Source organism: Gouania willdenowi, chromosome 18 (assembly GCF_900634775.1).
Source record: "Gouania willdenowi chromosome 18, fGouWil2.1, whole genome shotgun sequence".
NCBI lineage: Eukaryota > Metazoa > Chordata > Actinopteri > Blenniiformes > Gobiesocidae > Gouania > Gouania willdenowi.
In genome coordinates this window covers 16,140,405-16,262,300 of record NC_041061.1, presented here as the reverse complement: position 1 = coordinate 16,262,300, position 121,896 = coordinate 16,140,405, and the positions used below count along the sequence as shown (strand labels likewise).

At 38.9% G+C, this 121,896-nt stretch overlaps 3 protein-coding genes across 3 annotated transcripts in view; 2 read left to right on the top strand and 1 right to left on the bottom strand.

The window, feature by feature from the left end:
- Window positions 1-899: 899 nt before the first annotated feature.
- plcb3 (phospholipase C, beta 3 (phosphatidylinositol-specific)) lies at window positions 900-70,651 on the bottom strand. Its single transcript, XM_028474182.1, has 34 exons — window positions 70,226-70,651; window positions 52,769-52,855; window positions 35,809-35,877; window positions 28,618-28,752; window positions 28,261-28,340; window positions 28,116-28,169; window positions 27,898-27,970; window positions 26,931-27,031; window positions 26,599-26,765; window positions 25,631-25,777; window positions 25,371-25,528; window positions 24,278-24,360; window positions 23,770-23,854; window positions 21,636-21,786; window positions 20,705-20,803; window positions 20,542-20,615; window positions 20,369-20,465; window positions 19,484-19,568; window positions 18,651-18,775; window positions 16,870-17,024; window positions 16,637-16,798; window positions 15,893-15,992; window positions 15,707-15,811; window positions 15,528-15,622; window positions 15,268-15,400; window positions 9,140-9,181; window positions 8,905-9,014; window positions 8,696-8,805; window positions 7,013-7,172; window positions 6,236-6,312; window positions 5,581-5,670; window positions 4,068-4,125; window positions 3,879-3,965; window positions 900-2,764 (listed from the first exon to the last, which is right to left on the bottom strand). The coding sequence occupies exons 1-34, from the start codon at window positions 70,322-70,324 to the stop codon at window positions 2,453-2,455; spliced, it is 3,765 nt and encodes a 1,254-aa protein (XP_028329983.1). The 5' UTR covers window positions 70,325-70,651; the 3' UTR covers window positions 900-2,452.
- Window positions 70,652-90,025: 19,374 nt separating this feature from the next.
- Window positions 90,026-116,639, top strand: ppp1r14bb (protein phosphatase 1, regulatory (inhibitor) subunit 14Bb). Its single transcript, XM_028475106.1, has 4 exons — window positions 90,026-90,587; window positions 115,209-115,292; window positions 115,380-115,412; window positions 115,508-116,639. The coding sequence occupies exons 1-4, from the start codon at window positions 90,387-90,389 to the stop codon at window positions 115,574-115,576; spliced, it is 387 nt and encodes a 128-aa protein (XP_028330907.1). The 5' UTR covers window positions 90,026-90,386; the 3' UTR covers window positions 115,577-116,639.
- Window positions 116,640-121,657: 5,018 nt separating this feature from the next.
- brms1 (BRMS1 transcriptional repressor and anoikis regulator) overlaps window positions 121,658-121,896 on the top strand; it is a 4,358-nt gene continuing 4,119 nt past the window's right edge. Inside the window, exon 1 of the mRNA XM_028475105.1 lies at window positions 121,658-121,787. The gene's annotated coding sequence lies outside the window, so the exon portion shown is untranslated. The remainder of the gene's footprint in view (window positions 121,788-121,896) is intronic.

The window sequence follows — 121,896 nt, the reverse complement described above, 5'->3', positions numbered from 1 at the left end:
TGTGTAAACATGACATCCGCCAGCTATCAAGCCTTGCAATATTAGCAAATGGGAGCTAATATTAGGTGCAATGAATAAATATGAATGCTAAGGTAATTAAAAACTAGTAGAAGCCATTCAAAACATCAAGCTCGGAAAGCTGTTTTTAGGAAGAAAATGACAGCATTGCAGAGTAAAAGTCTGCTTATAAAGATAGTCTTGTGGACTAATCTCATCTAGATTTAAAAACTACTTTGGTAGATTACTATAGCACAAACAAATACGTTTTTCAGCTGTTTCTGTAAGTACACCCTGAAATACTGTCTGCATTTAAAAATGTACCAAATAAATGGAATAAAAGAAAAAAGGAAACCCCTTTTATATGTTTTTTCTTTAGCCTGAAATTAAAAAAAAAAAAAAGATCTGACAAACAACTGATGGATAAAAGTGCATTTATATGACGATGGGATGTCAAACCAACATGGAGAGGACGATTCCTTAAAAAAAAAGTTGCTGGAATGGTTTCAACCATCAGTATCTTTGAAAGCAGGCAGTCTGTGAGGAATGTCTCAAACGTATTTAGACAATAAGTTACAATATGGGGTCCACTTAAGATTGTTAAGCACTTTGTGTCGATCAGGATATCAAAAAAATAAAATGGAAGGAGCAAAAAAAAAAAAAAAACTGACCGACTGACGATCCTCAGCTGGTGAACGAGGTTAGCGATCTCATTCCAAACAAAAAACAGTGGTTTACATTCACATCCTCCAAGAGGAGTTTTCTAAAGAAAACAATTACATTTTTTTAAATTCTAAAAACACTATTTCTAATCAAAGAAGGTGTGCTGCATTCTTTCAGGATTAAATATTGAGATGAAGCTGTAGATTTTCACCAAAGTAGGTAGTTTTGAAATGGATTCATCCAATTTGCACTTTTTTAATCTAAATGTGAATGCAACACTCTTCTTACATTTTAACTTCTCAAAAATTAAAAAAAGACTTAAAAACTGTTTATAAACTTGGATTAAAATCATCATTGTTAACACAGTATGCGTTTAAAAGTGGTTGGGGAGGGATCAGACACACAGGCAGCCAGTGCGCACTTCAGAGTCAGTAGTAAAACTTACACATAACTATACATGTACACAGAATAGATGCACACAGTACCATTGCTGTACCCAGACGGGTGAAAAAATGAAATAAAAAGCTAAATAAATACAGCAAAGCTTTGGTAGGGACAGAGAATGTACCATTACGTTTGAGCACCGTGACCCCGCTTTCAACGTCTGGCTTTCCTAGTGGTTCTAACACTAACCATAGTTAACTAACAAAAGGCCACGTCTACGTTTTATATACACGCGCTGCTTGGAGTGGAGTGAAAGGATCAGGAAGTTTGGGGGAAAGTCGTTCCTATTCCCATTAACAAGACGAGTGCATTCATACGTGAAGATGTCAAAGTGCAGCTTTGAGTCGTCATCAGAAGGAGTGTGTTCTACAGTAGTGTTAAGTTTAGCATCTGATGTCCTCACACGCGCGCTCGTTTCCATTTGGTGTCGTGGGTTTGTCTCCATAAAAGCAGATGCCTCCTCAAGAGATTAAAGTCTTGGCTGTGGAGTTTGTTAATCTCTAATAGTTCTGGATATTATTGAAACCCATACCCATAACGTGTGTGTGTGTGCTCTGTTTGTCAAACAGCGAGTAGATTGGATAGGAGGAGGATTTGAGAGACTTTAGGCCTCTCATCCAATAAACTGCATCTGTGTGTGTGTGTGTGTCTATTGAGATGTCTGAACACACATGATTTGGAGTGTGGAGGGGCATGTTACACTCTGATAGCTGATGACCCCTCCTGCCCTGCGTTACCCTTGAGCTGAAATTTGATGCCAGGTTCAAATTTGAGACACATTATCTCACCAATTTTGTTTTTTTAATCCTGGTGAGACACTAAGTGTATAGCGTAAGGTTGGTGAGTTAAAACTCAAATAGAATAATAATCATTTTAAACGCTAAAAAGTTGAGGCAGCAGCACCGCACAGTGGTAAAATGGTGTCATTACAGCTGAACCCTCAAACAAAACTCCTCTTCATCATATTCCCAATTTAAAAAAAAAAAAAAAATGAAGCAGAACTGAAAACAGTTGCTTTGAGTCATGTTTCATAATTTAGAAATAAGTTTTCATTTAACTCAGCACTTTAAGCTTAAGCTGTGCGAATATTAAGACCAACAGAACGTTAGCATAACACACGAGCCACTAACAATGGCTGTAATGAGATTAAAATAAAATAAAAGCAATAAAGAAGAGGAACATAAGAAAAGTGTCATTTTAAAAAACTTAATGGTTGCGAGTCTTAAAACTACCCAATAAAAACCTTGAGCAACATAAAATACATAAAATTATTTGTAAGCATTTCTAACCCACAATATATTAATTAGAGAACCCAATGGATGCGCAAGCTTATCTACACCTAATGATGTCACATAAATGACACCTCTGCCTCTGATAGGTTGGGAGTGGTGGAGGATGAGGTGGAGTCGGCCAATGACGCCGTGCTATTGTCCAAGCTTTTGTACCACGAGCTCCGACTGGGTGTTGATGGGTTGGAGGGCGTGGAGCAGTTGGATGGCGGACTGGAGCCGGAGCTGGGGCTGCTGCGGATGGAGGCGGAGGAGAACAGAGCGTCGCTCCGCAGGCCTTTGCTCTGCAGCTCCAGCTGGAGGTGCTGGCAGATCTCTTCAGGCAGCCGCCGGTCCTCCTCCTCCAGGTCCCGGAGCAGCTGGGCCTGGAGCTGCAGGAGGAAGGATGAGCTCAGGTTTGACATCCGAAACAAGACCCAATACAAGGTTTAAAAGATTTACGGTACATATCACACACTCCATTAGATCGATGAGTCGATTTCTGTTCCTACGATCCGACTACATCGATCTATGCTCGATCTACAATTGTTTTAAGAGGTAATCAATCGATTGTATTGATGCAAGGAAATAACGCAGGCTTCTTGTGAGCGCAGTTGACGCTGTGATTTTGATCCCCTACGTCAGAGGTGAGCAACCTTTACCACAGCGGGGCCACGAAAATGTGACTTTATGATCCAAGGGCCACATTATCAACAATCATGTCAGCATTTAGAATGATGACCTTTCGGAGCATTAACACAGGAAAGAACAATGAGTTTGTGCTGTCATTTCATGCATTTTTTGGTGTAATTTATTGTTTTGTTTGTGTTTTTGTGGTTGTTTTGCATATTTTTCCTCATTCTGCACTTTCTGTTGTCTTGTGTGTATCTACTTTCGCTTTGTATGTTTTTGGAGTCATTTTGTGTATTTATGTTGTCTAGTGTATATTTCTGTAATTTTGTAGTCATTTTGTGATTTTACTTTAGGAGCCGCTCAACATTAGCGCGAGGGCCGCCAGTTGCCTATGTTTGCCCTGCGCTGTGATGTCGCCCCCATGCTATGTTTGAACCATGCTGCTGTTTTTTCATTTTTAATTGGTAGCATTGTAATAATAATGTGACGTTAGCTTGTTAGCATTAGCTCGCCAGAGCCTCAAGGTTCCGCCATCAAATTCAAACGAAAAGTATCTATTTCAACTACTGCTCATTTAACCCGACAAGACCTTAGTTGCACTTCATTTTTAATGATTTTTAATATTGTAGTATTGAGCAGGTAATTCAATGTTTAATTTTATTCCATAATTTCTCCTACATTGTTATTTTTTGTAGTATTATATTGCACTGTTTTTTCTATTATGTTTTTATTGTAAAGTGTCCTTGTGTGGCATGAAAGGCACTTTGAACATTAAATGTATTATTAATATTAAAGAAGGATGAGGAAATGTATCTGAAATCAACCTAAAAAACACCAAACCTGGCCTACACATTTAGATTAGTTTCCACTCACCAGTGGAAGCTCGTCGTCTATGTGCTGCAGCACTTCCCGCTGCCTCAGGGTTAACTTGTCTCGTCTCCTGGTCTGTGCCTCCTCCAGCTGATTAAAAAAAAAAAGAGAGATAAAAGTGATAACTGCAGCAGAATGTGCAAAGGATTAATGGATGGTTTGAAGTCGAGTATAGAAAGTGGGCGGCCTTACCCCACGGATTAGAGCAACAGAATCTTGAATATGTTTCCTGTTGATTTCATTCAGTTCCCTGAAGACAAAAATAAGAAACGGTGAGGAGGAAACGGTAGAAAAGAAGCGTAATATGACTCCAATCATATATTCTTCGTCACATTAGCAAAAATCTCAATTCAGTCATTGTGTTACTGAAACAGTGATTTTGTAGGAAGTTTGTTTGATTAAGATTTTCTCTGTGGACTCAAGAGACAATTAAAAAAAACAAAAAAATAAAAAACATTAAAGATAATCAGAGGTGTAACTTTATCTGTACAATTTGCACTGCCATTTTCAACCAGCATTTTTGTTTGTTTTTTCAATTCTTTAGTCATGAAAGGTTCAAGGGCATTTCACACATTAACAGTCATGTTTACACATAAGTACCGATCCTCCACCTATTTTCTGTATTTACCTTTGTTGTTAATTCTTTTTCTACTTGTAATTGTTTTACCTGTAAAGTGTCTTTGAGTTTTTTCTTAATTATTATTATAGTTTATATAAAAAATAAGAGATCTCTTTTATGACTTACTTAAAACACTTTTCTCTCAGTAAACTCCTTTCCCTTGTTTTTTTATTTCTTTGACTTTAATAACTATTTACAGATCCAAATGTTTTATACTAAATAACTAGGGATGTAACGATTCACTCAACTATTTACAATACTGGGTTCGCGATACGATTCTCTCACGATTTATTTTACAAAATGATAAGGTCGACAAATGATGACTGAAAATACTGTACTGTTTTCTTTTATCTTTCATTGTCAAAAGAATCTCTTGATAAACTACGCAAAACAATGCAATTTAATTAAAAAATAAATTCTGAATGAAATAAATAAAGAAATAGTACAAATGAAGAAGCCTATTCATTTAAATTCTGGTTCTATAGTAAACAATGCAAAACTGCATAATAGTTCCTTTTCTTGCAACTGAAAACGTATTATGTGCCTTAACAATCGGACTTTAAGTAAAATAATATAAATAAACAAACTATGGCTTTCATTCTCTCTCTCTTGTTTCTCCCTTTCCTCTCTGTGCTCCTTACCTTAGGTTTCACCTATTCTTTCTCTCACACCTCTTTGATTTTGTCTTGGGGAAGCCAAAATGCTTATCGTGCGTCCTGAATTTCCAATTTCAAATTTAAAAAAGTACTGCGATTCAATTTCAGAATATAGATGTGAACCGTGACACCTTTGAATCGATTTTTAACTGCCTCACGATTAATCTTTACATTCCTATAAACAACGGATTGTTTTTTTAATGCACAGAGTAGTAAGACATCTCTTCAAATATATATTTTTTTCCTCTGCAAACTGAAAGATGGAGATTTAGTTTTAATAAATGAATGTGTTTGAATAAAATTTTCTTATTTGGAATGCACCCTGAGGACCAAAATACACAAAAACATTTAACCAATCGTGGGACTTTATTTCCTTGCTTAGTCAGTAAGAGTCCATTGTCATGGTTACAAAACAGAACAATCGTCTTACGTTTCAGCCTTGTCTTTGTCCCGACTTTTGGCTTCACTGATGCTGTTCTGTCTTTTTCTGTCTAGGATCTCCTGGAGCTCCTTTTTCTCTCTGCAGACACAAATGGAAAATAACTCATGTTCAGTGTTAGATGAAGAAAAACACAAATAATACCATTATAAAAAAAAAAAAAAATCAATGAAATCCTAGAGTAGGGGTGTCAAACTCATTTTAGTTCAGGGGCCAAATACAGATTAGTTTAACCTTAAGTGGGCCACAGATTTTAGGTGGAAAAAAGCCAATTCAACATTAATGGGCCCTGGTTTGCACTTTCACGCATAAATGATATATAAATGATAAAGTATGTGAGTATATAAGCCCCTGCAGCATCCTCACTTAAATTTCCTTAATTTTATGAATTTGGGAAAATTTAGTAGAATAATTGGAGGAAAATTTAGAGTTCTTTCAACAAATTTAGACTAAAAATGAATGCCGTCATGTGATATAAGAACATGAAAACTGAGCCCTGCAAATATTGTAAATTGTAAGTGAATTTGTATTTGGAGAGGCTGAGATATCTACAACTGAATTAGTTGCTAATTTACAAAATATTTGAGTTTGACACGTGTCCTAGAAGATGTTTTCCTAAGTGTGGTAAACTCGAAGCACCACTTACTTCTCGCACGTCTCCCTGAGCTTCTTGAGCTGAGCTGCTTGACATTCATGGGCTGTTTCCTTTAACTTCTGAAAGGCCTGACACACGCACACACACGCACACACACACCACAGAAGAAGATGGGTCACAGATGCCAGCTAGCAACAAGCTCCCAGTGTGTGTACATGTGTGTACCAGGGTTGGGGTCAATTATAATTGTAATGACGTATTTGATAATTAATTAGAATTATGGCTTATTGTAATTGTAATTTTTAAAATGTGTTGCTGTCGTAATCATAATTATATTGTAATTGACTTTAGATAACTGACTTTGTAATTGCTATGAAAGTTCTATAAAAATTGTCAATTATAATTCAACGCAAAACTGGGGAACTATGTTACAGTTCTATGTACAGCTCTACACATATGTAGTTAAAAATGATTAAAACATGTTTTATATGAAGCTTTCCCACAATTTACCATTTGAAAAATGTAAATATATTTTAAAGCTCATTTAGGACCTGCTATCTTAAGAGATGATAACTTTTATTAAGTTATTTATTTCAGGCGCAGTAATTGTGATTCATTGTAATTGAACTTTAGTAATTGAAAACATAATTGTAATTCTTTAAATTATTGGAATTTAATTGTAATTTAAAAAAAATGCTGGTCACCGTATTTGTAACATAACATAAAACTTAATTGTAAGTGAAAAATGTAATTGACCCCAAACCCTGGTGTCTACATGAACTGACACTGAGGTTGATGATCTGCATGCACATAGCCTGAAACACTCACATCTTCCAAATGCTTTTCCTGCTTCCCTCGTTCCAGTGTGTGAAGCTCCCGTCGGCGCTCGAGGAGTTCCTTCATCTGCCACTCACGCAGCTGCACCTTCTGCGTCTCCAGCTCTTGGTCCAGTTTGATCAGCTCACGCTGCACCTCTTCATGAGGTTTACTGAAGGACATAGTCAATCTGAGGTCAGTCAGCCTTCAAAGGGTTCACACGGGGCTTTACCCGATAACGTGTCTCTGAATCTTGCTGCTAATTCATTAAGGAGGAGGATAAAAGAGGATAAGTGTGAGCCACAGATGAGCTGCAGGGACTCAGAGTGTGTGGGTAAAGATTCTCAGCTTGATCCAACAAACAAGTGTTAGAAAAGACACAGGTAAGACTTTATAAATAAACTGTTAATGAGTTATACAATTTATAGCTGTGCCTTATAGATAGCTAATAGATAACTTACAAGCTGTTAGTTAATTATAAATTACATGTTAACTGTATGTTAATAACATAACTATACCTTGTAAATTAGTAATAGATCAGGAATAAGACTTGTTAAGTATCAGCTACAACTATATACGTTATTGGGATGTTTTTCTAAAGTTGCAACTATTCCATCACAGAGTTATATGAGTTGGTCAAGGACTACAGGAAACATCTGTTATTGTTTACAAAGGTGTCTGTGCTAAATATTATGTTCCATTTTGCCATTGTATCAAATTCTTATTTTATGCAATGAAATGGAATATATTTAAATGAAAATCATACAATGTGTTTTTGCCGATTTTATTTATTTAGTATTCTGTCTGTCACAGTTAAAGTGTACCTATGATAAAAAATAAATAAATTTGGAAGTGGGAAAACTTGCAGTATATCAAATACTTATTATTTTCCTCCCTGTAGTTATAAATCATTAACATCTGTTCTAACTGATCAGTTTATTGATGATCTGAAACCTCTACAATCTGAACTCTTTGTAAAGTCCTGTCCATGATTTGGACCAGGGGTTCTCAAACTTTTTTTTGGCTCAAGTAACTTTAGAGCATAATGATGGAATGGATGAGTGATAACAACACACATTTTAAAGGATCACATTTTGTAAATAAGTGGAAAGTAATACATTTATCTCCATCGTTTTTATCATTTAGGATCATCTCCCTCCTGGTGTGGGATCATCACTGACCTTTGTATTTTCAGTTCGTGTTTTAATCAAGACCGTTTGTATCATTTTGTCATTTTGTTGTCGTTTGCCTGTTCTTCTTATTATTCAGTACATTATTAGCGTATGTGGTTTTTTTTTGGTGTCATTTGGTTGTTTCTAATGTCCTTTTGTATCTTAGTTATTTTGTAGTGGTCTTGTGTATTTTGTTGTTTTTTTATTATTCTTCTTTTATTTTGTGTGTTTTTGTTGATTTTGAAAGTTGCTGGTAATATTTAGTTTTGATTATAATTTTTAGCTGAAAAAACCCAAAACAAAACATATTTTTAATGCTTTCATTTGTTATTTTGCTCTCTCTCAAGTACCCCCTGTAGTGCCGTTGCGTACCCTCATTTGAGAAATTTCAGATTTGGACAATGCACTGCAAACAATTTGCTGCCATCTGGAGGTTGTGTTGCAAACTAATTAACCACATGTGTTCCTGATTGGTTACTGTACCACTACAGTTTTGCTGCTGATGTCTCTACTCATCCCTTACTTTTTCTTGATGCTGTATTTGAGGTTTTTCTCTATCTGACTGCGTCTCCTGATGCTGTCAGACTGAATCTGGCTACTCCTGGACTTCTGCTCTTTACTGAGGTTCCACACCTACACAGGAAGAACACACTTTAAGCTCTCCAAAGGTTAGAACAAAGGTTTACAGTATTATTTGATAATGCTTTGTTAATGCTTCCCATCTGTACGCACCTTCTTTAAATGTTTCTTGCGCAGCTCTTTCAGCTCTTTGCCTTGTTTCTTCAGCAGCTTCAGGTAACCCTTCTGTTGCTTTAAATGCTCCACAGAGTCCACGGGAACATCTAAAAGGGGGCGACATACACACACAAATATAATCGCGGAATCTCACTGACCACAACATGACAGATGACAAACACCACAAATACCACAGTGTAGAGCGCTCTTCTGTGTGCCGGGATGGGCTTACCTGCCATAACAGAGGCTATGAGGTCCTCCCTCTGGGTTTGAGCTATGAACATACGCACACAAACATGGACACACAGACAAAGATGTAGACTGAGTGAAATGGGTAAACACTTATAACAGACACAAGGATCAAACAAGTAAAGCTATGTTTGTTTTCTGCACAGAAGAAATGAAAAATGAAAAAAGGGGAGAAAAGGAAGGAGAAAAATCCTAATTTGGTGTGGCAAATTAAAGCTGCAGTATGTAGAATGGTGAGACTTGTATAGAAACATCCCCCGTCTTTTCAGAACCCTTTGGATTACAATATGTTCAAAGGTGATTATGAATTTTCAAAGTCATTTATTAAGGGGGGGAAAAAACAGTTTGGCATAGCAATGATACAAAGTCTCATTCTTCACCAATTTCTTCAAGATTCAAAGCAAACGTTTATGTGTCAAGGCGAATGAATATCACATACGCGTAAAAGAGCAAAAGTGAATCCAAGCAAATGTGTCTTGTAAATTCACTTCATGACAAAAGACGACATGTGACACGTGAGGAGCCCTAACCACAGTAAACACAAACAAAATTTAATGGCTATTATCTTACTGCTAACCAATGAATCACCAGTCTATTACAGTGGGAAACAAAATTCTTCATTCCAGTTACAGGAGTGTGTATAATACTGTTATTACTCAGTGGAACATTGAATACGTGGCACTTCAGATAATTTGACTTAATTCATCAAATTTTCATTCTTTGTGCAATTGAAGGCATTCATGCTAAATTCTCTGAGTAAATGGACTTTAATTACCTTTAGTACACCAAAATGTTGAAACTAAAAAAACCCTAAATTTACAGGATTTTCTTCCACTATCATAATTACTGTATTATAATAATTGGCCTTTAAATAAATAAATAATTAAAAAAAACTATAAATGCCTTTAATACTATAACCATCTACTTCAAGTATCTTTGGAACAATAACTAAATACATCTCTACTGTATCAAAATTAACTTGGCTCATAACTGTAAGCATGTGTAGCTACAAATACTGTACAACATGTGCAAATGTGATCCAGTTAAATACGTCTTCACGTTTTTATGTAATGGACTCTTTGATAAAAGTAAGAATTGTATTGTATTTTGCATTGTGTACTACTACAGACACAATGATAGTACATATAATTCTCACATTGATCCATTGTTTTGGTAAGTTTCAGGTTCTACATCAGGGGTGTCAAACTCATTTTATTTCAGAGACCAAATACAGAGCAGTGAGATGCGGGAAACAAGCCATCTAAATATTATGTTACCATAGTCTGAAATTCCACGTATAAATAATCAACTATGTAAGTTACCGACATTATCAAAGCAAAAAGTGACAGAATCTTTTTTTCAAATTTCCTTAATTTAGTTTTTTTTATATTTTTTTTAAAAAAAAATTTGAGATTAACAATGACTGCCATCATGTGATAAATGTGGGAAAAATGTGCAAATATTGTGGAGTTTCATTGAGTTTGTACATTTGGAGGAGCGGAGATATTTACTATTCGATTAGTTAGCAATTTATATAGTAATGATTCATGTTTTCTCTGTCATTTTTACTTTCTTCTGAGGCCTGAATTGAATGTTCTTCAGTGCCAGATCTGGCCCCCGGGCCTCGAGTTTGACATGTGTTCTACATAGACTGCACAAAAAACTGCTGCATCTAAATTATGGCTGCGCAAGTTAGATTATAGCATTTTTCTACCGTTTTCAAAGCAATTACTTTTATAAAGGCCCATCCATCCATCCATCCATCTTCTTCCGATTTTATCTGGGGCCGGGTCGCAGAGGCAGCAGTCTCAGCAGAGATGCCCAGACCTCCCGATCCACGCACACCTCCTCCAGCTGTTCTGGGGAGACCCCGAGGCGACACCAGGCCAGCTCAGAGACATAGTCCCTCCAGCGTGTCCTGGGCCTTCCACGAGGTCTCTTCCCAATAGGACATGCCTGAAACACCTCCCGAGGGAGGCGACCAGGAGGCTCCGAGCTCCTCCCGAGTGACTGAGCTTCTCACCCTATCTCGAAGGGTGCGCCCAGCCACCCTGCGAAGGAAACTCATTTCGGCCGCCTGTATCCGCGATCTTGTCCTTTCGGTCATTACCCAAATCTCACGACCATAGGTGAGGGTAGGAACGTAGATCGATCGGTAAATTGAGAGCTTTGCCCCCCGACTCAGCTCCCTCTTCACCACAACAATCCGATACAGCGACCGCATCTCTGCTGACGCCACACCGATCCGTCTATCGATCTCACGCTCCATCCTACCCTCACTCGTGAACAAGACCCCGAGATACTTGAACTCCTCCACTTGAGGCAAAGACTCTCCACCAACCCAGAGAGGGGAAGCCACCTTTTTCCGGTGGAGAACCATGGCCTCAGATTTGGAGGTGCTGATCCTCATCCCGGCCGCTTCACACTCGGCTGCAAACCACCCCAGTGCATGCTGAAGGTCCTGATTTGAGGAAGCCAACAGAACAACATCATCTGCAAATAGCAGAGATGAAATCCTGAGGTTCCCAAATCAGACCCCCGCCGGTCCCTGGCTGCACCTAGAAATTCTGTCCATAAAAGTAATGAACAGAACCGGTGACAAAGGGCAGCCCTGGCGGAGACCAACATGCACTGGGAACAGGTCTGACTTACTGCCGGCAATGTGAACCAGGCTCCTGCTGCGGTCATACAGGGAACGGACAGCCCTTAGCAATGGGTCCCGGACCCCATACTCCCGCAGCACCCCCCACAGGGCACCACGAGGGACACGGTGGAACGCCTTCTCCAGATCCACAAAGCACATGTGGACTGGTTGGGTGAACTCCCACGAACCCCCGAGCACCCGATGAAGGGTATAGAGCTGGTCCAGTGTGCCGCGACCGGGACGAAAACCACATTGTTCCTCCTGAATCCGAGGTTCGACTATCGGCCGGATCCTCCTCTCCCGCACCCTGGAGTAGACCTTGCCGGGGAGGCTGAGGAGTGTGATCCCTCTGTAGTTGGAGCACACCCTCCGATCCCCCTTCTTAAAGAAAGGGACCACCGCCCCGGTCTGCTAATCCGGAGGCACTGTCCCCAACTGCCACGCGATGTTGCAGAGATGTGTCAACCAAGACAGTCCTGCAACATCCAGAGACTTAAGGTACTCAGGATGTTGCAAGATGTGAAAAGACCTACAATTGTGATGCCCTATGTAACCAAAACTGTGTGATTTACTCACTGAATGTTCCTACATTTCAAGGCTAGATTAGGAAAGGCTTGAGCAACGTGCAGTTATGTAACCAGCAGAAACAAGTGTGATTTAGTAAGGCATAAGGCCCAGTCACGTGAGGTGACAATGTGTAACAAGCTTGTTTTTATGAATCTTAGTTCCCATGTGAAGGCAGGAGGCTGGATGGAAAAACTCAGCCAGCCTCCTTGATGGAACTTAGTTCCCATGATCAGGAGGCTGGATAGAAAGACCCAGCTTCCTGAGTGGTCAGGGGAAAACTATATAAGCCGTATGAATATCCTTTTTACAGTTCTCGGGGCTTTTTGCTTTTGACTCCAGCATTTGCTTCAGATTTAGCTTTTTCACTTTTTTGTTATATTATTTGATTAGGACCTTAAGTCGATTTATAAACTTTTTGTATTTGTTATTTTGTAATCTTGAATAAATATTAATTGAACCAAGAAGAAGTCTTCTTCAATCTCTGATCAGGACAGGAGCCCGTGGGCTCGAGGACACGATCCTAGACCTCTGGTAAGAGCAAGGGGACTGCACATGGTCCTTTTGTGATCATGTGTGGTTGTTATACCTTGTAGACACATATCTCATCTCTAACTAGGGATAACTCCTGTAGTAGCAACACACACCTGATCAACCTAGGTTATTGAGTAAAAAAGAAGAGATTTTGCAAAATATGGGGCTTTGAGATGGAATTTGTAGTCCTAGGGCTATATTTAGAAATCTTATAATAAAGCTTTTGCGCACCACACGCCACAGGAAGAATCTCATCCACCCCCGGAGCCCTGCCCCGAGGAGCTTTTCAACCACCTTGGTGACTTCAGCCCGGGTGATGGGCGAGTTCGCCTCTGAGTCCCCAGCCTCTGCTTCCTCATCGGAAAACGTGGCAGAGGGCATGAGGAGACCCCTGAAGTACTCCTTCCACCGCCCGACAACATCCCCAGTTGAGGTCAGCATCGCCCCCCCCTGCACTGTAAACAGTGTTGATGAAGCACTGCTTCCCCCTCCTGAGGCGCCGAACGGTTTGCCAGAATCTCTTCGAGGCCGACCGATAGTCCTCCTCCATGGCTTCTCTGAACTCCTCCCTGACCCGAGTTTTTGCCTCTGCGACCACGCGGGCTGCAGCACGCTTGGCCTGCCGGTACCTCTCGGCTGCCTCCGGCGTCCTACCAGCCAAAAGGGCCAGGTAGGTCTCCTTCAGCTTAACGGCATCCCTTACTTCCGGGCGCGACCACCGGTTTCGGGGATTGCCGCCGCGACAGGCAACAGAGACTTCACGGCCACAGCTGCGAACGGCCGCATCGATGATGGAGGAGGAGATGGTCCACTCGGAATCAATGTCTCCCACCTCCCTCAGGATCTGGGAGAAGCTCATCCGGAGGTGGGAGTTGAAGACCCCACTGACGGAGGGATCTACCAGACATAAACAACAGACCCTCACCACACGTTTGGGCCTGCCAGGCCTGACCGGCTTCCTCCCCTGCCAGTGGATCCAGCTCACCACCAGGTGGTGATCGATTGACAGCTCAGCCCCTATCCTCACCCGAGTGTCCGAGACACGCGGCCGGAGATCAGGTGATACAACTACAAAGTTGATCATCGACCTCCAGCCTAGAGTGTCCTGGTGCCACGTGCACTTATGGACAACCTTGTGCTCGAACATGGTGTTCGTTATGGACAAACTGTAACTAGCACAGAAGTCCAACAACAAAACACCACTTGGGTTCAGATCGGGGAGGCCGTTCTTCCCAATCACCCCTGTCCAGGTCTCACTGTCGTGGCCCACGTGGGCGTTGAAGTCCCCCAGTAGAACAATGGAGTCCCCAGTCGGGACACCATCTAGTACCCTTCCCAGGGGCTCAAAGAAGGCCGGTACTCTGCACCGAAACAACGGTGAGAGACCTGTCCCCAACCCGAAGGCGTAGGGACGCGACCCTCTCGTTCACTGGGGTAAACTCCAACACGTGGCGGCTGAGCTGGGGGGCAATAAGCAAGCCCACCCCAGCCTGCCGCCTCTCCCCGCGGGCAACGCCAGAGAAGTGGAGCGTCCAGCCTCTCTCCAGGAGTTGGGATCCAGAGCCCAAGCTGTGCGTGGAGGTGAGCCCGACTATATCTAGCCGGTACCTCTCAACCTCCTGCACAAGCTCAGGCTCCTTCCCCCCAGCGAGGTGATGCTCCATGTCCCAACAGCCAGAAGCTGTGGACGCGGACCGGACCGCCAAGGCAACCCCCCTCGACCGCCACCCAGTCCTCTCTGCACCCAACCCCTACGGATCCCTCTGCGGGTGGTGGGTCCACAGGAGGGTTTTATAAAGGCCATGTACAAATATTTTATTCAGATCCTAAAGATAAAATGTAATCATAAAAAGGTCATTCCCTGTCATTTTAACAAATTTTCAGGAAATCCCACACACTTCAGTTTCATAAAATTCAGAAATGTTTACCAATTGTTCCGTGATTATTAAATAGGCACACTATAAATTTTCAGTTTGATCAAATGAATAGTTTTTGAGGATCATTTTTTTTTTTCCGTCTTCAGCTTCCAATATCCCAGGAACTACATCACATATGAAACTGATATTTAGTATATTAATACAGCTCCACCTACTCTCTCAGAATATACAAAAACAATCTGCTATACATCTCATCTGGTGGACATCTAAGCTTGTCTGGGTTTCAGACTCAAACATGTTTGGACCTTCAGTAAACAACTTTGCATATGTCTCAGCTCCCTGTAATTTGATCAGCTTTGAGCAATGAACGTGTTCAAATCACTAATGAATGACCCAATATGCAACACTAATTTTAAATAAATGTAAATGTGATCCTAAGGTGGTGTTGGGTTACTTAAAAAATAAACAGGGTGTTTCTGCAGTTGGGTGTACCTGGTACAGGTGACTTTATGATGTCAGGAGGTTCATAAAACGGGCACTGTGAGACGGCGTGTAAGGGGGAGGAGAGGGGGTCTGTGAAAATGTCGCATTCTCTCTCTCCGTCTTTAAGCTGGTTGGGGTCAGGCTGCACACAAACAACACACACTGCTAATGAGCCACAGCTACAGCAGAGGCCACTACGTTACACACGTGTCGTGACCTCCGTGCTAAAATAACAAGCTACTCGTTATAGCCACACAGATGGGTCGCACCTCGTTATTGTCTTCCAGAAGAACAGCCAGCTGTGTCTCTCTTTTGTGCAAGTCGCTGATGTGCTTTATGGGGTTGGTCAGAGCTTCTGCATAATCTGAAAACACACACACAGACACACAAAATTTTGGAGAGAAAAGTGTGACATTCCTTTGATTGTCATGCTCAGGTCAGGTGGTACCTTGGTGCTCATTAGGGATGTAGTCCTGAGCCTCGGTGTACACCAGGAGGGAGGCCAGCATCAGAGGCTGGTTCAGCTCATTCTTCAGGTTGATGTAGTGATACCCTGGGAGTCAGTGTGAATCAAACAGATGAAAGACAAAGACTGCATGTTTAGTGCAGAGTTTTTTTATTTGCGCGTGCTTACCAGGTCTGATGGCCGACACGGGGAGGATGCGATGCCCAATAAACTTTCCGTTTTCCTCAAACACAGCAATCCTTAGCGAGGCCAGCGTAGGGAGCACCACCTTGGACACACACAGGCAGAGGTGAAAGTAACAGATTACAAGTACTCACGTTACTGTGACTATGGGTACGTTTTAAAAGAATTAAAAGTTGTTTCAAAATGATCAACGGACATTGTAAAACTACAAAAAATGAAATGACCATGGTCGAGCAACCAGATTAAACGTAATGCACCACGCCAAAACAGCATTAAATGCTTGTTATTATCTCAGTTTTAGAGTTCATACATTTTTTATTTTATTTTGAATTGAATTTATTGGTGTTATTTTTATTTTAAAAATAATTGTACATTTTGGCAAACCTTTTATTTTATACAAATGCCTTTGTGGAAAACAAATTAAGTTCCAATTGTGCAAGATTTCATTGCTCCTTTTTTAAGTTTATATATGAGATGTTTACTGTATGCAAGGTAACAGTGGCAAGATTTATTACCAAAAATAAACGTAGAGCAAGAAAGTAACTTTTACTTTGAGTACTATTTAATTGAGCTAATTTTTACTTGTACTTGACTATTTGTAACAGTACTTCAACTTGAGTAGGATATATCAGTACTCTTTACACCTGATGAAGGTTTGAGAACATGTCAAATAAATGAATAAACAGAGTGAGGTGCTATCGACACAATTAAGTTCGTCTTGTCCGTTACCTTGTTGAAAACGACCATTTCGTCGTCCCACACAGGGTCCAGAGAGTTTCCATTCGATGTTTTGGTTTTGTATTTTCTCTTGGTATCAGCAGGAAGGCCAAAAATGTCCACTTCCACGTACACACCTACTTTTTTATCCGTCAGGAACTGGCCTGAAATCACCTAAAGGAGGCGTTTAACGGTTAAAAACTTCACACTTTCAACTAAAAAGTCACCCAGGGGGTTCTTCTTACCTCGATTTTTAAAGTATTGGCGACAATCCCATCGACTCTGTTTTCTGTAAATGGATCAAACTGTTTGTCCGTCCTTCTCATGAACTCTGGTTTCAATAGGTACCCACTGCGACCATTGTACTCAAATACCCCCATGTTCAGCTGCATAGGAAGGTCTGAGAGAGAGAGAGGGAGAGAGAGAGAGAGACAACATAGAGAAGAGTTAGTAAAAAAAATCTGATGATTAAAAAGAACTTTTTAAAAATTCAATAGGGGGTGGGTTGGGGTTGAAAGATAAGATCAATTTAGTTGCTCAAGATTGCTAAAGTTCCATATTTTGAAGTTTAAAAACATTTGTTACATCACAGACTTACAAACTGATGCAGCTATTAAAAGAAGGGAGAAAGCAGGCCACCGAGTACCTGCATGTCCTACGCTGCAATGTAATTCCAATCTGTACAGCAAAAGGGCGTAATTTGAATTTTGAATTACTTTATTAATCCCTGAAGGGAAATTACATTGCACTCTGTTATTTTTAGGAACATGCTTCTCACACACATAGGCCCGAATCACACACATGCACAAACAAGACCTGTGGACATGCATTATTGGAGAGATGTCAGAGTGGGGGTGCTTTTACAATGAAGGGAGCGCACCAGAGCAGTGTTGGGGCTGGTGCCTTGCTCAAGGGCACCTCGACAGTGCTCCAGCTACCAGAACAACTGCTGCACGTGAAATGGTTTTAGTGTTAAATGAACCATCTTTAAAAGTTTATTTTCACTGAAACATTGTGACAAATGTTTTTATGTGCTGCAGATTTGGTGTATGGTTAGTGGTTTGTTATATATAATATAATATACTGGTATATAAGATGTAACATTTGTCAAATTAAAAAATAATCAAATTTTTATATGTTTCGCAATTAGTTAAAGTTGTTTGTTAGTAGCTAGTAAAATAGGAACATTATTTTTTTCCATGAAATGTAATGAAAATGAAAGAATTGCATGAATTAGGAAAGTGTTGAAACGTAAATACTTTTCTAACTGGTAGCCCTTTGGACTATACAGTACCAATGAAGTAGGTCATAGTTTCAGAAAAGTTGGTGATCCCTGCTTTAGCGCAAATTACTTTTGTTGAGTCAGTCCCAGGGGTTCGACAGGGGCCAAGACACACACAGTAAATGTGTTACACAAAATAACTCTGTGATGAACTAATATATTAAAAGATAAATTTTGATAATGTACATTTTTATTTTTAAATATTCATTTATAAAAAATTAAATCAGGATTTAAAGGCTTTTGTATGGAGCCCCTAAAGGGACACAGGGGATTTTATTTTTATTGCGCGCTCACATAAAAGTTACACGCGAGCACGTGATAAGAGTATTGTGTAAGCGAGCACATAAAGGTAATTGTTAACCCTAACCCTAAGACTGAAATAAAGCTTTACTAGATCCTCTAACATGATTAACTTTAAGTTTTAATCGCACACGTATTCGTTTCACGCGCTTAAGTAAAGGCATTTACGTAAGTGCACGAAAAAAAAAATATATATATATATAGTATATATATATCTGTGTCCCTTTGGGGTTCAGTAGTTTTGAACAATGCAAAAATAAATACATAAATAATATACATACTGAAAAAATCTCATTTAATTTTTTCCAATTACAAAGGGTTTGAATGCTTGCAGGGTTCAGTACCTCCAATAAAGTTAATACCCACTGCTTTAGAGAGTAAAGTTTGTCCAGAATCTAGGAGAAAATAATCGGAAACATAAAACATCTCTTTTCTTTCTCTTACCAAGAGTCTGGAAGTTCAGTGCCACCATCTGACATCCAACGTTCCAAAAGAGCTGAGGCATGTAGTTGGAGCTGTCCACCCTCGTTCCCTTTGGGTAGATTCGGCTCAGCTGTTTCTTGTTGTACCTGGAAGATCGCGGTCAGGGAATAATACGTTTGCCTCTTGGTGACTTTTTGATGTTTTATTTATGAAATTGTATGTTTTAGTATCTGCTACTTTTAATACTGCCACTTCATTCCACTCCCTTTCAAGCAGTGTATTTATTTGTTATCAACAATATTTATGTAGGCAACACTTTGAAAAATGTATGTACACATATTACTAAAGCTTTTTCTGTGTATTAAATTGCTCCAAATGAATAAATAAATAATGATTAAATATCTGATGGTCGTCTCGTTGAGAATTGGTATTTGTTTAGGGTGCAAATTGAAAATTCTGTCCAGGGACTGCAGATGATTAGCCTTTTGGCTAATTCTGGTATATTTTCAGTAATTATATTAATATACACTGTCCCTGTTAAATAAACCAATAAATAAACATAAATAAATACAATAATTATCAACACATATGCAGAGCTGTATAGACCAGGTTTGTCCGCTAAAGTGTTGATTGTGAAATCCACTTTATTCATAAGGGAGGGCTAACCCACTATTAGCCTAGCTAGCTGCTCATCTGTAATTTGGTAGAAAAATGATTATTGTGGTTGTTGGGAGTCAGAAGAGAGTGGAAATATCACAACAACAGCAGATAAGTTGAGAGAGGGCTTAAGATCCGAGGTTGAAACATTGTAAATAAGTCATCAATTCAATTTAATTCCCGCATTCAAAGGATACTCAACAAACTCAATAGGAGAGTTTTTCAGGGTGTCCATGCCTTTGGTTTCCACAAACGAGGACATCTCATAGTACTTCCTCCTTTCTGAGGGACAAAAGTGGGAGAAAAGGAAGAAACATTGTCATTAATTTATTTAGACCAGAGCAGGGCACCTTCGATCACATCAGGGGCCACAAAAATGTGTTTGATTGATTGAAGCATTTAGAATAGTGACCAATCTGAGTGTCAACACAGGAAAGAACATTTTGTGTGTTTCTCTCTCATTCTGTGTATGTATGTTGTTGTCTTGCTTGTTATGAGGCATTTTTTGCATTTCTGTTGTCCTTTTGTGTATTTTTCTGTCAAATGTTTGATTTGAGTCATATTGAGTGTATTTGTGTTGTCATTTTGCATTTTTGGAGTACTCTGTGTATTTCTGTTGTCAATTTGCTTGTTTGTTAGTACTGTGGGTTTGTGGGTCATTTCATGTGTTTTTCTTGTCTTTTTCTGTACTTATTTTGTCATTCTGTGTAATTTTGTATATTTTTGTGATTTTGTGCATTTCGGTTTTCATTTTGTTCATTTTTGTTGTAGTGTGTGTTTTTGGAGTATTTTCTGTGTTTTTCTTGTATTTTGCTGTATTTTCCTGCAACGTTGGAATTTTTTATTTTGCGTATTTTTCTGTCATTTTGTGCGTTTACTTTGGGGGCAGCATAAAATTAGACCTAGGGCCGCATGTGGTCCCTGGGCCGCCAGTTTCCCCATTTCTGATTTAGACAGACACAACCCGTCTATCCAACCAGGTACTCTGTAAAGGTGAGAGGAGTTGAAGACATTTCTGTAAGTGTGGCACAATAACTGCTTCTGAGTATTTTTATCTCACACACACCTACACACACACTTACTTGCCGCCACCTCAAAGCTCTTGAACTTGACAGGTTCCGTGTAGTTGACGAGAGTCGACATCTCCTCTGTGGCGTTCACCTCACTGCTGGCGGTGCCCTGTGCACAGGCAGATAGCGTTCACGCATAAATCAGCCTTTCATCCTTTCAAGCAGTGAACCCATGAGCCTCCCACCTCATCAGAGTTTGGCTTCTTCAGCTCCGTCACCGACTCGTCCTCTTCCTCTTCCTCACTCTCTCCTTCACCTCCTGGTTTAGAAGTCCCAAAACATGATCACAACATGCTCAAACTCACTTGCATACTTTCTAGTCAACCATTTAATGTTTCTTCAACCCACCGAGGGATTTGCGAGGCTCTGCGTATTTGATCATCCTCTCAGACATCTTTTCCTCCCCGTTGGTCAGAAGATGGTTCCCCTCGTCTGTCAGAGGACATTCTAGACAAAAAGCAGCAAATTGTCCATCTGATTTCTAATATCTGGACACAGTTGTGCAGAGTTAGACTCGGGTTGTGGTCAATTAGAATCATAATCGCATAATTGATAATTAATTACAATTATGACACAATTATAATTGGAAAAATCTGTTGCTGTTGTAATCATAATTGATTTGTAATTTAGTTTAGATAATTTACCTTGTAATTGTAATTGGCATGAACATTCTAGAAAAACTGTCATGTCTAATTTAATTACACAAAAAACTGGGAACCATGTTACGATTCTATGGCTTACACATGCGGAGTTAACAATGATTAAAATACGTTTCATATCACGTTTTCCCACTGCCCGTCTGTTCTCTTCCGGTTCATTTTACAATTTAAAAGAATTTGAAATCGCGGGGTACACTAACAAATAAAAAAAAGGCTCAGATGTCCACATTGTTGATACCAATATTTGCATGGATAAGGAAGCCTAACAAGGTATTTTTCAGTGGATTTAAGACATGGGTCAAAACTGACATTATCATACGAGATGCTAACTGAAATCTAACAACAGAAAGTTATAGGCTTATTTATTAAAGGCTCAGTTTTTGTGACGACTTGTTTTAGTAATCGAGAATACAATTGTAATTGACTTTCAGGGGAAAAATGATAATTGTAATTTTAGTTGTAATTGGAAAAAATTCTGTTCATGTAATTATAATCGAGTTGTAATTGAACATGGATAATTGAAAGATGTAATTGTTATTGAAAAATGTAATTGACCACAACCTTGAGTCATAGTGCCAAACTATCTCCCACCACAGAAGACGCTGGCCGTCTCTGCTCACCGTTATGCGGGGACGACTGGTCTCCCTGCTCCTTTTGTCGAATGCTGCCACTGGTATCAATGGGCCGGTGGTGATGATGCTTCTTCTTGTTTTTGATGACGATCTTCCCCATCATCTCCTGCGGTGAGGGCAGCACCTGACCAGGCACCAGCTGAGCGCACAAAGACAAACATTATTGAAATGTTTAGCGTGCGGACAACAAGGGCACAAGTTAGTGCAGTGCTCCCCATTCTTTTTTGGATCATGACCCCAGTTTAATATCACAAACTTCTGCTGACCCCAAAGACTGCATTTTCCTTCTAGAATTAGTTTTCAATCATTACAACACAGAGTAGCAAGTATTCGTGTTTTTTGTTTGTTTTTTTAAACATTTATATTATTATTTATTATATACATACTGCTATGTGTGTATATATATATATATTTTTACTTTTTTGTTTTTGAATTATTTGTGCTTATAGACATTTCAGGGGACCCCATATACATTCCAGACGAGCCCACATGGGATCACAACCCCAAGGTTGAAAAACATTGAATTAGTGTGTGGTGGTGTTACTGGAGAAACAAATTCAAAACATTTGTTCCTTTCACAGAAATAGCAACCTTATTATTCCTGGGGTCGCCATTTCCCAATTCTGGGTGCAACTTCTACAGCCTTTCACAATAAGAGCCCTTTATATATTATACACTGGAAAGCATCAGATAACTTCCATACCTGGTTACCGTCACACATATCTACAATAGCCTACCCAGGAAAAAGGTAGATTACTCTTCTTAATGGAAAAATGTTGGTTAGATAAAAGCTAAAATGTGCTTTACAGAATAATTTGTGAAATGAGGAAACACAGGAAACTAAAAGTTAACAGCTACACAGAATAAATGACTACATGCAATGAACAAGGTTGCAATTGATGCACAGCCTGCAGAGCTAACGCTACAGTGTCACAGGAGTCCCAGGGCTTTAATAACTGAATCTGAGCATCCACAAACTCAATAACAAGCTTTAAAGTCCCATGTTTTTATGTCTGTGTTCTGTACAACATTTGTCACACTGCCTTTAGATATATTGGGGCTTATTTTCAGCAAACACATTTATTTTGGTTAGATCTGGTAAAGAGTGGCTGTTGTTCCAGCCAGACTTCAGGAGGGACCGTCTAACATCACATCCTCTTTCTACAGTGCACTGTTCTGCTTTGAGAGACTTCTACTACAACCAGTGCTAACAAACACACCCTTAAGTAGTGTGGTTAATGCACCCGTGTTACAGTCATATGACAAACGCTACAACTATTGCTGAAGAAGTTACATTTTATTTTATTGTATTAACGCTACAACTATTGCTGAAGAAGTTACTTTTCTATTACATTAAAATGACGATTATTTAACTAAACTTGTCTATACTACTTGTAAAAGCTTCCACCTGGGACAATTTTTTAAATATTTTAACTTGTCTTTTAGAACAGCTTTCTTCTAATCAATATGTATTTTGTTATATTTTTTTAATTAAAGTTTTTCAACTATAGATTTTTTCAAATGTTTGTTACATTTTTTAATAAAAGTGTTTTTGAATATTTTCTAATAAAAGTATTTTCAATTTTTTTTAATAAAAATATTTTTTAAATATTTCTTACTAAAGTTTTAGAATTTCTTAATAAAAGCATTTTAAAACATTTTGCAATATTGTTTCATAAAAGCATTTATAATTCTTTTAAAATATTTTGTAATAAAATGAAAGTATTTTTAATATTTCAATAATTATTAATACAAGTTTTTAAATTGTTTCATAATGAAAGTATTTATTATTTCTTAATAAAAGTATTTAAAAATATTTCTAAATAAAGGTTTTTAAAATACTTAAGAAAAGCATTTTTAAGAATAATATATTTTTTAATAAAAGTATTTTGAAATATTCTTTATAAAATTATTTTTCAATAAAGGTTTTTTGAAATATTTCTTAATGAAAGTATTTACTATTATCCTTTTTATATTTATTCTTTTTTTTTTTTATTATTTATTCTTTTTTATTTTATTTTTTATTCACTCCTATCTTTTAATGAGAGAACATGTTATAATAATAAAGATCTTTTGTCCACCTGACTCTACCTAAATGTTTTACTGTGGCCGTCACTATTACCGGATACTTCTCCAGTGGGTCAATGAGGAGCGCGTCTCCAAAGATGGTCCTGCAGTACTCTGCCATTTTAGCCTGCTGTTTGGCTCTGGTGGAAGAAAAGACACAGGGGAGATTCAGTTTTATGCTGACTAACCCAAACGGAACCAACACCCACTTACATTCAAATCCAACAAAACATTAATGTTTGATCATCAATTTCACTTGCTGTGCACTGTGAGATGATAGAGAGAAAATGAGCATCACACTGTGGTATGTAGACCTTCTACACACAAACAGGTTTCATTTGAAGAGGAAGTTTGTATGTTTTTTCTTGTTACACAACAGAACACTTAACTATGTGATTGTCAACCTTCAGATGAACTCCAAATACGCTGAGGGAAATGTTTTCTACGGAAACACTGCTGGGTGTGGTGGTAATTACAGTTCAATGATTGGCATCCTTTTGATGATCAATAATCTTCAAACATTCAGCATGATTTTAACATCGCTGATCGTCTCGACAACTTACGAATCGACGTGGTTTTCAAAGGACAGGATGACGGGGTAGGGCGACGTCTTGAAAGCGCTCTCTGCTATCGCTTCGATCACCTCCTGCAGGTCGGAAAACATGTCGTGGTTTGTTTTTAAAACAGGATGAAACTAGAATCGACACACATTAATGAATATGTTGGTTTGCAGATGCCATGTTTAGCCAACTGTACATTTTGTCATGTTTGTGTAAAGTACAACTCACACAGGGTTACACTGAAGCCTGGGAAACTTGTTTACTAATAAAATCCCCAGTAGAAATGCATTTTAATTAGAGACTGCACATTTTTATGCAGGTAATGCAATTCAATTTGTGGAATGCTCAAGAAAGCGATTTAAAGGTTTGTACAGATATTTTTCAATTTTTAAAAAATGTATAGGCCAAAAAAAATCTACCTATATGCATTAGAAAGTTGTGTGAAAATTGTGTGGACTGACAGGGGAAGGTTGGTGGGGTCATCAATTATGTATATATTAAGTTAAGGGGCAGAAATCTAATAATTTTATTCTTTTTACTACTACTTTCAAATCATGATTTTTTTTTTTTGAGGTGTGATATTATTTGATGTAAATGGGGAATATGTGTTAGTTTGCATTTTCATGAACGGAATAAATAAATAAAATAAATTGTCACAGCTTATTTGCCGTACACCCACAGCCCACAAGGTGGCAACAGTCTGCACTTCAGGAACCACTGCTTAACAAATTAAACTTTTACTTCAAGCACAACCTCTTGAAGTTTCTTATTGTGAAACTAAAATAACTCAATTTAAAAAGAAAAACGCTGCACACCCATGTAATGATCCTCAAATTATACACCATAAATGAAGCCCTTTAAAAAGCAGAGTGTGATTCATCAACAGGATTGAGGAATAAAACAGATATTTACTGCAAAGAAAGGATTAATGTGAGCCTTTCAACCACTTAAAGGACCATGAAAGTACCGTACATGTACCCTGCAGTGGCATCAATGTGATAAAAGACCTGCATGTGACATAAACTAGTCAGAAAACTTAACCAAAGGGTTCTAAAAATCTAAGGGAGCAGATACACATGATGACTACACTCTTAACCTTAAAGGAGATCTCAGTGGTCATGGTGAACCCATGGGTGATGTACGGTTCCTCATCTGGAGGCCGGCCCTTCCAGCAGTCCAGCTCCACGCAACGGCAGCCGGTCAGCAGCACCTGTCTGTACATCTCCACTGAAGACAGACCAGTCAGCTGGCCCACTACACAGCACACAGACAGACAGAGAGCAACACGTTCATTCACAATCCACGGCAAAACCTGCCTTTGATATGAGGATTACAGCTTGTATGTGTGCTGTATACCTGTGAGGTAAGTGTTGTGTGAGGAGTTGATGAAGTAGTGGGACAGGGGTTGATTCATATCATCGATGATGTCCAGCCTCTCTGGAGGTACAATGCCATTTTCCTCACCTCCCAGGTACCGACTGAAAGCTTGCAAACTGATCTGATCTGCAGAAGAAATGGGTTTACCGTTATCACAGAGGAGTTTAATTCAATCTGGCAGATTATTGACCAAAAATGGCTGAAAGGCTCCTCCGGTGAGAGTACAGGCCCTGAGGGATTCACTAGGTTGTGTTTGAACACTGTGGGCTGGATAGTGGAACATCATTTGTCAAAAAAAGGACCCCAGCAAACCACAATAGATCAGACTCTCATGCAAATCTGGACATTATGTTAAGGTTTCATTTATTCAGACATCTGTTTTTCAGGAAATGGATTTTGATCTCCTTACACTATTCGACTGTCAACTGCCAGTCTTCTTTAGAGGCATCTGCTGATCGCTTTGAAGTTCCCTTGACTTCCGCATAATAATTCCAGCAAGTTCTTTTTTAATGATATGTTATGGATTCATTTATTCAGACGACTGTTTTTCAGGAAATTTACTTTGATCTCATGACATGTTTCAACTGTCAACTGCCAGTCTTCTTCAGAGGCATCTGCTGATCACTTTGATGTTTCCTTGACTTCTGCGTAACAATTCCAGCAAGTTCTTTTTGTCTTCTTTTTGAATAATATGTTAAAGTTTTATTTATTCAGGCAACTGTTTTTTTTAGGAAATTTACTTTGATATCCTGACATGTTTCGACTGTCAACTGCCATTCTTGTTCAGAGTCTGGTTCTTTGTTTACTCTCGGAGTGCTTAAGGTTCACAGATTTAGAAAATGAATTAGCTTCCATTAAATTGTCACTCAGTATTTTCTAAAACCATCTGAGAAAGAAAACAAGCATTAAAGCAGCAAAAAACAAAAACAAAAGATGGAGTCGTCTACCTCGCTCTAGTTGGCTGCTGTTGGTTTCATATTTCTCCATTATCTGCCGGACTTGCTCTCGTTTCAGAGGAGGGTACAGCACCTCGTTCAGCCTGGAGTCTCGCTGCCTGCGGTTCATGAAGTCCATTAACTGGTCCAGAGAGATGAACGGCTTCCTCTTGGAGCCACTGAAACAAACAGAACATTTCCTGTTACAAGCATGCGGTAGAAGGACAGTAGGGATTCATGAAAATACACACAATGATGATGCAAAAGGGATAAACCTGATGACTAAAAAAACAATTATGTAAATCTACTGAAGATGCTTGGAGAATAATTTCAGAGTTACAAACCTTTCCTCAAAGATGCTTTGTATTTCAGGCCGGAGGCACAAACTGTCGAGGAACTTCTGGAATGCGTCCCACGTGAAATCATCAGGTTTTATTCCCTCCGACTGTGGACATGAAGAACCTAATTAATGGGTAAATCTACAGCTACAGTATTTTACTCGTCTATAAGCCTTATGAAAGGTTTTCTGCTGACACTACCATTCTCTTTGTCTGTAAAGCAAATGTTAAGTCATAAATGAGCTCATTATTTGATTGTTGTATATATCTATCATATTTGTGCATTTGAATTTTTTTCTCTAGTGTAATGTGTGCACTTGTATTTAATTAGTCTTTTACTTAATTATGCATGTACTTTTTTGTTTCTTTGTTTAGTGTTTCTTCTTTTTATTTGTTATTACTCAAAAAATAAAAAATAAAAAATATTTTGACCCTGTAACAATGAAATTTCCCCCTGGGATAAAAAATTTATTTCTGATTCTGACCTGTCGTACTCTCAATAACCAGCAGGAGACACCAGAGCACAGCAGCAGAAAAAGGCAAACGCTGACAGCACAGTTTGCATAATCGGCTCTCTTTTCTAGAAAGATGTCTTGTGACTGACTCATCAAAAAAACTAAGCACTCTGTAATATCAAGAATTAAAGTATGTTATCGGCTCAGCAGATACAATCCAGGATTCTGTATTCTTTCCAGTAAAACTATTTCACGGACATAATTTTCTTAATTTACAGTAAGGAAGACATTTTTCACCTTTGAGGCAACAAATCAACATATGTAGGCAAATGTTGACAAAAAAGTATTAAATTGGTTTCTGTTCTGCAAAGCTAATAAGGAGCAAAACAAACCTTGAAACTCAAAATATGAGAAAATTAATCATTATTACATTCAGCAAAAAACAACTCAAAGCTTTCTAAATCCCCGAACACTTTTGTGCACACTTCATCAGTTCTGTTTTCATATATAATGTGTACCCTGTTGTTGACCAGGCCACACTGTTCCAGAGCCATCTCTATTCTTTTCTTATCAGAAAACATCTTGAGAATGCTGAAAGACAAAAAGATTCAATAGATTATACCTTAAACTCAATCAAGAAGAACAAAGAGACTTAAGTATAAAAAAATAAATCAAGGTGGCAAGTAAAAAAGTGAAAGAGAGAGAGTAGAGGAAAAGAAACAACAGCTTTACACACTTCTTCACTGGAATCTTCCCATCCTGGTTCACCTGTAGCTTTAACTTAGTGTACCTAAAACAAACCACAGAGAATGGTTGACAATTGCAAACCTTGTTAGAAAGAAGTGGAAACTAAAGGGAAAGCAAAAAGAAAAATGTCTCACGCTTTGAGAAGAAAGTTGTTTCGTGATGCATTCTGGGAAAGTATGTTTGTGGCCAAAGCGAACAACTCGTCTGTCCAAATCTGAAAACGCAACCACAAACATGAAGAAAACAATGAATCAATGAATATGTTAAAGTTTCATTTATTTTTCAGGAAATTTACATTGAAATTGGCTTTGATCTCCTGACATGTGTCAACTGCCAAGATCAAAGCACATTTCCTGAAAAAAGTTGTCTGAATAAATTAAACCTCAACATATTATTTAAAAAATGAAGATAAAATTAACTTAATTAATGAATTAATTAGAGTACATCTAATTGATTAGAGTCGATTAGAGGCTGCTGGTTTCCATGGTTACCTTGGCTGTACCCTCCTGCATTGCCAGGAAGTTGAGGAAGGTGACGTTGACCAGGTCGTTGCCATGAACTATCATCAGTAGCTTTCCTCCAACGTTTTCCTTCAAAAAGCCCAGGACCTCCCGCAACTTTGGCTCCTAACGCACAACAATGTGGGTCTTTAGGGCATTTCATCATCATGAGACACATCTATGACTCGGCAAATACTGTACACATGGTAATGAAATCAACCTGATGTAAAACGATGAGCACAGAAACACTCGCTCACGTCTTCGTCTCCTGAGAACATTAGATGTGATACATGTGGGGTAGTGCACTGATCTAATTAACCCAATAACATTGGTTTCCCTTTCAACCATCTCTCAATGAAAATTAGCTCCTATTTCTGTGTAGGAATCAATCCCTCGCCACCAACCCTCTTACATTTCATGATGGAATAATTCTTGGCAGCAAATAGAGCAAAATGCAACAACAACAAAAAAAACACTGGTCTAATTTAGAAGGAACATCAAATTAAACATGACATGCACAATGTTTGCTTAGTACTGTTGAGCACACAACGACTTTTCAGATTTCATTACAGGATTGGATTACTGGTCAGGATTCTTTTTTTTTTTTTTTTTTTTTTTTTTTTTTTTTTTTCACCTTGTTTGCACATGCTGTTGAAGGTTAACACTACAAGAAGTGCAATCTTTTAACAGCAATGCATATTTTATTATTGCAATTAAATAAATGAGTTTATTTCATTGCATAATTGTGACCATCACCAGCCCTCCCTAGGGAAGGGTAAATACTTTATTAAAGGGAGGATGTAAAAGAGAGAGGGCAGTGTTACACCAGGGTGAGGGGGGTGGGGGGGGGGGGAGTTAACAGGGAGGAGGGATACAAGATAGGAAAACGAATGGGTGGGGAATAATCAATAAGTTTCAAGTGATGTGATGTGAAATTGTGGTTGTGTATATTGTGCTTATTGTTGTGTTATCAAGCCAGTCTGGTGACCAGTGTGCGGCTTAGGAATAATGGTGGTGGCTGTGAGCAGAGGAGGAAGTGAGTGGAAGTTACATAAAACAGGTATTTGGGAACAACGTGTCTATGGTTGAGCCCAGTATGAGTGTTATCCCACAGCCCGAGGCCAGTGCGTCCATGACAAATGTGATTCCAAGAGCCGCTACTGCAAAACCCATGAGCCGCCCCCGGGCCCGAAGAAGCAGTCGGGCCAGCAGAAAGAGCGAGAGATCTAGGGGCCCCCGGCGACCACCCCACGGCCAAGCAGCCCCCCGAACGCCCCCAAGGTCCCAAGCCGAGAGGCTGCCATTGCCCCCCCCATACACACCCGAAAAGCCCCCAAGGAGCCAAGGACCAAGCGCACCACGCCACCGACTCCAACCCCCAACCCCCAGGCCCCCCAGCCCCCCACCCCCCCACCACCACCCACACCCCCGCGCCCAGCCCCCCGAGGGGAGGGCCCAGAGAGCCCCCCGCCCGAGACCCCAGCGGAGGAGCCAAAGCCCACGCCCAGCAGACGACCAGAGCCACGCCGAACAGGCAGCCGGCGGGCACCCGCCGGTGAGCCCAGAGCCAGCAAGGACCCGACCCCAGGCCAGGAGGACCCGGAATGGATGCAGCACCAGGAGCAGCCCGCCCAGGGCGAACGACCACACCCCAAGCCGCATAAGGCACCAGGGGGCCGCTGGGAGTCCCCCCGCCAGTCCCCAGGCACCCCAACCCAGCCCCCCCGGGCGCCCCAGATGCTGATGCCGCCCGCGCCACGAGCTTCAGTTCTTTAAAGCCAGGGCCCCCTCCAGAGGCCAAGCCAGACCGCCCCGCCGGGATGTGGCCCCCTAATCCCACCCCGACACTCTGCCTCACGGGGGACTGCCCAAGCAGGGGCCGCACCAGAAGGTATGCAAGGGCGCGGCACGCGCCACCCGCCCCAGAAGACCCCCGCCAGGACCGGCCCGGCCAGCCGGCCAAGCACCCCGGGCCCCAGGAGTACCCCCAGGGACCAGGACCCCCCAAGGGCAAGCCCCCGGGCCAAGCCCCCCGGGACGCGCCCCCCACCCCAGCCCAGGTCCCGGCCACAGCCCAGCAGGACCGCACAGCCCCAGACGGCACAAGGCCAGCAGCCCAGGGCCCGCCGCCCCCCGGACAGCGCAAGCCACGGGGCAGCGCCCCCCGCCGGCCCGCGAGCAACCGGCGACCCCCCACCGCGGGGACGGAGGCACCCCATCGGCACACATCCAGCGCGGGACAGCAGCCCCCAGCCAAAGATGCCCCGGACCCACCCACCAGTCCGCAGATGGCAGGACATACCCACCAGGCGGCCGAAAGCAACCTCAACCATCGGAACAGCTAACGCCGCCCCCCCAGTAAACAGCATCATCCCGAGGCGCCAAACAACCCTGCCCCAACCCCGGTGAGGACACCAGCACCCCCCCAGCACACCCACCCCCCAAACCGGCGAGGCAGGCCGCCCCGGGCCCGCACACCGCGGGGCCCGCCCCCAAGGCCACCAGGAGACAAAGCAAGCACCAAGCCACACCCAAGGGGGAGAGGCACCCCCGCGCCCCACCCGGCCGACACAGCCCGGAAAGACCCCGCAAGGAGAAACCCCGGCAAAGCCCCCCCGAGACCCACCGCCACGCCCGACCGCACCATCTTGATGTGCTTTTACTCTATGCAGTGGCCCAGCCACCAACAGAGGGGCCAGGCCCCCACCGGAGAGGCCCAAATATGTGTACCAACCCACCACCCTGTTATGGTGCCTCTCCATTCCCCAATGGAGAGGCACTTCCCGATCCCCTGTGTGAATGTGTGTGTTTGGTGAATGTATGGGGTGTAATTAAAAGAAGGGGGATGGAGGGGAGCGGTGCTCCCCCTCCAGCCTCTGTGGATTTATGTGTATGTGGTGTAATAGGCCGGAGGGTGTAAATGATGATACACCCTCCGGGGGGTGACATGTTGAGATGCGATTAAAATTGGAGGGATTAGTAGGGCAACTAGAGGTGGGAGGGCCGCCCCCACGCCACTACATAGTAACACAGGTGGCGGGCCCCTCCACCCCCAGCCCCACCATCCAGCCCCCCAAGGGTTGGGTATTGGTGTGTGGTGCATTTAGTGAGTGAGCCAGACCAGCTGGGAGTGGGGTGAAGTGAACATGTAGGAGGCCTGTCCAGTGTGAGCCGGGCCCGTCCGCGTGGCGGGCCACGCGAGAGGGTAGATGGCGCAGACGGGCAAGTGGCACTGCGGGCCCCGGAACAGCACAGCCGGAGACCCCCCCCCCACGGCACCCCCCAGACCGCGCCGGCCCCGCGGAGCACGGCGACACCCCCCACCCCCGGGTACAGCCAGGCACCAACAACATCCCCCGGCGCCCCAGGGGGCGACCCCCGCCGCCCGCCGGCCCGGAGCAACGCCCCCCCGCCCCCCAAGGGGAGCGGCCGAGCAGGGGGGAGGCCCATGCCCGCACCAGGGCCAGCACAGGCCCACCCGGCGCCACGATACAACACTCTCCACCGGGAGGCGGCCCCGGCCCCCCCGACGAGAGAGGACGCCATCCACCGCCAAGCAGGGCCATCCCGCCAGCCACGGACCGGCAAGCCAGAGTACCGAAGCACCCCCAGCCCGGAACCGCCCCCCCACACCAACGGCGCCAATAGAGCCCCCCCCCCCCCCACGGAGGCAATCCCCGACGACCCACACACCGGCACGAGACACCCCCCCGACGCCAGCACACCCCGAACAACAGCGGGCCCAAGGCCACCAGCCCCGCCCCGCCCAAGGCTGCGCAGCGCCGCCACGAGCCGCGGCCGGTCCCCGGGCAGATGGCCGGAGAGCACCTCCCCGGACACGTAGCCCAAGGATCCGCCCCCGGGGCACCCCCGCCCCGGAATCGCGCCCACGGCGCCCGGTGCACCCAGCCAGCAGACCAGCCAATCCCAACGCGGATCCACCGGGCCAGGAACCACGCGCCGCGCCCCCGCACACCCGCCCAATACGACCCCCGGGGAGGCCCCATAGCACCCCTCACCCCACCCCCTAGCCATAACGTCCACACCCCGGCCATCGCGGTCGTACAAAAAGCCCCCGAGGGGGCCCCGCCTGGCTCGCCGCGCAAGCGACATCCCTAGCAAAGGTGCGCCCCAGGGAGCCAAGCCAAGGACCCGCAAGGGCCAACGGAGCAACCCACAGCCACACCCCGCCACCCAGCAACCCAGGAGGCAATCGCCGACCCCGGGCAGCAGCCACCCCCAAAGCTACCCCCACCCCGGATCCCCCCGGACCGGAGCCAAGGACCCCACCACCCCAGGCCCCCCAACGAGACCACCCCCGAGCCAACCCACCCGGCACGGCACCGCCCGTCCCCCAGGCGGGAGCCACAGCCCCCCCACCAGTGCCCCAGGCCAACGGGAGCCCCCCAAACCCAACCCCACAGGATGGCGGGCGCAAGAGCAAAGGAGGAGGAGGGGGGAGGACGAGACAGGGGGACAGGGAGCAAGGGGAAGGAGCGGCAGGGGAGCACGCAGGGCCCCAGCCCCAGAGACCAGCCAGATGCGCATGCAAGGGGCAACGGCGCCAAATCAAACAGCCCCGGGACCCCGTGAACACCCAGAAGGAATGCACACCCGTGCTGAGGCAACAAGGCACCCCGGCAACCCACCCCAGCCCCCCTGACCAAGACCACCCCAGAGGCCCAAGGCGGCCCCGGCCTACAGTTGGGCTAGTGCGTTAGTAAAGAGTGGTGCTGGCAGTCGCTTGCAGGCTAGATCATCAGGTTTTTAAAAATTTAGATTTAATGCAATTAAAAAAGGAGTCCAACGCTCCTCAAAGCACGTTATTTTTTTTTGTTTTCTGAGAGCAGACATCTTTTCCATGGAAATAAATTCTGTGAGGAGATTTTGCCATTGGTTTATGTTTAAGGATTTTTTGTCTTTCCAATTTAGTAATATTGTTTTTTTTGCAATGGCTAGTGCCGCAAGGATTGATTGTGATTGGTTTGCTGGAGGTTGAAGCATTGTCAGGTCTCCAATCAAACAAAGATTTGGAGATAAAGGAATTCTGTAGTCCAAAATGGAGGACAGTTTTTCAGTGATTAGAATCCAAAAGTGTTGAACTGGGGAGCAAAGCCATAAGGCATGTAAATAGGAATCCGCTGTATTCTGGGTGCACTGAGAGCAGATGTCTGTTGCTGAGAAGCCCATTTTATGCATTTTCTGTTGGGTAATGTGGGATCTGTGGAGGACCTTGTATTGAATTAGCTGAAGGTTTGTGTTTTTTGTCATCTTAAAAGTATTACAACAAATTTCTGCCCAGAAATCAGTGCTCGGGGTGATTGAGAGTTCGGCCTCCCACTTCGCGATTGGTAAGTAATTACAGTTAGTGTTCGAAAGCGCTCTGTATATTTTTGAGAGTTTTTTTGATTTTGTTGAGATTTTTTTCATATATATAGCCAGTTCTGGAGGTTGTAACGTAGTTAAGTCTAGTGGAGTGGTTTTCTTTATTGTCTCTGTTACTTGTAAGTACTGTAGAAAGTTACTTTTATTTATATCGAATGCTTGGGTTAGATTATTATATGACCTGATCTTGTCATTTTCAAAAAGGTCTTGGAGATGAGTGATTCCACTCTGGTCAGGATTCTAAATTTCCATCACTGCAGTTAGGTGAGATTAACTTCAGTTTAAAAATAATCATTGAAAATAAACATTTCTTGTACACCTAAATCTTAATTTTGGCAACATTTCTCATTCACAAATGTAGATAATATGGCAAAGTTTTTCATATTTTTTGAATGAGTTTAAAATATTTTCAAAAAAAATGGCGTTTTCTAATGCAAACCTACTGTTTTTTTATTTACAAAATTATTGGAAATTTGTCTTTTGCGTGACCTCTGAATTATCTCAGTTATAGTTTTTGACTTTTTGCTTAGTTCTTGATTGTCAATGTTGTGTATTGTGTTTTAATGATTCTTTGTGTATTTTGTTAATGTTATTTGTTTGGAAAAAAAAAAAGAATAATGCAAAGCTTAGCTCACAATGTGCTAAGCAAAAACATTACGCTAAGTTGGTGGTTTCCAAACTGGTGACATCATGGAACGAGGGTGCAAGGGGGGCGGGGATCATTGAGCATGAAAAATGGTCAAATAAAATAATTCTTTGCACTAAAAGAACTTTATTATTACCGTTTTAAAATATACAATTGCACATTTTATGTTGTTTTTATGGGTTTCAAAGATTAAGAATTTTTTTTTTTTTTTTTTATAAAGGTAATATTTTGTAATCACTACAAAAGAAAAAGCTTGGGGAACCACTGTGCAGCAATCTTGGGCAGTTGCCTTTTTCAAAATTGAACCCCAACAATAATAAATAAAAGCGAACAAAGCCATTATGATCTAATAGTTAGCATTCGCTCTTAAAGTTTTGATTTCCCTTCCTTTTCACTGATTTTAACGTTTACAGGCAGGAAGTATTTAGTTTAAGCTAACAACCGTAATGCTACAGACTGAAATGCTGGACTTGCGAGTAATCTTTTTCTTTTCTGACTTAAACCCTAAAAGCCAGTCTATGCAGATATACCACTCAAGACAAAAAATTTGATTAAATAATAATAAAGAACAGCACTTGTGTGGCTCTAAATATATATATATATAAATCTGCTGTGAAAGAGATGGACCGTTATCCAAAACCTTCATAATAAGTCTCTTGTGAAGCATATTTAAACATTCTTTCAGATTTTTGTGCATGTATATCCGCATTCCATAATTTAAAACATTGGTCACACTTTTTAAGGCGGAAAAAGCATTTTCATAAAGATATTACATAAGAGCCCCTCTGCACACAGCTGGGAAAGCAGCGGAAACAAATGTTTTCTTCGACACATGTTTGAGTTCCTAACCCTCAGCTCTCTCTCTTTGTCTCTGCCACAACGACGGCGCTTTCTGCACAATGACTTCCTCACCCACAGTCACCCGTTATATCACTTCCTGTCCGACAGTCCATCTGTCAGCAGCCTCATTAACACTCCATCACTTTTGCACCATCGCATGAGAAAGGAAACTCGCACACGGTGGACACACATCTCGGTGAAAGTCACACTCGAGTGTTTCAATTCTGGTAAAAAACGCAAAGTGATGACAGCAGGAGGTGGCAGCTTGTTTCTCCCACTGTGTCACACTCGTACAGAGGCACTTCACCAACCTTTGGCTGTTTGGCGTATTTTCCCGTTCTGGTGTCTCTGATGGTGCTGATGTCAACCATCTCAACCTCCTACAAAACAGAGAAAGGGAAACATGGTTGGTGGCACTTTGAACACAAGTCAGCATACGAGAGGCTTGTGTTTGAATGATCTCGACGAGCATCTTATTTGGTAAATTAAAGGGAAACAGGAAGGTGTGGTGCAATGATTGAAGCAGAGACGTAAAGTAGGACTTAAACCTAAACACTTCCAGATTTAGATATGTATAATAGGTTTTTATTGCATAATGAACCAATATCTTTGATAAATTACTCAGTGTTGATCTCATGATCTTAATTTTTAAGATGAAGATCTAAAACAAACCAATCAATCAGACATGACGTTATGTCCATCTGCCTTATTAGGGCTGCAATGCAACTTTTTCACTCCCGATACCATACCAATATTGCAGCCTTGAGTATTGACCGATACTGATATCCATCTGATATCACATACTTTTATTACTTTTTTTTGTAGTGTGGAAAGTCAGAAAAGGCTTGATCACATGATATTACTCATACAGAAAACAATAATTAGCTACAGTAAGTACGAGGAATAAACTGACTCATTTATTATTAACCAATGGGTTGTATAAATTTAAACTTAAACACATGAATATTCTACAATAAAATAAAATAATTAAAAAAATACATTATAAATTCCATTTATAACAAAAGTGCAAAATAACCAGCAGTTTTACTTAAACCTAAGAATATTCTACAATTGAATGAAATAAATTAGAAATGATTTAGAAAACCCTGGAAAATAAAACCAATAAAAACAAGTTACAAAAGTACAAAATAATTCAAGTTCTTTTCAGTTATTCTGAAAAGAAGTGCTGGAGCGGTGTCTGGAATGGAATACTTGTATTGGAATGCTTATATGAGAGATTTGCGATGCAAGCCGATATAATCTGATTGCTTTTTCTTTTCTGATTACGGATTCATTTTGAATATCAATACTGCATCGGGACACTCCTGTGCTTATTGTTAAGGTCCCCCTTTGCTGCTAAAACGTGCTGACTCTACTTGCCTACTAAATGCCTCTGTTATAAAATCTGGCACCAAGACTTTAGCCTTTTATTTCAATTCTTCCATGGACTTTTTCGTTAGTTTGTTGAATTTAAATTCTCAGAATTAAAAAAATCTGTCTCTTTACACACACAAAGTGGCAAAGCACATCATTTTCAACTCATAATCAACAGAGATAAAAAAGACCCACAGCACCCAGAACGTCATGGAGAAGGGATTAGATGAAAGGGGAGCGTGTGGTCATAAACCGAGCCATAAACACATGTATCCTCCTGAGTAAATGTTTGTTTTACACTTACTCAGCTTTCTGACTTCATCCATGTTGGCCTTTTCCAATGGTCATGAGTGGCTTTAAAGTGAAGTTTTGGAGCTTTTCTGTCCATTTAAGTGCTTTTCTGGTTTTGTGGTAGTGAAGAAACCCTTTCTGTTTTACTTTTATGAAAGTTTACGAGGTCAAATCTACCTGACTTTAGTTTTTTAAACTAATGAGATAATCCATAAAAATAGCAATGAGAGGATTGTAAGTTCTGTTATTACATTTCACTCCTTCCTCTTTTTTTTTGAGATAATTTCACAGTTAATGATGATGTCAGCCCAAGGAAAGCAGCCTGCCTCCTACATGTTGATGAGGTTATTGTAGGCCCAAAATTTTTTTACCAATTGGAAAAAACCCAGTCTGTAACGTTGCCCTCTGATTGGCCCAGTGGAGAGATCTCACTTCCTGGGGGAATAGACCACTTCTGGGTCTGTAGGACACGCACTTACAGACTTCCACACTCACGCACATACTTCCTCTCCCACAGGCCATGGTTTCATTCCGCCATCACCATGGTGATTCCTCAGGGACTACAGTAATGAGACTACAAGTTTGGAGACAGCGTGCACATCTCTGACAGTTATCGTTGTCGTGTAAAGCAGAAAACACAGAGACACAATCATCATATGCATGTGTTGACTTGTGAAACACTCTGACCTGTTGCGCAAAACCCAAGTGCGTGTGCCAAAGTGTAGGTGTGCAATGTGTGTGTGTGTGTGTGTGTGTGTGGAAAAGCCCTGCAGAGCTTATCGCGTGTGAATACTCTGTGGGATGTGTGTGCTTTCCCACATGATCATGGATTTGAAAGCATGACATTGTCTGTGTGTAGGGCGATCATGACACAGTGCGATCCCAACACATTCCTGCCATGCTGCAACGCTCATTTCTTTACTCTAAAATCCATAAAAGCTTGTTACAGATTCAAATAAAAGCTCTTGTTTCTTAAATCTCTATATGTAACGTTTTTCTGGCTACTATCTCTAACAAGAGATCCAAATATTGTTCTTCTATTCAGAGGTGGAAAGAGTACTCATATATTCTACTCAAGTAGAAGTACTGTTACTTGATTGAGATTGTACTCAAGTACAAGTAAAATGTAGTTCAATTAAATAGTGCTCAAAGAAAAAGTTACTTTCACCCCCCATGTTCATTTTTGGTAATAGGTCTTTCCACTGTTACCTTGCATACAGTAAACATGTCATGTATAAAGTTAAAAAGGAAGAGACCAAATCTTGCACAAATGGAACTTCATTTATTTTCCATAAAGGCATCTGTATAAAATAAAAGGTTTGTCAAAATGTATAAATCTTTTTAAAAATAAAACCACTGAATTCAATTCAAAATTTAAAAAAAATTATTATAACTCTAAAACTGAGAAAATAACTAGCATTTAATGCAGTTTTGGCGTAATGCATTACTTTTAATCAGATTGGTCGGCTATGTCGTTAATTTTTTGTAGTTTCACAATGTTGGGTGTAGAAATGTAACAAATTACTTTACTTCTTTTAAATTGTACAAGTAAAATGACTGATTCAGAAATATACTCAAAAACGTACAAATACCCATAAAAGCAACTCAATTACAGTAACGTGAGTACTTGTAATCCGTTACTTTCACCTCTGCTTCTATTCAACGGATGACTTCAAATCTGCTTTACTGCCCACCGAGCAAACAGTCGTTGACGTCATGGTCCAACGTTGAAAACTATTGTAATGTATATATCATTTCAACGTCTGCTTGCTCAGTGGGTGTTTAAATAAAACTGATTTCAAAAGCTTACATTTGATTTAAGATTCTTATCCTCTCCCACGCTGCTAAGGGTTCTCCATCGATTCCTAGAATGCGCTGCAGACTGAGCATCACACTCCCTTAGAAACCCATTTTCTTACTGTCATGCCCTTTGATGGACGAAGCCTATTGGTGTGACTACGACGAAGACACCTTCACGCTTGTCTTCAGCACAGAGCCAGAAGCGGCAGTGATGCATGCTCAGGGTTATTTATAACACTTGTCAAAATAAAATTCATTCCAATTTTTATAACGTCATTCTTTCTTTGCCGGCCTATACCAAATTACATACGCAAATGCTGTGGAAAGCAGCTGTTATACATCGATAATTATGTGTTTGTATTTGCTTGATGGAGTTTTTTAATTCCATCGGTCACTAAACCGGTGTTTAACACATCATATATAACAGTGTAGAGCTGAAAATAGGACCAGGATCATTGTTGGCTGGTTTTCTTTTGTTTTTACACCATGCTCGTGACCTTTACCTGTACTTCCTCATTCATTTAACTTCCATGTTGCTTAACCCAGTACTTTGAGCACAGTTATTACTGAACATACTGGTTCAGGTTTCTGATATGTTGCCACATGTTGAGTAATCCCATACAGTATTTCTGCCCAAGTAATTTTTGCAAAGATCACATCTTTAACTGAAGGTTAAGGTAAATATCTAGTCTATGCAACAAAAAGGGAATCTTGGGTTGTTTAGAATGTTAAATTCTTAAGCTGGTTAATCAAGGTTTGAATAAGATTTAAATGAGCTTTAAGGGGGATTTATTCAATAAATTCACAATAAATGTGGAGCTCTGAAACAATACTGTATAAACAACATAATCAAAACTTTGTATAATGACACCTGGGTCATTCCAACAAATTTTCAGGACATTCCACACACACACTTCGGTCTAAAAAAATTCAGAATTTTTTACCAATCGCTCTTTAATACTTCAATAGGCACACTACATTTCTAGCCTGATCGGATGAATACTTTATGAGAAATGGACAATTTAGTGAAGGGGTATGTGTCGATTTTCATGCATCCTTATTTCTTGAACAGTCTATGTTCATAGCTCAAAGCTGATAAAATTACAGAGATGAGGCATATGCAAAATGTTCCAGCCCAAAAGGCTGGCATGTCCACCAGATAGGATGTATAGCAGATATGTTTGTATATTCTGAGAGAGTAGGTGGAGCTGTATTAATATACCAAATATCAGTTTCCTCAATGATGTAAATTCTGAAATATTGCAAGCTGAAAATGGAAGAAAAATAAGGAAGAGCTAAAAAAATCGACACATACACACTCACTAAATTGGCCATATCTCAAAAAGTATTCATCCAATCACACTAAAAATGCACTGTGTGCCTATTGAATAATCACGGAATAATTGGTAAAAAAAATTCAGAATTTTTTTGAGATCCTAGTGCATGGGCCATTAATCCCTGTCAATCTTGGGGTGGGTGGGCAGTCATCAGTTAATTATTGGATACGTTAGACAGCTTTATGCCGTCACAGGAAACAGGATCAACTGATGATTTTTCACACCAAAAAAATTAAGCAAAGTTAATTAGCCACCCCAGACTTGGGAACATAGACTTTTTTCCGAGCAAAAATATGTTATATGACTTTGATCTAACAATGCATTAATTAAGAGGACATGATAGTGAACAAGAGCCTTATGTTAATATGTCAATAGGTGTACTGTTTTTTTTAATGACCATGTCTTTGTTTTAATAATGACTTTCCTCTCCCTCTCTTTCTTTCCTCCTGTTCTGCCACCCTCCGCAATTCATTTTCCCTGGATGAGAGAAATGTTAAAGGGCGTCTAAACAATCAAGAGAGCGTCACTCCTTTTCCTGTGACGGCCCTGGTTGTGCTTTTGAAATATCATCGCGGCTAAAAATGCCTTGAATGACCTATCTTGGCTCCTATCAAATGGCACATGATGACGGCAAAAAGGAAACCTAACCTCCTCCAATCTCTGCCTACGACGCCTGTACAGACTACATGCACAAAGACACAGACGGTGCTGGGAAAGAAAGCATCACCACCCTGTTCTACTGTTGCCTCACCGCAACCTTTTCAGCCAACTTGTAAGCAGCCTTTGACAAAGAACAAGGGAAATAAAAACATTTCAACATTTTGGAAAATGCTTTAAAGGGAAATTAACTCCAATTCCTGATGTGTATAAAATCTAGGGGTGTCCCAATCCAACATTTTCCACTTCTAATACTGATATTGCAGCCTTGGATATTGGCGGATATTGATAGCGATCCAATCCAATATCAGCACGTATTTGACATACTTTTATTAGTGATTTGTAGTGTGGAATGTTAGAAAACTGAATTTACTCAGAGAACATTAGTCAACAAAAGTAGGTACGTGAAAAACGGACCCATTTATTATTAACCAATGGTTTACAAAGAAACATAAAAATATTCTACAATCAAATAAATTCTAAAAGTTAAAAGAACCTGAAAAATAACCATAGATCCAATAATAACAGTTATATTTTAAAAATGCAAAATAATCACTAGTTTAACTTAAACATACGAATATTCTATAGTTGAATAGAATAAATAATAATTTATTTTGAAAAATAACCCTAAAACTAATCAAACAATAAATTATACTTTTAAAGTGCAAAATAAAAATTTCAGTTATTTTTTTCTGTTAGCTGCTGGATAGATGAAGTTCTGGAGTGGAATCTGGAATTAATGCTTATACCGGAGATTTTAAATGAAGATATTATCCAATCAGATTTTTATTTTAGTTTTGGCTGATAATGGACTGATTTCTGAGATCAATAGTAGATGGGGACAACCCTGAGAGTGAGTCAATGCACACTGCACTGCTGAGAAAACTGAGACGGAATTGGTGCCACATCTGGAATAGAATTAGTGCCACACCTGGAATAGAATTAGTCATCACTTTTTTCCTAAAAAGAAACAAATTTGCACTTGGAGAAACCTGCAACTCCCAAACACTGATAGAAAAACATTTAAGGGGTATAAATTGTCAACATGTATAATTCCAAGTTTCCAAGTTACTTGTTTTCATCATCAGAGGTACAGCCTCATTTAATGGAAGTGCAGTTAACACGCACACACCAACAAAACAAGTCCATAGTGAAGAAACCCTGTGCTGGGATACCATGCAACATTGTTTTACAATATTGTGTTCCTTTGTGTGTGTTTATGCCTGCTATGCCATGTGCTCCAGCAGATATAGTCAACAAAAAATAAAAGCATGCCCTAATGAAATGAAAAAGCGTGAGGAAGCTGTCACATTATCGTCTGACACAGTCAGTTTCCCCCTGATGAAGCGTTGGTGCTCCGGATGGACCTAAAGTCAGTTATGTAAACCTTCAAAGTTAATACCTTGTGGATATTTGACTTGAGCCAGAGAGATAATCTCTATTAGATCGCTACTTGTTCCTGCCAAAAATCATCGCGCCAACAAGTCCGATGGCTCATTTAAACACACACACACGGGTAAGCAAACTGGGAATGTAAGTGGTTGCTACTATTTTAAAGTGAAGGCCCATCTAATGTTGCCAGATTGGTTGTTTCCCTGTCTTCTTTTTTTTTTTTAATTATTCTCAGTAAAGAAACTAAAAAGTAGCTGCAAATAACTTTTTGCACATATCAAAATTTCCATAGTGCATGTGTTCAATTGTAACAACCCAACCAGGGACATTTTGAGGAAAACCGATTGGCAAATGTTGGTGACTGTTCTGATAGTACATCAGTGGAATAGGAGTGTGACAAAATCTCGATACGGCGATAAATCGCGATATTTTTCCACAATCGATTATCGATATGCTCCCGCTAAGTATCAATTTTTTTTTTTTTTTTTTTTTTCCAAAACCTTTTTTGCTTTTTCACTAAAATGTGCAGGTACGTCTTCACAGAAATTTTGTCACCGTTTGTTGAAGGAACCAATATATTGTTTACTGGAATATTGCACTATACTGGTGTCACTGGTAAGAAAAACCCTATTTTTGGTTTATTGGAGATACTTATTCGTTTACTTTGGTATGTTGACACTTATTTACAGAAATGTTGCACTAAAACAGTGTAGGACACTTTTTCAATTTATTGTCTTTCAGAGATGTAAAATAAAAATTGTATTTTTTCACTTAATCTTCTTTTTCTTATGTCATAAATTATCGTAGATTGATTTCTGACCAATATATCGATAATCGCAGTATCGTCATATCGTGAGATAATCATTATCGTGAGCCTTGTATCGCTTATCGTATCGTGAGGTACCCAGAGGTTCCCACCCTACGGTGGAATATAATATAATGTCACAAATGATAAATCTACACTGCACTGTATAAAGTGAGGGGTTAAATCAAGCACGGCATCATTTTAACAACATGATATTTGATAACTGATACAAGAAGGATTCAGATTAAACTTTAGGATGAAGTATTCAGCACAACATTTTCTAGCCAAAAAAAACTAACCGTCTACAGCAGATATATGGGCAATTGGTGGCCCGGAGCCTTTAACCTAATATTGTGTGGGCCCCAAAAACAAAAAGACTCAAAAAGCACAGAAAAACATAAAATACAAAATATGACTCACAAAACACATAAAATATCAAAATTATAAAACTGAGCAAATAGTCAACAAATAACGCTGACGCAGAAAAATACACAAAGCGGCAACAAAAATACAAAGAAAGACAACAAAATGACAAAAATAGACAGAGGCAACAACATACACCAAATGACAAAAAAAATACACAAAACAACAAAAAATACACAAAATGACACAATATACATAAAATGACTGAAAACATAAAATGACAACAAAAATACAAAAACAAAAAACAAAATTACTCCAAAAAAACACACAAATACACAAAACACACAAAGTGACAGAAAAATACACAAAACGACTGAAAAACACAAAATGGCAACAGTAATATACTAAAAAATTACTAAAAAAATACAGAATGACAAAAATAAACCGCAAAATGACAACAAAAAAATGCACAAAACGACAACAAAAATACAAAAAAGGACAACAAAAATAAAATGGACAACAAAAATATACAATTGGACAGAAAAGTACACAGGTACCAAAAAATACACCAAGGGCATATATTACGAAGCTTAAATTAGTGATTATAAACAGAGAATAAACAGACACTCTGACCAGTTTCACTTTCACCGTATCCGTGGCTCTGATGCTGCGTTCATACAGCTCAGTCTAAATCATAAGATGGAATATATTAATATTTTATATTATCTTACAGGACTGATGCTCTTTGCATCACCTGGCCCCGACCAGGTTAGTCGTTCAGCCTAAGTTATCATGGTGATTTAGTCCCGTAAGACGTTAGCCAGCTTCGTAGGACAGCACACACCGATTAAATCCCGAAAGGTACCGCGATAAAATGAAACCTAACTTCCTAGTATCGGCCCAAAATGACTGAAAAATACACAAAATGACTCCATAAAACACAAAATAACAAATACCCAAAACACACAGTGACAGAAAAATACACAAAACGCCTCCTAAAAACACATAAAAGGACAACAATACACTAAACTATATTTTGTGGTCCCAACTGTAATAAAAGTGGCCCCCATCTCTGATCTACAGCAAGGAATAAAATGATTAATTAAGCAAACATGGGTAAGCGCGTGTGTGTGTGTGTGTGTGTGAGAGAGCCAGGGGAGAGATCACTTCTCCTCCGACCATACGTTAGCATTCCTCACTTTCATACCCATTCGAAAATGTAGAAAATAGCCAAATACAGCGCACAGAAAAACAGAAGTAAACAACATCCATGTGTGTTTGTATGAGTATTGAAGGGGGAGTGTTCATGGGCGTGTCAGACAAGCTTGGTGTTTCTTAAAGAGACAGAGGTGAAATCAAAGCGTCATGAACTGTGTGCGACAAAATTCTATTAAGTTTTTTTTTTCATATTTGCTGCATTTTCCCCAAAAATGTGGGTTGCATAGTTATTTGAGAATGCTATAGAATGGTACTATGTGTCTGAAAAAAACATGATACCCCCCCTTTAAGAGCTGACTAACCAACATAACCATTAAGTAGGTTTACGGTCAAAACATTCTATATCAAGGTTTAAGCCAAAATTAAGCCAAGAGAAGGGTTTCAAAAATGAGGATTTAATGTACAACAAGCAAAAAGGGGGCAATAACATTTCCTAGAACCCCTTGGTCCCCGGATAGGCAACTTCCTGCCCACTTTCCCACGCACGAAGAGAGAATGTGAGAGATTACTGTTGTTGCAAGAAATTGGTATGCACATGAGAATAGGAGACATGTGAGAAAACAGATCTAATGATAAGATGACAAAAGGGGAAAAAGAACAGGCAAAATTGCTGAGGTATAGAAGAAAAAAAAATGTAAATAGTCAAGGAAAGCAAGAGGAAATGTCATCCTTAAGTTTATGTTTGGGGTTTGACTTCTGATAGATACCAGCTGCATTCAGACACAGAGTCAACGCGACACAGTGACAAATCAACAGTGGATTAACGACGTAGAAACAGAGCCACGGCAAACATAAAATAGTGAAGAAAAGGCAGTTATCTGTTGTGCCACAAACATGCTCTTCAGGATGTGCCCTGACAGCAGCTTTCTGAAACCTTTCTAAACACTTCGTTGTAAGCCACATCTGTGCTCTAGCAACATCAACTACGATCCAAAATTAGACAAAGCCAAGAATATTGTGTGGCCTGGTTTGACTGCTTGTGCAAAGATGACCAGGCTTTGTTATCTGCTGGTCTTCTGAAGCACCTCAATCCCCACCATAATCTTTGCTTTGTTACCTAATCCACAGACAAATGCTCAAATCTATTGACTTTAAAAAAAAAAAAAAAAAACCAAACACTTTCTAAATCTTTAAATCTGTGTCTAAAGCTGCGTGTTGGAGCCAACGGTGGCATCGTCACTGCATTTTTCCCTGTTAACACCTTTTATATTTGGTAAAACATCTCATTTCTTTTCTTTTTTAATAAAAAAAAAAAAAACACATGCCATTATAACCTTCTACTATAAACTTTATTTTTTAGTCGTAAAAACATCGTTACCTTTATCTGTATGAGAATGAATGCACAATCTTATGATGGATTTGTCAACACCGAACAAAAAGTGTGCAAATTTAAGAAATTGTTAAATTATTCTGTTTTCTACTGATTTACGGATTCGGTTTTAACATTTAACATGTCCCTAATGTATATTTTCAAACAAACAGTAATAATAAGGTTTTAACATTTACTAACATGTCCCTAATGTATATTTTCAAACAAACAGTAATAATAAAGTCAAGTTTATTTATTTATATAGCACATTTCATGTGCAGGGCAATTCAAAGTGCTTTACATAAAACAAAGAACAAGAATCACACTAGAGCTAGCATGACATAAAAAAAATACATTTAAAAATGAGGAAAAATCGAAATGGGTAAAACAAAAATCAATCAATAAAACAGGAAAATAGTGATTATGATTATCCTGTTTAATTTAATTTAATTTAATTTAAATGTCAGTTTTCAGGAGCTGTGGCACTTGATTAAAAGTACTAAAATGTTTTAAGTATCACAGCAGTTAAAACTGAAGATAACATGTTCCCTGCTAACCCCTATCCATTTCTATTTAATTATTTGTGATATTGTGTTTTTCTCTCCTATTTTATGATCATCTGCTTATTTTTGCAGTGTCATGAAAGGCTCTTATTAATAAAGTGCATTAATATTACTATAAATATTAAATAAACAAACAAACATGCCCTTACAATCTGCTCCATACTTTACTTTGGTCACAGACTGAATTGTAAGCTCAAACTCTTATACCAATGTAAGAAAAAAAATAACTTTTAATCTCCTTTTAGATGTCAAATCAATAACTACTAATACTTATCTTATTTTGACTTAATTTGACAACCCTGTAATTTAGCCGTCAGGATATATACATTCATTTTTGACCACAGATCATCTGTTTATCCAAAACATCAAAATACGGCAGCTGACGTGAAGGACACAGAGGAAAGTTTAGTCACAGGACTGAAAGGGACACAAAGCAGGATTAGCAGGAAGTTGTGAGCATATGTTCTAACAGATGGCTTGGTTTTTCTGTTGGTTTGTTTCGTGGATCTTATGTAATCTAAAAAGTTTTTTTTATAGCCCCCTGGCAGCCCCAGCTCAATCCAAAAAATCCACCATTCACCAGTGACATTGCATCAGGGAATTGGTTTTAAGGATGGAAGGAGAAAAGGCTGGAATCTAGAAACATTTAATCAGACATTCCTGCTAAAACCTCAATTCTCTTTCATATGAAAAAAGTGACATAATTTTGTCAAAACTATTTACCCAAAGGGGTGTTTTTGCTCAATAATGAGTGATGTAATGTGCGTTTATTGAAAATGGCAAAAAGTTATACATTTAAAATGTCGTCAGGAGCTTTAATGCTATCACATACTGTATTTATATCATATTTATGCTGCAGAAACATTCTCGAAACTAGATCTTGGCTACATATCATCAAAGCTATAAATACTTTGAGTTGCTTTGCTTTGTTTAACGTGTTAAAATTCAAAAGTTTAAAGTGAAATGACTGAAATAAAGCAGCACGAGGAAAAGAGAAACAAAAACAGTAAAAACCAATGTTGGGTGGGTGTGTCTACCCGCAGCCTTCATGTGGGAAAATTTAGGCCCAGTGTATGCGTGCACACACATGCCAGAGGTCTTGCAAGCCGAGACTATAAACACATAAGCAAAGATGATGCATTGAGGATAAACTGGAAAGAGATGGAGAGAAGTAGAAAAAGTGTGCAAAATAAAAAGGAGAAAGCAACACGTTCACGAGATTAACAGAGTTCTGAATAAAAGCTTTCAGCATGAAAAGAAATGAATTAGTGGGAAAAAGACGGAAAAAGAAATTTAGGAGAAATTGTTGAAATGAAGTGTAAGAAGAAGGTGACACAGCACAGATGGGTTAAGGGAGAGGAACACCTGACTAAATGAAGAACGGGTCACATTAATAAAAGGAATATACAAAGCAAAGAGTGAAATAAACCAGATGAAAGGCAGTCTTTGTTAAAAGCTTTTCTCTATTAGCCCAACCACTGTCAGAGTGACTGGTTTACAATTCAACATAGTTTGTCTTTAATGTACATTAAAAATAAATGAGTGAGCACTCAATCGCATGCATCTTCGTCTTTAACTATCGTCTGTTGCCAGGGTTGCAGAAAGAGGCTTTTAGAATCAGTAGGGCAATACCCAGCATCTTAATGGTAATTTATGACCATTAAAATTGTGTTTAAACTGTTGCTTCGATACATTTTCACCTGTTTTTATGTATTATAAGTGATGTATAGTCACAAAGGATGATGGGATAGATAAATCCCTCTCATATCTGAGCAAATTTACATTTCTTTTTTTTTTTTTTAAAGGATTTTTTGGGCTCTAGTGGCCTTTATATGACAGTTGCTTGGCAGGAAGGGGGACAGAGAGAGGAGGGAATGACACGCAGGAAAGGGTCCCAGGCCGGGAATCGAACCTGGACCCGCTGCAGGTGAGGAACTACAGCCTCTGTATATGGGGCGAGCACTCAACCCACTGAGCTACACACCACCCAAATTTACATTTCTGTCAAACATTAGACGAGTTATTCCTGCTGCATGAGTTGGATTTCTGTGATGCAACAACAACTTGTTACATCGCATTTCTGAATAGTTTTAATAGTCAATATCTGCATGTTGACGTAGACATGCTATTAGCAGTTGGATCAATTGAGAGTAACCACTGATCTAGAGTCTCTGATTTTCCGTGATTGTGGAAAACGGATAGAAAAAAACGGCAAAAGCAATCTGAACTACTTCCTTCTTAATTTTTCTCTCCATTTAAGATTGGGCCCAGAAAGTGTAACAAACAGATAAATATGTCCAATTCCGCCCATAATCCCATTCAAAATCTCATGCTACATGTTAAGGTTCGAGTAGTGATCATGTTATCCTGTGATTAAAAATGAATGTAAATCTTATCTGAAGTGCGTTACCTTTTTAATGTGTTTTGATGAACGAGTGGTTCACATTATTATGCATTCAAATCTGAAAAAGCTCTGATAGAGAGGCAGGCTTAGCTCTTGGTGTATTAGCTGAACTGGTGATTAGTTTACCTTATGACATGTCACGGCACAAGCATCTCCAATCACACGTCTGCACGGGATTACGCGAAGGATATTCATTGGTTGGCGGTAATTCAAGTTTTAACAAATAATGTTTTAGGACCACATCATGCAATTACATGGTCATTTTCTCGCTAAATGGGCGGATGAGGGTGGAGCAGCGTGGCTAATCCCTCCTTCGCATAGTGATCTTGCATGATTTCAGTTTAACCACCCTGTTCATCTAAGTTCTCTGACCTAATTAACCCTATATAGCATGTTTGGTACAATTTTGGGAACTTTAATAGCCACTAAACTCATCTAAACATGGAAAGATGATGAAACCAAAACAAAATGGAAAACAGTAACATGACATGGAAATGGCATCTGTACATTTGGTCTCCGAAGGGGGGGGGGTCACTATCCCACACTTTGAAAACCCCTGGTCAAGATGAAGTTAATAAATGTCATGAGCTCTGCAGTAACATGCCCAAGATTTGGAAAAATAAAGCACCCAAGGGAAGGAATTGCATATAATTCATAAAATGCAGGCGAGTTTTTAGGGTTGCTAACTTGTGAATGTTCCCAAGCGGACTGTGGGAGCACTGAATCCCTAGGTTACAAAGATCTTCCAACATATCTTGTCATGTAAAACAAAGCAGCCTGAAAGCCGGGTGATGTAGTTGCTTGAAAGTCGGGCATAGGAATTTCTAAGCTTTCAAACTCAATGCTGCACTGGAGATCTAATGTTTTTGGCGCCTCTATTCTGAGAAATGGGTTTCGTCTAGAATACCCTTGTCATCTGTGTAAAGTGTAATGACTGGTCTCATTAATAATCGCTTATATCCGTGTTGCTGTGTCCTCTTTCTTTTCAGCTCTGCTTAGAAATCTCGAGGGGTGCTAGAATGTTGAAATATAACTTCACTCTGGGATCTCTGATATTACTGTACAGTCATATAGAAAGAAGATTTCTGCAGCGCCTTGACTGAAGTATGCAGTTGTACCCTTTTCTTTTTTAACTCACTGTGGACATTTGATACAGAGGCAAGCTGGATTGCAGTGGATGGAGTTTGACTGAAATTATTAATGAGAAACAAAGTTCAAAAGCAACACAGCTAAGATGAAAAGCATCTTTTTTGTGCTTGCATGAAAGATAGACATTACAGCCTGATTTATGATGAAATGCTTTGAATTCAGAATGTTTTGATAAAGTATTTAGTTTCTGTGGCAATGGCGGTCAACGCGTTGCATTCCTGCTTCTGGAATAAGAATAGTGGACACACGCCAGCTAAGTCATGCCAATATTAACTAAAGGCAAATAGAAGCAATGAAAGAGACGTGTAAAACTGTGGTCCTCAAGGCAAATGAGCAGTACGACAGCTGCTTTTTGGAAATATAACTATAGAGGGAGTAGAAAGCGGTCTTAGAAACTGTTGTGGTTTTACGATCAAATCTGACAGCGGTGTAAGAAAACAGCTTGCATGGCTGGACATAAGTAAGCAAATGTATCCTTGTTGGCTTAAGAAATACAACACTTTGAATTCTGTCAGATGTCTCTTTGAAAATGGGGAGATTTAAAGCCTTGAAGTTACTGTAGGTTTGGTATTTTTCCTTTTACTTAAACACAAAGTGAAGAAACTAAAAAAGCTGAATTCTAACCTTCCACATACCTTCACACATGCAAAACTCAAATGACCATTAATTTGAGAAACTTCTTTTTGAATAATATGTAATATAACTTTTTTCTTGGGAAATTTACTTTGATCTCCGTACATGTTTCAACTGTCAACTGCCAGTCTTCTTCAGAGGCGTCTGCTGATCCCTTTGATAGGTCCTTGATTTCCATGTAATCATTTCAGAAAGTTATTTTGTCTTCTTTTTGAATAATATGTTGTGGATTCTGGAATTTATACGCGGAAGTCAAGGACACATCAAAGCTATCAGCAGACGCCTCTGAAGAAGACTGGCAGTTGACAGTCAAAACATGTCAGGGGCTCAAAGTGAATTTCCTGAGAAAAAAGTGGTCTGAATAAATGAAACCATAACGTATCATTCAATAAATTATAATTATTTTAACTACTCAGTCATTCACATTTGGGTTTTTTCGGGGAAAAATACTATGGATTTTGGAGCAAAATATATAAACAAGTCTTTTTTGTATATTTTCTCCATTCTGACATTGAAAACGCACTTCAAGTAACCAATGTAAAGCTCAATAAATCCAAGAGATTAAACGACAGAAAAACTAAAAATCCACACTCAACAGTGTCAGCGATACACCTCCAGCAACAAATGGCCTATTAACTCAGCCCCACATGCACACAAACACACACGTGTGCATGTACCACCACATGCACAATTAATACATGGGGATGGAATGAGTATTCAAAGCAACTCTCTGTTAACGTGAATTCTTGAACACATGTTCTAGACAGTCCACGATGGGGGCCCTGGCTCAGCGTAGTCTACGACACGCGCACACGCAGACACAACAGAACCATCAACATGTCATTCCATACATGCCTTTAGGATGAACAGACGGATAGAAATAGAAAGAGAGATGAGTCATGTGTGCTAGGAGTTGGTGAACATATGTTTGTGAGAATGTGTATAAAGTAAATTGTCTTTTCATGAAGCGATCTTGCAGATGCAGTATAACTACCTTGTGTCTTTTTGCTGTACTCAGGCTCCATCTGTAAACTTTCCTCCAACAATTCTGTACAATTTCAACTTTGTCAAAGTTTGTTGGTTTCAAATATAGTCGGACGCCCCTACACAGCGGCTTCCAGTTTTTTTAATGACTGTGTTTAATCCTACATGGGAAATGTATGCTTATTAGCACCTACTTTGTATTATCGGTTGATTAAACCCCTGGATACAATCCTACTAAAAATAATGAACATTGTGCAAAGTGCAGGTTTGAGGGACTGATTGATGTTTATTTTTGTGGGGGATTGTTTCATATTATAATCATTATATCAATAATTATTCCTCTTTTCAAAAGCCATCTCTCTTTTTGCATTTGGTCCAACTGGCCCCACACTATTTGCACATATTTAATGAGGGCTTACTCTTATTACATCAACATATTCTTAAATCCTAAGATTTGCTTGAATCTAAACTAGAGTATAAATAGTGGATGAACAAAATAAAAGCGAGTGCACAGAGGAAGATACAAAATGAGACCAAGACAAATAAATTAAACCCATTTAGAAAACACAAGAACATCTAAGCTAGAGCAGTATATCAGCGTGACAGTGTTAAAGTAATCGAATATCAATTTTAATTATGGCGTCTTGATAGGGTTTGAGCTTTAATCATTTAATCGATGCATCTGCTGTGACCTTGGGCACATCTGCATCGATTGATAGCAGCTAATGGCAGTTTATAGCCTCCTGTGTGTTAAGCAGCCACCACGGTTTTTATAACAAGACATTACAAACAATAAAATACATCATCAATCTTTGTGAATGAATGCATTTGAGTAAAAGTTAATATAGATTTAAAAAAGAGAATAATGAGGTGTTTGCTGTCACTTGTGACCCAGTTTGTTTCTCGATGTGATGGAGGAAGCAAATGCCAGGAAAGAAGAAACATCCATTGACCTCCTTTAAGTTCAACAGCTGTGTTAGTGTGTGTTTTACCAGGTTGGACACTCCAGTCCAGTAGAGGAAGAATCCCTCTGGGTCAACTCTGAGGGTTACCAGTGTTGGGGGGCCGCTGTTGGGTTCCTGCGAGGTAACAGAAGAATAAATGTTACACACTATTTATGATGTAGCACAGTGCTTTTCAACCTTGGGGTCATGACCCCATGTGGGGTCACCTGAAATGTCTAATAATAATAAAATAAAATAAAATAGAATTACTCATTAAAATTATATTAAAAAAAAAAAAAAAAAAAAAAAAAATTCATCCATTTTTGCACAATTAAAAATACATATCACAGAAGACAAGCTTTATTTTTTTTTTCTATATCCGTTTATATTATTTATTTTTTTAGACTGTCCTGTTAAGTTCAGAGAGTGTTTCAGAAGTGCAGTCCACATGTTTACATGTTTCATGAAACGTGAAGTTCGTTAGATACAATATGTATAAATGGGTAAAGCCACAGATTTGTTTGCTTTATTGATGTAATCTGTGCTTTAAAATGTATATTTTGTATTTAAAGTTTAAATAGATCTGAATATGTTTATTATGAAACAGATTAACTTATTGCTCGTGTTCAATGAAAAATACAAGGCAAGAGGCCCTTGAAAAAATAATCGCATATTAAATCGCAATCGCAGTATTGAGGGAAAAAAAAAAATTGCAATTAGATTATTTTCCAAAAATCTTCAGCCCTAAAACAAACGTGATCAAAAACGTATTTTAGAGAAGGGAAGAAAAAAAAGTCTCCAAGGGTCAGCAGAAATTTGACAACACACACTGCCCTGTAACTGCAGTAACTGGTGTTTCTTTTTTATTTGAACGTCATCATGATCTCACGCCAACTCTATGCAAAGAAGCCACAGGCCTCGTGTGGGTTTAGGTGACACACGGACATCTGCTGTCATAAGCATTTGCATCATCATCATCATCAACATCTCCAAAAGGAGAGAGGGAGGAGGGCGATCTCATGGGTAATCCACACCAAGCTCTCCCACTAACTTACCAACACACTGTCAGAGGACGGGAAAAATAATAGCACAAACAAATAACCCGGTGACACTTACAGAAGATAAATCAATGAGCTCAGGAGCATATACAGCATGGGCCAGTGACTATATATGGTCACTGGTCATGGACGTGGTAATGTGTGGCAGGCGTGTTGTGTTTTTGAGCAAAGCACACTCTGACTCTGGAGGCTGCGTGAACTGTGACAGCAGATGAAAGTCATTCAAAAACACAGAGGAATATTCTTCATTCTGTTAAAGACAAACAACATGAACATGATCACTGTCCTCATTTTGCAACTGGAAATTGTGACATACAATGCAACAGTAATCCAAAGAAACAAAGAAAACACGTAGAGTAACTCTGGGTGGTAATGCTCCTTGCCTTGGTTGCCAACCGCCATAAAACCACACAGAAGAAGAAGAATGTAGAGTAACTCTAAACATGAAAGGCCCAAAGACAAACTAATGCTGTAATACTTCTAAAAACCTGCAAACTCTAACCTACGCTGCCTTTCAAACCTAACATATGTTGAGTGTTGGCTGTGCAATGGGCTAATGGATGAATGTCTAAAGGCAGAAGTAAATGTTTGGATTGGAGAATGAGGGAGGGAGAAAAAGTTGAGAAATAGAGGGTTGGAAAATGAAGGGCTGAAGCGTAGGTGGGTGGAAGTTGAGTTAGAAAAAAGGTTAAAAAAGAAAAAAAATGTCATGAACAAAAACAGAAGCAAGCACAGGGCCCGACTGTTCTTTTAAGTGTAACAATTCACCAACCAATGGCTTAGATCCGTGAAAGGCCCCATCTCTCAGCCACAGAGGTAATGAGATCAGGACAAAGAGTCAATGTCGGCTTGATAAGCAACAGGAAATATTATTTTCAACAATTGGAAAAATTGCGATTATGTGACAGCACACTGCACTCGGGGTGTGAAAAAAAAATCGTCATGGTTACTTTGAGACTTCTACACAGTAGTTTCAGTGAAAAGAAACTTGTTGCACTTTATTTTATGATGACAGTGTGTAACACTGCATTTTCTTTTTTTCAGTGAAAATGTGCAAAAACACTAATAATAAATAACAAATGTGATGTTTTGAAGCAAATAGTTTTGACTCAATTTGTCCTCTGAATGATCAATATCTTCTGATGAACATATACAGCAACTTGATCCTTCATCTCTACGTTTAATTTTGATATTAACTGGCAATATCGCGATATATAGTGAAATTATCGTACCGTGACCCACGTATCGCGATACGTATCGTATTGCAACATCCTTGCCAATACTCACCCCAACACTGCACATAATAAACCTGGGGTAAAATTCCAAGGATATACTGCGCAAATTTCAAAGCCTCAGCAACAGAGGAGCAGGAACAACATGTTGAGTGTTGAGCAGAGTCGAGTCAGCACTATAAATGACTGAACTCATGACCTGCGTTTCACCACTCCAACAACTGAAGGAGCTGTACAACTCTGACTTCCTGGTGTGATTATCATCTTTAGGCTGTGACCTGAAATCAGATGCTCTCGTCGGCCTGCGACTAGATGCCACAAGTGTCAAAGCCAGATGGTTCATAAACATGTAGTGGAGCCTGGTGCACGGCTCTATAGATATATAGCATGAGAGCATTTGTGAGTGTGTGCATACATTGGATTTCTAATTCAAAAAAGTCAATGAAAATTCCACAGCTATTAAGTAAGTAGGGTAATATGACATGGAATATACCCTTAGTTCAATGTTTTTTTGGAGAATATCACACTTTCACAAGTTTTCACCGATAAAGGCAGTGGAAAAAGACAATTTAAAAATCTCTCCCAAAATGCCGATACACACAGTTAGATGCCAAAAAGGTTTGTTAATTAATGTGCCTGTGCAAATTTAACCCAGAATGGTCATTCTGGCAAGACTTTATCGAGTTAAAAAATATTGATATTCATATCGTAAATCGCCATTTTGAGAAAATGTCTTTTGGCTCATATCGCCCAGCCCTACTGACAATATGAAAGACATACATTCCGAATTATAACATAACCTAACCGCTAGAGCGGACATGGGCTCATTTGTAAACGGTTGCAGTTACTGGTTCAATGAACGGGAAGAGATTCAAATTCTGATGATGCTGGTTATGATTTACAGTCCGCACAAACAGGACTGAATCATAACATAACCTAACCGCGAGAGCAAACTTGGGCTCGTCTGTGAACGGTCGCATTTACAGACCTTGGAGTCGCTGTTAGCTTACCAATAAACGGGAAGAGATTCGTCACCTTTATAATAAGTCTCGACTCGGCCACTAGGAGTGAGGCCCAAGGTCAAGGCAGGCTGACTTGATAATACTGCATCATGTTTTTCTGCAGTCAGTGCCTTCTCCTCACCTTTCTCTCTCTGCTCTGTTTCATGTGTCGTGAAGCTGGAGAGGACAGTTCCTGATTTGTGGATCACGGCTCAACTAGTCTGGTACACTCTGATGTTCTATTTCTCTATTCTGTTCTGTTGGTCCTTCTGTCCACTAACTCCAACCAGTCGAGGCAGATGTCTGCCACCTCTGAACCTGGTTCTGCTGGAGATTTCTTCCTGTTAAAAGGGAGTTGTTTCTTCCCACTGTCGCTAAATGCTTGTTCATGTGGATCTTCTAGGGCTTTTTATTTCTTACGAATTTTATATTTTGATAGGCGCATTGAGATGACTTTGTGGTAATTTGCGCTATACAAATAAAGCTGAATTGAATTGGACATAGCTTTAAGACAGACTAAACCCTCACCTAGTTGCGGTGTAAATCATACGTGTAAATGAATAAGAAAGACACAATTGAAAGCTCTGAAGCTGCATGTGAGCATGTATCTGCGGCTGGTGGAGCTGCAAACCAAACGCTACCTTATTCCCCATAATAAATCACCACACCACTGAATATGCAGCATTTAAAGCTAGAAATCAAGCTGATGATAAAGCTAAGCTAGCGAGGCAAAGAGCCATTGGGCTGCTGTTGCAAACTTGTATTACTACTAGTGTGGAATTTATCGACAATATTCACTCAACGTGACAGTGAAATCTCTCTTATCTTTATTTTTCTTTACCCTCTATCATTATCCTTATATTTATCACTATTATTATTTCTGCTGGATTGGGTTTTTGTTCCACTACAAAGGCAAATTCCATGTGCTGCTTTTTATAAAAACTGTACTCAGCAAAATAAACCTGATTCTGATGCTCAACCAGTAGAAAATGCTGTAAACACCTGATTATACATTAAAAAAAAAAAACACTGTCATATACCGTGAAACCGTTAGAACTTAGAAAAATACAGTGATATACATTTTTTATCATACTGCCCAGCCCTAGTTTAGTTTATTTGACAGGGACAATGTACAAAATACATTAATCTAAGAAAAGATGCTTTGTACCAGATTTAGCTCACACTAATTTCCACAGTTAATTGAACTCAACTGACTGTATAAAGCATGTTTGGTATGATTTCTGGAAGCTTAAACTCCAGTAATGAGATCTAAATAGGGAAAGCCGATGAAACGTAAACAAAACAGAAATAGATAAACTGAGGTGAAAATGACACAGGGAATTTGCATAAATGTGCGTTCATTTTGAATGGGAAAATCTGAGGCTCTAGCTGTGTGACATCAAATTAATTAATGATAATTTCATTTTTAAATAAACTGCGCAGCTTGCCATTGGGTCTGGAAAAACACTGCTGTCGATTATTCCCTCATCTGAAGTACTGTATAAAAACAAGTGTCAACACACATACTCTGCTGTAAAGGGAATATCACTGTAAGCAAACACATTTATACAGGAGTGTAATCCATAGGTTCACGTCAACAGAGATCTACCACCAGCCCTACTTTATACAGCGTTTAAGTAAACAGTGCTAACACTGTGGTTCCCTAGTTTTGCATGTAACGCCTTTAGAGTTTTACATACTGCTCTGTTGCTTCTGGTGCTGCCCTTCAGCGCAAGAAGATAGGAGGTTTTGCAGAAATACTGTATATGAATTTCAAACTAAACAGAGTTCAATTATTTGAAACTGTCAGTTGTGACATGTGTCAACATGTTTGAGCACCGAAGTGCAGAAGCCCAGTTCGGATGAACTATGGCCCGAAAATTCAGTCAAATGACTCGGTTCCACAGAGTAAAAAAAGGTCTCCAAGAGGCTCTTGATTTCCGCTCATAGAATGTCTATGTGAAATTACAGCCTGATTCAACAAGTATTAACAAAGGAGTAGTAATTTGAGAAATGGAGCCCCCGGGGGGGTCCTGTGGCACATACGGAGTAATGAGCCCCATTCATATATTGGTATGTCAATGATTCGGTACCCTCAACTGTCAAAATATTTGACTCATGAATAATGACAATTTTAATGGAAATTGCCAAAGACGGAGGGTGGGTCCCCGGGCCCCTAATCGAAATGTTTGAGGCATAATCATAATCTATGTTGAATTACCTTTGAAACGATATATCACAACTATGTTTCCATAAATTTGGAAATGGCCATAAATGGGGCGTGGTCCCCTGGGCCCCATTTAAAAAAAAAAAAAAGGGCTCTGAGCGTCTCATATTCATACCAAACTGCATTCCAATCTAATGACAACTAACAGAGGAGTAGTCATATAATTCGGTACCACCAACCATCGTAATATTTGACTTGTAAATAAATGAGAAATCAACTTTCGTTTTTTTTTTCTTTTGGGGCCCCAAATCAAAAATCGGGCTATGAGCATCGATGCGTACACATCAATAGATTATACCTACCAAATTTCAGCCAAATCCGTTCACGAAAAACAGGGGAGTAGAGATATTAACTAGTGTACACAACAACAACAACAACAGTAACAACGTGAATGGCATTTTAAGTCTGGTAGCCAGGCCTAAAAACTACCGTACTACTGGAAACTCTCAGAATTGAACAGCAGCTCTGACTACAGTCACAAAGCTCAACTTCATGGATGTTATTTCAATTAAAGAACAATTTCATTATAGTTTTCAACAACACTTTTTCACCAGATCAAATTTCATCTAAATTGTTGCTCATTTTAAAACGAAGGATTGCTTGTGTGAATGGTGGCGAGATTATGCGATTTTCGTCCCGAAAAATTAAAAGCACAAAATCTTACAATTAACATTTTAAACTACATAAGTACAGGGTTCTCACCAGGATTTTTTCACAGCATAGGGGGCATAATGCATGAGCGCGCGCCGCCGGCACGGAAAATTATAACATCGGGGGCCCCTATGCTCAAAATATTGTCTTTTGTAACCTTATTCCAATGCAAAATGTACAACAACAAAAAAGAGCATTCTCGCAGCTCGATTTTTGAAATAAATATTGTCATTGTTTAATTTTAACACAGGAGCAGAAGTCGCCTCATCTCAGGACAGCTGGGGCTAGGCAACTGATTACATAAAACATGTACATGTGCTACTATAATCTGGATATGTTTTTCATCATGTACTTATTTTTTTAGCATACTAATTTCCAATGAACCAATCAGAATTCTCTGTGAGGGAAATGTCCATTTTCTGAATGTATTTTCACCTTTGTATTTCACCTATGCTAACAATCCACAGGTAAGCAGCATTGCTAAAGTGCTCTCATTAAAGCGAATCATGGGTTCAACCCAATCGGACATTATTCTTAGCAGATTACATGCTCACGATTTGTTCAGTATGTTAAGAAAATTGTCATTTTAATGCTGAAGGAGTGAAGGATGTACCTGTGAAGGTGCAGTGCTGTGAATTATTTTTCACTGTCCAACTTTGACAGTTCTGATAGTTGACAGAATCTAAATATTTGACAACACAATACAAGGAAACACAAGTTTAAACTGAATACTCAAACCCATGTAAAGTATTAAAAGTGACAAAGTGGCATATTCTCCGTCTTCCTGCTGTTTTCTTATACCTCTGAGGGCGTATTTGATTTCCAGTTGTGCTAAAGTGTACGGGGTGAGAACCCTCACCAGGAAACCATTAGAGTCAACCCCTTCACACACAGACCCTATCATGTGTTTGTGTGTTAGAGTAGGTGGTCGCTTATAATTGGTCTTCGTCGCACTCCCTAATTAACCACCATATATGGCCTGGCTAGTGGCTTCCTTTCCTTTATTTGTTCTTTCGTGTCCATCAGTTCTTCAGATCTCTCTCCAACCAATGTGTTCTTTCTCGTTAGCCGATATGTCTTTTTGCTTTCTTCAGACCCCCTCCAGATGTCCTGACCTCCTGACATATGCCTTCATTACGTGACTATAATGTCAAACTAACACTCACAGTGTAGAAGGAAGTCGAAGGACCACCTCCATGTCTTCTATTCTCTTCCTAATGAGCAACTCTTGAAAACTTACAGTCTTTAAAGGGCACACACACAAACACACACACAACGATCTTGCTTTTCATCTGGTGTGCACAAATGTGGGGGTTGGGGTGTGTTGTATAACGGCTAAGGGAAATCAGTTTGTGTAAAAACTGATAAAAATGAAATGGTCACTGCCTCTACTTTTGCTCTGCCATAATGTGTGCTAGTGTGTGTGTTCAGTGGCTACTTTTGGGAGTGGTGAGAAAGGAGGGTTAGTGTGTGTTTCAGCTGCTGCTTTGGCAACATAGGGACTAAAATATGGCAGCAGGCAACCTTTGGACTCCAGCGAGTAAAGAGAATGCCTGACAGGTGAAAATCAGCAACAAGAAGCACTGGAAACTGGAACATTGCAATGTACATAGCCTGGCCATTGTTTAAATAACACTTTTCTTATTCTTGTAGCAAAGATTGAAAGTTTTCTTGCACTACATTACTTACAAATGAAATAGTTTTTCAAAGATTGTCCTTTCTGATAAGCATTTTTTACATTGCTGTCTTTCAACTACTATTCCATGGACTGCGGTCAGGTCTGCTGAGAGATGTCGAATTTTATTCAATAGGTGATGATTTGCAATGTCAGTGTCTAATTTGTTTGAGTAAACAGTTACTTAAATACTATGTGTATAACGATTCAGCCATTAGTTCGATGAATCGATTTATATTTCTACGATCCAACTACATCAACCTGTGCTCAGCAAGTTGGTCTTCCAGATGACATTAATTGATCTAAAACCATTTTAAAAAGTAAACAATCAATTACATGGATACAAGGAAATAAAGCAGTAGATTTAAGCACGGCAGACTTTATATGGATGTGTTTTTAAAGAACTTTTAATATTTAAAGACGTTACTGTCTGTAACATCCCGCGGTGCACGCCAGCAGACGACGCACAAAACGGAAAGGTCGGCAAAGGAAAAATTGATCTTTCCACCTTTGGTTTTCAGTGTGTAGAAACACACTGGACCGTTGACTGCCACTGCCAGAGTCTTCTGGCAGCGTTCACTGTAGCAACACTAAGTGGTAGTGTTAGCTAGTTAGCATTAGCTCTACAGTATCGCTATCATGTTAAAAGGAAAAGTAGAAGGTTTACCCACTGCTCATTTAACCTGAACAGATCTTGGTTGCACTTCATTTTTTATATTAATATTGTGTTATTTTTATGTCGAAAAAACAAACAGAAGAAACAAGTAAACCTAATATGTACTGTGAAGGAAAACGTATTGCGTCTTGAAATTGAGAGCAGAAAAGTTAACATCCTGCTTAAACTGAAATGTTGGTCGGGCTTTATTTAAATAAAATGTGAATACATTTGCCATAAAATGTTTAATTGTTTTTTTTATGTCCATAATTAATTTATAGACTATTCCCTTACAAGAAACATCAGCAGGAATCTATGAAACCTCACCAGTACTGTCCAGTATCCAGAGATCTATTTCAGTCACACTGGTTGAATTATTATTTTAGCAAAGTCACTAAATCATTACGGATCTAATCGTTTAAAATTAACCAATATCGTCGAATCAAATCGACAACAATGAAGCGTGATTCGAATCGAATCGTTGCTAAAACGAATCGTTACACCCCTGTTAAATACCCATCCTGGCCAGTGAGGGCATTAAGTAGTACAGTATTATATCAGCGAGTCAGTGAAGCCCCTCAGTGTCAGAGAAAGAAGTGCGGGAATGCAGAATCAGTGTGGAAAGGTAAAGTTGCTCAAATCTCCAATGACAAAGTAACTTACTCAGATTTTGTTTTCTTAAATAGTTGTGCCACCTTATTGCTGAGGCAGTGGAAAATTTGCAAGGTGAAGACTTGTTTACAATAAGCACCTAAATCAACTGGGGATTTTTGCCTCTTCCTTTATTGTAAGTGTATTGATAAATGTTTCCTTGTATTTAGCAATGTGTTGATGTACCCTAGGTTGGAAATCCCAGCTTTAATAGTTTGAGTCCCCTGCAGTCAACAATGTGACATTGGTAGACCTATCCTAAAAGACTTAAATGAAAACTCATGATAAAACAGAAGGCAAGAAGAAGAAAAAAAAAAAACAGGAAATGTCTGATAGTCAAAGAGAATCTAACTTTTAAACCAACAGGAAACGGACTGATGAATAGAAGGAGGCAAAGAATGACAGTGATATTAAAGAATGAGGAAGAGATCAGATTGAGGATGAAGAAAGAGGACAGGGCTACAAAGGGAGCAGACGGTCCAGATGTGAGTCCCACACTTCACATGTGGCTGTGGTTGACCTTCCACCTCCCTTCCCTTCGTCCTCCCTCCATCCATCCTGGCCTGATGTCTCACTGCTCTGTCAGGATGTTTCTCGACATGGCGTCAGGCGTTCACGCCTCCCTGTGTCCCTTCCTCCTCTGACCCCTCTCCTCTTTTCATCACTCTAATCTCCTTAACAATCATCAGATAATGGTTAATGGATGGTTGCTGCTTCCGTGCATCAATCTATTGCATAACAAAGATATCCACTTTCTGGAAGTATTGGCAGGCAGAAAAAAAAACATGTCAGTTCAGCCCTTTTGTGTTCTCTAACAAGAGCTTTCACAAAAGCTCAAAGATGTATCAAGTTTTTCGACACTAGCTATTTCTTTTCCAAAGATTGCAAACAATGTGGTAGACACACATCATCATTGAGAGAACAAGCAAAAACAAATTACCATAATTAATTTGACTAAAAATCTAATAAAAATTTGACTGACGAAGTTCTTGATGCATGTTTTACCGTTTGATGGCAGAAAATCTTGAGCATAAGCAACAATAAACTTTTCAATCTATGCTCAGCGCCATCTTGCCTGGCTGTGACTTACCATCGTACAGGCTGCATGATTGATTGGCTGAGCTGCAGTGTAATGCGGTGCCGACGCTAACCTATCAACGTCCAGCGCTGGGTCACGTTTCTGAACAATGGAGTGTGAAGCCAATGCATGCCATAACAACAAGAGAAAAACCCTGCAGAAACGTTTATTTTGCATCTAAGCCAGAAAAAGACACCAAGTTATAATTAGCAAGACGTTGGCTCCATAATAGGGCCGGGACAACGCGTCAAAGTAATCGATGACGTCAACGCAAAATGTGCGTCATTTGACCAAAACAAAGATGGTGGCGCCGGAGAATAACTAACGCGAGTGGCTCCTCCGAGTTTCAAAATTGCAAGGCAGTGAAGGCACTCGTTTGTCGAAGGTAGCTGTTCCCCGTAACCCTCGTCCTTTCCCCCAGGTGTGACCGGATGGCAGCGCGTCAACGGGACAAGGAGGAAACACCAGCCGTGACATCAGTGGGGGCAGCAGCAACAACAGTCACACACGCGATGAGAGAACATTTACATACCACTTTGTGATACCCAAGTAGTCCGTCCTGATTTGTAAATTAAACATAATGTATGTTTGCTGTACACATAGGCATATATTGGAGTTTTTCCTTTGCAGTCTGACCTTTTATTATTCCCTTAAACTTAACACACACACAATTCTTAAAGTAAAAGGAATGTTTACTTTAATGCTACTTCTGACTCTGAATGCAATATTGTGTACTTTTATATTCTTACTTAAACTTTATTTTGTTCTTTTGAGTTGAAGAGCAATAAACATATATTGCAATGTTAAGGAATTCCTTTTTTTTTATTTTAGATATGTAAATCAACATGGATAAATTACTTTGTCAAATAATGGGGAGATAATTGATAATCCAATCGAACTGAAAAAATTAATCGCTAGATTAATCGATGCATCGAAAAAATAATCGCTAGATTAATCTTTTAAAAAATAATCGTTAATCCCAACCCTACTCCATAATATCGGTACGGGATACAAATTTTAAACAAATTTTTTTTTTTTTTTTAAAAGGTGCACATATTTTGTTTATTGGTCATACATTAAACATTGTTATATACATTTCCGCTACAGGTACCCTTTAAATAACTAAACAGCTCATCCCCAAAGTTAAACCATAACAAACCACACACTCGGCTGAAGTTATGTACTCGTCTCTGCTCTTGTGTTGCAAACCTGTAAGCCAACCTGGCCCGAAGAGATGGTCAGCTCTGTAAAAAAACATCAATATAATCCTGGGAAAGCTCCCCGGGGATTCCTCCTCTGAGCCGCATGAATCTAACAAAATTAGTCGGCGAAGTATAATCGGCCAGCATCATTAACTGAAGGGTACACAGCCAGCCAAGTATTTATATTATTACAATAACTTCACTTAAGCAGAAATAAATACTGAGCGGGTGGTCAAACTAAGATATGTATACGCTAAAAGGAAGTGATGATCTTACAGTTCAGCATTATGACTAAACAAGCTTAGTGAGGCACGACAGCCCATTTATGCAAGCTGTAACTGTTCATATCTTACTACATCAATACAGAATGAAAGAAACAACACCAGCACCTTGTGGTTTAATGGCCTTCAAACTCAGGTTCTCATGGGTTTGGTCAATTAATGAGCAACCCGTGATTCAACGTGACTTGGTTTACGAGAACTGGTCTGCTTGTAATTGTGCGGTGAGAATGTAAACCAATCCAAAGCCCACATTTGGAGAAAAGAACTGTAAAACATTTGGTTAAGGCCGAGGCAAACATAAGGGACAGTTTAAAACTGCTGATAAGGTTTGTTTATTTCGGGTTTTCAAAATTATTTTACCTCGGGAAACCAAATAGTATCAGATCTTAATGATATCCTTTGATGATAAATGACATTTGACGTATTGAAAAATACATACATCTGTGCTGATTATGTTCAAAAATAAAGTTTGTTGGAACTGGTTTCAACACGAAAGGAGAAGCCTTACCGTTTCTATTGTTCTTTATTTAATTAGTGCATTTCAGGGCAAATATAAGAAGTCAACTTGGTAAATGAAACTTAAGACAATGTTTTTAGCAAACATAGTAACAAAACACTAACAGTAACACCAGCAGTGACAGGGAGCCAAAGGACCCTGTAGACAACGTGTCGGTCTGTGAGTTTAATTGGTTGTTTAGGAGGAATTTTAACTGAATTCCAGCTGGAATTTGACTAAATTGAATTGCGGCTACAGAGGGCTGCGCGGGAAAGGCAGAGGGGAGGGAGGGACGGGGGCGAAGGAAAATTGTTTGGCTCTGGAGGAGTACAACAAGCTCCAACAGGAAGTCATTCAATGTGAAACGCACACCCAACACAAATCAACCACACACACACACACACACACACACACACACACACACACACACACACACACTCGTGCACGTGTCTACACAAGTCAATACAAAGACGAGAGACGGTCAATTCAAAACGCATTCCTGGACTTTGTTTACCATGAGTCACTTGTGTGTCTGTGTCTTTGGAAGTTCTTGTAAGAGTCTTCTGAGAAAAACGAGTGTTGGGTTTAAAACAATAATACTGAGAAAGCAGTGCAGGTGTGGGGGAAAAAATGTGAATGGATTAATCATGAAGGTTGTAATAATGGCAGGGGCAGAGGCAGAAAAAAGGAGATGAATGAATGAGCCATGTGGAGGGAGGACAAGGAGGGCAAACAAGAGAGATGAGGTCAAAAAGTGGAGTTTTCATGTAAACAAAGAACCCTGCCCCAAGGCACTGACTGTGTGTGCTTCTTAACACTGATCGTTGCAAAGTCTTTAGTGGAATCCATCAAAGTTTGGACAAAGTGACCCGTCACAACAGAAAGCCACAAACATCTGGGTCATGCCAAATTATTAACCTTGCCTTTTGCCTGCAAAATCGATCCTCCTGGTGTTCACAAACACCAGAATCCATCTTGTGCTGCTCCAGCACTTACCCTCCATAGCGAACCAAACCAGTTCGAACCAATCATGAGGCAGTGTTGTAATTTTGGACAGAATATCCGGGTGTGACAAAGGCAGAAGCGTCGAACCAAAACTGGTGCATGCACAGTTGCGTGTAGAGGAACTAGCTGGGCTACCGCTATAGACGTTTTTCACATTTCCACATTTTAAACCGGAAGTGGTGTGCAACAACTTCCTGTGGCTATAGCTTTAGCGTTAGACAGTGACAAAAATGCTCATTCTCCACGTGGTTGCTCTTGTTATGTTCCTGGTTGCTCTTGTGGGGCAAGAAAACAGCCATACCTGTCTAACCACGCTTTTCCGACGGACCAAGACCAAAGGAGGTGGTGGATCTCAGCAGTTAGCAGGGATGAGGGTCCAGAATCTGGATTCTACACTACACCGGCACTTCACTCAGGAGGATTTTGTCAGCGTATCTAGTCACCATCAGCCGCCTTAAAAGTGGAGCTGTTCCATCTCTCTTTCCCTGGAATAATTTCATCGCACCACGATAGAGCGAATCTGCCTTCGAGACGGCTCAGTAACGGCAGCTTGTCCTCTCACAGCAAGCTAGCTATGCTAAAGCTGTGGAGCTGCTACGGCACATCCACCCACAGGTAAATCAGACAAACACATATCAGAATGTTAAAATATATTTTAAAGGTCTATAACATGCTTCTCTTTAAACATTCTGAATGTTTTAGCAGACTAAAATGAGTTTCTTTATTACAATGTTCATACTTCATATGTTGTAGATGGCAGCTACTTCACAAAGCTACTTCTTATCTTATCTTGATAGCTGGATATATTCTTCATGGAAGAACTTATACCCCTCATCGAGGTTATTTTGTTCAGGTATTCGCCGCTGCGATCGCCTCCGCATCAGTGAACAAAAAAGCTGGCAAGTTGAGCAACGCTGTTGAAAAAATAAGAGCCATTTTCCCTTAGACCTGCTTATAACAGGAAGTTACTCGGCACCAAGATGCGCTACTTCCGGTTGTCGTGAAAAAGGTCTATTAGCATAGCTCCGAGTCAAAACAGAAAGATGTCGACGCAGGAGGATGAACGTGTGGAAGCTGCTATAAACTCATTGTTAGAAGAATCCAGCGTTTCATTTTTGAAAGAGCAACAGCGACAGGTGCTTTGTGCATATTTGGAAGCGGAGCCTTGCTGTTGTTGTAGCCATAGCAGCATCTCTGCCGTGTGATTGGCTAAAACAAATCATGGTGGACAGGCGCTTTGCCCAATCAGCTTCAAGTATTGTTCATGTCCCTCTCGGGTTCCAAAAGGATTCGCTTGACACGGACCCAGATCGATGTGGAGAACTCGAGTAAGAGAGAGGGCTACACATCAATCTGGCTCTTGCCAGATTACCAAATTATCACCGTCCTCGTAAACTGAAACTACCTTTCCAAACTATTCCAGCTGCAAACTTTGTTTCACGAGACAAAACATTTATGGTAAACTTCCGTCCATTTAACTTGCCCAATGATTCCTGATTGGAATCTCAAAGAGTGTTTTGGACTTAAACACATTTTTTTTGTTTTTTTTCTTTAAGCCTGCAAAAACCTCTTTATTGCACCTTCTACAATTATCTAGCTGCGTGAATTGTAAAGCAGCAAGTCCTTCAGAGTTGATTTTGACTAAAATGGGCAACCTGCTGTTTCTTTAATGAGTTTCTTGCACGCTGGGGACAGCCAAGTACACTGTGGGGAAAGAAGATTATTGACTAAAAACCCATTTACTAGAAAATACAAATGGTTTTTATTTGTTTGTTTTTTTAAAAACAAATCATAGTGGTTGGTAATCTAGTGAAAAGACTGAAAGTTGATGCACTGGTTAAACCCTGGAAACACCTACTCTAAATGATGGCAAATGCTTAAATTATTCGTAAGTTCTTAGTTTAAGGACTATAAAACTCAAGAAGGTCAAATGTTGACTCATCCACTTATCACAAGTATCTTACTACTTCCTTACACATGTTTAAAACAACGAGCATCTCTAATATCTGTCCTTAGCAGATAGTATTTTATAAAATGTCACATTATTCCAGCAAATTAGTGGGTGACAAAAAATATCTGATAAAATGTCATCTACTTTTATAACCAAGATTGAGATATTCCTCTAAAAAATAGAAATCAAAAATTCCAAAGTCCAAAACTACAAGAAGAATCTATGGTCAACAGAGAGTAGAATTTAAAACAAGTAATTAAGATCACAATATTAACAATGTAAAGTCAGATCAAAGCACACAAAAAAAGTAAATATTTGTGCAAAGAAACATTCAGAATATTTTCAGACCTTGTGTCATTTCATATTAGTGTGGAGAGCTATAGCAAAGTATTACGTAGGGGTGGGACGATACTATTGAAAATAATGGGCTCACGATGACAATGCACCATGCTATTTTTGGAAATAAAAAACAAACAAATATTGCAGTTGTAAAAATAACTATGCATTCTTTGGGTATAGCAATGTGAAAAATAAAAAACCATAACTCTTTGATGTGTAGTCGATCATGTGGACTTTCTTTTTTAAGTTCTACACTTGCAATACCACTTGGACGATACATCTTGTGACGTTTTCATATCCCCATATCTTGTCACACGATGTGTCATCCCACCTTTAATACTAAGTATTACCCCCCAAAAAAATGATGATAAAATAAACAAAAATAGAAGACAAATAGGTGCACGAGTGATTGTGTGCTTGTATGTGCGCGCACGAGTGTTTTTGTGTGAGACACTTTTTTTCGGTTTAATCAGCTTAAGCAGGGGTTTAAATGTGTTTTACAGATAAACTGTTTTTATAAAAAAAAAAACAACAACTGATTAATCGATTTATTTATTGACCGATTATTCAATTATGAAAACAAGTGTTAGTTGCAACTCTAGTTTGTTGTCCAGATATGTGTGTGTGTAACGAAGCGCTATCATTAATCTTTCCTGAAAGTTCTCTTAGAAAATGAGACGAGAGTTGGATGTAAGGATGCAAGAAGAATATAAGAACAGTTATCCTTGCAGGAAAACCAGCGAGTGTCCAATAGGGCTGGGCGACATTGACCAAAATATTTTTTCTCAAAATGGTGATATACAATATAAATTTCAATAATTTTAATTCAAATGAAGTCTGACCAGAAAGACAATTCAGAGTTACATTTGATTCATTAGCAGTTGCACAAAATGTGCCACTTTGGCCTTTTATCTCCTATAAAAGGACAGCATGTGTGAGTGAGTTCTGTAGTGTGGCTTGTTTAGGGGAAAGTCTGTGTTAGGACGCACTTAGAAATCCATAACTGTGCTTTTAATGCTGTTCTGAGAAGTATAGAAAGCAGCAACTCCTAAAACACGTGTTTTAAAACAAAATAAACTATTAAAAAATACATACATCGATATAGATGGTATTGTAATTTTCTATATCACTAAAAAAGAAAACTTGACATATCTTAAATCTCGATATATCGCACAGCCCTGGTGTCCAACACATTTGACCTCTGCCAATACTGATATATCAGGAGCTATATAGACTTGGCTTTCATTGCAGGTTAAATATTGACATTTGCTCAGACGAGAACACCTACATCTAGGAAAACCCTTAACTATCACAACACACACACACACAAACAAACAAACAAACCTTCATTAACGGTAATGACACTTTAGGGCACATGTCTGGGCTGCTGGGTGAATAAGCTGAATAAGGAAATAACATAAGGCTGAAATCAGAGTTTTCACTTCATCCAGTTTCTCAGAACTGACCTGATTAACAATGATCAGGATTACTGAGAACAACCTCCGGTTTGTGTTGAAATCAAACCTAAGGAGATCATTGGGTTCCCTGAATACTAGAGATACATTGATCACACACGCACACACACAGAGGTATGAGCAGATCCTTTGGGAGTGTGTAGGGCCTACCAGGGCGTCTGAGAGCAACTGGATCCAGAGCAAAACCGGCTTGACAAGAAACACACACACACACACACACACACACACACACACACACACACACACACACACACACACACACACACACACACACACACACACACACACACACACACACACACACACACACACACACACACACACACACACACACACACCTGTATGAGGAGCAGCAGCAGGCAGAGAACATGTGCACACACCTGCAAACACACACCTGAAATGATCCAACACACACTTCCCAGCAGCAGCAGCACTATGCTGTTGCTGTCATGTCCTCCTCCTGTCTTTCACTCCCAGTTGTTCACATCAGCACAGCAAACAAGTTCATGTCTCGAACTAAAAGCTCACCTCGTCCCATTTGATGAACTTTGCGCCCTTCTTCAGAGCTTCATGGACACGCGGGGGTTTGAGCTGAAGTACGTGCACTCCTGGTTTGGCTCCGGCCATGATGAGGGACTCCCTGCCCGGGTGCCAACGCCTAAAGCCCGGCTACGGCGAGCTGGAGCTGGGGCTCCTCGGAAGGCAGCGAAACTCCTGTCCTTTCCCCCGCCTCCACGCTCTCCTTTCCGGGGACACGGCTGTCTGTCTGTCTGAGAGTGTGAGGACTTCTCTCTCACACACACACACACTTCCTTAAAAGTTATCGAAGCTCGGAGAGAGTTTGAACAGCATGACTGTGTAGAAGCACCGACATACACAGACAGGACTACTGCTCAGCGCCGCTGTCTTCTGCGCGTCCACGCAGCGCGGTGACGCGCCTCAACAACTGTCCTTCACTTCTCGCTTCGCTTGCTCAACACCACCCATTTAATGGCTCTCTTTGGTCCCTAGAGAGTTCCTGTCCTGCCTGTCACCTGGCCTTACACAGACTGAAGAGGACGAGTAAGTCATACATAAAGTATTCAAGTACAAGTAAATAGTAGCTAAATTATGGAGAACTCAAAGTAACAGTTACTAGTTACTTTTACTCTCCACGTTTATTTTTGGTCAGGATTCCCTTGCATGCAATAAACATCTCATGTATAAACTTATAAAGAAAAAGACAAAATCTTGCACAATTGGAACTTAATTTATTTCCCACAAAGGCATCTGTATAAAATAAAATGTTAGTCAAAATGATTATTTTAAATAATATAACACCAAATAATTCAATTAAAAAAAAAACAAAAAAAAAAACTCAAGGTCTAACAATAGCTAAATTTATTAACTCTATATCAGTGAAAATAGCCATCATTCAATGCTTTTTTTTGGCACGCTGCATCATGTTTATTCTGGTTGTCATCTATGAAAGCTATGATGAAAATCTTTTGTCAGCAAAATGAAAACTGCTTCAAAGGTACTGTCAAAACCAGAGGGCTGCCAGTTTGATTAACACTATATATACTAAAATCACACTTTAGAGGGTCAGGTAATGAAGGAAGACTAGCAATAACTTGAGAAGGAGAAATATTTATGTTTCAGCATGCAAAGCTTTATTTTTCTTAATTCATGCAATTCTTTCATTTTCTAATACATTTTATTGGAAATCATCATATTCCCATTTTCCTAGCTACTAAACAACAACCTTTAACTAATCGTAAAACATGTAACATGTTTGTACAATTTTACCATTTTTTTTAATATTTTTTTTAAAAATCCACTTTTGCGATTTTTTAAAAGTCCATATCTCAATCCAAACACCAACTCAAACACAAAATCCTATCTGTGACACATGAACACATTTACCACAATATTTCAGTGAAAATAAACATTTAAAGATGGTTAATTTAATACAAAAAAAACCTGTCAAATGCAGCAGTGTTCAACCTTTACTAAGCACTGACAACATCTGTCCTCCAAAGAGTCTACCTCCAATAATTCAGAGCGCTACGTTTGCCATCATTGTCCTGAATGAACAGAATACTACCAAAAGTGTTCAGAACTGCAGCACCGTCCTATGCTAATTAAATTTACCCTTAATCTTAATGCTTTACGGTTCTGAATCCAATCCAATGCTTTGTATTGGACTTAGTGATGTAGACCTAATCCTTGGATGCAGCCACTCAGCCATTACTACTCTATCTATGCACTGGTATTGGACTCATCTGAATGTCACAGGATGTTTTTACGGTCTGAAACTATTTGACTGCACAAAGAAAAACTGGCATTGAGTCTCAATCTTTAAAAGCTAAAGACCAAGTATGAAACCTTGGTGTTATGATGGACTCAGATTAAATCAATTACAAAAACAGCCTTCTACCACCTAATAAAACATCTTCAGAGTGAAAGCTTTAATGACCATCTTCATCAGACTGGACTATTGTAATGGTCTTCTTACTCATTGTCCAGTTTTAAAGTATTTACACTGGCTCCCAGTCAGCCTCAGAATAGACTTTAAAGTTCTGCTGCTGGTGTAGAAATCTGTGAATGTGTTTGGACCAGAATCCATCAGTGAGATGTTAGTCAGGTATGAACCCAGCAGGTCTCTCAGATCTATGGACACAGGTCAGATAGTGATAGTAGCAGTGATGTTGCTTTTAGTTGTTATCCTGCAAAGAAGTGGAACAAATTGCCTGCATGGCTGAAGTCAAGTCAAAAGCACTAGCTTTTCCTCTACTGCACATGACTGAGAGGGAGATTTTTATTAATCTCATTATTTAATGTTTTTACTGCTGATTTTACATGTATTTTTGGCTGATTTTAATATTCTTATTGTTTTTCAAACTTCTGTTGCACTTTTTAATCATACAAGTCCCATTGAATTGCCTTGTGTATGAAATGCGCTACACAAATACATTTGCCTTGCCGTGCCTTTACTTTGGTACAGGATCTGTGAAACAATAGTATTGTCTGTCATTACTGTCAATTCATAATTCTTAGAGTGGGGTTTTCAACTTACGAGTTAGGACTCAATAATGGGTCATGAACAAGAGTTTCGATGGTCCCAGTTATTGGGCAATAAGAAAATGCTCTTTTAAATTCAAGGGAAATTATTTGATTGTCGGTATTTACTTTTTGCTAAGATTAATTTATCTATGTTTTCATATTTTTTCTTTCTACTTCTCTCAAATCAAAACCTTGTAGTTATCCTACTTTTATTGTTTGATTTGATAGCTGTTTTCTTGCGTTCATGTAATGCTCCATCTTTTTGAGTAAAAGTTAGATAGAATATGTGTGAATAAAAAGATACCTTGTTTTTTTTTTGTTTTTTTTTTTTAAAGGTGTTACAGTACACAGTTGTTGGTCATGGAGGGCCTCTGTCCTGCTTGAATGAGAGGCTTATATTAGACTCTGTGAGCCATAAGTCCCTCAAATCAGCAACCCCATTCAGCAGATGTGCATAACTCACTCATTTTATAACTTCTTCTCCTTCCAATTAAACAGACCTCAATATGTCAAAGAAATGAATCTGAATCTCATCATGTAACTTTCACTTCATTCCTCCAGTCAGTGTTGAAACTTTTTTCAAAGAGTGATTGCAAAAGGGACGCTGTGCGGTTACGGTGCAATCCAGGCCAAATTTTACTGCCGGGCAACATTACAACCCCGCTCCTCTCATAAAAAAAAAAAAAAGTGTTTCACAGAAACAGATTTTTGGCAAACTTCTTCAACTGTCCAACTACACTCCAGGAGGAATGTCTGCTATGCTGCAGCCTGGTGACTGAGCGGCAGTAGGTGATGCATAGTTCACTTTACTCTGCAATGACAAAGAACAAAACAAAAATAAAATAATACAAAGGACAATTGTATGAGGAGGAAATTATTGCATCTTTCCACCTTGTTTTAGGTTCATTTGGGATCATTTCAGAGTGTGCGTGTGCGTGTGTGTGTGTGTGTGTAAAAACAACTGTGTGCATGAGCATGATCTCATCTGACAGCAAACAAAAGCCAGATCGACCCATGCGTGTCCACCTCGTTTTATGCTTTATTAGGACCATTGTGGTCCCATGGTGTATAATGACTGGGTTGGTATAATCAGATGCAGACAATCAGAATAATCCCCTCTCCTCTCTCTGTTACACAAACAGGCTTATTAGTGACCATGTAGTGATTTAATGAAAACTGGGTCTGAAGTGTAAACACCTGTGGGGGTCAGTGGACCTCCTCCTCCTCATGTCCTCATGCATTCTCATTTTGGGTCCCTCCTGAGTCTTGCTTCACTTCTCTAAAGCGGGGGTTCTCAACCTTGGGGTCGCAAGACACTGGGAGGGGGTCCCCAGATGCCTTCAAGAAACTAAGAATATTTTTTGAACAATTACAGCATATTTTTGCCTATTTTTGCCCTTTTTTCTGCAACAACACCAAACTTATATATACAGTATATATATATTTTTTTTTACTTTTTCTCATCACTTTTCTTGCCATATTTTTGTTCTTTTTAATGCATTTTTGCTACACTAATCCAATTTCTGCCATTTCTCCATTAAATTTAAATGCCTTTACTGCATTTCTTTTCCACTTCCAAGACATTTTGGGCATTTTTCCTTTCCACCACTTTTCCCACCAAACATTGCATATGTTGACCAATTAATTAATTTTAACCTATTTTCACCATATTTATTTCCTACTTTTGCCAATTTAAACACATTCACAATTTATCATGCCCATTATTTGCCAGTTTAAGCTAATTGTCAATATTGACACTTAACCCTTTTAATTGCTTTTTCTGTCTGTTTTTTTTGCACCTTTACACAAGTTTTTCTGTGGTTTTTAAAATCCCATTTCACCACCTTTTCCACCATTTTTGGTCACTATTATCCCATTTTATTTCGGATTAAAACAAGGATTTACATCTTTAAGACGACTATATACCCTGACCCAATTAATAATTAAGTTATTGGTTAACAACAGTGGATATTATTCAGTTAAATAAATGAATAAATGTGTTTATCACAGATTCATAGAACAATGGACCATAATTTTGCTGACTTTATGGATGGACCGCAAAAATCTCTCCCCTTTATTCCCCCTTATAGATGACCCTGTCTCTACATGACTGTTCTTCAATGTTCATGTCTGTGTTCAACCACCTTAGGTACAGTGGGGGGTCCCCGATCTCTCAAACCTTTCATTTGGGGGGTCGCAGGGTGAAATGGTTGAGAACCACTGCTCTAAAGGTCCCTGTCTGCAATCCCATTCCAACAGGTGTCTCTCTTTCACTAAGACACTGTGTCCATGGTGTTCATCTAAATAAACACACAAAGGAAGCAGAATCCTCTGTTTGGTTTCATCTGTTTTCCTGTTTGGACTTAGATTCCACTAAATCACTGGTTTTCCTTGTAATTCTCTTACAGTAAATTTGGTTTCTGGAATCCATAACCCAGAAAAGGCAGTTTATTCTCTGCACAAAGCCTGATGAGCAGAAAATTACACGTTCCATACCTTTTTGGGTGTTTTTTTTTTTTTTTTTTTTTGTGTGTACGAATGTCAATCTAAGTGTGAGGTCAAAGTCCTACTCATGTTCATGTGTTTTATTGCAGTAAGGCAAATCATTGTGTCTCCATGTTGGAGAAGCAAATGGGCATTTTCTAATGGTTAAGAAAAAGCTATAATTTTAGGTTTAAAAATGGAAATAAAGCATGTCTCACGTGGGGACGAGGTTTGGCATCAAAGCAGCCACTCATATCCTTCCCTGACAAGTAACAGCTTGATCTTTTTCTCCATCCCACAACCGAGGACTCACAAAGACACATTGTGCGAAGATATGTGCATATATCCAGTGTCTCTGCTCAGCACTCTGGCCTCTTTCTGCACGCACGCACGCGCACACACACACACACAATCAGATAAGAGCAAATACAGTATACATACAAGGGGAAAGTACAAATTATTTCAATAGTTGCCATGAAAAGTTAAATAATTTATGGATAGATGCAATTGGCTGAAGGAGACTGACCCCATTATGACTTAGTAATGTCAAAAAGCATATAATAAGCAATAATAGGTTATACCATTCTGTTCATAAGGCACTAAATTACTTTAAAGTTCTCCAATCTGGAATTTATTGTCTGAAAGACAGATAGCAGCTGCTTTGGTCTCTGTTGCATTATCTTCTACTGCCACCTAGTGGTTGTACATAAACAATAATGTTTATTTTTTTTTTTTTTTTTTTTTTTTTTTTTTTTTTTACAGTTTAATCATATCGTGAAATTATATATGTGAATCAGAACTTATATGAACATGTGAAGGTAGATTTGTATATTTATTATTTGTTTAATTTGCTTCAATAAAAAAAAATGTTTTCAATACAATTTTTTTTTTACTTAAATCATAAAAAACTTTTAATTCAAAGAAGAAGAAGAAAATGCTTGGATACCAAAAAATATTAAAAACCAAAAGCACTGAATTTGAACACCAAAAAAAAGAAAAGAAAAAAGAAAAACTAGGAGAGCTTGGTACAATATCAGAGAGACATGTATTATATTGGGCCAGAGCCAGCACCAGGCAGCATTAACTGGGGGGGCATTAAGAAAATACGCTGCGGGGGGCACAAAAACACTCCCCCCTCTGAAGTCTGAATCTGTGAATTTCTGCCAACTTTATCGAACAGTGTTATGGTCCAAATAGTATCCAGATAAACTGGTGACTTTTGCTCCTGGTATGGACATAAAAATAAGCAACGCATAAATCACATTACTGGTGAATGGATGTTGCGTAAAACATGCACATATGTGGTGTAATGAATCTACTCGTGCGTCTCATTTCTTATGATCAACTTCCATGTGTGTTGACGGCTTTTGTTAGCGGTATTTATAACGTGCAAAATATTTTTTTTACTACCCTAAAAAAGCTGTAATTTTTTTTGCAAAAGTGTCAAATGGTACAAGTTCTAACACCTATTGTTCCTCACACCAGCCTCACAGTTAATAGCCAGTCACCAGTTTATTTAGATAACACCGCAAAACAAAACTACAACGTGAGCTGCTTTTTATGAGCTAAAACAACCACACACTGAATGAAAACATGAGCAGGACCAGAAAACTGATCAAATAAGTCCTAAACAGTCCTATCGTGTGAGGAGACCTGGTCCAGGACCTGGGGAGGGAAACCAGGTGTAGCGGACTTTAGTTCTCGCTCTAATTTCTCCATAAATATCACACAAACAAAACAAGTTAATAAAAAAATAAAAAATAAAATAAAAAAAACGCTGTTTATCTGTTTTTTCTGTATTTCTGTTTTGGTTTTAAATCAGAAAAACAAAACAACTACACTGTTTATTTGTTATTTTGATTTGGTTTTAAAACGGAATAACCAAAGAACGAAGGGTACACGGATTCCTAATGCTATATAAACACAGCCACAAAAACAAAGTTAGCTCAATAACATATCTTATGAAGTGGTCGCTACAGTATCAGCAGACTCTGCTCCTCCTGACCACAGACGTAGGTTTAAAATCCACTTTTTACGGCGTTGTTCTGTGAGCTTTTTACATTTCTCACCCTTGTGAACGACAATCTCTTCCTTTTCTCGGTTAGAACGATTGAAGCAGCCGTAAACTACACAAAATATGGGCATTTGGATGATTTCAGACCAGATTCTCAAGCTTCCTGCTCTCCATCTGAATTTAGCACTTTAGCTTTGTCGCGAAGCAGCAATGTGAGTGACGTCACATGAATCAACAGATTAGGCCACAGACATACACACATTACAACAGCTCTAGGGTATGTTCAATAGCACAAACGTTAAACAATTACACCACAGTATATTATATGTATATGGAGCAGACTCCCGTTCGCTGTCAGTGAATGGACACATTCAGTTGATATCCAATCAGATATCTTTGATTAATAAAAAGCTCCCCTTTTAGGTGCCAAATATTTGTTTGCCAAATAATTTATTTCTTTGATTAAACAGTGGGTTTTGTTTTTTTTTTTTTTTACACAATATTTTTTGATTGAAGCAACTATTTTCTTGCTTTAATTACAACTAATGATTTTTTCAAGTGCACCAAACAGTCTATATTTTGTTGGTAACGAATACAAATGTAAGGTGATTAACAGCACCACCGTGTGGACGTTTAAAACCAGTTTCAGGTCAGGGGTTTTGCAAATAATCCATTATTTTTTACTGAAAAATTGATATCATTGATGTATATTTAAATTTTACATTTACCAACTGTCACCATTTTTTATAATGTATCTTTATGGTAAAATATGAATATACCAATAATGATGTGCTTCATTAGGAATAGCAAATTATGTACTCATTTGTCAATAATAATGTTGGGCCTTGTCGGGACATACAGTATCTATAGATCTATTTAGAAAATAAGATTATGTAATGGCGTTTAAAGCTACATTAGCCAACAACAGCTTTAAACCACATTAGGATCAGTTTCCTGGAATTACAGAGAAACTATTTGCAGTTCATTGACCTCACTTTTATAGCAAATAAAAAGCTACGGATGTTTTTGTTTAGCTTATTTTTCCACATTAAACTATAAATGTGGTACCATTTGACTATCCCTAGTTCGCTCACTGAAATATTTAATATTACATGCTAATGTCATGTGGAACTTCCTGTTGGTTTATGTAGACTGACCCACATACAGTAAGTATCCCTGTGGTAGATTCCTACGGGTCCAGTTATTTACATCATAAAGTGTGAGTAAATGTAGTTTTCTTGCACTAGATGATCTTGTACATTATGTGTTGCATGAATGATTCCCGTTATATACATTATATGATGTACAAATTCTTTAACATTCCGAATGCACTGCAAATGTACACATAAATGTGTGCATGCATGTTTGTTTGCGTTGGTCAGACTGTGCCTACTCAACTGTGAGCTTCAGACATGCCTTCTGAATAATGCAGGTTTTTATGTCTTGTTGCCATGGTTTTCTGAGTTATGGCTCCTTGGACTGCTAAACCAGACAAACACACACATATATAGCACACTTTACAGAATGATCTAAGCACCCCAGTGATCATATCAACAAAAAAGGACACACAGTCTGCCATCATGAGTTCACTCCGCAACACTACGTATTTGTTACAACTCTGCTCAACAAATCAATAGAATAAATGTTACTGGTTTCTTAAAAAGGAAAAATCCCAAAAACTATACCGCTATTTTTAAATAGACAGTTATCTGAGCGACTGAAATAAATCCCCAACTTGTTGCAGGGTCAATGAACTTCAAACTTGGCCTGTGGCCTCCAGATTAGCCAAAGGAGAGCTTCATTGGGTTTTCATGAGCATTCAGCCTCATCCAAAGCCTTACATCACCAAGTGCAACGCAAAGTGTTAGATCAGGATGGATGGCTCCTGAAGCGGTGTGACTGTGTTCTCTGGCGTGAAAATTCTTGTTTCTTTGTCAAGCAATCTCATGCACAAGGCTGCAAGGAAAAGCTAAATACTGCATGTTATTAACATGAGATGTGGTGTTTTTCAAGGGATTTTAAAGCTCCAGCTGGACAAAACCTTTAGAAACGACTCTCTGCATTGTCCGCAGAACATTGAGTTTGGAAAGATGGAACCTGGCTGACTAAAGTCTGAACTCCAACAGCATGTATCTTTCATCTAGAGATAGGCAGGGTTATTGGTCCAACAATATTATTGGCCAATATTTGCCATAAAAAAGTAATATCAGTCAACATTGGTATTGGTTTTTACACCGATATTATAAAAAAACGATATGTGCTGTTTTTGAGGCAGCATGTTAAAAATATGGCGTTCTTTTTTCCATAACTAAAGGTGAATAAGTATTCTTATTTTGCACAGATTATGTTCATTTGTGGAATACATGCAGTGGGGTACATTAAAAGTAGGCTTAATTGGTTATTTCAATGGCGATACTGTAAATATCATCATGTGACTTAAAATTAGGGGGAGGGTCTATATATCAATTTCAGTTAATATTGGAAATTTAGTGTTAGACAATATCGGCATATTGTATATCAGTAAAAAAAAGGTAATATGAAACACTGTTTTATCAAAAGGGTTCCAATAAAGTTATCACTAAAAAATTAGTCATATCACACCAAAGTTTTACCAGTACAATGCAGTATTCATTTTGACAGCAAATTTTGATTTAGTTTCAGCCATACTCAATTGAGTAAAATGCCACTTAGTTTTCGTCAAAATATTGTCGTCAGGACAATTTCAGTAATAGTATAGTTAATAATACTAATAATAATGGCTTGAATTTATATAGCGCTTTCTTCGAGGAGACTCAAAGCGCATTACAGAAACCATTATTCATTCACACCAGTCACTCACACAGTCATACGAGTGGTGCTAAGCTACAATGTAGCCACAACTGCCCTAGGGCAGACTGACAGGCGTGGCTGCCATTTCGCGCCTACGGCCCCTCTGACCACCACCAACATTTATGCACAATTCATACAAGGCAATGTGGGTAAAGTGCCTTGCCCAAGGACACAACGACAATGACTCGGTTAGAGCGGGATTTGATCCCCCAACCCTTCAGTTACTGGACAACCCACTCTACCACTGAGGCATGGTCGCCCATAATGTCATTTAGTTGTAGTCAACTAAATGACATTATGATTTTAGTCAACTAAATCTGTTATAGATATCCATTTTCTGATTCACTTGCTCCTTTTTTCAGGGTTGCAGGGGTCTGCTGGTGCCTATCTCTGGCCCTCAATGGACATTAGATGGGGGTACACCCTGGACAGGGCGCCAGTCCATCACAGGGCAACACACAAACAACCACTCACACTTACACCTACGGGGATTTTAGCAACTCTAATCAACCTAAACGTCATGTTTTTGGATAGTGGGAGGAAGCCGGAGGAAACCCACGCAAGCACGGGGAGGACATGCAAACTCCAGACAGAAAGGACCCAAGTGTCCACGCCGGGGCTTGAAGCGAGGCGGACGTGCTAAGCCACCATGCGCCTGTTACAGATATAGTCGACTAAAGAGTTTATGCATTGGTAAAGATTCAGTTAGCATTGATCAGCCTGATATTGGATGGTATTAATGTTTGCAAATACACACAGATTTGATGTGATCAACGCATAAAACAACACCTTAGTTCTGATTGGGTTTTATCCCACGTGACAAAATTATAGTTTAGTTTGTATTAGTTGACGAAAATATCAATGTATTTTGATATAGTTTTGGTTTGGTTCACATGTATTTTTATTTTTTATTTATCATAGTCTAGTTCAGGGGTTCTCAACTGGTCTCACCCTGGGACCCACATTTTGCATATTAGACATAACATCGTTAAAAGCAACATTAGAAGTTCTTCCATTTATATAAGAGGTAAACCACTGGAGAACAGCACCAGAAAACCCCATCTCAGATTTGAGTCGATCAACCAGTATACTATGATCTACAGTATCAAAGGCAGCTGTCAGATCAAGTAAAACTAAAACTGTGTAACGGCCAGAGTCAGCGGCCATCATCACGTCACTAGAAACTTTCAGAAGAGCAGTTTCAGTGGAGTGGATTGATCTAAAACCATATTGATATTTATCATAAAAATCATGCTGTTCCATGTATGAGGTTAGCTGCTTAGCAACTACTTTCTCTATGATTTAAGACATGAAGGGAAGCTTAGATATGGCCCGGTAGTTTATAGGCTCCCCCGGATCAAGATTGGGTTTTTTAAGAATGGGGTTTATTATCGCATGTTTAAAGAAGCTGGGGACCGAGCCAGATAAAAGTGAAAGGTTTATCAATTTTACCACCCAAGGACCGACAACATCAAAAACATTTAAAAGCAGAGAAGTAAGGTACAATGTCTACAGTGCTCGATGAGGGTTTCATCTTTCCTACTACAACTTGAACATCCTGTAGGCTGACAGGAGTGAAGGGGGCCCATGAGCTCACAGGGGCTGAGGCAGTGCAGAAGCTAACCAAGGGAGGAGTGATGCTAGCCCTGATGTCTTGTACTTTCTTTACAAAAAAGTTTTAAAAATTGTTACAGTTCTCCTGTGTGTGTACAGGCACATGGGACGGTGAGGGTGCAACAAGATTTTCAATAGTGTTGAACAAGACCTTGGGGTTTTTCTTATTTTGCAAAACAAGATTAGTGAAATAAGCAGAGCGGGCGTGCTTTATTATTTCATTTAGCTCAATTATCTTTTCTTTTAAATGGAGTCTATGCACCTAGAGTTTAGTGGTTTTCCACAACCGTTCCACTTTCCGGCAGCTTCATCTAAAGCTAAAAATAGCACTGTAAAAACCTGTCCATAAGAGACATCATCTCAGCTGCCATAGGACAGGAGGAGTTATCAACATGCAAATTAAAATCGCCAAGGATTAATACACTCTCCAGTTTAACAATAGATGACAAACTCAGAGAATTCATATAGGAATACACAAGCAGGACCAGGAGGTCGGTAGATTAAAACACAGTAAAAAGAGTGTTCATTTCCTACCTTACACGTCTGGAGCTCGAAGGAGTTGAATGTGTTCATGTCCAACAGTCTGCAGCTGAAAGCGTCCAGGTATGCGAGCGCTGATCCTCCTCCACGTCGCGTAAAGCGTGGAGTTCCAAACACGGAGCAATCCGAGGGCCCAGCTCATTAATATGAATGTACTCATCCTCCCGTTGCCATGTTTCTGTAATGTACATCAGATCCAACCCGTGGGACATAAAAAGGTCCTTCAGGAGGTGATATTTGTTGGCTAGCAATCTAGCATTCTGCAAGCCGAGGCGTAGAGTCGCTTCCTCATCGGCCTGTGGAGAGCTGCGGCGCAGCGGACGAAGCCACCCGTGATCCACACCATGATGCCGGGGACGGCGTCTGCGGAGCAGCGCTTTGCGCGGCAGGTGACGCAATCCGGAGACCAGACGCACGGGAGCCACGGGTTGAATCCACCGTAATCCATGTGATAACTGGCATCCAGGATCAGACCCAGGATTTGACCTCCAGAACGCATTTATCCTCAACAGGACTTTACCACGTTTACCCCGTTTTTTGGCATGCTTCCTCCGGAGGAGGACAGGTGAGCGCAGCAGGTAGTGAGGTTCTGACGCCAAATGAGGAGAACGTTTGGATGTTTGATCCTCAGAGTTGAAGCCCAGATGTACCTCATGTGAATGATTACGATTATGAAGTGCCTGATGGTCGCATACTATCAGCGCAGTGATGTTTTGGCACAGAATATCAATCAATCAATCAAATTTATTCTTCCATGTAATCCTATTTACAGTTTCTGCATTGTAATTGATGGTCTGTACTTTCACATGTCAGAATAGGAGCATGTTGAAGACCGAGTCTTATGATACATGCCCCTTTTTGTTCAGTAAAAGAATGTTTAAGTAAATGGTCGCCGATCAGTTCTGAGAGATTTTTTTATAACATTACAACAGGCGCATCATTACCAAAAAACAAACAAAAAAAGAAAAAAAACAAAAAACAGAAAAACAGTTTAGTTTGTTACAGATGTCAATAGTTTAACATATATTTGATTTATAGATTACTGTAGTTTTTAAATCAACAACATCTTGTAAATGTGTTTAATTTGAACAATAGTGTGACAAGTTTTTAAATTGTTGTCCAATGAATTCCACAACCTAATTCCAGTGACAACAAAACCTCTCTGTTTGAGTGAAGTGCGAGCAAATGGTACACAAAAGTTTCCTTTCCTTCTGCTGTTTTCATCTGTGATTAATATAAATTTATTATAAATGTGCTCTGGAACTAATTTGTTTTTGATTTTCCACATGGCCAAGACAATTTTTAACTGAAAAAAATCTGCAAATTTCAAAATTTTACCTTCAATGAAAAGTTCATTTGTGTGATGTCTTGGACCTTTGTGATTTATAATTCTTATGGCTTTCTTTTGGAGCAGGAAAACTTGGTCAGTGAAACTTTTGCCTGCATTACCCCAGATCTCAATGCAATATGTGAAATAAGGGACAATTAGAGATGTATACATTCTAAACAATGCTCTTTCATCAAAAGTATACTCTACTTTATGTAATATGCCAATACATTTACTTACTTTTTTCTTTATGTATTCAACATGACTCTTCCAATTAATTTTATCGTCTAGCATGACTCCCAAAAATTTTATTTCTGAAACATTTTCAATAGCCGTATCGCCAATGGTAATTTTCTGATCCCCATGCTTTTTGTCCCAAAAATCATACTTTTTGTTATTTCCCAATTTAAATACAAATCATTCCTGTCAAACCATGTTTTTAAATATGTCATTTCAGTTACCATATCACTAATTAATGTTTCTAGATCAGATCCGGTTTTGTACATGGTAGTGTCATCTGCAAATAAAAGAAAATCTGTGTTTTTGCTGATCTCATAAATATCATTGATAAATAAAATTAAAAGTTTTGGCCCAATTACTGAGCCTTGAGGAATTCCTGATATAATTGCTTTACACTCAGATTTCTGATTATTTATTTGAACATATTGTTGTCTGTTGTTTAGATAGCTTTCCAACCATTTGAACACATGCCCTCTTATACCATAATTATTTAGTTTTGCCAACAATAATTTATGATTTACGGTATCAAATGCTTTCTGTAAATCTAAAAAAATACTAACTGTATATTGATTTTTATCAATTGCTGCTAGTATTTCATCTGTTAAATGGGTGAGTGCAAGAGAAGTTGATCTGTTGGATCTGAATCCATACTGGTGTTCAAAAAGTAAGTTATTTGTCTCTAAAAATGAGTCCAGTTTCTGTGTAAACCATTTCTCTATGATTTTAGAAAACTGAGACAGTAATGACACTGGTCTATAGTTATTAAGAACATGATCATTGCCATTTTTGAACAATGGCATTATTTTTGGCAGTTTTCATTTTTTGAGGGAAAATGCCAGTGCTGAAAGAAAGTTTAAAAATGTGTGTCAGAGGAGTGAGGACACAGTCTATTGTCTTTTTTTTTTTTACTCTAATCATGTCTAACCCATCACAGCCCACTGAAGATTTATTTTTACATTTTTGTACAATAGTGAAAATCTCACTTTCTGTAATTTCGTGAAGGTACATTGATTGTTGAATTCTACTCCCTCCACTTTCAGAACTGTCATTTATGATTATTTGGCTGGGTTTGGGGGCGGGGTCAAGGTTATGTTTTTCTGAAATGTTTGCAATGTTGGCTCCCACATTCACAAAGAAGGAATTAAACTCATTAGCTATATCAATTTTATTATTTATTTGTTTGCCATTGTGCATGAAATATTCTGGTAACTTCTTTGATTGGGCATTTGGTCTTATTACCTTATTTAGAATTTTCCAGGTTTCTTTTAAATTGTTCTTATTGTCCTCTAATTTATTTTTTATAATAGTCTTTTTCTGCCCATCTCAATATGGTTGTTAACTTATTTTTGTAAGTTTTGTATTTAGTGTCAAGAATGTGGGTTCTGTATTTCATGTAGTCTCTGTACATTTTATTTTTCTTTTGACATGACCTCTGTAGCCCAGGGGTTATCCATGGCTTTTTTTCAAACTTGTTATTCTTTTTACCCAATTTTAGTGGGCAATTTTTTATTGTAGAGATTTACAAAAGTGTTTACAAATTCATTGTAATACTTATTTACATCTGGCACATACACCTTTCCCCAATCTTGGCTACAGAGGTCATTTCTAAATGAGTTTATTTCCTCCTCTGTTCTTGTTCGCATATATTTAGATTTGGCATTGGTACTCCTGTTTTTTTTTTTTTATTGCTTTTAGTCTACAAACTATGAAAATGGGCAAGTGATCACTTTGATCTGTGTCTAATAAACCGCTATGAAGCATACTATCGATATCATTACAAAAGATATTGTCAATTAACGTTGCAGTAGTGCATGACACTCTGATGGGCTGGGTTATAACTGGAAACAAGCATCTACTGTGCATGTCGTTCAAGAAATCATTGATCGTTGTAAGATTGTGCGGACTTATAAAATCGATATTAAAATCCCCACATAACAGCATTGTTTTGTTTGATGAGTTACAATCAATTAATCCAGTAAACTTCTCTTTAAATTCTTCAATATTTGAGCTTTATAGACACAGACAATTATCACATTTTGTTTCATCTCCACTTCGATCTCTACTGCTACACATTCCATAAGGCCTTCAACTGCAACAGGCATATGCTCCACAATTTCACATTTAAGTGCTTGATCAATGCACAATGCTACACCACCAGCTCTTTTCCCTGGTCGATCAACGTGAAACAATTTATAACCATTTAAACCTACATCCGCACCCTTTTCCATATTTAACCCGGTCTCAGAAAAAGCAATGACGTTAAACTGATATTTCAACGTTTTCAAATATTCATCAATTTTATTTACGTTTGCATATAAACTTCTGCAACTAAAATATATCAAAGAAAAATTACAGCCAGTTTCCATTTTTAAATTAAATTCTTCCTCGCTGTAATAATTACAAGAAAACGAGCTTAAATCAAACATGTTCTTTACTGGATCAAGGTCTGCTTCAAAATGATGTATTTTTAAAGAATAATTATCGTTTGATCATTATCAATCATCCAGTCAATTGTCTCTAATAGGGATGTAACGATTAATCGTAAGGCAGTTAAAAATCGATTCATGGGTATCACGGTTGATATCGATTTTCTGACAATTGAATCGCAGTACTTTTTTAACCAGCAGAGGGCGCTATCCGGAAGTGTTGGCGGCGGGCGGAGTCTGCTAGTACTTTCTTTCTGGCTGCCTTCTACTCTTAAATATGTTAATAAATGATTCATTACCCCTTTAGCACCGAAAGAATATCTGTAATATTACTTGAATATCTGTAAAAGTCACGTTTTTCTATTAGCTCTGTCTGCTAGCATAGCTTCTCTTCTTCACTGCAAGATATCTGCATGCCAACCAACCACTGGGTTACCAGCGTCCTCTGCTGGTCCAAACAAATATGACGTAAATCAGTGCAATGACATTTTTTTTTTTTTTTTAAAAGTCCAATTGTTAAGGCACAAAATACATTTTCAGTTGCACTTTTAAAAGAAAAAGAACTATTATGCAGTTTTGCATTGTTTATTATAGAACCAGAATTTAAATTAATAGGCTTCATTTTCATTTGTATTATTCCTTTATTTATTTAATTCAAGATTTATTTTTAGTTAAATTGCATTGTTTTGAATAGTTTATCAAGGAATTCTATTGACAATGAAAAATAAAAGGAAAATAATACAGTATTTTCTACAGTCCCATTTTGTCAATGAAAAAATCGTGAGAGAATCGTATCGTGAACCCAGTATCGTGAATCGAATCGTATCGGGAGTTGAGTGAATCGTTACATCTCTAGTCTCTAATAATCTTGCGGTGCAGCATAAACCAGAGCCAACGGAAAGTTTATGATGTTAGAGATGAAAAAGTTGATCATTACCTTATGTCCACCGAGCGCGTCGTCCTTGGATTTTAATCTACGTTGTTTATCATACTTATCAGGTATTTCCAATGAAATTCTTGCGTCCCAGTAAGGCTTTCACAGCATCCATCGTCTCGGTGTCAGGTGTCCTCTTCTTGTAGGAACCGGTTGTCTTCCAGCCCGTTGCGTGAAGCATTGCGTCCAAATCTGGAACCTCCGCTGGTAGAGCCTAAGAAATACCAAATTCACGCAAGCCTCCCGCGGCGGCTGTCGGGTTGTCAAACACTTTGATTTTACCATCCTCACAGAATATTTTCAGTCTGTCTGGAAACAAGATGTGATGCCGTATCTTCCTTTCTCGTCGCACTTTACACACGCCTCTGTACTCCCCGCGTTCCTTAAAGACTGATGAAGTGAAGTCTTCGTCAAAGTAGATTCTCGATTTCTCCAGCTGGACGATTTTCTTGGTCCTTGCTTTGGCGCAGGTGTTCTGTGCGCATGCTCAGTGTGGAGCTCAGTGTTCACATCCAGTTTCTCCATTATCAGTTTCGCCACAAATTCAATCATGTTATTACCCTCACTTCTCTCCGGCACTGAATAAATCCTTATGTTATTTCTTCTAGAGCGACTTTCCAAATCCTCGCATTTTTTTCTTTCAACTGCTTTCGCGCATGCAACATGTGAAGCATCACTAACGTGACGTTCCTCTCGTTATCCTCGCAGTCGGAAACTACGGTGGCTGGGAAGTGTCAGGTGAATGCATTTACAAAAACGAACACAAATGCAAACAGGTCACAACACGAATGCAAACCGGCCACAACGGAAGTGTCGGACCGGTATTACAGACGGACACGTTTCTGGCAGATGTTTTTAACCCACCAGAACAATTAAGAACAAGAAGAAGACATCGAAACGCGTATGAAAGTAAGTGAAAGTTAATTAGGATACTCTTATATTTTTCACATCAGGCTATCATATCATAATACCCGTCCGTCTGTAATACCGGTCCGTCGGAAACACTTCCGTTGTGACCTGTTTGTGTTCGTTTCTGTAAATGCATTCACCTGACACTTCCCAGCCACCGTAGCCATGGTTCCTTGATGTACCAAGGTTCTCAGGTGATAATATTGTAAGAAAACAACTTTGCTTGCAGAATAATGCTTTCAGGTAGCAGAGCTCTTACAGCCGTGCACCCTGGCGGCCATCATCTCCGATCAGTGCGGCTACAAACAAAAGTTCCAGCAGAGCGGGCAGACGGTACATGCTGGCGCCATCTTGCAACGTCACTCAAAACTAACGCTGTATCAATGCTGGATCTCTTTAGAAGGTTTTGAGTTATATTTCAAAAGAATTTCAATATATCTGTCGGAAAAATTATCATTTTTGAGCATACGTGGAGTTTGTGTGGCAGGGGGGGCATTGCCCTCCCAGTGGTGAAAAGTATTTTATTACAGTATTTCCAAATTCATTCGAAAAAAAAAAAAAATCTTAATATAATGTACAAATAATTTAAGTGCCATAAAACACAGGGACTTTACAAAACATACATTAATTCATTTGTTGTTCTTTTAAAAAATACAAGTTATTTTTTGGTGCTCGAGTCATGTGACCATCTTCCTTTCAAGGCTGTGAATCCATGTTGAAATGTTAGATTTTATTTTATTATTTTATGAAATAGTTTGATTCAAACACATTACTGTTAGTTTCATGTCACATATGTTCTACCGCAGTTGTGTAGTATAAGTTTTCGGTGAAATGGTCTGAAACTTTAGGTTGGTTCTTCTTCTGTTGCTCAATTCTTCTTCACAATGCAAATGGTGAAGCGACACTGCGCCCAGCAGTTCATGTATGGTTACTACAGGGAAAAAATGAAGCAGAAAGCTTCATTTTATCACGAATTTACAAAATTAAACCACGCGTCGACGCACATTTTTGTAGTCACATTGTGGTTTGCTCGAATCTCTAGACAATCTATCTATAGATTTAATTTTTTTTCTTCTTTTGCCCTCCCTGGCAATAATCTCAAACTCCACCTATGCTTTTGAGGAGTTAATGCACATGAAATATCGACATATTCATATTTTGTGGTCCTGGCTCTTCAGAGCAGAGAAACATGTGAGCGCTGGGCCAGTGGAATACTGTGCTTTGAAAAGGAAATATAAAAGGACTAGTCTGTATGGAAGCCTGTTTCCGCCACTAAAAAAAAATAAAATCACCAAGGAAAGCCATAATTATGAATTAGAAAGCCATAATTATGAGTTAGAAAGTCATAATTATGAGAAAGAAAGTCATAATTATGAGTTAGTAAAGTCAGAATTATGAGAGAGAAAATGTTTTGGTACATCCATCTGTACCCATGGCACTGACCAGAAATCTCCATTTGTTGTTCAATAAACCGTGCCAGTTCAGCCACATCAGTTTTATCCTTCAGATGCCAGAGCCTCTTTTTGCTTAGTATCCTTTCAAGGTTGTGTTTACTCAGCATATTTCTATGTGAATTTGCGATTTGTATAGCCCCGTCTAACGTAGTCTGCGATAGTCTTATCCGCCATCTCAGTGTCAGCTCACCAAATGAACAAGCTGCTGTAAATGTGTTTATCTCATAATTGACTTTTTTCCTCATAATTATGACTTTTTTTCCTCATAATTATGACTTTCTATCTCATAATTATGACTTTCTTTCTCATAATTATGACTTTCCTTGGTAATTTTTTTTTTTTTTTAGTGGCGGAAACAGGCTTCCATAAGTTTGTAAGGAGAAAAGGAGGGGGTTAACTTTTTTTTTTTTTTCCACGTTCTCCCTCCAAGTCGTGCTGCGTCGGATGCGCTCCGGATCAGCCCAGAGCGCGCACGCACGCACGCGCGCGCAGGGGGAGGCGTGTGATTTCTCTTTGTACTCCAAAGAGTTGAGGCCGGCTCTCTCTGCTGCTCTTTTTATATAAGCACAGTTTGCATGCTGTAAATAGCCCTGTAAGCCGGTTACTCTTTTTACGTTTAACTGTTCCAGTCTGTCTGTCTGTGTGAGTGTGTGTGTGTGTGTAGTGAACGCGGCTCGTCCTCCTCTGACAAATGTCTCTGAGCGCGTTTTAAGGACAACAAAAGCATCAGGTCCGAGCTTCGCTTCTTCTCTGGCGGGGGCACAAGTCCTCACATATCGGTCACCGACGCCCCACAACTCCGGGGGTGGCTTTTTTTTTTTTCTTTTTTTTTTTTCTTTCACCACCACCACCACCTTCTTCCAACCAGCGACCATGGCAGCTGTAACCAGCCCGGAGACGAGCCCTCAGCCCCGGGTGTATTTCCAGACGCCGGCCGGTACCACGGAGGAATCGGAGACTCCGGTTCGGAAACAGGGACGCGTTACCGTCAAATACGACCGAAAGGAGCTGAGGAAGAGGCTGAACCTGGAGGAGTGGATCATCGACCAGCTAACGGACCTCTACGACTGTGAGGTAAAGAAGCCCCTACAATACCCCGGCCTTACAAAACCCATCGACCCTATCGATCACACACATGTTTATTAATTAACACACACTATTAATCAGCGTCTGTCCAAACTGTTCATAGAAAACGCTCTGTCACCGTTTTATTTATTTTTTGACTCCATATCTGTGCATTCATTGCTGAAATGAGTTCATTAAGACTGGCCATTAAAGCTAATTACACACAGTGTTTGGACACGAACACAATAGCAGTGACACACACACACACCATGTGCACCCAGTGTGTCCCTCACCCACAGGTAGAAGTCTAAATGTAGCACATTTTAGCTTTATAGCCTCATGGAAACCCCCCAGCCTCCACTCTTTGTTCTGATTGGCTGAGGCGATTTAAAGCACACCTGTGAAATATTTACAAACACTATGATTGGATGATCAAAAAATGATCAAACGTTGCATTATTTGTCACCTTCTTTAATAGATTGAAGTAGAGAGGCTTTTAATACATTTTATCCCTTGAAGTCATTTGTTTTGTGCAGATTGGGTTGTGTAGCATTCTTCCTGAAGTGTAAAGTGTTCATCCATGCCTCCATGTGCATCCACTGGTTGCATTTTGTATTAATACAGAAGGATTATTAAGTTGTATAAAATGTCTTAATTGACTAAATGAGAAAATGAAAACCCCACACCATAATCCCACTCGATTTAACTGTAAACATATCACAATGTATTCAAGAAATCCAACTTTCTCATGTGTTGCCAGGCGGAGTATTATGACTTATTTCCAAAGAGCACATTTTCACTGCGCTTTACTCTAATGTATTCAACATTTTGCATTGTATTTTCTAACACAAGGCTTTGATGAAGCTTTCTGTGAACGGTGTGTGCATTTAGTTTGGAGGTTTCCAGCCCTTGACTGTAATAAGTCAGATAATTTTATCAGTGATCTCTAAAATGGACCCCAACATGACATGTGAATGTTTTTGGAAAATATCGCACATTTACTCGTTTTTTTTCTCTTTCTCTTTCTCTCTCTCTGGAAAAAGGGTGATTGAATGTCTAGAACACATATGTCAAACTCAAGGCCCGCGGGCCAAGTTCAGCCCGTCAGGGCATCTAGTCCGGACTGCAAGAAGATTTACAGCAAAAAATTGACTTTTTGGAAATTACCATTTGCAGTAGTACATTATTTACAGTGATATTTAATTGCAATTATTAAAAAAAGATTTTGATTTCAAGATTTTGTTTGAATTTGTTGCTTTTTTCTTAACAAAAACATGAAATTTCCTGGCCCGGCCCACTTAAGGTCAAACTGGGTCGTATGTGGCCCTTGAAGTAAAATGAGTTTGACACCCCTGGTTTAGAACATGTGAATAATGGACAAATATGTCCAATTTCGCCCATAATCCCAGTCCAAATCTTGCACTACGTGTTGTGGTTCGACTGGTGATCATGTTATCATGTGATTGAAAATGACTGCAGGGCGTCATCTGAAGTGTGTTTTTAGTATTATGTGATGAACAAGCAGTTCAGATTATTATTACGACTTCATTCGAATGTGAAAAGGAGCTGGTATGAAAACAGGTTTAGCTATTGGTGTATTAGCTGAACTCGTGATGAATTTACCTGCCAACACATCACACCATGAGCACCTAAGCACAAATTTGTTTGGGTTTTTGTGCAAAACGTGAGGGTGATTCGCAAGTTGGGGGCAATTAAATGTTTTGCGAATAATGTTTTGGCAACGTATCACATGTTTCCGTTGAAATGGAAATCGAAACTAAACTGGTGGCTAACGTCACTCTTGTAATGTATTCTGCTGTATAACCATCCCATTTATGTAAATAATATTGAGTGTAAAACTATTAACTTTGACTCTATTAATCCTATTTAGCATGTTTGGTATGATTTCTGTAAATGAAGTAGCCAGTAAAGTAATCTACACAAGGAAAGATAATGAAACGGAAACAAAACCAAACAGTGTAAAGTGACGTGGAAATTAGTAAACCCTGAAACGGCATTTTGGAAGTTTTAAAAATGAAAAATCGTAGGCCTTACACACTGGTGCACTAACCAACCACCACATACCGGTTGATATGTAATTACAGAACTCTCTCCTGGTCAGTTCTGGTCACGTAACATCTTACGCTGGTAGCACTCACCAAGGTCTCTGCCTGTGGAGGCTCCGCTATGTTATGACTACCGCTATCAGCAACATACATAACACTGAGAGCACTGAACAGCAGCAGAGTCACTGAGGCACACAAGCTGAAGCTTTGTTTACCTACGTATCCCAGACTGCTCTGTTCCTCCAAAACCCTTTGACCTAATAAACCCTGTGTCCGCATCTGACCAGCCACCCTAAAGCTGAATACCAGTTGGATTATCGTAAGGAGTGTGCCGGTGTGTTGGTGGGGATGCCTCTCGTGCTGGGATGCTGATGGAGCTGAACTACCATCAGTGCACAATCCAAACCCAAATGTAGCGCCTGTGTTGTTATCGCACAACCTGGCGGCAGCTGTGGTGTAGCTACTGGCGTCAGTAGTTGGTAAGCTCATGTCAACTCTGCTGAGCTGGCATTGACCCACATTCTATTCCGAGTGGGAGGAATACAAGAACTTAACAGGTTTGGAGGATTTCTCGCAGACCGAGATGTAGAAATGAGTGGAAATGTGGATAGGTGTTGGGTGGATGTGGATGTTTTTGAAGATTATCTGACAAGTAAAGGCTTATTAAAGGATGGACGGGGTTTGTGGTTTAGATCTTTCAGGGACAATGACTATTTACACGAGCAGCATTCCAGGATCTGGACGCTAAAGTCTAATGCATTACACCAAGGCTGGGAGTACTCACAGGTTCACGCAGCCATCAATCAATCAGACTGTAGACTGAAATTCTTCAGTGGGATTTCCTGTAAAGTGACGTATCAAAGCCCACAGAGGTAATAAAAGAGCCTAGAGAGTATTTTAAAATCAATGCATTTGGGTCCTGAGCCATTTGGATTATTATTCAAAGAGTAGATCTCTGAGTCGTGAAAGTCGGAGTAAATGATCCGAGTAGGCAGCAAAGCTCTACAGTCCAACTTTGTATAATTAGACTAAGTGCTTTTTAAAATGCAGACTTCTCTGGATGATAATGTTGGTTTTATTTTTAAATTTTTAATCCCTTGCCCACCAATACCTACAATACTTGCTTCTGCGCTTGATACCTGATCAGCTCAGTGTCGGGGCAGATGTTTATCACTTTTATTTTTTTTTTCATACGTCCACCTTTGGGACTCTGATCCTTCCATTAATGCAGTGTACTTTAACACAGAGGAATCCCTGTTGGTAGGCTTCTATTTAAACTGTAAACCAGTGTGATACAGTATGCAAATGGACACAGAATGAGATTCAATTTTTTTAACACTCATCCGTTCATGTTTGATGGTGATGGTTATGTTCTGGCTTTCCTTAGCAATAGTTTGCTCTTTTCTTTGTCCTGCTTCTCCAGTCTTGACTGTTGGACAGCAAAGAGATTAATTTACAGTTGCGTGGCTGACGGAAAGACATTGTGCTCATTGAGACGGCAAAGATATGGAGCACGTGCTACTGAGAAGTGTAACTGGAGAGGCGGATTAAGCTGGTCACAGCAGAGCCGTGCTGGGAGATTCCTGCTCACTGACAAAGACTTGGCACTTACTACGTTTTACCTTCATGTCGACGATACTCCCTTTCAATTCAGTACCTCAATTTGTCATCTTTTATTATTTACACTTCACTTTCCTATCCTCTTATTTGTTCAGTTGAGGTCTTTGTTGAGTTTGTTTTCAAATCTAATTATATATTCCCATAATCCCGTTAAACATGCTACAAGCAGGCCACCAGCATGTCAGATATTCATCCAGCCACTTAGTCTGGTAAGGAACAGAGCTGCAGTTTGATTTCATGGAAACGGAGCTATTTAAATGTATGTTGGTTAACCATGCAGAGATAAATAAAGGCTTTACATGTCAAAGTGAAGTGAAACTCTTGTTCTCTTGGAAACAAATGAGAATCATTCTTGCTAAAGGGTGACGCTGCAAAAAGCAGGAAACGTGGCAATTGGCTTCCGTGTTTGCAATGAAATTAAGTGAAGACACTCGATTCTATAATGTGAGGCTGGGCAATATATCGACATTCAAGATATATTGAGTTTTCTGTTTTAGTGATATGAAAAATTACAATATCGTGTCGCCCATATCAATAAATATATATTTTATAGCTTGTTTTAGGAGTTGCTGCTACTTCTCAGAACAGCATTAAAAAGCACAGTTAGATGGATTTCTGAGTGCATCCTAACCCAGACCTTCCCCTAAACAAGCCACACTACAGAACTCACTCATACATGCTGTCCCTTATAAGAGAATAAGACAAAAGTGGCACATATTGTGTAACTGTTTGTTAAGAAATGTGCCTGTGTGGCATTTTGCATCAGCATATTTAACCCTAAATTGTCTTTCTGGTCAGACTTTATTTGAAATAAAATGATCAAGATTTGTATCGTATATCGCCATTTTGAGAAAAAATATCGAGATGTGAATTTTGGTCCATATTGCCCAGCCCTACTATAATGAGTTTATACTCTAGACCTTGTGACTGCTTACATTCAATGTCTTTCCTGTCAAATATTTAAATTTTTTTTTTTTTTTTTTTTTTAGCTTTTGTTTAGTTTGTTCTTCATTCAAAAGGTGAATTAAAAAAAAAAAAAGCTAAAGCACAGATTCTGTCAAACATTAGGGTATGTTGATCAGAGATCATCTGATATGATGGCTCTGGGGTTAAACTGAAGAAAGACACAAGTGTGGGAACAACTGGAGGCATGCCTTCAAATTTCAGATCAGATTGCATAAAAATATAAATCACGAGCTGTCAGACTTCAGTGAACGTCCTGGTTTGAAGAGTGTTGCCACACACTGAACACCAAACGCTCCACAGCCTCTTTGTTGTTGCCAAAGCTCCACTTTATTAGCGGTTTCATGTTGCTATAGTGAGTCCTGGCCATCTCTTGAGGAAATGTGTAGGATTTACTTGGAAAGTTTACAACAAAATAATGTCATTTCACTGCAGACGTGGTGTCATTAACAGGCCTGTGATTTTTCACTTGCCACAAAGTTGTTCCCCTTTCCTTACTGTGCTTTTCCTCCCCTTTTGTAGCCGATCAGTAGCTACAAAGTCAGCAGTGGTTGAAGTGGGAGGGCACCAAATCTGAATCTCTAGAGTCCTACTACGTGGCCACACACACACACACACACACACACACACACACACACACACACACACACACACACACACACACACACACACACACACACACAGTTGGGAATATGAGTGAGAACAGAGACAGGGTTGGTGAGCAGGAATGCAATAAACGGGGGAGAGGAAAGGGGGAAAACTGCTGGACAGGAAGGGAACAGAGGGAAACGTAGTAGGAGTAGGTTGAGATGTTTTTGTGTTTACTACAAAGACTGTGTTCGAAATGTCATACTATGCACTACAAACTCAATGAGTATTTACTGTCTACTATATACTACAAGTATGGTTAGGAGGACCGTTCACACTGAAGTATACTTCCAAGTTTCCCAAGATGCATTTCGAACCTATGACAAAATGCTGAAACACACTGAGGCTAAATATCTCCATTGATTCTCCACCTTTGAAAGTTCTGAAAACATTTTAAACGAGATAGTGACCAAGTAGAATATCATCATGTTATCATTTGATCCATAAAACTCGCGGAAACCCATTTTATGCCAATTTTCATAGACCCGCCATCGAGCTACTGACTAAACTTCTGGTTAACTTCAAAACAAGAGCCCTATGTACAAAAGCGTTAAAAACTAATGGGAGACAAGAAGATCTGCTTTTGTTTTGAAAAGAGGATGTCTGACTTTTTGCTTGAAGCCGGTCCCAGGACGATTTAACGTTCCGCTCGCAATGCATCACGGGGAGGTTGAGCATGAGTAGTGCTTCAAAAATCTCCCGTTATAGTATACATCTGGGTGTTTATCACATATTCAATCTTTGCATACTAACTAGGGCCGCGACAACGAGTCGACGTAATCGATGACGTCGAAGCAAAATGTGCGCGCCGATGCGTCGTCCGTCCTAAACAAAGATGGCGGCGCCATACTTTTATATTCTTACTTGAACTTTATTTTGGGAATTTTGAGTTGGAGAGCAATAAACATATACTGCAATGTTAAGGAATGTCTTTTTCCCGTTTTAGATATGTTAATCAACATGTCTAAATGACTTTGTCAGTTAATGGGGAGATAATTGAATCAAACTGGATAAATTAATCGTTAGATTAATCGATGTATCGAAAAAATAATCCCTAGATTATTTGTTTAAAAAATAATCGTTTATCCCAGCCCTAATACTAACTAATGTGAACGCACTACACGTACTCATTTTGAGACGTAGTATGAATAGTACGTTAGTATGCGATATTGAACAGCCAGTGTTTCTAGCATCGATGCTTGTGGAAGAGCCAATGAGAAGAGAGTAAGCAGGCATATGGATCTATTCTTCTTGTACTTATTAGCATATTTAAACTTCCTTTAATGCTTTTTAAATCTGTGCTAATGCTTCTACCTGAACTTCCCCAACAAATGGCAACATGTGTGTTTGTGTGTGCTACTGACGCAGTAGTCAGTTGTGAGACTAACAGTCGGAACAGCTGCAATTTCAGTTTTTCCTTCCCTGTCGAAAGCTGGCCTCCTTCACAGATTGTTGCACTGTAAAACACACACACACACACGTAGACAAAAAACGCACACAGAGTGAGCAGCGTTTAGTTAAACCATATACTTAGCGGTCTGAATACCAATCAGTGTTACCAGCTCAGTTTGTGTGGCGTGGAAGAGAGGGACGACAAAGAGTGGCTGTTGCGTAGCAGGAGTGAAAGACTCCACTGTGTCTTTGTAAACACCCCCCCCCCCCCAAACACACAGCAAGACACAAACACACACATTTACACACACACGTTAATAGCTTACATGTGGTTCCAAGCGGTAAATGCACAATCTTTTTCCGGTTTGGGGGTGGGGGGGGGGTTTAATGAGTCAGCGTTCATAGCCGTCTGACCCACTGAATGACTGTTTGAACATTATTCAAGTAGTTAGTAAATGAATCAGGCAGGATCCAGGACGACTATCAGGAAAATGGTGCAAATAAGGAAGTGTGTGTGTGTGTGTTTTACAAACAAAATGTGAAAAAGGTGAAGAAAGCGAGTCATTTTTAGGAATGTTTCTACAATGCGTCACAGGAAGTGGATAAGAAAGAAGTGAGACAAGCACACAATAACATGTTGAACAATCCACTTTATTAACTTACCACTTTCACAGAAAAATCAGGTACATTGCAAACATTTTCTGATTATACAACTAAGTCTTATAATTTTCCTTTTCAAAATTACCCAAATTCCATTTCAGTGTATACCCATTTCTCTTCAATTTTACATTATTCCCTGTTTAGATTAATTTATTGGCTAATAAACTTCTCCAAATCGTACCAAACATGCTAAATAGGGTGATTAAAGTCAACTTCTGTTATTGATTTTACTTTTTTCCAGTTTAATGGTAAAAAATACCATGGAAATGTGTGATAATGTCCCAAAACATTATTGGGAAACCTTTAATTACCCCCAACCAGTGAATCACACTCACACACAGCCTTGATGTGTCACCAGGTAAACTCATCACCAGTTCAGCTAATACACCAATAGCTAGAAAATAAGAAGGAGCATAATGGTTACATAACTGGAGTAGATATGTTACGACTTGTAAACGGTGTAACAAGCATGTCCAAACATACGATAAGCCATAATATACTTTACCTAGAGTTGTGACAGAAGTGGAAAAAGAAGAGATTAACATAACTGCAGACTTTAGGTCAAAAGCCAAAAGAATTTGCCCTTTGTAACCCTGAGGTGCCTCACTTTAAATCACTACTTTAAAGCTGCCATCCACAAAAAAGCATAATAACACGTGTGTAGAAACGTTTGTTAATAGACACAATTTTCTCTTTCTTGTGCTTGGTGAGCTCCTATTTTCAGCTTGTGAGACTTTAGTAATGTTTCAGACTAGGGTGTCCCGATATAATATTGATTTCAGATATCGGTCCGATATTAGCCTGAAAACAAATATCTAATTCAAATTTCCGGATTTTCCCCTTTTTAAATATATATTTTTTTATTCTATTATTTTTTTTCAATTCATTTTATTCAATTGAATACTGTGGATATATGAAGGTAAAACATTATGTAACCAATTGGTTAATAATAAATGGGTCAGTTTTACTTATACCACCTGATCAAGCCTTTTCTAACATTCCACACTATAAAATAAGTAATGCTATTTTCTATTAAAGAAAAGAGAGAGGAAAAAAAGTATGAATGATTCATAGTGATATCGTATCAATATCGGTATCGACTGATATGTAAGGCTGCAATATCGGCATCATATCAGAAATGAAAAAGTTGTATGGGGACATCCCTATTTCAGACCAAGTAAGCAGAGAACAGAGTAAAAACCTTTCAAATGCATCTCACTTGAACGATCAATAATCTGCTTTCGTCTTTTTATTAGCTTTTTTATAATGTTATGTTGCACAATATGTTTGAGTTCGTCTCGGGGGTTAACTCTATTTTCTGACCATTTTATTCATCAGAATTCTTCCGTGTGATACAATTATTAGCATTATTATAGTGAATGTGAGTTCAGATTTACATTTATGTTTTTATCCTTCACAGTGAAAGGATATTGAGGCGACAAAAACAACCAAATCACTATCTCTGGCCTCGCCTTTTTCCCACTTGGGAGTGCAGTTTGAATCAGCTGGTTTCTGCAGGTAGAGCGAGGTAACACAGACCCTCTCAGGGGGGATTAAAGTCCCACGAGGGGCATTAGAGCAGACACCACATGAGCACCATTAACTCTGAATATGTCCCTGACATCCATGACTTTGATCAAATGGTTCCCCTGTAAGCAGCAATAATGATAGACATGTGCAGGGTTTTTATTTTATGGCTATACTGAGTTTAATCTCTCTAACATCCCTGCTTATGGAAAGTCAAGAATAAAACTTCATGCAATATGAAGAGTTTTCATTCACCGTCCTGGCTCTGGCTCAGAAACATATGAAAAGATAAAGTGGACATCAACTTTAAATTTAAAATTGCAATTGAAACAAAAGTTCCGATTTAAACAAGACATTAAATTTCCAAACATCTAAACGGGGTGTCAAATTCATTTTAGTTCCATCACAAGTGGGCTGCAGATTTTAGGGGGGAAATGGACAATTTCAATATTTCAATATTTCAAAAAGTTTCGCATTTCCAGTTATAAATTAGGCATAAAGTATGGAAGGCATCAACATTATTTTAGCAACAAGTCACAGATACTTAAATTTCCTTTTTTGACAAATTCTTATTTAATTTGGGGAGATTTAGTGGAGTAATTTGAGGAAAAAATGCAGGATTTTAGATTATTTTTTTTTTTAGTTCTCTCAACAAGAAGTTACAACTTTATTATTTGTTAATTTACACAGTGATTCATGTTTTCACTTTCTCCATCGGCCGAATCGGATGCTCTGAAGGGCCGGATTTGGCCCCTGGGCCTTGAATTTGACACGTGATCTACTTGTTATAAACCTGTTGTGTTGCATTGACTGAGCAAAGGCTCTGCCATAATGACAAAATGATTCGGATCGAAGTGCTGTCACATGTAAAAGAAGTCACACGTTGTTTATATTTTTTATTAGATTTCAGGTGGAACATCACAGATGGCAGGCTGCCCATTAAAGCCATATTTCTCATTAGCATCATTGTTAGAGTTTACTAATCCAGCGTCTCATTGGCTGATTATGAGTCCCATTGCTGAGTCTGACTAACGATCCAGTATGTTGCCAGTGTTTGAGAGGTCACTTCAGGCTGATGATTGATCTGTGTGAAAGAGTACCGTAATAACACTTCAAATCCCTGTGGATTATCTCTCAATAATACCAAGGATTTAAATTAGCGCTGATAAACATACATATGACTTTTAAAAAAAAAAAGTGTGAGAAAACAATACATGTATTAGTTGTATATAGATGTAAACCAGAGATTGGCAACTTTTATGACAGCGGGAGCAACAGAAATTGACTGATAATGTTGATAATGTGGCCCACATTATCAGCATTATCTCGTGATTTATTAATTATGACCAATCTGAGCATTTATACATGAAAGAACGTGTGTGGCTTGTGTGTTGTTGTTTTGTATAATTTTCTGTCATTTATTTATATATAGTTTTTGGCGTGTTGTGTGTTTTTGGAGTCGTATTGAAATTTTTTGTGAATTCTTCAGTTATGTTGTACATTATTGTGGTAGTTTTGTTGATGTCTAGTATATTTTTCAGCTTTTTTTTGTGTCTAATTCTTGTCATTCTGTGTATTTTTTACTACCCTTTTTGCATGTTTTCTCTAAATTTGTATGTTTTCTGGGATGGTTTTGTCTGTTCACATTGGGCCAGTTGCCTCTGTCTAATCTAAAGTGTTTCTGAATGAAAAGCCTTGGCTCTGATGGTGTGTTGTGACACTTCAGTGTGTGGTGAGCACCTTTTGTTGTGTTACTACCCTTTACTGAAAGAAGCATAATGATAATCCAGTGTAATCCAATGTTGGATGCGTTCTTGTTTTAATCTGCATGTAATCCCTCTTTTAGACCAATTGTAGTGGTAATGACTCGCTGATTGTGGGTCATGTATACAGTGATTAGGTAATGGGCTTTTATTCAGGTTTACACCACAGTTAGCTGGCAATGGACATAAAAAAAAAAATATATATATATATATACATACATACAGTATAGCTATATAATTTTTTTTTTTAATTCTAACATTATTCCAAATTGCTACAGTAAAATCTTGTGAAATTTAGCACAGCGATAATAGTGAGTGTCAACTATATGGATAGGTTTAATGGTTTGCCCTTATCGATCAACGTCTACTACTTTGTTTTAGTAATATTTAAATAAATAATTAAATCATAAAAACTAATACTGTTTTAACATCATAACAACAAGACAGTTTGTTTATTACAGCAAAGTTTAAACAGAAAAAAAACCACAAAAACATGATGATCATATATTTACAACATTAAAGTGTAGTTTAGGCAGTTTTGCGAGTTGTCCCTGAACACACCACCGTGAACCCTGTAAAGAGGCTCAACATTATTTTAAAGCTGGGATAGCGCAACCAAAACAAAACAAGATTTCAACATTTTTTTAATTTTAATTTACTATATCAGAAAAACTCAGCTCATCTGGTTTTTGTTTATTCTCTATTTCCGTTTTGGTTTTAAATCAGTAAAACATAAACACCACGCGTTTTTTTTTTTTTTTTTTTTTCTTCTTCGATTTGTATCTGCTATCAAACAGGAAGTCGTGACCATAATCAAAGTCAAAGTCAAAGTCAGCTTTATTGTCAATTCCTTTGCATGCACAAACATACAAGGGAATCGAGAAGACATTTCTCACTTCCCACGGTAAACAGATAAAGTGCTCAGGCACAACAGAAAAGACATTCCTATACTAAAGGTAGACATTCAATTTTTGCAACAGATAAAACATTTACTAATACCAAATACTAAAACTAATACTAATATATAAATACTAAAACTAATACTAATATATAAATACAGTGTGTAGGTGGGAGTAGCAGCATGAGTTCCTATATAGTTTGTTATGATAGTGCAAAGGCAAAACGGTCTTGGCGGCATAAAAAAAAAAAAAAAATGATTGAAAGTAAAGCAAGGTCACTTAATTTTAATAGCATGTTTAAACACAGAATAATTCAGAGTGCATTGCAATAAAATACATTAAAAGCAAAATATATTAAACCATAAAGACTAAACTAAAGTGTTGGCAAGGGAGTTTGAACAGCTGTTGTAGGGTCAATCTGTTTGAAACAACCCATTCTAGAGTAGGGTGATCTTCAAAAAGCTACTAAAGTATCACATACGTATTGATTTACTTCTGTATGTTATCATTTGGTTTTTTTTTCTTGGCAGTCAGTAAAGCCATTAAATCTCTGGCAGCGTTGCCTCTACTCGTCTACCCACTGCTGTTTGTGGCCCTGAGGGACTGACAGAGTCTCCATGGAAAGGCTGCAGTTCCAGACACATGCAGTCAACATTAATAAACTACTCATCTGCTCAGTCAGACCAAACACAGCCAATGTGGAGCGATCTCTCATCCATACAGTGAGCAGCAGACATTGGAGAGCTTTGTTAACCGGTACATTTTCTGCAAGGATTTTCCCGAAAACTATGATTTGTGTTTATTAAGCATCGTAGGCAGTCCATATCTACAGTATGTGCTATTCTGCTGTTTCCTGATTGCAGTGTTGATGAAAAAGATCCTACTGTGTCCTAATTACAGAGAGGCCTGTTTCCTGGCTCTGTTCAGGATTCATTTTGTGCACGTGGTGGAGCTTGTCTTGGATCTGGCGCTGTGCTGTAAAGAGTCGGAGCAGCCCACACAGCGCTGGGACACACATTAATGTGCCCACATCACTGCCACCACACACTGGAGAACTGGTTTCTTTTTTACTTTACATGGCAGAGGCTGAATTTTATGTGATGTGGTACTGACGTATTGTACATGGTGATCTTGAATGGAAAAAATAATTGAGACAAGTGTTTTTCTGAATCACTGGGAAAGAAATAACACCTTTCAGGCTGTGTTAATTTTGTTGACTAAAAGTTCATTGTTTTGGCTGACTACATTTCTTTTTAAGTGACAATAACGAGACAGCGGCGGCTTTTCACTTACCCTTGGAATTGTGCAAAATCTACATGGCGCAGTAAAAACTGGTAATGGAAACACCCAAATACGCTAAAAAGTTTTGATGCTTTCATGAGGAGGTTTTTCAGATGTTTCGGTATTGAAATATGTAAAACACTTTTTCTGCAATTATACGTCACATGACGTGACGCACTTGGTCACATGACCACTTTTCTCAGAGAAAACATGGCGCGCTACGTGTAGACAGAAGAGGAGACGGAGAAATTTCTTAGCATTACACTAAAACAATATTACTGCCACATTAGAAGGCAAACAACAAAGGAATGTGAAATGTTATGAGGTTTTGACTATCCATCTTCCTGCAGCAACGTCCTCTTTCAATGGAGACACGTTTAAAAAAAAACACACAATTATACTTAGTCAAAACTTGAGGAAAATAGCTTTCATTTTGCAAAAATGTGCAATGGAAACACAGCTTATGAGTTGTTTTTTTTAAATGCATGTGAATGAAAACTGTATCAAAATATATTAGGGATTCATTCAACTCCCGATACGATTCGATTCACGATACTGGGTTCACAATATGATTATCTGACGATTTATTTTACAAAATGGGACTGTAGACAAATGATAACTGAAAAATGTTCCTTTATTTTTATATTAATTACTGTATCTTTTGATAAACTATTCAAATCAATGCAATTTAACTAAAATATATCTTGAATGAAATAAATAAAGGAATAATACAAATGAAGAAGAAGCCTATTAATTTAAATTTTGGTCTTTAGTAAACAATGCAAAACTGCATAATAGTTATTTTTCTTTTTAAAAGTGCAATTGAAAATGTATTTTGTGCCTTAACAATTGGACTTTAACTAAAAAAAAAACAGTCATTGCATTGTATTTACGTCAGATATTTGTTTGGACCAGCAGATGGCTCTGCCTTACGATTATTCGTTACATCCCTAAAATATATTGATATTTTTGTTAACTAAAAAAAAAGGAAACTATAATGTTCAAATGGGACGAAATCCAAATGATACAAGGTATCCAATCAAAACTACTTTTGTTGCATGGAAGACGGGTCAAGCCGTTATCACATCAAATCTGTCTGTGCATATTTACAAACATTAATACCATCCCAGATCAGGTTGATCAGTGGTAATTGAATCTTTAAGGTGTCATAAACTCTTATGCTGAATATCTGTGACAGATTTCGTCGACTAAAATCTTAATATCATTTGGTTGACCAAAACTAGACTGAGGCTGTATTCGAATTTGCATACTAACGTACTACTCATGCTAAGTCTGACGTCAAAATGGGTATGTTGTTTGTACACATTAGAAGTGTGCACGTTGGGCGCACTAGTCATACTTAACTACCCCATGATGCATTGCGAGTGGAATGTAAAATTGTCCTGGGGCCAGCTTCAAGCTAAAATTCAAACATTCCCTTTTCAAAACAAAAGCATATTCTTGTCTTCCATTAGTTTTTTCAACGCCCTGTTTTGTAAATAGTGCTCTTGCTTTGAAGTTAACCGGAAGTTTAATCAGTAGTACAATGGCGGGTCTCTGAAAATCTCAGAAATGTGTTTTCTGTCGATATTTTACTTGGTCACTTTCTCGCTTAAAATGCTCTCAGAACTTTTAAAGGTGACAAATCAACCGAGATATTTAGTTTTTTGTTGTTGGAGGTTCGAAATGCATCTTGGGCAACTTGGAAGTATACATCAGGGAGAACGGTCATCATCCTAATCATACTACATATTATATAGTAGACCAAATATACCCATTGAGTTTGTTGTGTTTTGTATGGAGTATGACATTTTGAACAAAGCCTACAACTGAAAAAGTCCTGATGACTGAATTTGGTTTTAAAGTGAGTTGCGTTTTAGTCAAAAGACTATGACTAAAACTAAATTCAAATTTGCTGTCAAAATTAATACAGCTTAACAGAGGAATAATGAGCATGTCTTGAGTCCAGCTGATGTGTTTCTCGCATCCTCCTTTGTTTTTCATACGACTCAAACAGGACAACATATCCTTCCTGGCAGGAAGTACCTCCAACTGATTAGGGTTGCAATAGAGATGAAGATCGGGGTGGGGGCTGGGCTCACGCAAACAAAAGGTGCTCGACAAAGCATGCGCACGCGACTTTTGACTGAATTAAGTGTATTGGATTGATTATGGGTCGCTGTGGTTTATGGTTCAGAGGCTGTGAGCGAGTCCACAAATTCATTACAGCAGCCAGTTGCCACTTAGATTAATTGGACACACACAAACACACACTTTAATACTGCTAATGTTGTTAGCTTAACACTGTCCTTTAAACATGTCTCTGTTAACTCCCTGCAGTCCTCCAGATATGGTAATCCTCCCCCCCTCGACTTGTTATCTCCCAGGGTCACATGGTGGGACAGGAAGTGGCCAGTGCTGTGGTGTTTTAAACCCCCGACAATGTGAAAGAGTTCAAGCAATGAACATCAGTTTAAGACCACTCTGGCCCCTCAGAGCAGAGCCTTTGCATAATGGTGGGATCATTGGTTGTAAAAAAAAACCTGCAGATTTTTCCTGTTGCTTCTGTTGACCTCGTCGTCACTCCCCTTGACTCTCAGAAGTGCTTTCACGCCCGCAGCAAGTTTTGCCAAAATGGTCTTAGCTCGCATGGAGACACAAAGGCTGAAAATCTCCCAAGCGGCTCAGGGCGGAGGAAACGTTAAGGGACAGGATGCAGGTTCAAGCCCAAAGTTTTCCACTATTTCCCCACTAGCCTCGTCGTGTCTCTGCATGTGTCTGATGTCATCAGATAAACAAAGACCATAAAGCCATAAAACAACATTTCTACATTAGTTAAGTTCCCTAAATAAAGTGGTGTGTGGTAATGATAACTAGCTTGTTTTAAACGTCCCTTGCTTCCCTTTTTAGTGTAATACTAGATTTACCAAGATTATGAATGTCTAAAGAACATATTCTTACATCAGGGAGGATGTTGTGCTCTTATCCATTTTTAGATCAGTTAAAGTTGTTATTTACACAAGCCCAGACATGGTGTGGCAGCTTGGAATGGTTTCTGTGGACCTTTAGTTGAACATTTTGAAGGAAGTCTGTGCTATAGTGTACAATGACTGTGCATATTGTTTAGGCACACAGAGTTAGCATTGGTTTCAATGTCCTTGAACTGCTTTATTTACTCTTGACACATGTTAAACAAGGAGCTTGTTTGGCTCTACATTGACCAAACACAATCACACAGTTGATGCAAATGTTGCTGCTCTTCATTAATGATCTTGGGACCAAAACTGAGCCAACTGTTTACTGTCTGCACTGGAAAACCAACTTCATTCAATTCTTTCAATAGGTAACAGCTAAATGAGTTAAGTTCTTTGAATCTAAGTTAATAATTTAGAATAATACATGGTCTTAGTACCATACTGTATATCATTTGTTCTAAAATCAATGTTTTATTTTAGTCCAACATAAATTAAAGGCAAGTCAAGTTAACTTTTTTCAGTTTTTCCAACTCAATAATTTGTAAAACCCAAAAGTAGAATACTCTTCCTTTCTGATCTTTTTTTGTTACGACATTTGAAGATACATTACTGAGGAGCCTTTACACTGTTCAAAGTATTTAAATAGATTAAGTAGTTTATACTCAGTTATTAGAAAAAGTTCTACTAACTTAATTATGCCAAGTTGGTGTATCACATTCTTCTTTTTTGAGTAAGTTTATCTAATAATTTTGAGTAAATGGAGCTATATTTGTTTATGAGTAAGCATAACTTAACTACAACTTAATAGAATTAAGTAATTACATGTTAAGAATGATAAAGTCCTATTGTTTGAAATAGGGTACAAGTCAGTCAACCTTTTAAGTTCTGGAAAATGTTGACTTTTAAGTTAATCAACTTAAAAAAAAAAATTAAGGCAATATTTTTTTTTAGTTCTGGTAACTTATTTGGGTTTAGTGTAGGGTAAAGGGTGTTTCTCAAGGTCCCATAGCAATGACCCACAATGGGGTTCGAACCAAGTCCACTTCTGTAACCTTCAGGCCACTACTCCACTCCTAACCTGATACTTGGGCAAGGCACTTCACCCACATTGCCTAGTATGAATGTAGTGTGTAAGTGAGTGTTGGTGGTGGTTGGAGGGGCTGATGGCGCACTATGGCACTATACTCGCTTCCGTCAGTCTGCCCCAGGGCACCTGTGGCTACAACAGTAGCTTACCACTACTAAGTGTAAAGTGAAAGAATAATCCCTCAATTCTGTAAAGAGACTTTGAGTGTCCAAAAAAGCGCTATATAAAATTGATGCATTAAATGAAAACATTTTGTTGTAACCTTAAAATTAACATTTTGTTTGCTTAATAACTAAAATTACAATTTTAATTTGGCAGGAAATAGGAAACTACACATAAAATATTTTTTTTTTTTTTTTAAGTGATTTTTTGGAGAGAAATTCTATTGAAGGCGGTGACATCATGACGTCTGATGCACAGCGTCACAAGAGACGTAATTGACGCAGGTTCACTCAAATCTGAAATGAAACTCACTCAGAACTTTAAGTTACTTTAACAACTACTAAAATACAGTTTTTAGAATGTACACAAGCAAAAAGTGTATGCCATGAGCAGTCCTTCATGACCCAATAATCCTTAGTTGTTGTAGCTGATTGGTGGATACAGTCAGATTTTAGTTCTGGATCAGTGTAGATATCTTAGAGAGCTTAACACGTACCCAGCCTTTTCACACTTGTTGTACATGGGACAGCATATGGAATGTTCTTAGAGGAAACCAAATACCTCGTAAAGAGTTGACGGACGTAATATATCGCATTACACAAAAATGTACTGAGCAGGTGCATTAGGTTTCAGTTCTGTCACTGTTTTCACTTCCTGTAGGACTGAAACTACTTCACAGTCCAAAAAGCTGAGCCGTAAACCTGGAATCTAGACGCTATGTTTCCCGTGATGTACGAAACACGAGCAGACTGTAAGAGTTAAGCTATCTCAGCAATGCCCGGGCTCACCTCGCCTACATGCTGTCTGTCAGCATTCACATGTATTTTATTTGCACTGACGTCACCGCTCCATTTTAGCAGCACCAGTAATGATTTGATAGGTTTAAATGCACTCGTTCAACTTGCTCTCCATCTTTCTAATGCACTTCATGTGGTGCATCTAACGTCCGTTTATCAGATGAAATGCTGCTCACCCAAATATGAACAGGACTGATACAAAAAGCAGCGATAAGTGAGTGGAAGGGAGGGCCATTGTTTAGTGCCGCGTGGCCTACTTTTCCTACTTTTTTCCTTTCCTATTTCCTTCATCCAGCGGTCTACCCTAGCCCTCTCTTCTCTCTGTTCTCAATCCATCCACCTTTCCCTCCTTTCCCCTCGTTCATCGCGTATCATACTCAGCCAAAACACAAAACTCTCTGAGTTTGGTCGTAGAGCGGGCAAATGGCCATTCTGAAGCCCAGCATATTTTTATCCTGGTTTGTTTCTGCGCCGCTACAAAAGCTAGAGTAGCTTTTCATCCAGGTCCTAGTAAATCTAAGCCTTCTGTCCTTGTTCTCATACTCAATCTTACACACACACACACACACACACACACACACACACACGCAATTAAACACACAGATTACAGCATTTCTATCAAATGAAGCACTTAACCATGGAAGACATGCTGAGTAATGTTGAGTAGCTTTCCACTGGGACGTGTGTACTTGGTTCTCGTCTGCACTGTAAATCTGAATATGTTACCAGAACTCCAAAAAAAGTGAGGCAATCGATTACCTCAATTTTTTTTTTAAGTCAATTAACTTAAAAGTCAAAATTTTATAGAACTTAAAAGGTTGGAAGACTGGCTACTTGTGCTTTTTGATAACAGTGAAATTAAAGTGCTACATGCTATTTTTGAATAATCCCTATTTGAAATAACAGGACTTTATCATCCTTAGCACGTAATTACTTATCTCTATTAAGTTGTGTTTTGAAGTTATGCTTACATATAAACAAATCTAGTTCAATTTACTCAAAAAGGAAGAACATGTTACACCAACTTGACATAATTTAGTAGAACTTTTTCTATAACTTTGAATATAAATTACTTAATCTATTTTTTTTTTACTTTGAACGTTCAGGTTTACAGTGTGTCAGTCGCTATACCTGCCTAAATACACAATTAGCACACTTTGGAAGCCAGCTGTAGGGGACTTAGCTAATTTGTAATTGCATTCTCATAATCAGAATCCTTTTTATCGTCATTGTACAAAGTAGAACGAAATTGCAAATGCCCCCACACAACATTCAAGTACACATAAAGATTCAAGCCAGAACAGACACAGTTCTCATAAAAAAAAAAAAACCAACATAAGGTATGGCAAAAGTCTGTCAGAATAAAAGGTTCATCAGTACAAAAGTTAATCAGAATAAAAGTGCTTCCCACACTCTTCACCGTGGCTGTGTTGGAAGATTACTCCGTTTATAAAGACGTGAAATCTAAATAAGCAAAAACAAGAACTAACTTAGCTTTGCTCGCAACATTTTTCCATCCCCAGGAGTCACATTAGACCTTTGGATTCAGATGTGTGGACATTGACCCAGTTGTGTTTTGCAACTTGTGTTTTTTTCCTCTGAAAGATCTGTAATTCAACAGTTGAATTGTCTGAGCCTGCGGCCATAACAAAGCTGTCCGAGCGTCTCCTGTGAGGGAAATAGTACTTTGATGACCTGCACACACACACAGACACACACACACACACACACACTCTCTCTCTCATACTGTCACGACTCATTCTGCTCCCATCTGAAGGAAGCCTCCAGACAGGCTCTGTTGCTCTGTCTCTCACACAATGTGTTGGTGTGTGAATCATTTGCCATCCCATTATAAAGAGAATAATTCATTTCCCTGACCATGACGACCATGGCGGTACAGAAGGTTTATAACTGGTAGAGGGTTGCTGGGTAACGCTAGTCCAGAAAGAACATGTTTCTGTCGTTATGCTTCGTTCCAGGCATTCGGAACTCGGGTTTTTCCAACTTCCTACTTGGAAAAAGAGACCCGGAACACCACCTGATCTTGGAGTTCTCACTCAAACTCAGTAAAGGCGGAAATTTCAAAAAGTAGTAGTGAAACTCTGCATCTTTTTACTGTACTGTGAGCTGAAATGAATAAAAACTAAGTTTAAAAGACAAAAGTTACTTGACATCTTTGGAAATCAGTTGTCAGACGTCACACAGCAATGGTAGCTCTCGAACACTGATTAAAAGCATTTTTAATACAAAAAAAGGAAATAAAATACTATATTTACTAGAGATGTCCCGATACAACATTTCACTTCCGATACGATACCGATATTGCAGCCTTGCCTATCGGTCGATACCAATATTGATCCGATTCGATATCAGCACGAATCATATATACTTTTATCACTTATTTTGTAGTGTGGAATTACTCAAACAGAGAACAATAGCCAGCAACAGTTGGTGTGAGAAAAACTGACCCATTTTTTATTAACCAATTGGTTACATAAATTTTAACCTTCAACATAATTGGAGCACTTATATCGGTGATTTTAGATGCAGTCCGATAAAATCTGATATTCATTTTCTGGCTAATATCGGACCGATATCAATATCGGATCGGGACTCCCCTAATATTTACTATACAGTTTACTTTTCACTATTGTGGAATATGGCTGTATTTATTTTATGTCCTTTTGATTTTAAATGAGTTGTTTTTTGTGTTTTTTTAAAAAAAATTATTTTAGTATTTATTATTTAATTTTTTTAATGTGTGCTCTCAGTCATGTTTTATTTGCCCTACATGAATCGCTTTAACTTCCTTGTTACTTAAATATGATTATACATAATGTTTCCCAAGTTTTTTTGGACCATTAAAAAAAAAAAAAATGCTATTCTGGATAATCATAGTTTTAATAACACAAACATTAATGTCAGCCATGTTTTTGAGATGATTGCGGACTTTTTGGGACGCTTTGAAGTTGTAGATCGGAATTTCTAGTTCCGAGTTGCCTTGAACGCAGCATGAACTGTGCCTCCACTGCTTAACCTTTGGGGAATCTAATTTTGACAATGACTTAATTAATGCCTACTCAGCAGTTGTTTTTTTTTTTTATAAAATACCCTTACAATTACAACAAATATTCTAAAATCGCATTGTATACACTATCAGCTAGAGGAAATGTCCATGATAAATATAGTGTTTGTGGTGCAATCTCCTAGACTATGAGGTTTTTTTGCTTCTGCTATGCAGCCAGATGTATAAGCCCCTCCCCTTGACTCAACACTAAATGGTTCAGTCAGTCAGAGAGATTGTTGTGGAATTCCTCCCTCGTGATTCCCAGCGTTCTTTGTGTCTCCTCTCTGTAGCCTGTCTTCCGGCTTTATTTTTTTTTTAGCATCTTCTTCCCTCCTCTCCGCCTCTCTCATTCAGTCTGCACTTTATGGCAGCTTTATGGCAGCTGCCTCTTCTCCATGTGCTCTTCTCTCTCCCCCGCCCCCCCCCCCCCCCCCCCCCCCCCCCCCCCCCCCCCGCCACACACACACACACACACACACACAGGTTTAGCCATGTCTGGTAAATCATTTTTAAAACTGGTATTGTTTAAATCTTTTAGTGTACAAATCATTTAATCATGTACCTCCTAAACGTAACCTTGTTATCACTGAAATGCTGAAACCTTTTTCTATCGACACAATATGGAAGTATGAATATATATACAACTGTTATATCAGATGTTGTCCTTTTGTTTGTTTTTGTTGCATACTCATCTTTCTTAGCGCTGTTTTAACTCCAACAAACACTTTATTTACACGAGCATAGGGCTGGGCAAAGAAATCAATTTAATCAAATTTGTAAATAAAAATAATATTTTTGCATTTTTTTTTTTTAAATTTATTTTTGTTTTCCACCACAGTTTTTTCTGAAAATTTAGGAAAAAAAATTGAGAATTGAAACTCAAATTTTTCTTTTAAAAAATCTGAGTTTTTTTTTTTTTTAAGGCAAAATCGCGAGTTTTCCCTAACTTTTCTTTTAAAAAATCTGAGTTTTTTTTTTTTTTTAAGGCAAAATCGCGAGTTTTCCCTAACTATCTTTTAATAGTCAGTGAACACTTCACAATCAATCCAAACTGTAACTAAGTGATTGTACATGATATGTATTGACTTGAATATATATATATATATATATATATATATATATATATATATATATATATATATATATATATATATATATATATATATATATATATATATAATTGAAGACATGTTTCTTTGTATGTGTAAAATATGCTGTATTTCTTTGATGGGTGCGTTTCTTATTTGCAAAACAAAATGCGTTAGTTTGTGAATAACACTGAGTTTGATTGTGAGTCATTAGGTGTGAGTGAAACATGTTTTGTGTGTTTGTGAGGTTTAAACTTCACATAGAGTGCTTCGAAAACCTTCCACAACCGGAACCCTTTGAACCCTGAATATGGTGTATATAAAGTGTTGAGTCAGAGTTATTTAAGTTCCTACATTCCCTGAAGGCATTGTTCGGTAATCGGGGAGGGTTCCTAGCCTTTTTGTTCAGCAGTCACTCATGATTCCATGTCCTTCTCAGTTGATGCCCCCCCCCCCACGCCACATCAAGGTCAAAAGATTTGAAACTGGAAAAAAAAGACCTCCAATGTCAAAATGAATGGTATATGGAAGTGAAATGTGGAAATGAATCATTTATTCACAGGAGATACCAAAGTGTGTCATAACTGTATTTAACCTGGAAATGCGTTCCATACACTTTATCTTTATTTTTAATACAATGTTGTACTTCTTTTTTAATTATTATTATTTTTTATTCAAGATCAACACATGAATTTTCAGTTTTAAATTATATTTTTTCAAGTACAAAACATTCCCTTCATACTTAAGTACATATGTGTGTGTGTGTGCGTGTGCGTGCGTGCATGCGTGTGTGTTACCCTGCTGACACTAAGTCTGCCTGTCACCTCTACTCAGTCTCTATCTCTCACACACAGACTGTCCTGCTCCAAATTAAACCCCTGGACTTAACCATCAACACACACACACATACTGACACACAGACCCACAAACACACACTCTATCTAGCTAAGACTTAATACTCCTCATTTTCGCAACTATTTAATCCTCGTGTGTGTGTGTGTGTGTGTGTGTGCTGTGTGTATGTGTACGTGCATCCATGTGTGTCTTTGTGTGGAATTTTGGGGGGTTTAACTGGGAGAAAAATCTTCAGTGAATGTGCACACACAGCATGTTGTGTCTGTCAGTGGAGCTGTGCGTGTGTGTGTGTGTATGTGTGCACTTGTGTGATGATGGGATGATTGCAGTTGCGCAGGTGCAAAGACAGCTGGTGTGGGCAACTCTAACCGAGGGAGGGTGGACTGGAGAGGGGAGGGAGATTCCTGGATGAAGACATGAAAAGAGCAAGAAAGCCATGGATGAAGGCGCTTTGAGTGTTTCTGTTGGGTGTGTGTGTGTGTGTGTCTTTTGTGAGTGGTGGACCTCTTTGATTTAGTGTATGTGAATGAGTAGGCCAGATGGAGAACCAGAGGAAGAAAGCATGACTAATAAAGGCCCTTTTTAATAAAGTGGCAGATTTATCAGAAGAGGGAACTGGTTGGAGGTGGAAAAGATGCAATGGGTCGTGTGAGAAGTAAAGTGTGTCCATCGCACGCAAGTAGAATTTTTTTAAAGCTGCTACCCCCGATATTTTTTTATTAGATAAAATCACAGCGTAGGCCTCGAATATCAAGGAAACCAACATCATTTACTCCAAAAAAGAAAGGAAAAAATTGGTTGAAATTGCCAATAGTGCAATGCATTATGGGATATGGGATTCCGAATGTGATATTTTAAGTTTTTAAGTTTAAGTGCACTTTGAGTAGAAACATCGGCTGTGTTCGATATCGCATACTAACGTACTACTCGTACTAAGTCTGACGTCAAAATGAGTATGTAGTGCGTTCACATTAGATAGTATGGAAAGATTGAGTATGCGAGAAATCCCCTTATGTATACTATATTGGGACATTTTTTAAGTACGACTCGTACTCAATTGCCCCATGATGCATTGCGAGCGGAATGTTAAATCGTCCTGCGACCGACTTCAAGCTAAAAGTCAAACATCCCCTCTTCAAAACAAAAGCATCTCTTCTTTTCTTCCATTAGCTTTTTAAGGCTTTTGTACATAGGGCTCTTGTTTTGAAGTTTTATCAGTAGCACAATGGCGGGGTCTCTGAAAATCTCCGAAATGTCGGCATGAAATGGGTTTCCACGAGTTTTATATATATTCTACTTAGTCACTTTCTCACTTAAATTTTTTTCAAAACTTTTTAAAGGTGTAGAATTAATGGAGATATTTAGCCTCAGTGTGCTTCAGGTTTTTGAAATACATTTTGGGAAACTTCAGTGGGAACGGCCACCATACTCATCATACTAATAGTAGTATATAGTAGATAGTATACTGTATACTTGTTGAGTGTGTAGCGTGTAGAAAAATTTAATTTCTTTGTAATTCCAGCAAGATTTTTTTGTCTCTATTCAGACAACTGTTTTTTTTTTTTTTTTAATTGAAAGTGAATTTCCTCAGAAGCGTTTGTATAACATATTATTCCTCTTCTTTGTCCTCCTCACATCATGTGGATTACTGGAAGTACGTCGCCCTCTAGTGTTCCTCCTCAGTGACTCCATCATATTGAACATCAGGGAGGATTTCCTGTTTCCCAGACATGCATTGCTGATGATTGACATCAATGCATCTGGTCCTTCTCTGTTTCAGGAGGAAGCCATCCCGGAGCTGGAGATAGATGTGGATGAACTGCTGGACATGCCCAGTGACGTGGAGCGGGCTGCCAGAGTCAAGGTAGGCTGTCTCTCACATTTCTAACGTGCTTTGATGAGAATCAGTCAAACAGCCTGTGTCATACTGCGTTTGGCTCTGCTTTTTCAGGACCTGCTGGTGGACTGTTTTAAACCTACTGAGGTAAAAGAAAAAACAAAACATATCCCTCTATTTCTGTTTATTTCTTCTTCTATGACGTGTTTATCACTCTCTCTCTTTCTCTCTCTCTTCTATAGGACTTTGTCTCAGAGCTGCTCGACAAGATCCGAGGGATGCAGAAGCTCTCCACGCCTCAGAAGAAATGATGCCATCCCTCCTCCATCCCCCTACACATCACTTCCCTCCTCAGCGCTCGCCTCGTCTTCCTGCCACGCCTACTTTTAAGTTCTCAATCATGAAATGTTAAAACCTGAACCCGGTGACAATAGCTCTGCCTTTTTTTATTTGATTGGGCGCCAAAAAGTCACCGTTACCTTCTTTATTTGTGCGCGGCCGGTCTGAAAATGTCCATAGACGAGAAAAGATTGTTGAAAGTGATGAATTTGACCTAATCCACCTTTTTTTGCCCAATTTCCTCTGTGTGTGCGTGTGTGTGCGTGTGTGCGTGTGTGTGCGTGTGTGTGTGTGTGTGTGTGTGTGCGCGTGTGTGCGTGCGTGTGTGTGGGTGAGAGAGAGTGTGAGGAGGAAGAGCAGAGGAGTGCCATACATGAAACAAGATAAAGGATGTGGAAGGTAACAGGCAATCAGGTTGCATTCTTTGTGGCAACCAATCAGATTTGAAGGTTCTTCCTTGACTTTAGTGTTGTTTTTTCATAGTTCAATCCTCCAAATGAACCACTTAAATCAGATGCATCACTGCTGCTGCATTTAAAGACGTTAAATCAAATCTGCACTATTTCAAAAGGTCTTTTTTTTTTTCTTTTTTTAAGTCTCTAATCACTGATTTTAAGCTAAATAGTATGTTCAGTGTAGTAAAGCGTATAAAGCATGCCTGTAAAAAGTCACTGGTTGGCTCTAGAGTTCGTGGCAGGATCGATTTTGGACGCAGTTACAATCTCAAACACCATTTACAAGAATCTAATGTTCTTTTCCTTAAATATGTAACACAAACACAAGAGGCTACGTGTGTCCTGGCTGCACAAACATGGGGTTGTGTAGCTAAAAGTTGTGTGTGTGTGTCGCTGCTTATTGTACAGCAACGTATACGGTGAGAGCGTGTTTGTTAGGACCTGTGGAGTTCCCTGACTGGTTAAATGTTTAATTATAGCAGGGGTTCTCAACCTTGCGGTCGCCAGATGCCTTCAAGACACTAAGAATTTTTTAACAATTTGAGCCCCTTATTGCTTATTTTTACACTTTTTCTGCAACTACACCAAACTTTCCATATTTTAACCAATTTTCATCACTTATGTTTGCTCCTTTTAATGCGTTTTTGCTACATTACTCCCATTTCTGACACTTCTCCATCAAATTTCACCACCTTTTCCGTCATTTTTGGTCACTTTTGGTTTATTTCTGACTAATACAAGGATTTACATCTTTAAGTTGACTATATACTAAGGCCCAAATAATAATTAACTTCCTGGATAACAGTGGATATTATTCAGATGAATAAATTAATGTGTTTATCACAGATTCATAGAACAATGGACCATCATTTTACTGACTTTATGGATGCGCCCCAAAAATCTCTTCCCTTTATTCCCCCTTATAGATGACCCTGTCTCCACATGACTGTTCTTCAGTGTTCATGTCTGTGTTCAACCACCTTCAGCTACAGTGGGGGTCCCTGGTGGTCTCTGGCACCTTTATTTTGGGGGTTTGCAGGCTGAAAAGGTTGAGAACCACTGAATTAATAGGACTGGTTCCTGATTTAATGTTTTTCTGGATGCATTTTACACACATACACACACGCACATGCACCGCACACACAGCTGACAGGGGAACTCTCCCAGAACAAAGCTGCCTTTTTTTCCATCGCCCTCACCATTTTCCTTTCTTCTACATAAATACCCAAATGCAGAGCGGTGTTTGTGTTTTTTGGTGCTCAAGGATGTCAGCTGCATCTCTATAGCCCCGCCCTCGCCCCCTAATCATGTGATCAAATCCACCAATTAAACATCGGAATGAGTGGGCGGTCCTTGTTCCAAAGTCGTTTGAATGCATTCACTATTTTCCTTTTAGGAGGATGGAGACACTTGAGCTTAACGCAGCTGCCTCTGACACACAAACACACTACACACACTACACAGCTCCAGTATCTGTGCACTCCTCCCTCATGCTGGGGCTGCCAATCTCCTCCAAGAAGAAGCCATCTGTTTCTGATTTTGGGCCAATCAGATCAGAGAGTCACCAACAAAGGTGGAACATTAACTGTATTTTTCTTCTTCTTCTTTTTCACCTGCAGTGACACACAATGACACACAAACACCCACTCCTAGTCCATCCCTATTCCTCTATTATCCCTTCCTCATCTCTCTGCAGATGTTTTTTTTTTTTTTTTTGTGTTTTTTTCCTAAACAGATGTTGCCTTAGGTATTATTTATGTTACACAAACCAAATAAACAGGAGACATACATTTTTTTAAAAGGTAACGCAAACTGCTCCAACGTGCGAGTGAGCAGCAGCGCAGCGCGGGAAGGGCCTCGGCTTTAACCCTCGCCATCTTTTTGAGAAACAAATTGAGATTCTGCTTTGTTCTTCGTCTTTTTTAGAAGTGCGTGTTGAATACTTAGGCCTTGATACAGTGATTATGTTTAGATAAACAATGTTCTTTACATTTACTATTTGAATACTGCTCTGTTTCTATTGTGATCATGACACTTGTTGATGACAGGCCTTGGGTTTTTCTTGCAGTCGAACAATAATTCCACTCGGATATGATTCGACGCGATTGTTTTTTGCCGTTATTGGATTGTTTCTATATCTCGTCTTTGATTGGATGGATTGTAACAGGCAAACTCAATCAGTACCTGAACTCTAGTGAATTTTCACTTTTAAATCCAGGTTAGAAATTTCATTTTTCAACTGTTATTAAAGTCTGGGTTTTTTTTTTTTTTTTTTTTTTTTTTTTTTAACCATTGAGGAAATTTGCAAAAAAATATATAAATACTAAATATTGACATTAAATAAAAAAGCTACAGTGTGAATCTGAGGAATGGTGATTGGGATTTTTTTTTTTCTTTTTTTTTTTTTTTTGGGTGGGGGGAGGGGATTGTGAAACATTAAACGTACAAACAAATGTAGCAATATCAACAACTGGTCTTGTTTTTGCCCAATTTTGTTACACTTTTATGCAACTTTAATAAAAACATGCAAAAATTGTTTTGCTCTCTGTATGTTTTTGGCCTCGTAATATACAAGATTGAAACTAAATATTGTCACTCATCAGTGTTTAAAACCCTCCTGTTGTCCTCAAATATCACAGACAGACAAGTCTTACACAGCTGAATCACCTTGGGATTAAATGGACCCCAGAGGAACACCAACGCATGCGATATACGTTCAGAACAAATATCACCATGATCATTTTATGCTTAATCAATTGTACCCATCAAATTGGAAAAAGGCATGAAATATGAAGTATTTTTTAATGATAAACATTGAATGTTGTCAAATTGACCCTAAGGATAAGAGGAGGGTTCAGGGATTTTTTTATTTGATGTTTTCCACCTTAAACCTAAACATTCTTTTAGCTGCTTTATTTTGGTTGTACAAGTCATTATAGCATCCATAGTTATACTTAAATGTTGTTGTGATATTTAAAAATTGCAACATGATTTTTTTATTTATTTTTTTTACTGTTCCCACAAAAAAGGTCAATAATCATGTCAACAAATCAGATTTGCATTAAATCCTAGAAAGAGCTCCTCTGCCCTCTTTGGCCTTTTAAATGTTTTGTCCTATAACACCGAATGTTACATTTTCAGTTGTTAAAATAACAGCCATGCAAACTGTCACATTTTTAAACAAACTATCACAATTTTATTTCATTTTTTTTAATGAACACCAGCAGAGATGAGGAAGTTAGGAGAAGGTGGGAGAAAAATGAGAAAATTGATGTAATGAACAGAGTTTATTTATTAATCTATAAGAAATTATGTTCAAGGAAACAAATAGCAAAAGTAAAAATATTAGAAAGCATTTACAATAATTGTTCATTTGCTTTTTGTAAGTTTGTGTGTGTGTGTGTGCGGCACTAGAAGCTCTAGTGGTTATAAAGTCTGCATCATCACTCTATCACTCACTTTAAAGTAGTCATCTGCTGAAGAAGCTCTTTAGTGTGGTCTGTGTGTCCTGGATAAGGTGATAGAAGTCCTTCTCTGGCCTGGAGGACAGAGTCTCCATCATTATTCCTTCAACCACCTTTTGCACTAACAGGAGGACATCTCAGGACAGAGCTATGGTTGAACTAAAAATATAATATAATGTGATATGATATAGTATGATACAGTGTTTTTCAACCTTGGGGTCGTCTAAAATGTCTTGAACAGGGATGGGCAACTCAATAACAGCTGGAGCCACAAAAATGTGACTATGTGATCCGAGGGCCACATTATCATAATTTGTGTCAGGGTTAGTTGCTTTTTGTTAGTCTTTGTTGTTTTGTCAGCTTTTAGTTATTTTAGTTATTTCTTGTGTTTTTGGAGTCATTGTGTGTTTTTGTGTTCTTGTTGTAATTTTGTTTATTTTCCAGTCTTTTTCTGCATTTATGTTGTGGATTTCTGCACGTTTGGGGTCGCTTTTGGTAGTTTTGTTGTTTCTGCCGTTTTGTGTAATTTTGGTGTGTCTTTCATCTATAGTGTGTTGTTTTTTGTAGTTTCGTGGTCATTTTGTCTTTGTGTGTTTTTGTGTACTGTCAATTTGTGTGTTTTGAGCTTCATATTCTACGGAAGAGGATAAGGGCCACATGTGAATTTTTAAAGTCAGAATTATGACTTTATTCTCAGAATTATGACTCAAAATTCTGAGTTTAAAGTCAGAACTCCAAAAAAATTCACATGCGGCCCTTATCCTCTTCCATATATATTCCTTCCAAGTTCTTAAAATACAATTTTTGGGGATTTGTTTTGCATAAAATTAGACCGAGGGCCACCAGTTGCCTATGTCTGGTCGAGAATTTTTTTTTTTTTTTTTTTTTCTGATTAAAATTATATTTTTTAGTTTATTATTCTTTTTAAAATTGAAACATCACATGTAATCTCAAACAACTGTATTCTATACTTTCACTTCCTCAAATATGAATCTAGTTAAAGAAAGTACACTTGTGATGTCCATGGCATCATGTGCTGATTGCTCAGTGATTCCAGCCTGCTGATTGGGTAATGTCACACACCTGGGCCCAGTGTGCTGAGCTATGACTCCTTCGGCCTCCACACAGGTACACACCACACCTTGGTTTGACTTACAGTAGATATGTTCAATTAGATTAGGTTTTAGTTTAGTTTTACATTTTACTACACTCACATTATCTTCACTCATGCACATTTTACACTACTGACTCTATTGATGTACGCACTCCATGATGTAAATATTCAATTTGGTTCATTTTGACTTAATTCGGCTCAACTTAAATGTTTGGTTATTGTTTAATTAAACTATAAATATTTATTGAATGTTTGTCATGGTCTTGTCTCCCTTTCTTGTTGTTGTGACCTTTCAAGCTGGGTTATGACACAGCATGAAAATTAAATAATGAAATCTTCATTAAATAAATAAATAAATAAAATAAATTATATTTATTATTATTATTCTTTTTCAAATAAAAACACAACTCACAATATCAAACAACTGTATTCTATACTTTGACTTCCTCAAATCTGAATGTAGTTAAAAAAATACAGTATACAAATTAAATAGATAGTTAGATAATAATACAAATACAAAATAATTTAAGTTTTTAATAACATAATTTTTCCAATTAAAAAACACCACACAATCTTAAACAAATGTATTCTATACTTTCACTTCCTCAAATATAAACCTGGAGTTAAAAAAAAAAAGTATAAAATAGTTCAATAGTTTTTCAAATAATAAAAAAAACACCACACAGAATTTACACCCTCAAATATAAATGTATTAATAAAAAACTACAGTATACAAATTTGAGAATTAAATAGTTAATTAAATAATCCAAAAAAATAAGTTATATATATATATATATAATTATTATTATTATTATTCAAATTAAAAACACCACACACAAATCACTTCCTCAAATATAATTCCAGAAAGAAAAAAAAATACTTCATAAAAAAAGTAAGCCGTAATATACAACGAAAAGTGTGATTGGCTAATGAATTGTGTTCCAGGAATCTGATTGGTCGCAGACCTTTTTTGGATTCATGCTCTGATTGGTTGCTCTGCCAGCGAGTCTTCTCGCTGATTGGCTGAATGTGTCGGCTGGAGAGTCCCACAAAGTGCCGAACAGCGAAGTGAAGAGGAAGTAGTTTTTCTTTAAAATGGGATTAAACTGAAGCGAACCTGAAGTTTCTACTGGTTAAGGGAAGGTGAACGGTGAGCGAACTTTGCTGTTTTAGTCTTCCTTGTTTGTGCAGGAGCAGCGGAGCTGCCTGCGGGGCGGAGGAGAGCTTTAATCCGCCTCGGAGAATGAGAGCGGCGGTCA

What these genes read in the sequence shown, in the direction of transcription:
- plcb3 (XM_028474182.1), bottom strand. Translation starts at nt 70,324, where the DNA reads ATGGCCGGAGCCAAACCAGGAGTGCACGTACTTCAGCTCAAACCCCCG. An exon ending in AGTTCATCAAATGGGACGAG is followed by an intron (nt 52,856 to 70,225) that starts GTGAGCTTTTAG and finishes GTTACCTCGCAG; the next exon opens with GAACCCAACAGCGGCCCCCC. An exon ending in TGCAGGAGGGTACAGCCAAG is followed by an intron (nt 28,341 to 28,617) that starts GTAACCATGGAA and finishes TTGCGTTTTCAG; the next exon opens with ATTTGGACAGACGAGTTGTT.
- ppp1r14bb (XM_028475106.1), top strand. Translation starts at nt 90,387, where the DNA reads ATGGCAGCTGTAACCAGCCCGGAGACGAGCCCTCAGCCCCGGGTGTAT. An exon ending in AGCGGGCTGCCAGAGTCAAG is followed by an intron (nt 115,293 to 115,379) that starts GTAGGCTGTCTC and finishes CTGCTTTTTCAG; the next exon opens with GACCTGCTGGTGGACTGTTT. An exon ending in ACTGTTTTAAACCTACTGAG is followed by an intron (nt 115,413 to 115,507) that starts GTAAAAGAAAAA and finishes TCTCTTCTATAG; the next exon opens with GACTTTGTCTCAGAGCTGCT.